This window comes from Rhinolophus ferrumequinum, chromosome 6 (genome assembly GCF_004115265.2).
Source record: "Rhinolophus ferrumequinum isolate MPI-CBG mRhiFer1 chromosome 6, mRhiFer1_v1.p, whole genome shotgun sequence".
In the NCBI taxonomy this organism is placed as follows: Eukaryota; Metazoa; Chordata; class Mammalia; order Chiroptera; family Rhinolophidae; genus Rhinolophus; species Rhinolophus ferrumequinum.
The window spans coordinates 4911229-5053517 of NC_046289.1; the positions used below are offsets into that span (position 1 = coordinate 4911229).

The following is a 142289-nucleotide window of genomic DNA, read 5'->3' on the forward strand; positions in this document are numbered from 1 at the left end:
GGCGAGTGTGTGTGTGTGTGTGTGTGTGTGCGCGCGCGCGCAAGCGCCGCGCGCGAGCGTGTGTGTGTGTGTGTGTGTGTGTGTGTGCTTTCTTGTTCTCTTACAGGGTACAATGTTAAAAAGCCACCGCTAGTCGCCCCCAGTGCTCCGACTCTCTGGGTCTTTTTGTCTCTGGTGCAGATTAAACGTCACGTCCGCACTTGAACTTGAATTTTATCCCATTGTACAGAGGCAGCCCCAGCCATAGAGAGACCGAGAGCTCCCAGAGAACCCGGACTCCGCCATCTTCACGTTGCAATCTATAGCTCCCAGTCCGCGCCCGCACCGACCCAGGCGCACTGGGCTAGCCGCCCCTCAGCCCACCTCCCCCCGGGCCCGCGGCGCCAGGGGAGCGCTGGGGAGCGCTCGCGGGGACCCGGCAGCCTCTCCGGCCGGCGCCAGCCTGCCAGGTGAACTGGGAAGGAGCCGCTCCTGGAGTCCCCCCAGAGCCTCGGAAGGGTCAGTCTCCGAGAAAAAAACAGGCAGCCCGCAGAAAACCCAGAAACAACCGAATCCGGGCAGTTTTACATTGCTTTGGGTTTTTTGAGGGGGCGGGGTGAGGGGGGTACGAGACAAGTCCCCAAGTTTTCTTTGCTTTTTTTTTTTTTCTTTTTCTTCTCTTATTTTTTATTTGTTTGCATTTTTCTTTCCCCCACCCCCCTCCTGGTAGAAGTGCGCTTTCCACCTACCAGACCCTGAAAGTGTCAGGAGCCGGTGCAAAATCCGGTTTAAGTTCAAGAAGACATTTGGAAGTCCAGGAGGCCACGCAGTTTGAAGAAGTGCAAAGGATTTTTTGCTTTCAAAAGAATATATATTTTTTAAAGAAACCAGCCAGTCCGCGGCAAGCAACAGCAGATTTTTTTTGCCTCTTTTTCCTATTTTAGATCGAGAGGTTTTTATTTTCTTTTTCTTTTTGCAAAACAAAACAAAAAACAGCATAGAAGAAAGAGCAAAATAAAGAAGAAGAGGAGGAAGAGAGGGCAAGAGAGGAAGGGGGAAAAAAAAGAAAAAAAACCAAAACACCAACCCGGGCAGAGGAGGCACGGCGGCGGCAGCAGCGGCAGCGGCGCGGCGGCGGCGGCGGCGGCGGCGGCGGCGGCGGCGGCGGCGGCTCCGACCCCCACCCCAGGCTCCCCCCATCAGAGCAGCTTTCCGGGCGATGCCAGAATAGATGCCGGGGCAATGTCCCGCCGCAAACAGGGCAACCCGCAGCACTTGTCCCAGAGGGAGCTCATCACCCGTAAGTGTCTGCGGCGTAAGCGCGAGGGGCCGGAGGATGGGGCTCCGGGCGCCCGGGGCTGGGGACACCGAGCCGGGCTCAGCTGGGCCGGGTGCCGGGGCGGCCCGCGGGCTCCAGAGGCAGTGCGTCGGCCCAGAGCCTTGTGGGGGGCGGGGGGCCATAGGAAAGTTTCTTTGCAGCCCCGGGAGTCCGGGCGCTGCGCAGTCAGACGCGCCTCCGGCTCGGGGGCCTGCGGAGCGGGTGCCGGGCGGGAGAGGGGGCGCGCAGGCTGGAGGAGGTGTGTGTGTGCGCGCGGAGCCCGGCTGGACGCTCGCCCCTCCGAGCGGCGTGTGTGGCGGCGGCGGCGCTGGTGGCGGGGTTTGGAGAGGAGGGGGAGGGGGCTGGGGGAGCGGAGGGGGAGGGGGCAGCCGGGAAGTGGGGAAAAGTTGGCGAGCGCGTGGGTCCGTGCTGAAGGCTCGGGCGGAGGAGAGCGGGGTGCGCTGTGGAATGCGGGAGATATGGGGAAACGGGCGGCCGCCGGCTCCGAGTCCCCGGTAGCTGCACCCGGCGGGGCAGAGCGCCGGCCACACCGGTCCTAGGCTTCTGCAGCCGCCTTTCTCTCCCTTCCTCTATTTGCAAAAGAATCCAGCTGCAAGGCCGTTTGCCGGGCTCATGCACCCCCCCGCATTTCCCCACCTCCGCTGTCTCCTGGGATGATCCTGTCTTCTTTCCCCCACTCCAAAAAAGGTGGGGGTTTGGGGGCTGGTGAAAAATACCCGCCACGGGGGAACAAGGGTTGTCAGCCAGGAGTGGGAAGAGAGGGATGTGCTTGTAAAACAGTAGTAAAAAAAAAAAAAAAAAAAAAAAAGAAAGAAAAGAAAAAAAGAAAAAAAAAAGAAAAGGAGAGAGACCTATCAATCTTTTACGCATCCTTCTGTCTCAGTATCTTTCATCTTCTCTATCTAAATAAACAAGGCAGGTCGAAGTGGAAATCCACCGGCTGGGCTGGAATCTTGTGGATTTCAAGCCAGTGGCGGGGCGTGCAGTCAGGCAGCAGGGCAGAGACGCAGCAGCTTCCAGCGCCCCAATTGGGTTTATTTAGAGAAGGGAGAAAGAGAGCGTAAGCAGGCCAGGTACGGGGTGTGCAGGGGAGCTCGCCCCGGGTGCCCGCATAGTTGCACCGGGAAGGTCGGCTCGCAGCTCTCCCTGCCGGGCCGGCGGCTGCTTCGCCGCGCTCGAGCATTTCCCCGCGGTCCTTTCTCTTGCGGTGTCTGGGTCGCCGCTGCTATTTTTTTTATTTTTATTTTATTTTATTTTATCTTATTTTATTTTACTTTATCTTATTTTATTTTATTTTATTGCAATAGAAATAAAGCATCCTCTGGGTGCCATCGAGACCGCGGTGCAGGTTGTGTTCCTGCAATCCTCCCATCACCTAGTCAGGCTGGGGCCGGGCTGCCCGCGCGGAGCTGGAGAGGGCTGCGCACCCGGTCGCCGCAGAGGACTGGCTGCGGGGCAGCCGAGAGCCGAATATTTATGTTATATTTTTAAAAATTTAAATAAATAAATAAATATATAAAAGGGTTCTCCCCTCCCCTGAAAACCCGCCTAGGAGCCATCTGCTCGGAGCAGTTGCTGCTGCCATCTCTCCTTTGTTACAGCAGATACATTAGTAAGAATTTGTGGATTTATTATTATTTTTTGGGAAGGGGAATAGATATTAAGTGGGGTTCACCTTGGGAGAGGGATGCCTTTTTGGAGGGAGGGAAGAGGACTTCTTTTTTATTTTTCACCATTCTAACATGAAAGAGGACTCGCTGGTTGCATTTAAAACAAAATGTTTTGCAACCAGATTTGAGCCTGGTTTGATCAAGGTTCTTCTTTTTGCCAGTTGACATTTGTCCTTTACCAATAATCGCTTATTCCAATCCCATCCCCACCTTTAGATAGTGCAGTGGTGGTTATACTGTCTGTACTTGCAGATGCCTAATTTCTCCAGGAGGCAATGTAGCCTCTGTATAATTGCAAGGGTTGTTTTTTGAGGAGGGGGAGGTTGAGGGTAGGGGTTCGGGGAAGGGGGAGTTATCAGGGGTGCACTGCTAAGCTGGCAGCAGCGAAAGAAGCCAGGGGGAAAGAAGCAGGTAGGTTTGCTTTCCTTTTGCTCTCTCCTCTTCTGGCATTCCTGGGACATCAAGAGAAAGCCCTGACAGGAAGGACTGGTGGCAGCTGGGTGCTGGGGGCACGGGGTGCCTGGTGTGACAGCCTTCCATCCTTCATTTGTTCCATGTCTCTCTCAGCCTTGTTCAGAGCAGTGCTGGGGAAAGAGGATGACACTGGAGCAGTGGCAGGGAGGGGAAAGAGAGAGGCAAAGCAGAAGAGGGGGGCAGGGGACAGGAGACAAGAGGGCAAAGGGTATCCTGCCTGCCTTTCAGGGCACATGGAGCCTAAAGCCTGTGCTGGGGTGTAAGCAGGGAGAGTGGTCCAACCAGTTTCCACACAAGGCTATTCATTATCAAAAAGCAGCTGGCTTCTCTGTCTGTCCCGTGTCACCGGGAGGTGGGAGTGCAGGCAAGGAAAGGCTGCATGGCCTGTGGAAGTGCCCCTCCACGATGATGAAGATGATGATGATGATGATGCAGGGTTGAAGGTGCTTGGAGCCCTGGCCAGCAAAACAGGTGCTGTCACAGCCCCCACCTGGGGTTCACATTTTCGATTTTAAATGTGAGCGAAACCACCTATAACGTGGTGTATCTTCAATTGGGTGGCAGCCCGCTGGCCTCGGGAGCTGTAGCCCCAGGTTCTTTAGGGATGATGCAACCTAGGATAACTGATGGTCTGGGAAACACCAAGAGCACATAAATAGCCTCGATAATCTTGGGTGGAGAAGGGCTCCATAATGAGCTAGTTAAATTTACAGACAGGGCCAGTGAGAAGAGGAGGGACGTATGTATAAAAGAGTGTGGGAGACAGCTGGGGATGAAAACCTGGGCTTCTGGTTTGTTTCAAAATGTTTGACCCAGATGGATGTGGCTTTTAAAACCAGAGGACAGACACAGCTATTAATAAAAACAAACACACAAAAAACACAGTGACAATGGCGAAGAGGGGAGGAAAAGGGACAGTGACTGACCAGGCAGAGGGAAGGGCGGTGAGCCGGCTGTGCAGATAGGGTGAGTGGAGTGGGGTATGAACACCAGTCCATGAAGGAGCTGAGGCTTTCTGAAGGAAGTAAGACGTCTATGGTCAATCACAGCACCCCGATGAAGGTGATCGTTCAACAACCCACCAACAGGTTTCCCTGGAAGATGAGTAATTTGCCTTACGAATTCATGATTTTGCAAAACAACGAGAGACCCAAGATTTGACTCGGAAGTTAGGCTGTGTTAATTCCATGGTTGCCCTTTAAATTAGGTTTTGCTTTAGCTGTATATTTTGAAGGCGGCTGTGCTCACAATTATCTAAATAAACTCCCCAGAGTATAGTATATCTCCAGTTGTTCACATATCTTTCAAAATTGGGCCTCTGATAAATTTCCTAAGGTATGCCCCCCCCCCCCACCTTTGGTAGTTGGTAGGGGGAGTGAGGTTGGTTTCTTCTGCACAGAAGGAAACCCCATATCATTAGAAGTGTGATATAAGTCAGCTGCTCTGATTCCACCGGAGAATAAAATGTGTTCATCAAAGGTGTTATGCCAGGCTGATTTTATTCATTTGTAATTCACACCTGAGAGAAAACAGCCGTGAGCATATTTTAACAATCCCTAATATTTTTAAAGGGTATTCTTTCCCTTCCTGAATATTATGTACAATAGATGCATGTTTCTTTTCTTTTCTTTTCAAGGGGGAAAGGTTGCTATCTGCCTGTGCTCTGGCCTTGGCGATTTTTGTCTGGCCTTCAAAATATTTCGTAACAGAAAACGAGTCATTTCTTAAGTGCTGGAGTGAATGTAGTTCCTTTGGTGAAACTGGCCGTAGGGACATGGAAGGAGCTGAGTGAGGTCAGAGGGTTGGGTGTGGTGCTTTGCTGACCACTGTGCAGGGCCAAGTGGGTCCTCCTGACTGAAGTGAAGGCCAACTTTGGGTGCATTTGACAATAATTAGCATTCTGTCTCAGTGAGATGGAAGCAGGCAAAACAGTTCGTTGATAATAGATATCAGTTTCCGACTGCAGAGCACACCAATTTCTAGCGTGTTATCAGAATCGAGCTCTTGGCACTGTCTTTTCGCTTAGAAGACGGCTTGCACCAGCCTTCTCTTTTTCCTTTTCATCTCCCTTCTCGATCGCTTCGCAATCTCTGTTGCTTGTTGTGATAAAAGACTTTCCAAAATAAACTTTCAGTTGCATTGGCTTCTGGTTGATGGCAAGCTTGCAGCGCCGCGCCGCGCCTGGCTCCACTTGGCAGCTAGGGGGCGCTCGGCGCCCGTGTCATGGCTCGGCGCCTTAGCTACAACGGGCTAGGAATGGCTTTCCGTCGGCAGCCGAGGCCCTTTACGTTGCTGCAAAATGTCTTAAGTGTGAAGTTGTAATATTGATTTTCCTGCAGAGATTCGAGCAGGACAAAATGAGAATATAAGTTTGAGAAATCTATTTCCAAGCTATCGGCATTGATTTACAAGCCCTTACTTGGCAGATGGAGGTATTTTTCTTTTCTTTCTCTCTCTTTTTGAAACCATTAAAACGGTTAGTTTTGAATAGGTGTGTTTCCCCCGATTAGTCTGTGGTCTTGACTTCCTGAAAATTCCTTTAGTCTGCTAAGGCATTTATGATCGGGCAGGGGGTCTGGGAAGAGTGTGCGTCATTTTGTCCCTTTCTGTATTGCACGTTACAGATGCCAGCAACAGCTGAGGTTCGCTGCTTTGGGGAGTCATGTACCTAAAACAGCTTGATGAATGGAAATCCTCTTAGCTCAGATTTTATAACACGTGGATTCTCAATTCCATTTATTAGGTAATGTTCCCACTGTATTAAGGGAAGTAATGTCATTCCCCCACGATATAAAATGCCAACTCAAATAAAGTGTGAAACTTTGGAAGGAGTAAATGCTTGCTAGATCCAGCATTGCTGATACCTTTCACCCAAACAGGGCTGGTAATGGGTGGTTTTCATGAAACAATTTCTCCCTTAAACATGCAATTTAGTGCTGGGGAATATGTGTGCTTTTGATCACGGGATTTCTGCATCTATAATGTCTTCCAAGTTTCAGGAAATCTGGAAACAGCACGGTTAACCCTGAGTCCTGTGTTTGAGTTCAATATATGGGCAGCAGAGGTTACCGTGCGACTCGAAAGAGTGCTTTATTCTAACCTGAAAGAGAAATAAATTAGGTCAGACAAAAGCCTAGTGCTGTCATCAGCTGGAGAAGGAGCCTTTACTCTCTAGTACCGAGGGCCAGCAATTTATCTGATGATTTCTCTACTTCATTTAATGTTTGAATTGAGCCAGTTGTAAGCATATCACGGCAGCGAGCTCATTTGACGACTCAGAGATGAAGTGGCACTGTCACCTCGCTGCCTTGGGCTGGGCAGTGGCCTCTGGCCTACAGAAAACCGTTAAAAACATTAACTTTAGAAATCCCCAGTCCTGTGCCTTGGAACTTGGGGGAGTTTCACAAGCTGTAACAAAACACAGACCACAGATATGACAATGCTTGGGGGAAAATATATATATATATATATATATATATATATATATATATATGGGAGAGGGTAAAGATGGGGTTCTTGACCTTTGGAGACTGTTTCCTGTATCTCCTGTAGCTTAAGGAAGGACTCTCTGGCTGTCTGGTTAGGTCCTACCTTTAGCTGAACCTCTCCAAGGACTTTAGCCTCTAGATTTAATGCTGTGTCACATCTGGGAGGACAAGGGAAAATAAATGCTCTTTGGGGACTGTGCCCTGCATGGCACGATCCAGTTATTGATGCTGGCTGAGCATCTGAAGGTGGCATTAGCTGTAGGGACCCTGACTTAGTTTTGAATGGGGAGCGGGTACAGAGTAACACCGGGAATCAATGTCCGTGTCATCCAGCTGCTCTGAGTATGGCTTTGTCACTTCACAGCATTCTTTATTTACTCATATGACCAGGCCTGGGGGCCTCTGTGTTCTGCGTGTGTCCCCCCACCCCAGGGTCTGCTTTCTGCTCCCACAAATCTTTTTTTTCCCGGGGAGCCGAACGTCATTGAGATCTACTCCGTCAGGTTCTCTTCCCCTCCCCAAGAAAAGCTGTGCGTTGACTGCCTCCTGAGCAGTTTTCCCAAGGTGTGTACAAGAAGTGCCGCGACCAGGCTACTTGGAGACACATGAGAGCAGAGGGACACACTTCTTGCACGAGCCATGGAGGAGGTGGGGGGAACAGCGTCGTTTTCACTGGCAAAAGTGACACCAGATCGAGAGGTTTGATTAATGGTACTACATTCACGGGGACTTCTTGTCCGGCATTTTGACATATGCAAATCTTTTGTGTAGTTGCTGAAATTCAAGAAATTCATTCTTTTTTTTTTTTTTTTTTCCTGAGGCAGCTGATAATCTGTTTGGGTGTTGAATTAGCCAGGCCAAGCTATTTTACTATAATGAAATCCCAGGCCACACAAAATGAAGTAACTTCAAAGTAAAAACAAACAAACAAACAAAACCCCCAAATCCTGTTTTACAGAACTTTTTTATGCCCCCCTTTCACTGAACTGCTGAAATACAAATACATTTGTTAATGTTCTAATGAGTTCTCTACTAAAAGCAACACGCAAACAGGACTCCAGCAAGTTGAATGCCAGTGTTACTGTGATTAACATGTGCTTCAGAAATGGATGTGCTGCTAAGAAAAAAAAACTAAAGAAAACAAAAACGGGGCCACGGTGAACCGCCTACCTTGGAAATGAGATGTTGAAAGCGGAGCGGCTCTGCCGGTACCATTTGCTCCCTGCCTCAGAGAAAGTCCTCCAGCTGAGGGCTTGCAGTCCCGTGTACCGTGTGGAGGGGCCTTCTTCTGAGTAGCACCTTTGAAAAAGCGTAGCATTAAATAAAACAAACCTCTTCATTTGGCTGCAGAGAAAGCTTTTATATCGCATCATTACGGGCCCTGTCATGGCTGGGAAGACTTCAGGCATTTGCAGTTTTGTGGAATCTTCTGGATGTGTTGAGATGGATTTCTGTATGGGGTGGCAAATCTTTTTTTATTTCTATTTTTGAATCGACTGTTTTATTTATCAAATCATAGATCACCCCATTCTTTGGTATCATGGACTCGGCTGTTTAAAAAAGTAACCTTTTAGTCATGGATAGGATCTGTGAATACACCTGAACACCGCCTTCCTTATTCATTTGGTCTTTTTTTCTGCTTTTCAATGTGTGCGACCGGGCCTTCTGAGTTTTTGGGGTTCTGGAGAGGTGTATGCTGCAGGGGGTGGGGAAAGGTTGTACTGAAGTCTATAGAGCAAGGCAGGGTATTTTTCAGGGAGCTGTTTCTGATGAGTGGAAGTGTCCTGAGGCCTGGCTGGGGAGGTGGAGGACCGTGTGTGTACCTGGGGCTTCTCCTCACAACCCCGGACTTCTCCACCTGGTCCTCCGTCTGGGCTGTGTGGCTGAGGTTCTCCCTGTTCCCAAACCTCTTCTTGGATCAGGAAGCCTGACTTCCTGGAATGCAGGCCAGGCCCAGGCCTTCCCCTGAGGGCCCCGTCAGCCAGACCCCTCCTTGGTCATGTTCACGGGCAGGGAAACCCACGAGCCAGACAAGGTTGTGCAGGGGCAGCCCTTCTCTCCTCCGCCGTCTGCCCAGATGTCAGAAAGCTTGACCATTGCACTTTGAGGTGTGCTGCGGTTGGGTGGAGCCGATGGCGCTTTGTGGGGTGGTGGTCTCTGTAGGCCCCGGACCGTGTAGTGATGTGAGGGTGGTAGGGAGGTGGCCTTTGGAGGGTCTCAGGGCGGCGCAGGGCCACCATCTCTGTGACACCTGGAACAGGTAGCCTCCTCAGACCTCTGTGCAAGAGTGCAGGTGGTCAGGGGAGAGAGTGCATCTGTATGGTGTGTCCTGCTTTGGACTCTCCTAGGGAGCAACAGCTCCCAGCCTTGTTGGCTACAGAAATTTGGAGGGCAGATGGCTGGGACCCGGATTGTGGCCCCCACCCACCGATGTGTCCTAGCCCTTTGTGGCCCTCGGAGCACAGTCCTCCAAATGCATCCCTGGCTGGGTGACGGTCCCCTCTTATCTCCGTCCCCTCTGCCAGGCACTTTATTATCCCCTCTGTTCGGAGAACTTCATAAAGCCTCTTGTGCCTTTAAACATCATCTAGTCATAGATTATTGTCTCCACCAAGAATTGATTCCTTCCCTCTCCTACCCACCCCTCTCCCCCCGTCCCCATGGTTGTTATTTTCTCTTGGATCCAATAAATTAAAAATTGATGGCAGCTCAGAAAGTGTTGTGCTCTGTCGAGTGTGCACGTTGGTGGTATTTCGATGTCGCCCGGAGTCCCAGCCCCTCCCTGAATGTTCTCGGGGAGGAGAAGGAAGAGAGCCCTTCGCAGATATTGGTAAGGATGGCAAGGGCTCCGTCTTCGTAGGAAGCAGGTGTAAAGTCTCCAGTTGGATGCAAAGCTCGGGCGGATGGATGCTGAACAGTTCTTGTAAACATGTGTACACATCATGATGGCATCTGTGACGTTGGTGGCACACAAATCTAAGAGCCTGGCAACCCTCCCCCCACATCTTTCCCTCCCCACCTATCATTGAACCAATAATTCTATGTATGTTTCTCCCAGACTGTGGCTCAGCAATGGAGGCTAGAGATTTAGATTTGGATCAGCGCAGGGTTGGGGCCCATGGCCTGTGTGCTATGTGTGGCAGTAACCCACGTGCACTGCACTCTGGGGACAGCGGCCGGCTGGCCTGTTGGCTGCAATTCCCGGAAGGGCAGGCGAAGAGACAGTTGGATCAGGGTGGGTGGGGCCTTGAGGGCCCTGCCTGTGGGGGAATCACTGGCCAGGTAAGGCCGGCTGAGCCTGTGCAGTGCTGGGGGCCTGTGGGCTGCTTGGCTGGGCCTGTGTCATCCGTGTCCTTCCATTTCTGTCTTCTGTCCCAAATTCCTTTCCAGCCGATCCGAGCGAGGCACGAGTGAGGCACGGGAGAGTTTGTCTTAGGATCAAGTGCCTCCCTGTGCAGTTAGCAACAATGTCCGTTATTATTTGTGAATCCTGATTTCATTGCTTCTAAATGCCTTCACCAGCTGGGAGGAGGCCCAGCCTTGTAAATAAAATGTGGTTTTGTTGTAAAAGAAAATTAACTGTGTGTGTGTCCGTGTGCTTTAGGATTTCCCATTTCAGAGCCCGCCCCAGTCTGATGTCTGACATTGGGACAAGTGGCCTGCTGCATCCATTCGTGTTTCCTCGTAATAAGTCCCAACATGTTAGCAATCCCGCCCTTTATTCGGCGCATAATAGCCAGAGCAGCAGTATTGTCCAGGACTGCCTGACACTTGGGGAGTATTTCACGAAAGCAGACGTCATCTCAGAGGCGAAAGCTCATCTTGCCTTCTTTTTGTAAGGCCTGAGTTTGCTGGACAAGGCAGCTCTGAAAGGCTGGTTTGCAGGGGCCAGGAATTTGAAAGGCTGTTTTTGTTTGCATGTATCTTTTTTCTGGTGCTTTCTCGTCTCTGGGTGGCACTTTGGACCACTCTGCCTGCCACAGCAGAGGCCTGGGTCTCCGAGCCTGTGTGGGGCCGTGTGGTTCCAGTGCCCGCGGGACAGAGAAAGGAGGGTTCTGGGAGGGCCAGACGTGCCCACACTTTGCCCCTCTCGGAGCTTGGCTACGTGGCTCTTTCTCCTTTTATTTCTTCCATTATCGATGCAGTTCTAAGAAGGGACACACACACACACACACACAGACACACACGCGCACCCCACACACCCAGCGTGGTATCCGCCTGCCAGCGGAAATGAAACCACAGCCTGACTTTGGGGGGTGTCTCCGAAGGCCGTGAGCGTGAGCTTTTAAGGCTCAGCAGGCTCTCTTGGTCTGCCCACTCTGACCCCAAAGTTTGACAGTTTGGGGGTTCGGGGTGCCTCTGCTACCTGAACGTTGAGGGTGACATTGTTCCCTTCCTGGGAAGTGTCTCCTGCAGCAGGGCCCCACACACCAGGGGAAGGGAGAGGAAACCCCGTTCTTGGAGCTGAGTGAATGCCCTCTGTCACCTTGAGTTTTACTTTCAACACTGGCAGTGGGAGGGGAAGGAGATATTTTGGTTGATGTTTCTTTGCCTCCTGGCATCCCTTGGAGACAGTGAGCTGGATCCTGGGTCTGGGAGGTGGAGATCCGAGTTCAGAGTTGCCTGCAGGACCCCAGCAGGGCCGGGCTGCCCAGGCTGGTTGGCTGCAGCTGCAAGGGGACTGGAGGCTGAAATCTGAACTACAGCACAGGGAACGGCTTGGGGTACTTTCAAACTTAATTATTGGGGCTCGCAGGGCTGGCAGCATGAGGAAAGTGAAAAGGCAGGGACTGCCGCATGAAGGAAGGATCACTAGATGTTACAAAAAAAAAAAAAAAAAAGAGAAAGGGATATAGTGTGGGTGACGCAGAATCCTCAGCAAAAGGTGGAAGGGACAGGGAGGCATGCTTGCACACAGGCCTACACGACCTGTGCTGATTTTACAATTAGTCTGCGTTCTTTTGAATAAGAAAATGATTTGGAAATTAGGTAGCTCAAAACCTCTTAGCAAAGAGGAGATATTCCTACAACTCCTGCCCAGGAAAGCGATGGACGTGGCTGAAAAAGTGAATGGAAAGCAAAGCAACACAAAACAAAACAAAAAAAGGAAACCAAAGATGAAATTAAACAACAGAAGACACCTCCCCAACTTCTGAAAGGACGATCAAGTTGGGAATGTGGATGGAAAAGCTGTTGTCGTCATTCGTTTTTATCAGATGCCGTGTTTGTCAGCCGTGTGCCAGCCCTGCTCACCACGGTACCAGGTACCGTCACCCTTCCTACCACAGCCCTTGCCTCTGTTTCCTTTGAATTCTCAATTTCATTTTGTCCTTTTTTGCTTTTTAGCTCATTTCCTTTGTACCCCTTTCTCTCTCTCTCTTTTTTTTTTAACAAAACAATATTTTGACATCCTCCTCCCATTTATTAGATTACCTTCTCTAGAAATGGCGCACAATACATCCTTATATTTCTAAAGAACTGTTTTCACAGCCCTCTCCTTTGGCTCTGAAATTATGTATATGTAATTGGTAATTAAAGGTGCGAGCTTTTCAATATAAACAGTATTGCTCAATGTTAGATCATTAAAGGGAAAAGAGGCAGCGAATAATTACCTTTTACATTCTGACAAACCGTTCACAGGAATCCAGTTCCCTCCTAGAACCACTGTTTGGCGTGAGGGTTGTGATTACATTTTAACCATAGCAAAGCATCTTTTCATAAAATAAATTGGTAAATTAATTATGTAGCATTGTCTTCCAACTCCTTTTTAAGTAAACTCCGACTTCTTTTTAAAGTGTAATTAATGGTTTCTGGGGCTGGCTTTGTGAAAACGTTTTCTCGTACCTTATAGGTGCTTGTTGTCAGAGGGATGCAGACCACAGATTGAGGATTTCCTCATCAGCAGGGTGTTTTTGTGTGGCCACATTTCTAACGCGTGTCTACATTTAATGCATCGAGAAGACTCTGCCTGCTTTTCTAGACCCACAGGCAGGATCTCAAATGGTAGTTTCCCATCCCAGCAATACCTACTCTTGGACCTATATATGCATAGTGCATACGTGTCCTATGTGGTATAGCTTGAGTCCGTTCTAGATTGAGTCCTACACATGGACTCTCACAGGCGCTGAAGAAGCCTGTTCAGAAACTACAGAACAGTGATTTATGTGTAGGATGAAAGATGCCATAGAGTTTTTTCCTTAAATTATCTGTTCTTTGGCTCTGGCCGGTCAATAACCTCACTGCCACGGAATGTGTTTTTCTCCCTTCCATCCCTTCCCTCTGTTTTCTGTGGTTTTCATGATCCTTTCCTAAATATCACAGAACTTAAAATTTGCCTGCCTCCTTGGGTTTCAGACCCCTGAAGACCCCAGCACTCACGCCATCTGCCCGAGTACTGACATTTGCTTTCAAAAAATTCCCACCCGAATTTGTTCAGACCCCCAGGGCAGATGCAACCTCATGTCCGCTTCCCTTATTTATGACACTTTTTTTCAGCTGACAGGCTTCCACTTTTCTCCTGAGGGCTTTGCTGCTTTTTGAGGCATTCATTAGCTTCAAAATATTTGGGTCCTACGCTCCTTTAAAAAAAAAAAGTAAGTATGTCGGCTGCTAAAGAAATATGAAAATGTACATCCCATTGAAAGGGTGGTTTGTCATCTGCCAAGAAATGCTTTTGCAGCCTGAAGAATTTTTTTTCCTTCTCTTTTTCTGGGCGTGAGAATAAAACCAACCAACAAAAAAGGACAGTGGGGACTTGATGAGTGCTGGGACATCTACAAAACAGTGGAAGTCTGACCAGGTGCTGGAGGTTTGACAGGAAAGCCAGCTCCCCCTTTCCGCCAGCAGACTCGGCGTTGCTTTTCCTTTCGGTATTTCTTTTGGAACCAACGCTCACGGGTTGCTTTCTGAGCGTGTGGGCTTCTTTCTTTCGTAAGGCCTGGCCCTGTGATGGCTGTCTGGGTTTCTGTTTTCTTGTCTGGTATGCAGCCAGGTCTCAGGTAGAGGAATGCAAGTCAGACTTGCATGAATGGGGAAAGCATGAATGAAAGGTGGAGGGGAGAGGGTGCAGCGGATCCAGCCCCAGCAGGGTGAGACGCCCCGCTCGTGGTTGTCAGCCTTGCCCGCCCATTAGGATCTCCTGGGAGTCTGAAAAAACAACAACCTCATGTTTGGGTCCCAGTGTCATTGGTCTGGGGTGCTGCCTGGGCATGGGAGATTTTCTGAGTCCCCCAGGTGATTCTCAGATGCTGCAAAGTTTGAGAGACACGTCTGTAGCTGATACGTCTGGGACGGCTGAGTCTCTCGTGAAACCAGGATGTGTGTCTGTGCTTGTGGGCACGTATGTGTTCCTATGCTATGTTGGGGAGGGGGATTGGCAGAGAATGAACTAGAAAGTAGTAAGGTCACCACTACCACTACTAAAGTCGCAACCTCAAGGAGCCATGACATTGCTCCATCTGTCACCCGTGGGCTGGTGAAGCCCCTGCCTCCAGGAGTCATGGGGAGGACTTGGTGAACTCTGGCGTCCCGCAGCGGAGGGGGCCTGGCTGCCTCTAGGTGGGGGTGGGTTGGAGTGAACGATGGGTGCCTGTGATTGCCTAAGCCCATCTCTATCTTTTCTGCCCCCCCTTTCTCCTTTCTCTCTCCAGCAGAGGCTGACCATGTGGAGGCTGCCATCCTTGAAGAAGACGAGGGTCTGGAGATAGAGGAGCCCAGCGGCCTGGGGCTGTTAGTGGGTGGCCCCGACCCTGACCTGCTCACCTGTGGACAGTGTCAGATGAACTTCCCCCTGGGGGATATCCTGGTTTTTATAGAGCACAAGAAGAAGCAGTGTGGTGGCAGCCTGGGTGCCTGTTATGACAAAGGCCTGGACAAGGGCAGCCCGCCGCCCTCCTCACGCTCTGAGCTCAGGAAAGTGTCCGAGCCGGTGGAGATTGGGATCCAGGTCACCCCCGACGAAGATGACCACCTGCTCTCGCCCACGAAAGGCATTTGCCCCAAGCAGGAGAACATTGCAGGTATGGAACGTGGCACTCGCCTGGCCGCTGACGAAGCCACCCCCCGGGTCTCATGCCCGCCTTCACCCCTCGCTGTGTCGGGGGGCTCGCCCTCAATCTGAGGGTGTTGGTGCTGGGATGGCCCAGGAGCTATCAGGACAGCCTCTGGGCCACCAGCGGGGCTCGTCCTTTCCGAGGGTCCACCGTCCAGGTGACCCTCAGTAGGAGACAGGCCCGGGGCTCAGGGCGGCCCCAATGGCCCGTGGTGGCTTTGCTTTTGGCAACGGGACGCTGTTGGGGGCTGAATGCACAGGTGGCCGGGAGCACTGATGGGAATTTGGAAGTCTGGTTGACCCTCACTCTGCTGGGGTTCATGGCTTAGTCTCTGGTTTTGGAGCCAGAGAATCTTGGGTTGGAATCTGTGAAATCCACAACTCGGACGGATCCGTTTCCCAGTCTGTGAAATGGTGTCAGTGAAGCCTCTTTCACTGGGGTTGTGAGCTAATGGGGCTGCATGTGGGCGGCTCCTGGACGGCCCTTATGAATGGGAGTGCTCATTTTCTCTCCCTCTTCTCTCTGGCCTCAGCTTCCTACCTGTGAAAAGAGGGGTTAGGCCCCCTGATCTCAGAGGCCCCTTCTGACACTGCCGATCCTCAGGGGTGGGCACTTGCTAGAGTACTGTGCCCCTTGGGGGATGTTGGACATGCCCTCTGGCGTGTCCACTTGGCCGGCCATGTGGATGGCTGGTTCTTATCACCTGAAGAACAGGTCTGGGGCTTGTGCCTTCCAGCCAGGTGTGCTCACCACAGGGCTGTGGCCTGCCAGAGTCTCCTCCAGGGAGCACAGGCTCTGTGTGAACCAGAGTATTTGAATCTGGATCAGTCTTCTGAGCCCAGGAAGCCGGAGGGAGAATGGGAGTGCCCTGGTTGGGCTAGAAGTGGCAGCCTGTCCTGCAGCAAGTTGCATCAGAGTGCATGCAGATGAGTGTTTGAATCCTGATGGTTGACTTTGGACAAGATGCTACGCAGGTCTGAGCCTCAGTTTCCTCATCTGTAAACAGGGAGTGCTAATACTGGCAGGCTTGGTGCTGGGATTAAATGAGCAGGGCTCCATAAATGCTTTAGAACTGTCCTCTGGGAGGTCAGTTCTGCAGTGTGCAAGTAGGTGGCCAGCTGGGAAAACGTGTGGATTCGTCTCTACTGTTTTTCAGTCAAGGAAGCTAGCAGGGATGCTGGAGGGGCTGAGGCTGGGTGTTCCTCGGAGGGTGAGCCTAGTGTATCCATGGGTAAGGTAATGCAGCAAGCCCGGCTACTCTGTGACCTCAGGCCTCACTTTGCCCATCTGTAAAATGGAATTGATGAGATCTTGCTCCCGTGGAGAGACTGGTGGCATGCACTGGGGACACTGGCCTGTGGGCCTTGCCTTTGGTGTGTGTCCCAGTACGAGAGTCTCTCACTCCTAAGGTGCCAAGGGCATGGAGAAAAATGTCTGACATGTCCAGGCCATGGTCACGTAAACCCTGGTCTCTGAATTCCGTGCAGATCTCAGTGACACTTCCTTCGTTAGGGCTGGAGCCATCAGGCGAGACAGGTGCTGGGTCTCTTTTGTCTGTGTTGTTGGGGTCCCCACCCTTCCTTTTTTTCATCAGACACTCGAGGGTTGTTTTCACCAGCGGTATAAACTCCTGGCACCAGTGCACACAGACCTTTCAGGGGTGGCTTCTGCCGATGAGATGCCGGCTTCTCCTTATGTTTCAGTGGAAAGACTTTCTGCCTTTGCCAAAAACCCATCTGAATTCTCTTTTCACATTGAAGGTATTTCCCCATGAGAGGCGGCAGATCGTTGAGGGTAGGTTTGTTTAAGAAAGCGCCTAAATATGATTTCGTAAAAGGCAGAGTTAATCTCCAAGGCGCTTTGTCCTCCTCCCCCACTCCCCCCTTTTTGGGGTTGTAATGCTGCAGCAGCCTACCGTATTTTTATTTTATGTGTGACGAAAGATATTCTTGGCCTTTTCTGTTCAGCAACAGGACGAATGGATTTTTTCATTCTTGAAGAAATATGTAAAATACTCCCTTAGAAGTCTAAAGAGATATGTTTGTTCAAAGCATTTAAAATGTTATTTAAATCAAAGGCACAAAACAGTCTCCATGCTGTGTCAGCTGAAGACGACCATTCCGTTCAACAGCACACCAGGCTCTTCCCTTTCCAGCCTTCCTTTTTCACTTTTCCCTCCCTACGTTGGCACCAACTTTTTTTTCTTTTTTATTTAATAAAAAGGAAAGATTAAAGAATAAAACTTCAGTGGCTCAAATGTATAAAGTAATTTAATATGGTGGGAGCATTAATTATTTTAGCTTAATTGAATTCTGAGGACTGCCGTGGTTGCATTTTTGTAGCCAAGCCCTGTTTATTATTTCTCTGTGTAGATCAACAGTAAAGGAAACACAGATAACTTTCAGTTATTTATTGTAAAATAAATGTGTCAATTCATGTGTAAAGCAAGCTGCTCAAAGATAATTGAGTCTTTATATTTTAAGAGGGGGGCTAGGAATCACAGGCGCGTTTCCGCCCGGGCTTCCGGAAATCCGCACAGCTGCTGCCCATGCCGCTGGCACCGCTGGCACCACTGGCCTGCCCGGGCCTCTCCTGTTGCTTCCCGGCCGTGGCTGGGAGGGGTTGCTCCGGCCCTTCCATGCCCTACTGTTGTCCCAGGGCCAGTGCCTGTTGATTCTTGGGACTTTGCCTCTGGCTTGGCTGTCCGTGGTGGCCACGAGCGTCCTGCCTTTCCTGTGTGCTGTCCTCCTCGCCGCCAGGTGCTTCTAGAAGCAGTGCTCCAGAAATGGACGGGCAGGGCTGGCCTGTAAATATGTGGGGGCCCTTCTACCCTTAAGGGCGTCCCCAGGGTGAGAACCGAGTTGAAATGCTATCAGTCATTGTAGCAGGATTGGACCCTGGATCAGCCGTTTTCTTGGGAAACAGTAATTCTAGAGATACGGGTATGAAAGGAGTAGGTATTATTCCTTTTTTTGTTTTGTTTTGTTAAATGATTAAGAAATAAAGAAGTAGGAGAGTGGGAAGAGGAAGTTTCTGAAGCTTAGTCTCCTGCAGGATTTCATTCATTCATTCATTCATTCATTCATTCATTCATTCATTCATTCATCAGCTGAGTACCTATTACTTTATCTTGCCCGGGCATCCCCGCCTGGTCCCCAATGGGATGACAGTCTCAGAGACAGCAACGTGGTGGGAGGAGGGCCATTAGGGCTTCAGCTCTGTCCCACGTGGGGAACTTGGCCAGAGTGTGGGTAGGCTGTGTCCCTGCCCTTGCTGTGTGTGTTCTGGGGCCCGAGCCCTGCTCCCTGAGCGTCCGCTATGGGCAGAGGAGGCCTGTCTGTGGACCTTGTGTCCCATCTGGGGACAGAGTGTGGAGCTGGTCAGAGGTAGGGGGTTGGCCTGAAGGTCTGTGTCAGCGACAGGCATCTGCCTCTGCCATATATCTGCCTGTAGAGGCGTTCTTTCTGTTTCTTAAGATCCCTTCCTATGGCCTGTCCCTGCCTCTCTGAGGGTTCTGATGGAACTCGGGGCCCATCCATCAAGGGAAGATGGCAGTGGTAGAGCCCGGGAGGGGCATGAGGGTGGTTCCAGAGTTTGCACAGAGCCGGAGTCTATGAGCTATTATCTGGGATGGGCCTCTTGAGGAGGGGGAGGGGAAAGGGGGCTTAGGGGGATTTGAGGATTGTGGCCTGCCTCAGGCAGGCTTGTGCTGCTGTGTGGGAAAGGACCCAGCCCAGGTCTGTGCCACCCTGCTGCCTGCCAGCCTCGGGCAGCGAGAGTTGACTTTCTGAGCTGCAGTTTCCTCATCTGGGAACACACGTAACAGTAATTGTGACGATTAAGTGGCACGTGCCTGGTGCACAGCAATGCAGACTGTAAATATGAGGGCCCTCCCCTTCCTCTGCTGTCCCCAGCTTTGTCATTTCCAGTGGGTCTCCTGGAATTGGGGAAAGAATGGAAGCTTTCTGGGTTCTGAGAATTCTGCTTCAGAAACGATGTCAGAATGATGGTTGTGCTGTTGTGTGTGTCATTCCGCTGCTAGCCCCCATCCTTGGTCACATTATTGCCCTGTGGTGAAGCTCTGGTGGTGTGTTGCCCTGCGTCTCAGGGGTTGAAGGAGCACGGGCTTGGGTGTCAGCTGGCTGGGGTGGCATTCCAGCGCCGACTCAGGCAAGTCCCGTCTCTTTTCCGGGCCTCAGTTTCCACGTCTGCACCTACTTTTCTGAGTTCAAGCACCCACCCAACACAGTCCCGCTGGAGGAAGATGATGGAAAAGTGGCAGCTTCTACAAAGCCACGCTCAGGATCCTGCTTGGCAGCACAGCTTTTGCTTTTCTCAGTGAAAATCTTGAAAACTTATCTTGGCTCTCTTAGCCATTTCCTCCAGATTCCTCCTTAGAATTCCCATTTTATAGCCACTGGAGGGGAGAGGCTCTTGATCACAGGTAATTTGCTCTTGCATGTCATCACCTCTTCCGTAATGGGAGAAATGAGCCATCAGCTGTCACTCATAAGTTTGCCTTCTGCCTTTCCTTTCTCTTCCCCTTAAACCCCAAATGTCAGATTTCTGGAGAGATGCAGGAGACCGGCAGCAGGTGACAGGAGGTGACAGAGCCCCCTGGGCTGAAGGTGGCAGGCCGTTCCCTGCTGCAATGGCCCCCCACTTTCCAAGTCTCCATCCTGGATCTAGAACCCTGAAGGACTGGGGTGGAGGGTGGTTCAAGTAGCAGGTAGGGCACAGACGGGCCGGAGTCTGGGTTCCCAGACAGTGACCCATCGCCCGACAATGCATTGGAGAAGAAAAGGCTTCTGATCAGCCTGAGGATTTACTTGCTGCTCTGAGAATGTTCGTTTCAGACTTTAAAAAATAATAACATAAATGTGGGGAAAAAAAGAATATTAGCTTGGCCAGGGGTAGAAACTAAATAGGTTGCCTGTGCTGGAAACTGGAGATAAACCCACTTGCAGGTTGTCTTTAAAAACTTGCATTTGATATATTTAGAGTTGTTATTTTCCCTCCAAATTAAGATTGGTTAAATCCATGTGTGTTGTGGCATGGATTATCTTTTTTTATTATTAAATCGTGACAGCTAATTATTAGTTTTGATTGCACCAAGGAAGAGTGGAGTGTTCAGTCTGAGGGACGTGGCCCTGGGATCAGGGTGAGATGCTGGGCCTTTCAGGGCTGATCCCAGAGCTTGGGCAGAGCTGGTGGGTGCTGCGGAAGAGGGGCCCACCTGGTAACCCATGTGTTAGGTGTTTTTCTTGGCTTATCTCACTTTGAAATAGATAGCACCTTTGAAACAGATACCTCTAACCCCACTTGAAATAGATATTTCTAACCCTACTTTAAACTGGGGTTCAGAGAGGTTAAGGGACTTGCCCAAGGTCACACAGCAAAGTGGAGTCAGACCTGGGTCTGCCTGGCTTCTTTGGATAACACAGGGTATGGAGGCTTAGGGAGAGGTTGGTGGAGCCACTGGAGGCAGGCAGTACCTCTAGACCCCATCCAAGGTGGTCCTTGAAGCCAGTCCCAGGTGTGTCCCTTTGCCGCTATGGCCAGGAGCTCTCAGGCCCCCAGAGACTTTGGACCACAGTCTGTGGCAGCCTCATAGTTGTTTGTACTTCCTGGTGGAGGTTTTGGAGAGGTCGGTGGCAGGAAGGAGAGCAATGAAGTGTGAATTCAGATGGACCTGGGCTGGAATTTTGGTTTCGCCAGTGACTTGTTGTATGACCTTCAGCTCTCCACGTCTTGGTTTCCTGTAAAATGGAGATAGTCTTTCTTGTCTTTGAGTCTCATTATCAGGTTTGATTTGGACAATGTATGCATAGACTAGTCCCTGTGGGTTGTCAGTTGTGGTTAATAATAGTCACTAGAAGGCTGCAAAGGGGGATTCTGGCCTCTTGGCCTGGGCTGGAAGGATCTCATTGCCCACCCTCGCATTCTTACCTGTTAAAGGATTTGTATGAGCTTGTGTCACTGGTTACTGGCAGGGTTGAGTCCAGGCCCCAATTATCTTGAGTCAGGACAGGTGACCTTTTGTTATACTAGGCTGCCTGGCCCTGTGGCTTGAGACAGACCATTTCCCCTTGCAGAGCCCTGGTTTCCTCACCGGTAAACGGGGGAGAAATTCCTGACCTGTTGAAGGTCCTGTGTGATCTGTGCAAACCTGTGCAGAGAGTCAGCAGCAGAGAGCTGCAAAATGGGACGGTAGCATTGCGTTATAGCGGAGAGTTTACTGAATGACAACGAAGACAAAAAATACAGGCCAGCTAACGGGTAATTTTTCCCTTTACTTTTTAGGTTTGGGGCCTTATGATATGTGATTTATGTAGGTGATTCCTCACTTCCAGTTCAGGATAGAGGAAGGAAAGTAAAGGAAGAGTGAGAGAGAAAGACCCCTGGACTCCAATGCCCAGAACTTAACCAAGCCAGCCTCGGTTGCTATTATTATTATTAGGGCTTTTATTTGATAGTAAATAGTTAGCAGTTGACTTAAGGTTTTTATTAGTCATTTGACAGCTTTTTGTGTGTGTGTGTGTGTGTGTGTGTGTGTGTGTGTGTGTGTGCACTAATTTTCATGCCTGAGTAATGCATAACCACCAGTTCTAGAATCTGTTAGGAGTGCGCTCCATGTCAGTTAGCCCTATCAAGAAGGCAGCCTGGCTGTCACCGCTGAACTCTTCGTTTCATCTTTTCATCAGGAAACAGAAAGACTGAGTTTTTCATATTTGGATTTTTAATGTAACACATACTTATCAGAGCTTTCTATGTGCCAGTCACTGTTTGAAGGGCTTTACAAATCTTAAGGGATTTAACCCTCCCGACAACTATGACATCGGTAGTAGGATCAGTGCCACTTTCCAGAAGAGGAAGCTGAAGCCCAGAGATGCTAAGTCACTTGCCCAAGGTCACACAGCCAGCGAATAGGGGCCCAAGGCGTAAACTCCGCAGTCAGGCTCCTCACTGTGCTGCGGTGGTTCTGCCAGTGGTCGTATTTCATCCTACGTTCCCATCAACTGCTTCTGCCCCACGAAGTCAGTAAATCAGTTATTACTTTCATTTTGTAGGTGAGGACACCAAGTCACAGAGAGGACCAGTTAAGCGCCTTGCACTGTCACCCTGGGAGTCAGCCGAACGGTTGTGCCTAGAAACCAGGCTTTTGACTTCTGGCCAGTGACCTTCACAGGGTGGCACCTGGGACATCTCCAGGGAGCCCAGCCCCCGGGGATGGTGTGGTTCTTTCACAGTGGCTGCCACAGGCCCCTTCTGCTCCCAGCCAGGCAATGAGTGATTTCCAGTCTGACGGTGAAGCTCCGTGATGGGACTTGGGGACTCGTGGGATGAATGAATCAGGACAGTGGGCCTCTGCCTGACCTACATGCGTCTTGTGGATTTCGTGTCGACTGCCACTGTGCAAAGCCATCTTGTTAGGTGCTGACTCCACTCAGTCGGCTGGTAACAGGCATACTGGGTGCACAGTGGGGAGGGGCAGGCATGGTGGACTCTGGCCCAAGACCCGGGGTGGCGTCCTTGCCCTGTGGTGACATGCTGTGTGACCTTGAGCAGACCTTCCCCCTCTCTGGGCCTGAGCTTCCTGAGCTGAAGTGTGAGAAGGTGCGGCCAGTGGTTTCCAACAGCTGCCAGTGGTTTCCAACAGCGGCAGGAGCCTGACAGGGGGTGGGGCCGTAGATTCCAGCTTCTGCCTCAGACCCCTTCCCACCCAGCAGCCTTGACGGACTTTCCTCAGTTGTCATACATCAGGCTTAGGAAGTAAGTTTTCTTAGAAGAAGTTGGTGGCTGAAAAGAAAAATTACTATGCTAAGGGATATATCGGGTCTCTTCCTGCTCCGAGCTGTGAAGATTCTTCTGGGAGGATTTGCTGCACTGACTGAGGTTGATGGAGTTTAGGCTCAGGACCCCCGTGTGCACAGGGCCTTTCCAGGCATGCCCCTGAGGTTGTAGATATGCTTTGATATTTGTTTTGTTGTTGTTAATAGGGCCCCCCAAATTGTATAAGCCTCAGGCCCCACAAAACTTGGACCCACCCTGACCCAGGCACTGCGAGGTGGCGGGCAGTGACTGAAGGGGACTGGGGTGTTGGCCCTCCCTTATTGAGCCCAGATGGCAGGTGTGTGATCAGGCCGTGGAGGCCCCCAGCTGAACCGAGGGGCAGGGCGACCTTTTTGGAGAAGGCAAGGCCTCTAGGAGGCTCCATTTTAGTTTTTTAAGTGGGTTTTCTTAGGGCCCTCCCGCTGGTCTGCTGGTTTTGATGTGGAAGGGGGGTGGTGGCACAGGAAGGAGGAGGGAGTCTGTGCTGAGGGTTCTGGGTGTGAGAGGGGGTGGCCTGGGACGGAGAGGTGGGACCCTTTGATGAGAGATAGGTCTTGGAAAAGGAGCTGCCTGCTGCTGCTTAGACACATGGAAACTGGGACCCCAGTCTCCTTTGGGTGGAAAAATAGCAACAAAATGGCCTTTCGTTGGAGATGAGAAGTCAGAACCCCCCACTCCTGGTGTGGAGAGAAGACAGCTCTTCAGCCATTCAGATGCTGCCAAGGGCAGGGTGACCCGCCCAGCCCAGGACAGCCAGCTGGTTCTATAAGCTCAGACAATGTTTGATCAGGGCTGTTAACCCCTGGGGCTGAGTCCCTGGGCAGTTGCCAGAGCCTTCAGGTTGCAGGTATGGACATAGCCTTAGAGACAGGCAGATAAATCCAGACTCAAAGGTGCAAACAGGTGCATGCATGGGTCAGCGCCCACCCAAGGTGAAACCACAATGCACAGTCTCTTGGTCTGGCAGCCCTCCGAGTCTGGACTCTGATGGAGCGCCAGTGAGGACAGCTGTCCAATCCGTCAGTGTCCAGAAGACACAGTGCCACTTTCCTGACTTCAGGGACCAAAGGGATCCTTGAAATCAGCAGAGAGAAAGCACTGGCTTTGTTTCAAAGGCTTTTTGGAGGTAGGACATGGCATCTGGAAAGGGTACCCCCAGTGGGGTCCTGGGGGTCCCCCCTTGGGGTTGGGGGCCAGGGACTGCCTGACCTGGGCTTTGTGATATCAACTCTCTAGGTTCTTCCTCTCGGTTAAGGAGAAACAGGACTAACCTTTGATGACCCCTTCCCCCTCCAGGACTGGCTAAGTCAGCTGAGGTTGGTAGACCCCACAAAGCTAAGTTCTCCAAGGGAGCTGAGCAGATTCTTTCCCTCTCCCACTGCGAGTTCAAAGCCAGCCAATTAAGAAATCTAAACAGTGTGGTCCTCTCTGCATCATCGACATCATTGGCTTGTAAAACTTTCCCTGCGAAGGAGGCGACTTTATTCACTGGGAAAAAGAAGTCTGTAATTTTCCTGACCTGACCTTTGCTTTGGAGAGAAGGGGAAAGACAGAGAGAATCATTTCCAGAAACAAACGGGCCCAAGACAGCAAACACGGTCCGTCCAGTGGCAGGGCCCTGCCATACGGAGCACGGCAGTCAGGACACAAAAACCGAAAACCGCGTGTGCGGTGGGGACGCAAGTCTGCCAAGCGCTTTGGGGCCAGGGTCCTTGGCGCGTTCTGAGACTGCAGGGGGTGGGGGTGGGGTGGGGAGATGGACATCAAAGTCGTTCCTTTCGAACTCTGAGACTGAACCTCTTCTCCCGCTCCCATGAAACCAGGCGCCACCTGCCTCACCGCTAATGCAATTTCCCGTGTGCCCCAACGGTTGCAACTTGCAAGACTCGTTTTGCTCCTCCGCGGGTCTCTAGCGATCCGTCCTCCCGCCAGGGCCCCTTTTCTCCCCCAGACCAGACACACTTATTGCAAATCATCCCCTCCTCTGCGGGAGGGGCAGGGACGGTGCTCCTCCTGCCAAGCCGGCGGGGGAACTTCAGGCTCCGCCCCCTAGGGGCTCCAAGGTTGGGGTCCATTAGTCTCCCTTCACTGCCAAGTCCGGGCACACAATGGCCTTTTCCGAGGCGAGCGGAGCAGAGCTCAGGCGGGGGCGCGAGGGCGATTTGCACCTCGCGGCCCCGCACGGGAAGCGCGGGGACACAGGCAACTTTGTGACTGCGCCGGGGGCCTCCCCTGCAGTCCGTGCCCCTCCCCTGCTGACTGGGTTCCACCGGGAGTTCGGAGCCGCTGCTCCGGGGCCTTTGGGCGAGCCTGGCCTCCGCCGGGCAGCCGGCCTCGTTGACTTTCCATTCTGTGCCCCGGCGCTCGGCTCTGCGACCATGAGCCACCTCCTTCCCGCTTGCCAGGCCCACCCGTGCACGTTGATTGTGTCTTCATGGGGCGGGAGGACGGAGGGGGCTCCAGGTCCATGCATAATTCGGGGACTTAATGGGCCAGCTGCCCGAGAGGGGAGGCGAGGGGCGGGCAGAGGCACAGCTGACCCTGCCCGTGTCTGGCCTCGCCGGGAAGGCGCGCTCCTTTCTTCCTCCTGTGACAGCCTCCCTCCCCTTCTCGGCCCAGGTCCGAGGAAGGCGGGGGGCCGGCAAGTCCTAGGGTTAACCAAAGGGAGGGGGCTTCCCTTCGTGCATCCAGACAACTTTTGAGTTGGGGGTATGTGTGCAGTGAATCGGAGCTGCCCCAGGACCCGGCTCCCGAAGGAGTGGGGGTAGATGGAATGCAGGTTTCCAGGGAGCACTCTGCAGCTCTTGAGTCTTTTTTTCGGAGCCTACCCCCCCGTTCCTCCCTTACTCCCTCCCCCCCCCCCCCCCCCCCCCCCCCGCCCCGTTGGGGCCTGTGGAGCGGGCCTGTGGAGCGCGCCCCTGGCCCGGGGCCAGCCCCTTTCCCCGGCAGCAGGCGGAGATAGATGGAGGCGGAGACCCAAGGTCAAGGGCGGGGAGCCCGCCGTCTTGGGGCCCCTTTGTGCGCTGGGCCGCCCCTCCTCCACCCTCGCCCCCTCCCCGAACCCCCGGGCGCGCTCCGGGCTAGTGACCTTCCCAGGCGTGGAGAATTGCATTTCAGGACTCTGAAAACTCCTGCCAGTGGCCTCCTCCCCGAAACCGTCACGCGTGAGGGGCAGGGATCCTTGTTGGTGTGGCAGTCCTGGGCCCTGGGGGCGCCCAGGGATCCCCTCTCCTCCCGGCGTCGTCGGAGCACTGAAGGGTAGCACCGCCCTCCCCAGCCCTCGCTGTCCCGACAGAGCCTGGCAGTTCCCTAGATCCAGGTGAGGCCGGGTTGAAAGGAGCCTCGGAGTTCTCTTTTGCATTTTGTGTCTATCCAGGGCAAACAGTCGTGTCCAGAAGAGGTTTTCTTTGGAGTTCTCTCTCCCTTCCCCTCTGGCAGGAGAGGGAACCTGCTTCTCTAGAGGGAATTCCTGAGGCTGGAATTTTAAAATACTCAAGAGCAAAAGTGTTTTCCCAGTTGTGTGGAAATGGGACCCTCCACCAGAATGGGACACAAAGCCTGGTGCAATTGCAGGAAGTAAACGCCAGTGCTTCCTTCAGCCCCCCCCCCCCCCCCCGCCCCCCCCCCCCCGTTGTTTTTCAATAGTCCCCCAAGAGAATTTGTATGCAAATGGTCACCTTGCTAAGAGTCTCTATATTTGCTTCTTAAAAATTGGCCTCCAATTGTTTAAAGTACTCCAGCAGGCCCTTAAAGCCCAGAAAAGCAGTGGTTGGACGCCCAACATATTTACCACAAAGCTCTGAAGGAAATGTTCAAACATTTTCCCCAAACTGTTACTCCCAGAAATAAAAATGTATGCTGTTTGGCTATAGAAGATTAAAAGTTTACCTTCACTGTGACAGCTTTTCTAGGCTAGAATTGGAACCATGTCTCTATTTTCAGAGATTTGCTGTAACAAGAATCAAGGTAATTAAAAAACATTGATATATCTATTTATGATTTGGGCTGACCCAAATCATAACAGAACACTGCATTCTCTGTGCTCTCAAAGGCTACAGGAACTTCATGGCATTTTGAGTTAAGAGTTGATCTTAAAAAAAAAAAAAAATCTCAGATTTAGTTAACCTGAATTTTGAGCAGCTAGCTTTCCTGTTGGAGGAATCTGAAGGTATTTGTCAGTTTATTTTTTTGAAAGGCCTGTGAAAAAGGTAACAAATTCAACACTTGGGAACTCAAAGCTGCTGGCAGTCCTGGATGGGAAGGTTTTCGTATCTGCCTGAACTTGCTGGCGATTCCTCAGACGTCCATTTATAACAGTTCTAACAAGATAGAATCTGCCTTTGAATATCTGTAAATACAGGTAAAGATCACAGTCCAGCACTCATAATGGTCCAAGACTGAAAAGGCAGATTCTCATGTTTGATCAATATTTATGTTACCGGATTCCTTCATAAAAAGAAAGATGAAACACTCGTTATGTGTGTGTGTGTGTTCAAGGGGCCCATCCTAGGTCGCTGCAGTTCCTTTAGAAGGACCTACATTTTAGGAATTTTGGAGACAAGGTGTGTGTTGTGGGGGAGATTGTTCATGTTTTGCCTGAAAGACAGGCAACCTGTGGTTGGGCTGATTTAATGGAGGAGGAGGTGAACTCATCTGTTTTCGTTATTTTGACGATTCACAGTTGTAGTGATTACTGGTGATTTCTCCCTGTAGTTCCAGGTTAAAGCTTGGGGCAGAGTGGTGGAAGGTTTTTGTCCAGAGTACTCCTTGAAGAGAGCGTGCAGCCTCTGGGTGCTCTGCTTCCTTCCGAGGCACACGCCTTTGTGTCCACGTGGCAGGAGGGCTGCCTCACACGCACACACACAGTGTGTTGTTCTGAGCCTGACAACTCTGCAGGGCTCAGGTGACTTGCCTTGCTTTGTTCAGGAGCTATGTGTGGCAGATTTGCTTGGGAAGGGGGCATTCTGTCAGCGGGATCATGTTGAAATAAATACCAGTAGAATTGGTCGACAGAGGATCCCAGGGAGGCCTTCTTCAGACGTGCAGTTAAGCATCTTCAGTTTTATTACTTTGGGAAATCTAGATGTTCTTACAGGGTTTTCTTGAAGCGTGTCCTCCCAGAGCAGCGCCTGAACGCTGGTTAGACTTCCGGGGTTCAGGTGCTGCTCAGACTTGTTGCTGGAGCACGAGGGGCCATCTCAGTGTTGGAGGCCTGGGTTTGAGGTGTGGGCAGGCACTGCACAGTCTCAAATATGTCTGTTCCTCAACGGCCCAGGGCAAACCAGTCCATCTCTTAGTTTCTTCATCTATCAAATGGGGATATCCAATTGTTTACACTCCTGCAACCATCCAAATAGGAAAACAAACCCTTCCATAGGAGTGAAATAATTGCTGATTTCAAAGACATCATAAAAGAGTAGACTGTCGTTGTTCAGTCCATGGGGACAGGGTGACTAGCTTGCATAAGGGCAAGGAATCGCAGGGCTATTCGTGTAGCATGTCAGGTTCAATGCTAAGGGGAAAGATGAGGGAACTTAGTGGGAAGTGTGAGGCGGAGGCCTTGCATTTTTAGTTTAGTAACCTGTTACCAATAGGAAGTGCTTCTCCCCATTCTCATTCATTTTAGGGGACTAACCCCCAAGCTCCTTGTTTGGGGGCTGTCATGTGATTCAGAACCCTAATACTGAGTGGGTTTGCTGTTGCCCTTGACCTGAATATACCAGAAAAGGTATCTTTCCTGATTTTTGGTGTCTGGCTCCAGAAGGAGAGGACTTGGGCAGAGAGAGTGCAGACTTGAGCTGGGGAGAAATGCATAGAGCAGGTGGTCTGTAAGTGCACAGTCTTGCTGGGTGCGGGTGAGGGAAGGAACTCGGTGCAGACTGGTCAGGAAATTCTTGTTTCACTTTTGCCACTGGCTCATGAAGCTGAAAAATTGGCATGTATGCCCACAGAGCGCATAGCTGGCAGCTCTGAAATGGCACCTTCACTGGAGAAATGGGAGGGCCCAAGTGTCTTGCTGGGGCTCTATCTTACTTTTTTGTTATTGTTTTTCTCTCCAAGAGGCTTGGATTCTTTTTTTCCATCAAATGCTCTGTGACCCAAATTAGATTTTTAATGGGCATCACCTCTGGCAGGCCCCAAACCCTGCAGTTTAGTCTTGCAGTGCTTAGAAAACACAAGTGCTTGTCTTACGAATTTGGTTGTTCACCCCGGCAGGGCTAAGACCTCGGGCTTGAGTTTTGGGGTGAGGGAGGGGGAGTGTGGCTCTCTGTGGGGGACTTGAGGGAACCCTTGTTTCCTGGCATTGGAGCTGGAGTGGGGTGGGGCGCCCGGCAGATCCCCCCCGTAGGCTGCGTTGGTACAGGCATGGAGCCAGAAGCTGTCTGGTGATCCTTAATTGAATACAGACCTCCGTCAGTTCCCTGTGGGCCAGCAAGGATGGGCAAGGAAGGCAGGGGGGTAGCCCCACGCCCCCATGTCCAGACCCCCAACCCGAGGGGCTTCCATGCTTGTCCCTGCCCACATGGTTTGCAAAAAAGGAAGGGAAGTGGGCAACAAGATCACGCAACGCCCATGTAAATATTGTTTGTATGAGCTGGGTCTTCTATCTTTTGTTAGTGGCAGCTTGTTAATTAAGCAGCAGATTAGTGCAGCTTTCTTTTGACACACATGCACGTGTTGGGGGCAGAAGATGCTCCTTCTCCTAAAACTCTGACCGGAAACCGGCAGGAAGTCCTGGCAGGGAGCTGCAGCCTCTTCTCTCCGTCCAGTTCCTGTCGTCTTCCCTGCTCCCCCTTTCCTGTCTCCTCCTCCCCACCTTTCCCCTCAACCCAAGTGGGCTCATAGTTGCATGGAGGACAGACGCGTTAAACAAAGCTAAATAAATCATGTTTACCCTTGGCGTTCTTGGTAGTGAAGAATCTGTTGGCTGTTTTTACTTCCTTATTTCTCAGCATTTGCTTCCTACCTGTTTTTGAGCACATGCCCAGAAATAGTAGTTTTGTCAAATGAGAGGATAATGCCAGCCAGCCTTTCTCGCTGCCAAGGAAGCTGCTGGATTTTGCAAAACAGAGTGACGTTTTTTAAATGACACTGATGTTCCCCCGCCTCTCCCCCCCCCAACCAAAGAAATTAGGATGTAGAATAAGGGTATGAAGATGCATTTAAAGAAGAAAAACAAACCCACCCAGTCACCTCCAAGGCGCAGGGACCTGGAGCGAGTAGGTTTAGAGACAGGTCTCACTTCTATTTCTTCTATTTGCACTTGGTAGCTCCAAGGGCAGGAGGCTGCCGCAGACCTGGAGGCTGCTTTGGGCCGGGAGAGCTGAGTCAGGTCCTCTTTCTTTCAGCCCCGAGTCTTAATTTTTCTCTGCCATTTTGAATGATGTGGTGCAAAGATTTTTTTTTTCTTTATTTCTGATTGGTTTTGTGCCTGTTTGGTTTCTGAGACCTCCTGAGCAGTGCTTGCTGCATTCTTCCTCTGAGGTTACAGTTAAATTCTAGTCCCAGCCGGGCTTCGGAGCTTGTTGGGATCCCAGCTACAGTCTCATTGTTTGTATAAAGAAAAGCCAGGGAGGCCCCCCTGCCTCTGTGTTTTTATCCACCACGTTGTTGTGGGGTATCTGGAAAATCATGGTTATGGGGGTGCTGTTTGCTGGGCAGAGAATTACAGCCCAATATATACTGCAGGTTTAAAAAAAGATATATATTTTTAATAGTTCCAAAAGCAAATAAATGGCAAATAAAGGTTGGGCGCTCCTGCTAGAGGCGAGGCACGACTATCAGGGCTTCTGTAGTGAATTCAGTCTGAGGTCCAACACATCAGCTACGTTTCAGAGACAGCCAAGGAAAAAAAAATTACAACAGAATCCAAGTCAGCATGCTATGGTTTTCCCCAATTTCTAATGGGAATACTCTGCAGTAGAAATGCTATTTCCATGGAGGACTACGCTACCGGTTTCTTTAATTACATTAAATAGCGGTATAACCCTCAGCTGAACGTAAACCTCTGCTAACAGAGGCATCGGGAGCCTGGCTGGGTTGAATCGTAAGGAGCAATGTTACTCGTGTTGATGTGCTAAGAATCTTTATTAAATTAATCCCGCAAAGTGTTAATTTTTACAAATTTTGTCGTGCACACACTGCACGTCACCGTTGGTGTGTTAGGAGACGAAAATGGATTTCATGTCAAAAAATAAGCAAGAAGGTGGCTGTCAGACTGTTCCCTTAGAAGAAAATTTGTGATTTTGGTCGTCAAATGCTACCTGTGCTGAAAGGAAGGCTCACAATATGTATATTAAATGCCATCTACATACAGAAAACTCAGTTAAAGGAACTAACTACTTTGTTGGAAGTAATTACAGGCCTGTTCAATGCTTTAGTCAGTGACATTTCAGACTGGGCTTAGAAACATAAAGAGGCCATAGAAAGATTTTGTTCTTCCGTGATGCAGAGCATTGAACCTCAATATGCTACATGTCCATTAGTAACAGGGAAAAAGAAATGAAAAGGAATAAAAGTCTCAACAAAATCTGGGGGAGAGTTAGATTTTTTTTATTATACTAGTAGAGACCAGTTGCATACAACTAATCAATGCAACTAAAAACAACAAAAAAATGTATTTAAGCTATAGCAAGGTCCCTTTTTCTACAATTTGAATTATTTTCTTTCTTTTTCTTTTTCTTTTTCTTTTTTTTTTTTTACCTACTAACCACATTAAAATTCTATCCCACCTAAGGAACCCTGCTGGCCCTTGGTTGGACATTCCCTAAACTGCCCAGGTAGAACTTTATGGTCTGAGCTTAAAAAAGGTGGTGATACTGACATTCCTCAAATCCCCAACACCGTTTGCACCTGGAATTCTGTTCTCTTGTCCTGGCAGCTCTCGGCTGGAGTCATCGCATTAACCTCCTTGCTGGGCACTGTTTTCTTGCTGTTGCTTTGATTGGCTGGGCTGTGTGATTTTCATTCTTAATTCTCCAGGATTCTCAGAATTCAGACTTCCTCCTTCTATTTATTCTGTCGTGCTCTCTGTGCAGGGCGGCTGAGCCAAAGCAGTGTTGGAAGCTGTGGGACCTGCAAACCACAACAACTTCCTGAACTCACCAGTTTTTAAGCGTGTTCTATAGAGGACCCGATTTTTAACAAGTGTCAGGATTCAGCGTTTCCAGGTCATTCCTCAGATATCAGGCACAGTGAATGCTGATGGGAAAGAAAAACACTTCGTTCGGTGAAGAGTCACCTCCTGCTTTATTTCCCTCATGTGACAGGTGACTTCTGCCTTGACTATGGTCCCTCCCCTCTAAGCTATGGGGAAAAGGGGTCTGATCTAAGGGGTGCCTGGCCCAGCTGGTCGTTGGAGTCTGGCCACTAAGTTCCGTGTGGGAAAGGAATGAAGGGGCCTGACCCCAAGTCCCGAATTCTTCATGCCTGGAACCCAAACTGTGTGTCCAGCTTTTCACTTCAGTTTGTAGACTGCATGTTTCCTCCAGGGACACGTCATGAAGATAAGTGTAGCATCCTATTTGTGGGTCCTGATGCAGCCTAAGAGAAAATGGAGGATTGTGGATAATTTGTTGTAGGGCAGAAACTGCTAAAGATTGAAGCCGATCAGAAAGCCTGGATGGGGAAAAAGGGGCAATTCCTCCGCTTGGTGCTGGCCAGCTGTTTTTGGTGGTGAGATTCAGAGAATCTGTCACCTCCTGTGTGTTCTCGGCCTCTCTGGATTCCTGAGGATGCATGTAACATGGCCACATTGCTGATATATGCATGTGTATGTGTGTGTATGCATATATATATATATATATATATATATATATATGCAGATATATGAAATCTCTGTATAATAAATGTGCTTGCACACAATTTTCTAGCTAGTGGAACACATGGTCTCACCTTTTGTCCCCAGGCCTGCCCATTCCAGGATCGTGGGCACCGATTTGGTGGCCCTGCCTGCTGAGGTCACCCGGGAGGATTCGTATCTGTTGTTCTGTGTGTGTCTGGGAGCCAGGGTGCATAGGCCTTAGCTGTCAGGCTGCAGGACAAGTGGTTCTGTTTATTTGCATGCCAGCAATTCAGAGAGCTCCAGGAGTTTCCCCAAGTGTTGAGCATAAGAAAAGAGTCAAAGCTTCCTGTTTTCCCCACAGATGCCTGCTTTGGGGTTGGAACGGTCAGCCCGAACCCTGATCAGCTCCCTCTGCCTTCCTCCGCTGACTAGTTCACAGAATATGGTTCCGACACAGCCTTCCTCCCCAATAGCTCCTGAAATGCCTTCTGCTACCTCACTGGGTCTTTTGGGAGGGCCACAGGAGGTTTGGCAATTTGTGATGTAACCTCATTGATCCTTAGCTCAGGGTGCAGAAAGGGGACCTGCTGCCCGGAGTCTCTCAGCGGCTTGTATCTTGAGGAAATCAGGGTTGGCAGCCATGGACGTAAGTGTTTCTGGACCCGGTATGCCTGCGTGCCTGCTTCTAATTGCAAGATGCAGCTTTTGGGGAAGATGTGCCCTGCCCTGGTGGAAGGAGGAAAACAGGCTTTGGCAGTGCCGTTGGGGGGCCTGATTGTTCCTGGGTCCCGCCTCCCTCCTTTCTAGGGTGCATTAACTGTGTAGCAAACTAGGGGAAAAGCAGTTGAATTGGTTAGTGATTCACCGTTGACAGATCGCAGAGTGTGGGGGAGGGAGACGCTCCGAGGAACTCGGCCTGGCTCAGAGTGCTGGAAGGGATATGCTTCTTGCAGCCTCTCATTGGCCAAGCCTTCTCGAGAAGGTGGGCACGGGTTGACGCCCTGGTGCCCACACAGGGCTGTGGGCAGCACGTGAGGGCCTCTGGAAGGCCCAGGTGGTGAGGAAAGCCCACTAGGCTCTTTCACCTGCTTTGGAACCCCTACCCTGCCAGCCACCTGAAAGTGCTGCTGTTTTCAGCAAGTAGCCCCAGGAAAGGCTGAACATGGATTTGAACTGTGTTTTTATGTCTCCCATGTAATGACTCTGAAGCATGTCTTGAAGCATAGCTGTGACCCTAGGAGACCCTATCTATCACCCCTCCCGTTGCTCCCTTTTCAAGGACACTTACACATGCACCCCCAAACCCAAACCCATGGCAGCCAGAGACCCGGAGACCCATAATGGGTGCTCAGACTTGCCTGACTTAGAACAAGAATTTGGAAATGGGACTTGGGGGACCCTAGATCCCGCAGAGAACTTCTTGGTCCCCCAAGCACTTTGGTTCAGTGACCTGAGCCATGTGGTACATCATGTACCCTCCGGGCTTGCCCTGGGGACCCGTCCAGGACTTGGCAGGTGACTTACTGCTTGTATTCCCTTTCTGCTTTGCTTTATTATTATTATTATTATTGTTATACTTATAATGACATGAAAAACAAGTTCCAGTCTTTGCTGGTTCCTAGACCTTGGTAATGAAAAACTAAGAAAAAAGGGCATGAAATAATACCTGTGGAGTGAAGGAATTTATTTTTTGAGTACCCACCACAAGACCCAGTAGCTCTGAAATTGAGTAACAAAGAGGGCGCTTTAGAATCCTTCTCTATTCCTGCTGTCTCAGCCACACCCCTGTCCCTAAACCCCTCCGCACCAAAGAGAGACAGAAAGAGACAAATGATGGGAGGAGAATTAGGTCCTGTCGGGTGAGTACCTAGGCCTGTCTCCTTTAAAGTGGCACTCCACTTCTTTTAGATAGGAAATTGCCAAAATGGATGCCATCGGCTGCTAATTACGTGTATTTAACTGCAGGATCATTTTACCGGCTAATACCGTTACGATGTGCTTCCATGCGAACCCGTGGTGGAGCTGTTAACATATGAGCCTGTGGCCCTAGCAGACAGCTCATGGAGCCCGCGGCCAGTGGAGGTGCTTTCCCTTCGTGGCAGCTGGTCCCCGAGGTGGTTGGCCCTGAGGTGGCCAGGCCAGGCCCCAGGCTGAAGTCTGAGTCCTTTCAACTTCTCAACATGCGCCCCTTTGCCCCTATGACCACCTTCTTTATGTGTTTAGGCCAGGGCTTGAGTCCAGAGGAGGCAGAGTTCTCCAGATGAGGGAACCTCAAGAATCATACCGTCTCCCCCTCTAGTGGTCACTGTCCCCGGTCTTTGGGCCTCTGAACCAGCCTAGAAGCGACAAATGACCACTGGGAAATGCCAACCCTAGGCCTGATGACTGCCACGCGGGGCCCCAACAGGCTGGCTTTGGGTTTTCAAGTCTGAGCTGGCTCCCCTCCATCTTCTCTCTTTAGCAAACCAGAAAAAGAGCCCCGATTTCCCGCCGGGGGGGGGCTGGAATCAGGATACTGCTGCTTAAATGTGGGCAGTGCCTTTGGCTTCCTGTGATTTCTCCTTCTCTCCTGCCCCCACCCCCTTAATACATGGCTTCTTTATCATTCTTAAGACAAAGTAGCTGGCAAAATATTTAAGCGATCGGAAAGAAATGTTTTTATTTGTCTGCGTGCGAATTGGGTTATCTGCCTATCTTGTTTATGAAATTTGGGGCTGCCTTTCCTGCAGTCAGTTCGCCTCTCAAATCTTTCCCGGCTCCTATTTCCATATTTCTGCGTGCATGTTCTTTGTTAATCACTTGGCAAGCGCTTATTTGAATATTAAAAATTTCTTTAATCATCAAAGGCAGGAGCACAGTCTCATGAATATTCATATTTTTCCCCCTCCTCATTACCCTGCAGTAAAAGCCAAACAGCCATCAATCGCCCTCATTACAGGCTCTGGCGTTTTGATTGGCTGCGGCTGCCCAGAGCTTTTTATTTTTTTATTTTTTCCCTTCTCCTATGAGCTGTCTTGTACCTGCCAACAACCAAAAAAAAAAAAACACAAAAAAACCAAAAAAACCCCCAACAATGCAAGAATAAATTTCTCTGGTTGAAAAACAACTTTGCAAACTTGTCAAACAGTCCTTGTGGCTTGCTGTTGCCAAAGCGGCCACCAGCACTACCTGCGCCCCTAAAAGGAGAAAAAAAAGACCCAGAAAAAAAAGGGGAGGAGAAAAAAAATTAAATAAATAAATAAAGAGGGGGAAACTTGAGCCTCAGCAATGAATATTTGTCAAGAGAGTTGACGTAAGTTTCATTTGCATAATGACTTTGTACTTCTGCATTAATAAAATTTGCATATGAAGCCATGTTAATTACTCCTGATCATGCTTTTTGCATTCATGCATAGTAATTTTCTCCGACTTGTGAGAATTAATGTCTTGGCATGGGGGGAGGGGGTGCGGGGATTGTCAGGTTTCCTTGCCAGTGGCCCTCACTCACAGGCGCTAGCTCCCTGTCTGTCTGTCGCCCTCCCGGATCTATGACTCATTTTTGCACTATCAGTAGGAGTTCTTGGCTTAAAAAAATGTATCAATTGAAAGGCACCGGTAGGGAGAAAAATATACATCTGCACAGTGTATTCCGGAGCTCCTCTTGCTGGCTGGGAATCTGTAACCCTCTCACGTGGGAGGGGACGCCCGAGGATTCAGCGTTGGGAAAGGCTCACATTCTCCTCAAAACCAGGCTGGGGCTTTTCCAGGCGCGTTTTTGTGTCTACATGCTGGTCGGTGTGGGCGTGTTCACTGGGGAAGTGTGCATGTGTGAGGAACGAAGCAGGAACATCTGCAGGGCCCCTCTGGAAGGGAGATATAGGTTATAGACCCCCCCCTTGCAATGGATGCATTAAAAATTACCTTACACCTTGCTTGATTTGGAGCTTAAATATTTTAGGGGTTTTATTTTTGGACTGTTTTGTACCTCTTTGTACAGGATGCATAGAGAGATGCTGACCGCTGTGAACCATGTGGACCTGGGCACCCAGCCTCAGTTTCCTCATTTGTGAGGGGATCATATTACCTACCACATAAGACTGCTGCTGGGCTTAAATGAGATGATATATGTATTCATTGTTTATTTCTTTTTCCCTAATGAAAGTGAAATTCCGTGATAAGGAATCCAGCCAGCCAGGGTTTTATTTTTAAGCCACCTGGATCCCACATAAAGCTGAGATGGCGTCTTTGCGTCCCTCTGCCACATACCTTGGCGCGCGTGCGTCTGTTCCAGTTCCAGAGGGGAACCCTCCTAGACCTCAAAAGGAAAGTGCTTTTTGCAGGAGTGACTTGCAGGGCTTGGGAGGGCTCAGAGCACCCCACAGACATCAGGGTCAGGCTGTGAGGTGAGCCATGGGGAGTAAGAGAAGTTCCAGAATGGAAGATAAATGAATGATGGCGACCACTTACTGAGTGTTTACTAGAAGCTCTGCTCTGGCCAGGCGTGTCGACCTTCCTTTAAAGGAGAGGCTCTGAGAAAGTGACTCACCTCTTGTCACAGGACCAGGAAATAGCAGAGGAGAAATTGGAATCCAGGCCTCTGGCTCCAACGCTGCTTCTGAGCTTCGGCCTTCTTCTGTGCGTGTCAGTCTCTTCACAGGTCTCAAGCGCTCCGTCAAGTGTGTTCTGGATTTCTTGGATGCACGTTGGAAGGCAGACACCCTTTCCTTGAGGAGGATTGAGGGCTGGGAGGTGACCTGGGACAGGCACTGAGACTTTTATGTTGGGCTTTAAAAAAAAAAAATCGAGATAAGACTCACATAACATAAAATTCACCATTTTAACTATTTTCAGGTGTATAATCAATGGTTTTGAGTATATTCCCAATATGGGCAGCTGTCATCACTATCGAACGCCAGGACATTTCATCACCCACTGTCCATGAGCTCTCACTTCCCCTCCCACTTATTGATGTTCTGTCTCTATGGATTTGCCTGTTCTGGACGCGTCCTACACATGGAATCATACAATAGGTGGCTTCTTTCAGCATCTCGGGCTTTGGCATTGGCTTCAGAAGAGGATTTCTGGAGTTCCACCCTTGGGCAGAGCTCTGGGCATAAGCAGTTCCTCAGGGGACCTCCCCCAGAGCGGAGGGTCCTCTGAGAACATCAAGGGTCCTTTGCGGGCTGTTTAGGATTGGAAGCCCCTCCCCCTTGCTGGCCCCTCCCTCGTCTCCATTGCTCCGGCCCCTGGAGCCTGTGGACTTCAGCTAGGGCAGAATTCCTAATGAGGCGCGAGGCGCCTAAGCCCCTCCAGGGGCAGCACGGCCACCTTCCCTCCCGAGCTGGGGATGACTTTGCCTTTTCTGACAGGGGCCGAAGTCTGACCTTTCCAGGAGAGGGGTGGGCTGGAGCTGCCCTGTGGTCACCTCCCGGCTGTGAAGACAGGTTCTGCTCCTTCAGGCTTGGACAGTGGTCACCAGGTCCCAGGGCACCCGCTGGTTTTCTCAGCCCTGGTAAATGGTGGTGGCTGTGTCGTGGCCTCACTCGGAATCTGGGAGCCTGCCCAGATTGGCTCTTTTGGAGTTTCTGACGGTCTGACAGTGCCCATGGACCCTCAGGCTCTTCCCCACCCGCCACTGCCCTCCCTCTCAGGATCTCTGGGTGCCCTGGCCCTTCCACCCCTGCTGCAGCCCCCAGGGGAAGCAGGGCACATCCAGACTTTGGAGACACAACTGGGTTTAAGTCCCAGACCTTCCTGAGCCTCAGTTTACCCCCTGTGGAAGGGGGATGGTCCTCCCTGCTGAGATGGGTGGCTGTGATGGGCATTGGGTACAAAGCCGCTGTCACAGTTACAGATGAGCCGGAGCCTTCTGTGACCTGGAGGCAGGGTCTATGTAGTGGACAAATCAGATGTGCAGTGTCCAGTGTCTAGGCAGGTTTCAGGTAAGGACTGGTCAGGGCAGGCTTCCGGGAGGAGGCCAGTGACACTAGGCTCAAGTGCCGACCTTCCTTGGGGACGCATAAACCTGGGGCATTGCCTTCTGCTCAGCATCTGTGGCTGCAACTGTTTATAGGTCCTTGGCCACGCCCTTTGGAGGCCTTGGCTTCAGGGCCCTGGGCCTAGCCTAGTAGGAGGTCTTCTTTGGCCCCGAGGGGCCCAAGTGGTGTTGGTGTTAGCTTTTGCTTCCTGGCAGGACTTTTGCAGGGTTTCTTAAATGCCCCAATGCCCCTACTCCTGGATAACACAGAAAGAACCCTGGTTGCCAGTCGGCCAGGGTTTTGGTGGGCTGGCTGCTGGTGTCTGCAGTTTTCTGTGGTCACATCATCAGTTTCCCAGTCTGTGCAATGGGTCTCCTAAGCCCAGCCCCGTGGCATGTTGGGAATCTCACTTAAGGTGAAAATTGGTGGCTTCTGGCTCACAGTGGGTTTGCAGGGCCCTGTGGCTCTTCCGGATGGGGAATCCCACCAAGGCCATGGAGTGGGCATATCCAGATTCCCCCCACGCCCCCACTGCAGACCTGTGTGGGGCAACGAGCAATGTCGGGTGGCCTCCCTGGCAGAGTGGGCCCGGGGCCCGCTGCCTGTCTTGTTGATGTTTTCTTTTTGTCTCTCTGATGCTTCCCCGCTCAATTATTTACCCAGGGAATTTGGGCTTCTTCACTTGTGGTTTTGGCAAGGGCTTCACACAAATGTTTTGCCCTGGTGGTCTCTTAGCCGTTTAAGATAAACGGCCAAATCAAACGCAGGCCATGCCGGGGAGCTGAGGCGAGGCAGGCCCCTGGCCTTGTGTCGTGGCTGTCAGACCCGGGAGGTGTTAGGAGGGGTGCTGGGCAGTGCCAGGATTTTCTAGGGGAGCGTTCAAAGCCTTGTGAAGGGCCTCAGGGCTTGGGTCACTTACGAGGACGGTGGACTGGTGAGAGGCACCAGTTAGCTGGCTGTCCACCAAGCCGAAGGTTAACCGGTGCCCAGGCGCTCGGAGGTGCCCCAGGTGGCTTGGATCTTCCCAGAGGGAGGTGGTTCAGATTTTGGGGAACAAATCCCCAAATGGAGCTTGCCCCAGAACACTCCAGAAGTCCTTACTTGTGGGGACCTTCCTGGGAGTGGGGGCCCTGACAGCTCCCTGCGTTAGGCCCCCAGGGAAGGGAGTCTGGCCCCAAGCCCCACCTGGCAGCTGGAAGTAGGACCCCTCAGGCCGGTTGTCTGCGCTGCGGGCCTGGCGCCCTGGGAGGGCAGCCTGCAGCCCTCTGCCCGGGGCCCCTATTCCGCACCCTGAGCCCCGTGTACCGTCCAGGGCCCCACTGACCAGTCTTTTCTATTGTTTTCTCTCCAGGGCCGTGCAGGCCTGCCCAGCTGCCAGCGACGGCCCCCATAGCTGCCTCCTCCTCCCACCCTCACACATCCGTCATCACTTCACCTCTGCGCGCCCTGGGCGCTCTGCCGCCCTGCTTCCCGCTGCCGTGCTGCAGCGGGCACCCTGTCTCGGGTGACGGGACTCAGGGTGAGGGTCGCACGGAGGCTCCCTTTGGATGTCAGTGTCAGTTGTCAGGTAACAGACGGCCGCGATGGGGGGCGGGCTCCCGGGGGGTGGGGTGTGCCCGGGCAGAGCTGGCAGCTGCCTCTCCCAGGTGGGCTGGGACAAGGTGGGGGGACGTGCAACCCTCACCCCAAAGGCATTTTTGGGGGGCACCCGGGGAAGTGGTGAAGGATGCCAACAGAACTGTACGCCAGTGCCCCATGGGTTAGGAGGTTCCCCCCGCACTTCTGCCCATTCTGAGAGTCTCTCCCAGAATGCATTTCCCCAGCCTCCAAATTTCATCTCTTTGGGCTGTTTAGCTACAGCTTAATTGGATAACGCTTAACATCTGAGGTTTCCTTCTGCCCTCGCCACTGCCACCCCCTTCCCCCGCCCCAGCCACTACCCCCCTCCCCAAGATACAGCTAGGAGAAGATTCCTTGCTTGTCTGTGTACATCGGTGGAGCCATCCAAACTGCGGGAGTTTCTTTTTGCGAAAACATGTTGTCCATTAACTTTGAGGAAAAAAATCACTGTAAAGGAGCCTTTCAGCTGGGGCCAGGGAGGGCGTGAAACCTTGTGAGGGGTGTTGGGGGCAGGGGCAGGGTGATGTGTTTACCCGAGGGGCTGAGCACCTACTGTGCGTCCGGCTCTGGGTTGGTGTGGCTGCCCATTTTACAGATGGGCACACAGAGGGCAGTGTAGTGACATGACCTGGCTATTGCATCCTCCTCCTGTCCCCAAACAAGACCCAAGTTTCTACTCTGGCCTGGAGCCCCGGAATTTCGGGCAGGCGTTCTCCTGCCCAGTATCTTGGCAGGGCCTGCTTGGTGTGACACTCATTGAGACCACAGGAGCCGGGATGCTGACAAAGACGCAAGTGGTAGTGGTGAGAGCCCATAGTCTGGTTTCTAGGCAGGAGCCAGGAGGGGAGAGGGTGGATGCAGAGCTGGGGCACAGTGCAGGCTTTCTCTGGACTTGGGTGCAGAAAGGACAACAATTTTTATTGGGCAAGGTTTGGTTTTAGTTGAAGCCGTCCCAAGGATGGTCCCTGTTGAAGCCATAGCCCCGAAGATGGCCACAGGTAGCCCCAGATCCAGGGTCCACAGCTCCCTGGGCCTTCCTGATGGTGGGGAGGCCTGCAGCCTTCGAGACCCCATTATGACAGATGGTGACGTCATAGGTAGTAGTCTGAGTGCACAAAGCAAAGATGAAATTGCCTGTGCAGGAGTCGGCATCACTTGCAAAGAAGCCAGGCCGGCCTGGTGCCCAGGGTGACTGGGACTCCTGTCCCAGCTCTGTAGGTCTGCTGTGATCCCTGCTTGCTGAGCAATGGGTGCCAGCCTGGGTGGCTGCCCTGCCCTCATGCCTTCCTGTAATTAGCTGCAGTCCCTGCAGCCAGTCAGGGGGGCCGAGCTATCAAAGATCAGCCTGGCTGTTTATGACTGGACTCGGTCAAGTTCTGTGGTGCAGAAACACGATCTCCCTGGCAGAGGGCTGCTTGGGACTTTGCTTAACCCTCTGTTGTCTCTGGCTCTGCTGTGTGGGACCTGCTATATCCCCATTTTGTAGGTGGTGAAGTTAAGGCTTGGGCAGGATGAGTAGGTGGGCCAAAGTCGGGGACCTGGGATTTGCCGTCAGGATGCCTCCTGAGAAGGCCACTCCTCTCCCCCCTGAGCCACACGCCTCTGCCTACATTCAGGGGACATGCCTGAAACACCCCCTGTCAGCCACAGTACTACCTGCTTCCTTATAGGGACCGTGTGTTGAGGGCCTACTGTGTGCTGCCTTGTGCTAGGCGTTTTGTGTACACGCTTGAATTTCATCCTCATAACAATCTTAGAAGGTAGGTTCACTGTCCCCACTTTATAGATGAGTGAGTGAGGCTCAGAGATGTTGAGGTCTCACAGCTCACATTCATTGAGTCATTGATTCATTCTTCCACTAAAGGCCATTTCTTGGGCACCTAGTTTGCAGACACTGTGCAAATAAGGCGGAGTCAGGCATGGTGGGTTCCTGTCTTCCTGCAGCTTGCAGTCTGGGGAGGAGTGGGACCTGTAGACCTGGGAGGAGGATGCTTCGAAGGGGATGAAAGAGTAAGAGCGGAGGTGGGGTTTGTTCCCGGGCTGCTCCTCTGGCTCCTGTCTCATCTCTGCCGTAGAGGCCTGCTTGGGTTTTAGAACTTGCTGCTGCGAGGGCTGAGAGGCTGAGAGCAGCCGCCACACTTGATGGCCATGTGGTGTCTGTGCTTGGGGTCCCTGGGACCTCTCCTTCTGACCCTCAGGGGCCTGCTGTCCGCCCCTGCCCCTCCGCCCAGCACTGTTCCCTTTCACTGTTGGGTCCTCACTAATTAGCCTCCGCCAGGTTGCACCACCACATTTTCTGAGCAGTTTGAACACCTGAAAATATCCGATTCCAGTGGTTTTTGTCCCTTTGTGGCTTCTGTCCCTGGCACGGGGCTGTTTGCTTAAGTGTTTTTAGTGCCTGTTTAATTAGTAGTTGGAATGGAGTCATTAAATTCCCAGTAACCCGTTAGGAAGAAGCAGTCCTCTGTAAAGGGCCGCCGTCCTCACTTTGTTTTGTCCCTTCTCGGATCAGGATGCACTGAACCTATCTCTTCAAATTAATACGGAAAACCCCGGTGTAACTGTGTTTCACACAGGTTAATTGCATGCCCGGGAACGCATTCGCAGTTATTTATAGAAGGATGTGATTTCATGGGGAAGGAAACCACACAGGTATGTGTGCTGTGCACCTTTCGGGCTGGCAGCACCCCAGGTAGCTCTGCCTCCCAGGACCCCAACCCCAGACCTCCTTCTGATAGTCACAGTGGGGAGAAGGGACTTCTTTTATTGGACCCCTGCTCATCCACTGCTTTCTGACTCTGCTGAAATAATGGGGAGCTTGGAATCCAGGAGTTCCTAGAAAAAGAAGTTCCTGAGAAATTCCATGTAGAAACTTCTCCAGGGTGCCGGTAGAGTCAAGAAGTTCAGGCTGTGGTTGTGGCCCCTACTCCACCTGACTGGTGACCTTGAATACATCATTCCCCTCTCTTAGCCTCAGTGTCCCCTTCAGTAACACACACACGCGCGCGCACATACATCTATATCTATGGTATATATGTAACATTTAAAAACGAGGCTCCTGTTGATCTCTTGATCTGTTTCGATTACTGAGCTGCTGTGGATGACTGAACGTGGGGCGTGGGTAGGGATCTGGGCAGGGGTGGGGTGTTCAGAGAAGACTTTGAAAACCATTGGGCTTTGGCCTGAACCCTTCCCCATTGTGAGGCTTCTCTGATTGAGAGGCCGACATCACAGTGTATCAGACTGCAGACTGAAGGCTGTTCTGTCTTGCCCTGTGTGGCTGTTTGACCCTGGACAAGTCATTTTCTTCCCTCTTGAGTTTCCCCACCTGTAACATGGGTAATGATAGTACACGCTTTGAAGGATTGTTTTGAGGCTTGAGTGAGGTCATACATGCCAGGTGCTGAGAACAATGCCCCGCGCTGAGCGAGCCCTACAGACATCATGATTCATGCATGAGCGGAGTGGGTTTCACAACGTGACGTTATGTGTCCGGCATTGTGTGGAATCTTACTTCACGCTGGATCCCTGGTTTCCTTTCTGAAAGGCATTTAGCCTCTCAGCTGACTCAGATCATGTCCTGGCATTAGGAGGTGGACCAGGAAATAACACACTTCACTGCATATTTACTGTGTTTCCCCGAAAATGAGACCTAGCCAGACAATCACCTTTAATGCGTCTTTTGGAGCAAAAATTAGTATAAGACCCGGTATTATATTTTATATTATATTATATTACATTATATTATATTATATTATATTATATTATATTATATTATATTAAATTATATTATATTATGACCCGGTCTTATATTATAGTAAAATAAGACCGGGTCTTATGTTAATTTTTGCTCCAAAAGATGCATTAGAGCTGATTGTCCGGCTAGGTCTTATTTTTGGGGAAACACGGTAAAAGCCAAAAATGGTCACCATCCACAGTGATTAATACATGAGCTTGGTGAAGTTCAAGGTCTCACACAAGAGCACACAGGACCCCAGATTGGGGAAGTGGAAGTGTTTGGATTTAATAGAAGGAGTCAGTGGCAGTCATTAGTGTATGCAGAAATCACAGGGCAATCCTGTAAAGTTAAATTCAATTTACTTTTCTACTGAAATCGTGCTTGCTGTGTTATTTAACCAGTCTGGGGTTTCTTGGCATGGGTTAAAGGGACAATAAAGATAAAAGAATACCTGTAAGTAAATAGTAGGGTTTCACAGTAGAATCTATCGTTTTCTCCTCCTTCAATTATATCCCAGTGTTCATTTTGTGTTGGTTTTTATAACTGGAGTTGTCCAATGGGAAGCTGTGGATTAGACCACCCTAGCTGTGGAAGCTTGGTGCAATTAATACGGTCTGTCTGGAAAGTAGCCTTATTTCTGGAAGTTTTATGTTAATGATATGGTCTGTGCTTTGCACATTTCATACCAGAACAAGAAGCAAGCTGTAGCTGCATTCTGGACTGGGTTTGATTAACACTGGAGGATCAGTGGGAAGCCCAGAGGTGCTGCAGACCAGGATGGCAGCGCCCGCCAGGTCCCACCGGCAGGCACACTGCCTCAATTCTGGTGCAGGGGTGCAGAGGCTCGCCAGTGGGGTGCGAGAGCCTCCATGGAGACTCTGGAGGGAGGGGTGAGTATGGGTGAAGAAGAAGAGCAGTGAGTGTGGGTGAGCGTGTGCAGACAGAAGCCCTCCGTCGGGGGAAGGTTCGAGACATGCTCTTGCGATTGCCTTTGCAAAGTCTCATTTGTTGTAGGGTCTTTCTGGGCCAACCAGGTCCCAGGGTCAATGGGGGTTGGCTCACTGTAGGAAAAGCGCTCTCAGGGGAGTGATTAAAAATTTAAAGAGTCATCTGTACGCCTTGTGATGTCTGCATCGCCGAAAGGGCCAGGGGTCCAGCATTTACCACTCAGCGGGGACTGCTGAATGCCTGTCCTTGGAATCTAACTGTGGTCTGTCTGCTTCTGGGATCACACCACCCTCGACTGTTTGCCATTAGAACCCAGACTCTTGGAGGAAGTGCCAGGAGAAGCCATGGAGATCTGCAAGGTCCCTAGGATGGAGGAAGCTGCCTGTCCAGGCTGGTGAGGTGGCCTAGGGCAGCAGGTCTTGGGTAGACCCCAGAAAAGTCCCCTGTCTGACTGAACCTGGAAGTCACATCTCCTCTAGCACCAACCAGCAGGGGCCAAAGTCACAGGGGAGCCGGGGCCAGAAGGACTGGATGCTGCCCAGTGGGGGGGCAGGGGCACCTACCAGTGTGACTGTCCTTATATAAAAGGGGTCCCAGCAACATCCCCGACGAGACCTGCAGCCCTGCCAGATTCCATCCCACTCTCCGAGCCGGCCCTGCAGACGTTCTGAAGGCACAGCAAAATCAAAGAATTCTGTTCAAATCCGTACAAGATGTTGCTGTTTTTTCTGCTCTGACAGGAGAGGCATTTGGAAGTGCAGTTTCTTTCTTTTTTTTCTTTTTTTCTTTTTTTTTTTTTTTTATAGCTGTCTTAAAAAGGAGTTTGGCTGTTTAGCACAGCTGGCGCTCATTACATTATGCACTGGCAATAAAATAGCATGTGTAATTAATTTTTAATGCAGCCTGGATGCAGCGCTTTAAAGCAGTTAGTGGATGTGAAGAACCAACACTGGCCACCGACATCAGAGATCTCAGAGCAAGGCTGCCACGTTCTGCAGCTTTAAAGGGAATCTGAAAGTGGCCGAGGGGGCTGGGCACCCTCCACGTGGAGCAGAGTGGCCCAGGAATGGGTGCGCCTCGGCAGCCTGAAGGTGGCCTGAATTAATCTTTAATGATCTAGGATCCGGGGTCCCTGGAGATCATCCCATCCAACCCCTTCATTATCAAGATGGATAATGAAACTGAGGTGCAGAGTGTGGAAGAGGCCACAAGACCAGACCTGTGTGGCAGAGCTGACTTGCTTCTCGGCTGCCAGGCTCTGCCCGCTAGGCTGTACTGCCCCACTTGAGTTCACATTGAAAGCTGCAGAAGGAAATTCGTCATCTAGCTGAGGCCATGTGAAATGTGCCATTAGATCGGGCAGCATCCCGGTCAGAGGGTTTGCTTTGAAGAGTCCCACACGTTTACCTCCTGGCCTCAAACTTGCCTGGAACACGCCACCATGCACCCTAGGTTTGAGACAGTCTGTGGTTGTGCTTTGATTGCTGCCTGCCCCACTTTAGGGCTCTGTGGCATGGATTCGTGTTTGAAATGAAATGTCACTGTGGACACAGATTGGCAGAAAAGCTGCAGGCATTTTAGGGAGCTCCAAAGGTGGGACCATGCGTCGTTCCTATTCTTAGGGTGCATGGGTGTTACTCTGTGACCCTGGCTAGCCACCTCCTTTCTTCCAGCCTCAGTGTCTTCCAGCCTGTGAGATGGGGACACTAGAAGTCCCCGCCCGTCATCCCTGCATTGGAGGGTGCACTGATTGGCCCGCCATCTTGGAGCAGCCACCGGGGGTCACCAGCACGTGCGGCATCAAAGGCAAAGGGAAGTGTGAGAGGCAGGTAGGAGGAAGCGGGGCTGTTCAGGAGCCCTGAGAACCGTGCTCAGAGGAGGACGTGGTTGCCATCTCTTTGAATGTCCTGCCAGGGAGACTTTCTTAGCATGAATGAAAGGGAGGAAGGCCCACTGCCATCACTGCTCCTGTGACTTGGCGCTGTATCCTAAAAGGCCTACTATGTGTCGGCAGTGTCCTAAGGCACTTTGCACACTTTGCTCTGGCACCCCATCTTTATAACATCCCTAGGAAGAGGTAGTCCCCCACCTTTTGCTCACCAGGATACTGGAACTCAGAGAGGCCAACAACATGCGTAGGGTCACACAGCACACAAGAAGTGAACTGAGGTTGGGACTTGGGTCTGGCCGCCCCAGAATCATGCTCAGAGCTCTCGCCTCTGGCTTCCCATTGGGCTGTGCGACAGCTCGGACTCAGGCAACAGAAATGCAACTTGCATGGACACACCCAGATCTTCCTTCATTTTCAGGCCATGCTGGTGTCCGATCCTGGTCTAGACACAGGGATCTGAAAATGAGCTTGGTGGGGTGCATGCATTAGAGGAGCTCACAGTGGTGGGGGGCTGCACAGCAAACATGAGATACATGCCCCATGATGTCGTTCTCTGCTTAAGACAGATTAAAGGACTGGGCTTATGGGGTCTGGGGAACCCCTGAGACCTACTGAGGTTTCCTGATGGGGAAAGTGAGGCTTCTTCCAGTGCATGGGTCAGTGACAGGTGTGGGTGTGGGCGTCTTCTGGGAGAGGTCTCACTGACTCACCCGTCTTCCTCCAGCCCTAGCTGGCCCTCGAGGAGTCTGAGCTGTTAGACTGATGGGGATACAGAGTAATTGACCTTCAGACCACCAGAGGGGAGTTTTGAATTGAAGAAGAGGCCTGGGGCATGGGAGAAGATTTTCTCATCACATCGCCCTCAAATTGGATGGTTGGGGTCTGGCCGGGAGTCGGGGACTTGGCAGCTGGCCCCACTCCAGCCTCACTAGGTCCACACATGTCGTGTCTTGGTCTTCCCAGCACCCGGGTGGGCCTGCCCCTGTAGGTAGAAAACACTGATGGACAGCAGAGACCAGAAAAGGTCCTGTTCACGTCTGTGAGAGAAAGCAGAAGCACACGGAGTGCCATTACTACCTCTTCATTTTTGTACACAGTCCCCTAGAAACAATTTCTCTTCACTCGAGAGAAACCAACTGTCGTCATCCTTAAAGCTTGAGGTGTTGTCTGTTGTTCTTTGGTGGGGAGACAAAATGTACTTGCCTTTTCAAACCCGAGGACTGGGCAGGGTGAAGGGGCTGTGTACTGTACATATTTCACAATCAAACCCAAATAGTCTAAACCATGAAATATAGTTTATCCAAACATAATCAAGGCTGGCCAATTTAATCCAAAGAGCACTGGAAAGAAACCCTTGGTGGGCAGGGGTCCCGCTGTGCGGGGTTTTGTGTGCAGCCCACCATTGCACCTGAGGGGAATATGACCTGCCCGTCACTTCAGTCCCCTCCTTGGGGGTTATTTAACAACAACCAAGACCTGGGGGGTGGTGTGTGACCGTGGTGTGTGGTCGCTGGGTGTGGAAGCATCAACCATGATTTCCTTTCCCATCAGGGTCCTTCTTACGCTTGGCAATGAAACCACCAGGTCATGGTCAGGTCACCATTTCTGCACCCCCACTGTGCATCTCGTTCTCTGCAGGGGGGTCTTTTCAGACTTCTGAGCTTCCCTGCAGCTTCTCTCTTAGGAAGGTAACCTCTTCTCTAGTTCACAGGTGAGGAGACTGACCAGAGAGGTGATGTGACTTGCTTGAAAGTGCACAGCTTGTAGATGGCAGAGGTGGGATTAGAGCTCGGGTCTCCTTGGGCCTGGGGGCCCCAGCCTGCTCCTTACCTGGCTTCCTGGCTCCCAGGCTGCCCTCTCGCTGGCCTTCCACCTGGCAGGTGTGAGTGGGAGCAGCCGATGGAGAGGAGCGAGCTGATGTATGACAGAGCTGCTGCTGGCTGGCCTGAGACCTGGGTAATAAGAACGCCTGTGTTTTATGATTTCAGTGGAAGGGGTGAGAGGGCTCACGACTTCTCCAAGGAGGTTAATGCAAAAACGGAGTCACTACCTGCAGAGACGGGGGCAGTTGGAACCTTTTCATAAATCTGGACATTTTAAATTACTGCCTTTGTTAATAAGAGGTGAGGAATGGCTGGTGGGATGAGGCCCACTGGTCCACGAGGGCCCTCAGAGCTGTATTTAACCAGTTCTTTCTGATGCAGACTCCCTTCTCTTGCATTTCCTGTGCTTTATTAACAAGCGCCTCATTTTATTCTTGATTTAATAGGAAAAGGAGCCATTGCTTGAGGGCCCACTGTGCGCCACGGCCTCTGTACGCACATCCCCACTGATTTGTTCTCACAATGGTACGAGGATATGTCCACTGGAATTTTTTTCTTGTGGTAAACTATACAAAACATAAAACTTACCATTTTAACCATTTTTAGGTGTATAGTTCAGTGACATTAAATACCTTCATGTTGTTCTGCTACCATCACCACCATCCATCTCCAGAGCTTTAGTGTCATCCCAAACTGAAGCTCTGTCCCCCTTAAACTACCCCCCCGTCCCCCAGCCACCATTCTGCTTTCTGTCTCTATGAGTTTGACTCCTCTGGGGACCTCATGTAAGCAGAATCACACAATATGTGTCCTTTTGTGACGGGCTTATTTCAGCATAATGCCCTCCAGATCCATCCATGTTGGAGCAGGAGTCAGAATGTCCCTCGTTTTCAAGGCTCATAGTCCACTGTTTGGACAGACCATGTCTTGTGTCTCCGTTCATTCCCCGATGAACACTTGGTTGTTTCCGCCTCTTGGCGATTATGAGTGACGGTGCTATGAGCATGTACGTGGTGGCTGGAGAGGTTGCTTTCAGCTCTTTTGGGTAGTTACCCAGAAGCAGCGTTGCTGGGTCGCACGGCGAGTCTGTGTGTAACTTAGAGGAACTGCCCCCCTGTTGTCCACAGTGGCCGCACCATGTTCCACCCCCACCCGCAGTGCACGAGGGCCTCCGTGTGTCCACATCCTCACCTGGCCGTTGGACCCAGTGTCTCAGGGGTGTGGACAGCAACTTAAGCGGTTAATAAACGCGAGGGTCCGTAAGGGAACGGGTCCCCACTGACTTGAGGCTCGGTGCCTGTGGCTGCTGTCCTTGGCCACTTCCTTTAGTACCTATCGTTCGAGGGTCTCTAACCCCGTGATGGCCCTGTCTCCCTGGACGGCTGGTTTTCAGCAGTCAGCTAAACATTTCGTTAGCTTGAGTGCCTGGGGAAGGAAATTCTGCAAGTGGACACTTCACTTTTCTGCTGTGTTCTTGGGGCATTGATTTGGGTTTTGTTCAGCAGGAAGAGCTGTGTATTTAGAGTGGAGACCCATGGGAGCGAGATAAGAGTGGCTGGTGTCGGGGGGCACAGCCTGCTCCACTCTGAGCCTCTCGGGGGTCTCCCTGTCTCCTGGGGGTCATCATGCCGACCTTCTTTCCCTGGCTGGACTGGGAGGGCTTGAGGAGGCATTCTGAGTCAGACTACAGGGCACGTTCTCTGACTGCCTCTCGGAAGGGGTGGTCTTAGGTCCTTTGTTGTAGGGGAAAGGAACCCTTGGGCTGCAGTGGAGATTATGTGGGGCTGTGATTTCTCTCTGTCTCCCTGTATTGATTATCCAGGGCTGCCCTAGCAAATGACCCCAGGCTGGGTGGCTTTAAACAACAGAAATTTACTATCTCACACTTCCAGAGGCCACAAGTTCAAACTCAAGGTACATATAGGGCTGTGCTCCCTCTGAAGGCTCTCGGGGAGAATCTGTTCCTGCCTCTTTCAGCTTCTGGTGGCCACAGGTATTGCGTGGCTTGTGGTCGCATTTCTTGTCTCTGTCTCTGATCATGTGGCTTGTTCCTCGGGGTCCGTCAATTAAAATGAAAAGGACAGTTGTGTTTAGATCCCATCCAAATAATGTAGGCTGATCTCTCTCCATGTCCTGAACTTAATTACATCTGCAGTGGCCCTTTTTCCAAAGAAGGTCACGGTCACAGGTTCCAGGCATATGGTTATGGACATTTCATTTCCGGGGCCACCCTTTAGCCCATGACACACCACTAGGGCAGGAACCCCAGTTTCGTGTCCTCTCTGAACTCCTGAGGTTCAGGCACATGAGGGGATCCCCAAATGTGTGCTGGCTTGAACCCGGAGATAGTCTCCACGTGTTCCTTCCCCCAGGAATTCTGAGATTCTCAGATGCCGTCACCTCCGGGAAGCGCTCAGACTGCCATGGTTTATGGAAGGTTGTGTGGCCCCCAGTCAGTCCTGCCCCCTGCCAAGTCAGAACACAATGATTAACAGAGGGGGGGCTTTAAAAAAAGTCTGCAGTGATGATTCTGAGAAAAAATTAGCAGAGTTGAATAGGAGCTAAAAATAGCTGGACACATACTTGCCTATAATCTATTTTTTTTAAAGAAAATATAATTATTTTTGTAAACTGTCTCTGAGAAGCCAGAAGTATTTTTAGTTTGCATCTTCCAAGACATTGTGCATCTTTTCAGGAAGAGCACGGGGGCTCACTGGGTGGAGTGTGATGTTTCCACGAGGGCTGCAGAGCGGGGTCCGAGGGTTGGGGGCCGGGTCCCGGGCCTCGTCTCCTGAGCAGGTATTGGACGGGAGGCTGGTCCACGAACAGCCTGACTGTGGCCCCGTGGGTGCTGGTGGCCTGGGATGTCCCAGTCACACCTGGTCAGGGGGCTCGTAGCGTTGGGATAATTGCCACTGGTTCAGCTCAGGGGGCCAGGAGGGTCGGGGGTTTCCTCCGGACGCGGCTGGCCTGACCCGCCGTTCCCGAGGTGTCCGGGTCTGAGTGGACCTGTAACAAATAACCAAGACTTGAGGGGAACATTCCACGGCTTTTTCACTTGGAGCCAAACATTGCCTCATGTAATTTTCTCCCTGGTTTTTCCCATTGCCTCTGCCAGGGTCCGTGGGCCTGGCACAGACCCCGTAATGAAAGGCCCTGTGTGTTTGTGCGTCTGTAGTTGTGTGTACATGCGTATGTGTGTATGCCTATGCATGTGTGCATGTGTGTGTATATGTGAGTGTGCATGCACACGTATGTGTGTGGTCACACGGGGGAACTAGCAGCACAGAACGGTTCCCTTGCCGCTGCCTGATGACGGAGGCATTTTAGACTGTTTTTCTCCCTGAAAGTGGAATTCTTCCTGGATTGTGGTGTGTGCCGTCGGTTTCAGCATCAGACCCCCTGGGGCCTTTGAGGCCACGTCTTTCGCTGGGGATGAATTCGCCTTCTCACTACTTTCTGGGGAAAACTTCGTCCCCCCACTCCCGCCCCACCTCAGGGAGAGCCCACAGTTTGTGGCTAGTCCTGTATGTCACCCACCCAGGTGTGTGTGCTGGGGAAACGACGGCTGGGTTCAAATCTGACGTTTACGAGTTGTTTGACCTTGGAGAGTGACCTCGTCATTAGAAGCCTCAGCTTCCTCATCGATAAATGAGGACGGTAGCGACTTAGTGGGGTGGGTAACAATGACAGTGGGGCGCTTTACTAAAATGTGGGCTTCACTCAATATCCCTCACCCCAATTCTGCATGGAAGGTACTATGATCCCCATTTCACAGGTGGGGAAACTGAGGCAGTCAGCGCACTTAGATGCTTTAGGATCCTCGAGTACCTTCCCTGTCCATTGTACTGCTGTCAGCAGCAGCTGGCGTGTGAAAGGCGATGCCGAGTGGCAGGTATCCCTATAGTGTGTATTTGTATTGTCGTTATAACTCTTCTGGTTATTATCACGATCGTCGTCATTGCCGTTTCCCTGGGTGGAGGTGTCCCAGCGTCCACGTGGTCAAGTCCTGCCCTTGCTATCCCTAGTTTCCGGGGCTGTTTTCACCCTTCGATGGGACGGGCATTCTTACCTTGTATCCCTGGGCTCCTCTGCCTCGTCTTCCCTCCTCCCCTTTGGGTTTGTATGTATTTGAGGTCTCAGATAGTCTTTCTCCTCTAATTGAGATAACGAACACAGTATTTCCAGAACCGCTGCACTAAAAGTCAAGTGCAAAGTGATGGCTTTCATTTGTTGTTCTCTCTCTCTCTGTCTCTCTCTCTCTCTCTTAATATGCATCTCTTTAAGGAGGGATTGGCTGAGAGCAAACAGCTAATAACCTATGGATTTATGGAGCCAGCGCGAGCCGGCTTAATAAGCTTTTATACCTGGAACCAGCGTTCTGTCCCTTTAAGTTGAAACTCCAACTTGCATGGTATTTTACAGTGCCTGGTTTCATTTATGCTGGAGCCAGACTTACTATGTGAGAGCCGTCCGCATGCTGGAATTAGTCTTAAGCTTGCTTCTGTGGCGTTGCCAAATTCCATGTTTGTGTTTTATTTAGAATTCTTTTCACGGCCAGCCGATTCTGTTCCGGCACACACAGGCGCTGCTGCGCCCCATGGAGAAAATAAGCAAGCTTGCGTTTTCTTTGGCAGAGGCTGCGGCCACAATAGACTGCGGTCTCCGAAACATTTTTTAAAAGCTATTTTAACCCATAACAGATGCATAAAGTCGGCACAGGCATGCCAGTTTTCTTAGTTTTAATTAAAAAATAATTACAGTCTAATGGGATGTTAGTGACACATTTGGATGAATGGTGGGTGACATTATCTGCAACTTATAAATGAGTGCCTCTCCCTGGGCCGGAGCAGGGACGGGGGACAGTTGCGGAGGGGATTTGGTTATCGTTCTTCTAGCAGGGTGGGCGCCATGGGTCCTGTGGAAACCTTGGTAGCAGCACTCAGAAGGGACATCCTGCTGCGGCCGGCCAGTTAACAGAGCTGCCGGGATGCGGTGATGGCATCTTGGAGCATCCTCCACCCTGGCTTGCTCGATGGGAAATTCTCACCTCCGGGGCTCCTCAGCGGGTACCCGGGTGTCGGGGCCTCAAGCCAGCACCTGCTCCTCGGCCCCCATGAGTCCTCTTTCCCTTCAGGAACCACCCATCAGCTAGAAGCACACGGGCCCTGGGGACCTGCTGGGGTCTGTGTAAATAGGAAGAGATAGCTGGGAAGGTGAAGAGGCAGAAAAACTGCTGCGTGCTGGAAGTCTGCTCCCCAGATGCTCACCCTGGGATCTGTTTTTATGTAAAACTCGACACTCATTGGAATCCAGGGTGGAGTGGGGTGGGCCTGGAAGCCCTGTGGGGACTTAGGACAGGGATGTGGACCTGGGCACGTTGGCTGTGCCAGGAGGGAGGGGTCTGGGTAAGGATGGGCGTTTCTGGAGCTCCTGTGATGCCTCGTCACGGAGGTAGGAAACTTTGGCTCCACTAATTAGGCAGTTGGGGTTGGTGACAGCTTGTTGTGACCTCTGAGCCCTGGTTCTGTCAGCCCCTGCAGGTGTGAAGACCAGGTCTTGGGCAGAGGGAGGACTAAGTGTTCTGCAGCTCAGTCTCCTGTGTGCTGGGTGGCGGACACCGTAGGATGGGGATCCTGAGGCCGTCCCTCTCCCACAGGTGTTGGGAGCTGCGTCATCCAGAGCCTTTGGGGGGTAGGCGGGAGGGGTCCAGCCCAGCTTTGGGCCCTTCATGCTGGTGGACAGCCTCATGTCCCGCCCACACAGCACATCCTGCCCAGCCAGGCCCCTGTGCAGCGTTGCCAGAGTGCTGCCAGGTGGGCATGGCCCCTGAGCAGTGCCCCAGAGACAGGGAGGGACTGGCCCTGGGCCACCAGCTGAGTTAGGACCTGCCTGGTTGGCCTCATACCCCACACTTTCTCCTGAGACCCCACGCTCTGTCCGGGCCCACGGAGACCCCATCTTGTGGCTCACAGGAGGTTCTGGAGACAAGGGACAGGCTGGGGGACCTTTATTTTTACTTTTGGGGTGGTGGTTGGTGCTTACCGTCGTCGGTGGAGTCAAATGACTGTTTCTTAGACAATGTTTCCCTGAGCCCAGATTCCTCAGAAGTAAAAATTAAGTTCCTCTATTAAAAACATGAGTCATACCAGCCCAGATGAGAGTCGCTTGCCGTTCCTCGAATTTTTGGAAAGGAAACATGGCATGCATGCTAACCCAATTATACCTATTGCTGAATAATCCACCAGGCGCTTCGTATCGCTCGCAGGTCTCCACAAGCTGATTGCAGTGCAGACTCTGCATGCAGTACCTGAGAGGGAGCAAACAAACTCGGGCCTGTGCTTCCTTTCTGTGAGCACGCCTCGGTCTGCAGATCGTGGGGCTCCCTGCCTTCCTGGGGCCAATCGGAGTCCCTCTGTGAGGTCTCGGGTATCTATATAATCGCTGCAAATGAGTCATGTCCAGTTGAAAAGGTTCCATGTCCGTCTGCTCATGAGAAGTGGAAGCAGATGGGAGTGGGGTAGAGTGGGTTTCCCACTCCATGCCTGGCCCTGGCACAGAATCCTGGGTCCCCTCTCTTCGGGGGGTTTCCCACTCGGCTCCTGTGAGGGTGCAGACAGGTTAGGTTTTGTTCCCTCAAAGAAACTGGTCTGTAGATTTGGTGTTACTCTATTCTTCTCAGAGCCGCCAATGACCATGGCAAGGACCAAGGCAGGGAGGTGTCACTGGGGGAGGGGCAGACCCAGAGACTTCTGTCTGAAGGCTGTGCATCCCGCTGCTCCGAGGGAAAGCAGCCAGGCAGGCTGGCGTGGGGAGGGGGCGGGCGGGGAAGGGGGGTAGGACAGTGTAGTGAGGCGGGGTCAGCCCCTTGGCTGTCATGTCTATGCCTCCCACTGTGGGCCCCGCAGGGTCTGGGCCACAGGCGAGCTGACCTTTGGTCCCAGATACAGTGCAGGGGACAGGGAGGGAGGGATGTCCTCTGGGAAGTCTCTGCTTGGATCAGGGGAAACTGCAGGTCTGCACATTTAAGGAACAGGAGACTGGAGACTCGGCCAGACCCAGCTGTCAGACAAACCTGGATTCCATCTCTCTGGCTTTGGGCATATCACTAGATTTTTGGAAATTTAGTCTTTTTGGGGGAGTCCGTTTTTCTTTTGTTTCTCCTCATCCAGCAAGATGCTCCAGCTTGCCCACTGTGCAGGTGACTCCTCAGGTGGAGGGGCAGTATCTTGGGATTGGATCTGAGAAGATGGAGCTGTGTGGGGAGGATCGGAACCGGTGGAAGTCAGCTACCAGGCTGGGGGCTACCAGGCTGGCTCTTGGGTTTGGAATCAGAAAGAAAGGGTGATTTCTGAGTTTGGAACCATCGTGCTGTTTTGGGGGATGTATGTGGGGGAGTGGAGATGAGCGGGGTGGGTTCAAGCTCATTTACTTCTATTAGGTTCAAGTTTTCTCTTTTTATGAGGAAGAACATGTGTAGACGATGAGAAACACAGGCTGGAAAAGCAGAGTTTTGTGTACTCATTAAATTTCCCAGAAAATAAACAAGGCTTTGGAAGGGAGGGACCAGCAGTGGGGGACTCTGGAGGGTGGGGGAGAGTTTGATGGGAACCTCTGGTTGGGAGCTGGGGAAGTCAGAGCCATTGCACCCCACGTCAGCGGGTTCATTTGTTCAAGGAAGTCAGGTGTCACCCTGGGCAGTAAAGGTGACGGACTCCACTGTCCGGAAGGAAGTGTGTATGTGTGTGCGTGTGCACATGCGTGTGCATGCATGCAGGTATCCCGTGTGTGCATGTATCTACCTGTGTGTGCACACGATTGCATGCACGTGCCTGTGTATGTGCACATGCATGTGTGTGCGTGAATAGCGCTTCCCCGCTCCGTCCTGAGGACCCGGCTCCCTGGCCTGCTGCTTTGTGACGCCTTGTGCAGGGCCAGGGAACAACGAAAGGGGCGCGGGACCAGGAGGGGATGATGCGCTCGACAGCACCGAGCGCGTGGCCCCGGGCTCCACTGAGGAGCTGGCCAGCCCCTACTCCCTTACTCCCCTGGGAGCCCGTGGCCACCCTGGTGGTGCTTTCAGAGGCAGAGCTGGGTGGGCAGAGAGCCCTGCTGGGAGCCGCCAGACCTGGGCTTGCGCTGGCTCTGCCCTTCTGAGCTGAGTGACCACGGCCCTTCACCTCCATGTTGGAGCCTGAGAGGAGATGATGGTATCACCCTAGGTGCCAGGGTGTGCCTGGTGCTTAGTACAGGGCCTGGCACAGGGAAGGCCCCAGCAAGGGGAGCGATTACTGGTCTTCTTATGACAATAGTCATCGTGGGCAGAGGGGAAGGAGTCTTCTCCATGCTGGCCCTGGGGATCTGCAGTATCACTTGCAGCTGAGCTGAGGGGGTTGGTGAGGGCTGGGCTCCCACCTCAAGGTCCTCCCATGTGCCAGGTGTGGAGCCCCTGGGCTGGGAGTGTCTCAGTCACCCTGTTTGACAGTGTGAGCTGCTCCATGGGCGTGCAGTGCTCACCTGGATACATCTTCAGGGACATCTTTGTCCTTAGTGGGAAGCCCTGCCCCTCAGTCTCTCTGCTTGGGCCACCTCGGGCCCCTGCCCAGTGCTGTCTTCCTGATTTTTCTGGGCCATGTCTCTGTTTCCTCGAGTGTCCTGGGACCCAAATCTCAGGACGTTGGTTTCTTGGTCCTTGGACATGAACTGCTTGGGTTCCTTTGGGAGCTTGTTTCAGACCCAGAACGAAGGGACTGGAGCCCAGGAGGTGGCTAGCTGAGGAGAGATCTCTTCTCCCTGGAGAAAACCTTCTTAGTAAACACCTCTGCAGTCAGGATGGACTGGAAAACCTGTGGCCTTGCATTTACTATTACTAGTAAAACCCAGAGATTTATGGAAATTCTAGGCCACTCTTCCTCCCTTCCCTGGTTTTGACCATTATGGTAGACCAGCTGTCCCAGCTTTCTTAGTTTCTACCATTCATGTTTCATCTGTTTTTGTTTGTTTCTTCCAGAAGGAATGGGATGCTGTTGTCTAGAGTTGGGTTTGGGTTGGGCACACATGCAGCACGTGCACCTCCGTCGCTCCGTCCTGTACCCACGGCAGACCTTACCAGTCGATCACAGCACCGCTTTCCTCCGAGTGCAGGCCTGGGCATCTCAGGTCGACAGGTGCGGCAGCCAGTACTGATCGATCATGCTGGCCCAGAAGTTGAGATGTCATTTCCATCCTGGCATGACTCTCCTCTGAGGAACTGGTGGGCGAGGAAACAGCACATCACACCCTTCCCTCAGCTCTTGAGGAGAGCATCTGGGGGCTTTTGGGTTCTTCTGGGTCCTTGGGCCCCTGGGGGAAATTATTTGGGAGGCCTTGGCTTTAGCGTCGTAGTTGTAAAGGTGATGGCTGCTCCGCTGAGAGCTAGTTGTACCAGGGCCAACCTGACCCTCTGGGGCAGACGGCTTTTGCGTGGTTTTGCGGTTGAAGTGCAGAGAACGTAAGGCTGTGATCTCAGGTCACAGACTTAGAAAGAGGCAGAGAGGATGGTTGGCCCGGCCCCTTCAATCCCAGGTCTCTCATCACCTGCAGGCATCACTCTTTGGGGTCCTCCCCAGCCTCGCCTTCCAGTTCTTCCTCTGGCCTGACTGCCTGGAGCGTGGCCCCTGGCCTCGCCCGAGGCTGACATCCCCCGACCCAGGCCAGGCTCCCAGGGACCTGTGTCGTCTGGCACCTAGTTGGGGTCACTGAGCTAGCTGTGAAGGGGGCACAGGACTGCTTCCCCTCCCTGCTCGTCCCAGGTGCCATGGGCAGTGCTAGGGTTGCTTGCGGCTCTGGGCCGAGAGCCCTTGTACTGACCTTGTCCTGGCCCAGATCACATGGGCGAGGCGGTCTCCGTGGGTTTGCACCCCAGGGCCGCAGCCTGCTCTCAGGTCACCTGAGAATCCCCGCTGATGTCAGTGGAGGCTTTGTGTTTTGATCAACAAGAAGTGGGGGTTTGGGGTCCAGTGGGAATGTGATGGGGGAGAGGTTAGGGTGGGAGCTCACCCCCCCCACGGGCCCAGTGTTTACCTCTCCACCCTCCTCACAGCTCCCTGCGGCATCATGGCTACTCCCATCTCCCAGGTGACACTGAGGCTCAGAAAGCTCAGGGTTCTCCTGGCGAACCGCACAGCTGTGAAGTGGCAGAGGGACGATTGCACCCAGGTCTCCAAGGCCCCTGCTTTTCCTCGCCCTAGACACGGTTTGAAGTACAGCGCCTCCCTCCTGTGCAGCTGTCAGAGCCCCGTCTGCTGTCATTGTGCTCTGCCCCCTGGGAGGTGTCCTGGTTGTCTGCGTCTGCTCCCTCCGTCCTCTTGGGTGCTAGCCGTTCCCACGTGTGTGCTGGCCTTGGCCCAGCTACAGTGTATGTGTCTGTGTGTCATTGTGTACTCCCCTGCTCACCTGGACCTTGGCTGAGGCAGGGACCCTGTCTCCTGGTCACCCAGCTCGTGACCTCTGGATCCCTGATAAGAGCACCGAAGGGGCCTGATGATGTCTGAGGGATGGATGGGTGGGTACCAAAGCGATTCTTCCAGCGAACACACCTCCATGTTGACCCTCCTATACCTTGGGACACGAAAGCCTCTCATAAGAGGCCTAGCCGAATTCTGGAAAGGGTCTGTGCCCTAGCCTCCCTAGCCAGCAGGGAGGCAGCTAGGCGTCTCACCTTGTAGGCAAGCGTTATTAGCCAGAATCAGGAAGTCACGAGTCAAAGGGCACCTAGGTCTCTGCACTAAGCCACGATCCTGTTTACTCCCAAAGACCCAGCTCTGTGCTTCATCTCTGGGAAAATCTCCCCCAGGCAGCACTTAGGGCACACCTCTGGGCCGAGCTGATCACGTGGTGTCCTTGTGTGGAGCTGGAGGGCCCCCAGGGCACAGACTGTGTGTGTCTCTGCGTCTCAGCAGGTCTTGGGAGCCCTCTTGCCTACCAGAAGCAGGTAGGGCATTGGAGATGACCAGAGTGAGTGCCCAAAGCTCGCCCAGCTTCATGCTGGAATTCCCAGTCCGGAGGACTCAGCCAGAGAGAGTTTCAATTGGACAGGAAGGAATGGGGGGCGGGGTGTCCTTGCCTTGGTGAATTCTGAGAGTGGGGTCTGCAAATGGGGATTATCACGGTGCAGAGGGATCCCTGATCTGGACGACCATTATGTCCTCAAGCTGTTTTTATTATTTGTACCATAGCTGATTCCATAATAAAGGAGTATGAAGTCTCTTACTTTAAGTGAGGTAACAGAATTCAAATGATGGTGAAAGAATGGGAGTCAGACAATCAAGGTTGTTCCACTAACCTACACTGCAGCGGAGCACAGAAGTTAGCTCTGAGCTTCCTGGCAGCCTCGGCAAAATGGGAAATATGGTGAATTCTGATTTGCTTATAAAAGAAAGAGTAATGGTTCAGGATAGAGAGCTTTCTGCGTCAACTTCAAGCCTTGGACACTTCCTCCCATGGTGTTTTAGATAAGGTAGGTCCTTCATCTAAGATGAAGGCCCAGAGAGTAAATATGTTAGGCTCTGTGGGCTAAATGATCTCTGTTGCATCTGCTCAGCTCTGCCCTTGCTGGGCAAGAGCCTCCACGGACAACATGTACCAAATGGGTGTGGCTGTTGTTCCAATAAAACTAATTACAGAAATAGACGGCTAGTCCGTGGCCCATAGTTTGTGGATCTCTGAGACAAGACTATCGCACTGATGGATCATAATGATATTAGCTGATAAAAATGCAGACAGCTTCTCCTGTTGACTCTGGTAGAAGTGGATGTGGAGCGTCGGGTCCTCTTATTCTGCATCCTCAGACCTCATTCTGCACCTTTGTCCCTGGAGTGAGAGAGAGAGAGACTGGCCAAGGGGGCCTTGACCCTGACGTTGGCCGGATAAACCTCTCTGGCTCGGATGTTCCCTTCCCAAAGCAGGTGGAAAGGCAACACTGGCCTTGTGGGCTCCCGTCCTGCGAGACCTCCTGATACAGGGCCGTCCCTTTGGGGTTGACCTTCCTTCAACAACTTGTTTTGCAAAGGAAAGATACTAGAAGCAAGGCCTCGGTGCTGGTTTCATGGCTCCACCGTGGTTCAGAGCTGAACGGCTCTGGGGGACAGATATATGTGCTGATATTTTCTTTTAATTGTTGGAAGCAAAATATGGGGATGGGAAATTTCTGTGAATTCTGCTCGTTCCCTCTTACTTCCAGTTTGTTTCTTTACTTATTCCCGACCTCATTTCACAGAGGCTGGGGAGGGGTGAGCCCTGCCGATGGACGGTAGAGCTTCTTTCTCTTCCTCTGGAAAGTGGAGGTCTGGGGGCCATGCAGGGCAGGGCCTGGCACACAGGAGGGGCAAGGACTCAGTGTTCCCCTTTCCTCGGCTGCCAGTGTAGCCAACGCCTTGTAGTTTGGTGGCATTGCACGAAGAGTTTCAGAAGTGGAGGGTGCAGCCTTTGGGAGAATCCTTGAATTTTCCTGAACTCTATAAAACACGGGGGAGGGTTCCAGAGTTGGTGGGAGTTCTCCACAGGCCCGCCGGCCCCAGCAGGTTGTCCCTCCACGCTCATTCTTTGGGTCTGGAGACCCTCTGGGCACTCCACCTTGAAGAAATGGCGACAGAAGCACCTCGCTACCAATCCCGGACTTGTCTCTCAACTGCCCGGGATGGTCCTACCATTCCTTCAGGAACCTATTTTATTTTCCTGCCCCCTTCCCACTGCTATGAAAGCTCGTGTTCCCATTAGAAAATGATCATTTCATCTTCCCTTTAGAAGTAATTTAGCTGGAGATGCGTCTTTTGAACCCCTGCCCACCGTTTATCTGCGACCTGGCCCACCTGTCCTGTCCCAGGTACCCCTTTCCCCCACCACGAGGCAGTGGCAGGTGTGGTGCTTTTACACCATGTGGGCTTCAATTAAGACCCAAGCCAAGCAACTGTATTTTACTTCGTCCATGTGGCTTATTGTGGGGAAGTTCATGAATTTCTTCAGGTTTTAAACACTTGTAACATTTTTGAACAAGGAATGCCCTTCTTGATGATTTTCAGTGACGCAAGGTTGGAATTAAGATGCTGGTGCTCGGTGTTGTCCGGAACATTCCTTCCACCGCTTGGGTTCAAGCTCTAGCTCTGCCTGCGTGCAGGGAAAGAGGGGCGTCACTGGTGAAGGAGAAAGTTCTAGATGCCTGTTGGGCAGTTGTGAGCTCCCGGCTGCGCAGCAGTGGCCACTGAGGCTGTGCTCAGTGACTACAGGGTGAACAGCTCAGGGGTCACTGTTGTGCATGGACAGGATGTCTGTGGAGCAGTACCTGGGGGCAGAGGCTGCTCAGTCTCCCCCCTGCCTACCTGTGCGCTGTTGGGGTGCAATGCTGGGGTGGGGGATCAAGTTTGATCCCCTAGCTGTCTCCCAACCCCAGGCCAACTCTCTTTCCTCCCCTCCCCTTTGCACCGTTGGGTGAAATGCCTTTGGTCAGTGCAGGCAGGAAGAGCTCAGGGCTCAGGGACAGGCCAGCGGGGCTTCACAGGTACTGCAGCCTCTGCTGATGTCAGGGACAGACACACCTTCACTCCAGACCCCGGGGCGGGGGTGGGGGGGTGGTCCCCAGGTTCACCAGGGATCCCCACCACAGTCCAAGCAACGGACACTGTCTGCAGCAGCTCCCAGGACAGTGACTGTCCCCGTTCAGCGGGCCTTTTACATCCTAGGCCAAGCTCTGGTTGAGGGTCCCAGAGGGTCCAGGGCAGGGCCAGCGGCCGCTCCACCATGAACAGGAAGCCTTCCCACGGCACTGGGCCCTCTCTGTGGTGCCTGTTCGCTTCAAGGCGGGGGTGAGACGGCTGGGGTAGGGGTGCTGCAAAGCCCTTTATTAGGCCCCGCGAGGCAGAGGGCTGTGCTAGGCTGTGATGATGGCTTCTGGGGTGTGTGTGGGGTTCCCTTCATACCTGCATCCCCCGCCCAACACAGAGCCTGGCACACGCGTGCAGACACCCGTTTGTGAAATCAAAGAGCAAAGAAGGACTGAATGAAGGAAGAACAGGTGAATGAATGAGTTGCTGAAGGCACCACACCATGCCGTGATCCTCACAGTTCCTGGCACATAGTAGGTGCTTCAGAAATTCTGTTCAACAAATGAACGCATGGGGAATCCACCTTTAAGAAATGAAAGCCGCAGCGCTCTGTGTTCTGTCCACCCCAGACTTGCAGGTCAGCCTCCCTGCTGCCTGAAGGGTCTCCGTGGTTAGAGCTTCTCACCTTCCGCTTGTCTCCCTGAGGGTGTATTGCTGTTTGCACCTTTGAAGGCGGGATTTGTAGGCGGGGTCGTGAGCAGGTGGGGACCCTACGGCTGTTACTTCCTCGTATGTTCTGTTCTGCTCGTTGAGGCCACAGGGAGGAGAAAGGGACTGGTGGGCGGTGCAGGCCACTACTTCCTGTTCCATGGCTGGGGAAGCTCCTTCCTGAGCCTGAGCCTCAGTTTCCTCTCCGGGAAGTGGGAATTAATTGAGAGAACAGGTGGAAAGCCCAGCTTGGTGCCTGGGCACGCGGGGGGCTCAGAAGAGGCAGGCGCCATGTGTTCTGTCCACGTGGGCTGTGGGTGTTGAGCGGCTGGTGATGGGGACGAGGGAGTCCCTCTCTAGTCTCCATGGATGTGGCTTTTGAGGGGCCACATCCCCGCCCCGCCCCAGAGCACCTGGGCTGTGAGGCCCTGGGTTCTTGGTGGAGGGCAGGGAGCTGCCTGGCCTCCCTGACCAGAGACCCAGGCCCAGAGACGGGAAGGGTCTTGTTCAGGTCACACAGCAGGGGAGGAGCTACGTTAGACCCCAGGCTTGTTCCACCCAGCCACCTGGCCGTCCCATCGTGAGCCAGCCTGAGTGAGGCTAGGCCCGGATCAAATTGTCCTGCAATCACGAGGGCTGTTGGACATGGGCTCCAGTGGCCAAGAGGTCACCTCTCTTGTCTCTCCAGGGTATGGGCCCTGCCCTGGCCAGGGGGCAGAATGTGAGAATGGGGGCTGTTGCTTTCCCCTAAACCCTGTGAGTCCTCAGCTCCACTCCTTGAGTTGTCACATGTTGCTATGGTCTAAATATTTGTGCCCCCCCAAATTCATACGTTCAGTCCTAACCCCCAGGCGATGGCATTAGGAGATGAGCCTTTGGGAGGTGATTAGGTCACGAGGCTTGGTGTCCTTGTGTAATACAAGAGGCCCTGGAGAACTCTGTGTCCCCTCCACCACAGAAGGACACAGCAAGAAGTCAGCTTTCTGTGACCCCGGACGCAGGTTCTCACCACACACCGAGTCTGCAGATGCCTAGATTGAGGACTTCCAGGTTCCAGAACTGTGAGGAATAAATGTCTGTGGTTTGTAAGCCACATACATGGTCTGTGGTCTGCTGCTGCAGCAGTAAGACTGGACTAAGACATGGCTTCCGGAGGGAGCTGCTGGGCCTTCCTCTTCTACTCCAAGGCCCGTTTTCAGCTGATCACCAAAGTGCTCCTCAGCCCATTCTCTGATCAAAACACAGTTGACTCGGGGGGCTGAGAAGGGGGAGTATTGGTTCCTTCTCTTGGAGTTGGTTAAAAAAGAACCTTCTAGGCTCCCACCATTTACAAAGGTTTCACAAGGCAAAACAACAAGTGCCTGGGTGCTTACGAAGAGGCCAGTGTGTCTGACTGCTGCGGCGGGTGCGCTCCTGTGGGCAGTGCCTGAGGACCCCTGGGAGCCCTGCCCTGTTCTAGGCACCGGGGGATAGAGATATGGCTCAGTCCCTGCAAGACTCCAGGTAAAGAGCCAGAAACAGTGTGACACGTCCATGGTTGATCAGGGGAGGCTGTGAGCTCTGGAAGGGGGTCTGAGCATGCTGGTGAAGGAGGCAAAGCCATTCCCCACAGGACACGAGGATGGGGGCCGGCAATGGCTTGACGTTGGGGTGCCAGGGAGGGGGTGCAGAGAGGCCAGAGCAGGTTGCTCGCAGCAGACCAAGGTGAGCACAGGTGCCAGGCTTGGGGGCAGGGGGTCTGCTGTTTCCCCAGGGGCAACCCTGTGATGGGAGAGTGAGGGCTCCCAGCTGTGTGACTTGGGATAAGTCACTTCACCTCTCTGAACCTGAGGTGTCACTATAAACTGGAGGAAGCACCCAGCGGGATAATGATGATGGTGATGCCTCATCAGGTTGTGGCAAAGCTTAACTACGTGTCTAGATTCAAGTGTGCCTAGTATAGGAGAGGGTAGCCCTGTTACCATTTGTGTCCCCTCTGTCAAAAACAAAAACCCTGGTATTTGATGTGTTAATTGGATGTGACAGCTTTTCAGCTACTGATCTGTTTTAGGCAGTTGATGGTCAGTTTGTTTTCCAGGCATTCTTTACAGTGAGTCTTGGTTTGGCTTCCAGGAATAGAAACCCCTGGCTGGAGTTGCTTTTTTCCTCTGTGGAAATATTTGCACGGGCCACTGGCCACTTCTCTTGGGAAACTAGTGCTCTGCGGTGTTGATCCTGCCCTTAGGAAAATGCTGGGGGCCTGGAAAGGTGGGGTGATGATGTGTGTCCACTCTCTGACCTGCCCCAGTGAACCCACCACACTGGGCCTGGCTGTGCCCACTTCCCCATGACCGCAAAGCCTGGTCTGCGAGGATAAGGGCCTCAGGGTGGCCTGAGGCTGCTGGCAGTGGCTGGAGGCCAGGCTCCCTCTGGGCCTGTAGACTCCGGGAGCCTGCTTCACGTTTAGTTTGGGTCAGCAAATACTGATGGAGACCACTCTGTGCCAGGCCTGGGGGAGGGCTCTGGGCCCCAGGTGTGAACTGCACACAGGGCCTCCTCTCGAGTGACTCCCAGTCCTGCACTCCCTGCTTCTGATTCCATTCTGGGTTTGCCCAGAAGTAGCTGTGCCAGCCTCCTGCCCTATGCCCGGGGTATGTGGCCCTGGCAAGCTGGGGCCCAAGCCCTGGAGCAGGCATTTGCAGGAGAGTCCAGAGCCCTGGCTGGACATGTGGGCCATACGGTGTGAACACAGATGCCCGCCACCCCAGTGTCACGGGCAAGGTGGCTGCCCTGGGCCTGAGCGGGGAATCCCCCATCTTTTGGGGGAGCAGACAAAGCGCCAAGGCCCCGGGGGATGTCCTGGTTGGAGGGCTTCCCGAGGTGGGCTCCCCGCAGAGTGCTCGGAGGTGCCCAGAGGGCCGGTGAGTCGGATATTTGTCACTGCCTGCGTCCCCCGCTCCTGCTCTGGGTGCTGACCTGTCAGGGTTTGGCACCGGCTCAGCTGTGGGCTTTCTGACCAGGGATGACGAAGCTCCAAATGGGATTTCGGCCAGATCCCCTCCCCTGCCTATCAGGTGGAATCAGCCCTTCTTCACGTCTGACCAGGCCGGGGCTTCCGGGCCAGGGAAGCGGGGAGTGGACCCCTGCAGCACCCAGATTTCTAAATACTCAAGAGTGGGCCTAATAAGATGGTTAGAGAATAAAAAGATAAGCGTCCCCATCGTGGTGGGATTTGGTGCCTTCGGAAGCAGAGGCATGGAGAAGTCAGGGGGAGCTCTTTCACAAGAAATAGACTCGCATCTTGGGATTTGGGGAGACAGAACAGGCCAGGGTTTTTTCCCTTCCCAGGCACTCCGTATTATTAAGACACTCTGTCTTATAAGGGATGTGGGATAATTAATCCTATGACGAGGCAATAGCAACAAGCCTTTGAATATATTTAAATAATGAGGAAACGAGTTGATGTGGACCTGGAAAATCACTGTGGGCCGGGGGCATGGAGGAGAGGCTCTGGATTTATTGAAATGTACTTCTTCCCCTTCAGAAGATGGAGCTTTTCTTTTGTGCGCGCGCACACACACACACACGCGCGCGCGCGCGCACACACGTGTACACGTACACGCACACACAGCATTTAGCCAGAACCCTGCTATGTCTTCTCCCTTTTCAGTCGAAAAGAATCAATTATGCCTTGTGGTCGCTTTCCAAAAACCACTTTTGATGGTGTGATTTTGTTTCAGTCGAGGGCGCTCCAATCAGCCCCTCAGAAACAAGCAGGGGTGGGGAACCCCTCTCACTAAATATCTGGGCGCCGTGCAGATTCTCGGCCATGGAGAATATTGACAGCAATCAGATTTTCGCGGCTGTTGAAACTTCGCCTCTAATTGAACTGGGAAAGGTAAACCCAGATTCAGGGCTCTGCACGCTGTAATTGCAATAATTTAATTTAGCTATTTAACCTGTAATTCAGTGGTATTTATTAAGGAGCACAGGAGAAAATGAGGCCATTAGCAGCCAGAGACGAATACATTGAAATGAAAATGAACACTTCTAACTGCCAGTTGACCTTCGGTTTGTAGCAGTTTTTATTAGGCTGGTCACGGTAATTACCAGGACGTGAATCAGGGAGGAAAGTGAATAATTCCGTAATGAACATTTTTATTCATTATCTCGCATTTTCAGGAAGCGGACAAGTATCGTGCAAAAGTATTGGCGACCAGCTCTTTCTGTTTGTTTTTTAAAAAATGATTGTTTGTGGACAATGACCCCATGCAAAGCGTCATTCCATAGGGAGGGAGTTGGTGTCCAGGGAGCTGGACAGAGGTGTACGGGAGTGTCACGGGCACCAGGCAGATGGGTGTCCAGACGCAGTGGAGCTGCAGGCCGGCCAGCCCAGCTAGGGAAGGTTTTCCCCAAATTGTGAGTCGAATGGAAAGCTTCCTTGACATGTGTTGACCAACGGGTGGGGTCACAACCAGGTATTCTTGTGCCCTATTAGGGTGAGTTGTAAAGTGGTGCAGGGTTTGGAGGGCGAGGGGCACAGCTGGGAACGAGCCGTGAGGTCCTTCCTACTCTGGGACCCAGGAATTCTCTTTCTGGGGCTCCATCCTGAAGACTAACTAGGGACATGCAGAATACTGTGCACACATCTGCAGTGTCCTTACAATGGTGATTCTAACAGGAGGAGAATGTTTAAATGAACAGTGTCCCAGCCATTTGATGGGATGTCACATAGCAATTAAAAGCAAGATTTCATGGCGTTTCTAGGGATGTGAGAATAATGCTGTCAGTGTGTTCTCAAGAGAGGAAAAACCGAAACGAAAACCGTATACAGTAAGAGCTCAATCGGTAGGCATCTGTGTGTGCACGTCTAAGTCCAGAGGCGAGGGACCGAAAGGAGACACAAAGGTTTTAACGGAAGCTACTTGGGTGGTTTCTATTTTCTTCGTACCCTGGTCTGTGTCTGTGAAGTTTTCTGCAAGGAGAAAGTGTTCCCTTTAAAAATCAGAAGATGCAGTAACATTGATTTCAAAAGTTGTGACTTGCGCTGATTGGAAAGAGAAGTTTCTAGCTGGGCACCCTCCAGCGGGCTCTGCCAAGCTTGTGGTTTCATTAGCTCCTCCTTATGCTTCCCAGAAAACCATTCAGTCCTGAGATGTAACAGGGGAGGGGGTACAAGCTGAAAACACTCATGTTGGCTCAGCTGTGATGGATGGCTTCCCAACACGGAAAGCCGGTATCCCTGTGCATTTCAGAGGCGTCTTCTTTTTATTGGCATTACTTCCATTCTCCGCTTCTTGGTCCAAATGGAGAGTGAGAGCCTGCGTGGGACCCAGGTCCTCCTCCTCGGGGGCTGAGGGTGCACGGTCCAGAAGTGGGGACATTTGGGGAGGACATTTGTTGAGCTGATGGCCCCAGTCTCTTCGTCTCCACTCCAGCCATCTGCCCCGTCTCTAGCTGTGGTCATTTCCATTCAGATAGAGACGTTAGAAAGAATTTTCTATTCATGCAGCTAGAAAGAACAAGTAGTGTGTGTGTGTGTGTGTGTGTGCGTGGGGGGGAGGGTCTGGGAGGTGTTGTCAGAAGAACCTTATTAGCTACTTGGATGATATCCCCCCCCCAAAAGGGTCTTCATTTCCTCCCTGGGGTGCCCCTCCCTCCCCCTCTGATACCCACAGGAACGTCCTGGGGGCTTGCCTCCTGGAAGAAAATTATCCTCTTTCCAATTTTCAATTTTCTAACTTCACTCGTTTTCTTTATTAAGTGCACTGTGGTTATTGGCGAGAAAGAAATAAAATGACAGCTCTGCCCTGAATTCAGAGTGTCTGGACCCTGCTTTGCATACTGACTTTGGCTGGCTGGCAAGACGGGGCGAGGGGATACTTTCGGTCCCGGGGCGCTGCCCGCACACGCCAGGTCTCCTGCAGATGTGCTCGTTGGTCCATGGTCCTCTTCTCACTCATCTGCTCTCAGTATCCAACCTGCTGCCACCACCTGCAATCCTGTACAGTGCCCTCGGGTGAGATGACCACTAGCAAAGACTTTGCTGTTTAGCCTAAGAAGAGCATAGGCTAGGGAGGCGGAAAGACGTCCATTTGGCATCGGATGCAGGATCTGGGGCCTAGGCGTACATCCAGGTGTGAGAATAAAGTTCCCGAGGTCATGTGTGTGAAACCCTTGGCCAAGTTACTCGCACGTAGTAGGCTCTTGGTAAATGATGCTTCTGGCCCCTCCAGCCCTGGGCCTCCGTCTGACCGCAGTCAGCATAATAATCGTAACACCTGCCTAACCGCTGAGGACCCAGTGCCACCTTGGATGTCACAACGCCTGGTTGTGCCAAATGCCCCGTGAGACAGCTCAGCTTTCAAGTGTCTAATACAGCCTCGAAGCGTTGTGATGTTTCAGAGCAGATGGGTGCACATGCTCGCGGCACACGGATTCAGTTTCATGGATCAGGAACCCCGAGATCACTCCCCATTTCCCTTCCCATAGACCCAAGGCATGTATTTCCCTAGAGTGCAGCTGACCCCACTGGACCTCTGAGGACTCCGTCCCCTGGCATCTTGGGAGCATTTGTCCAAACAGCTGCAGATGGTCAGTGGTCAAGGGGGATGGACTGCTGTGAAGCGAGGGCCTTTCTGGAAAGGCTGTGGCCTGGGACCTTCCCTGCAGGCCCGTGGGCAGCGTGGTTGTGGGCAGGACACAGCGCTGTCCCCTTGCAGAGCTGTCTGGCCAGCGTGGCTTGAGCAGGGAAGAGAGGACTCCAGGCATTTAAGTCTTCATGTTGGGGGACTCGCTAGTGCACCCCACCCCCATTTTCTAAGGTCCAGAAGAGGGTATCATGCCACTGGGACCCAGTAACCTCCACGAGCAGAATGCAGCCATCCATCCGTCTCCTGTGGAGGAACTCAGGAACCTTTCCTCTGCCTGGTTGCCTGGTTACAAGATCATCTGTCATGAGCTCCCAAGAAGGGGGCTCGGCTGGGGAGACTCGGGAGGGGGCGTGGGGAGGTAGTGTCTGCTGTTGGGAACGCAGTGAGTACATTTGATCATATCTAAGTCCCATTTATATTACGCCGGACAGCCCCACTGCCCAGCTGCCCTCCCGAAGCCTCGGACCGCTGGGGTTTTTTGATGCATGAATGAAGACTGGGAAGTGGGCCAGGACTTGGCTCATGGGCTTCTTCATCATTTATTAGCTTCTAGTTTTAATTGTTTCCCGACTTCTTTCCAGATATTTATCTAGGAAGAATTGTCAGTTCTTGCTGTTCCATGCAGACGGGAGGGGCAGGCGCCGACTGCAGAATTTTAACAGCTCTTTTGGGTGGCAGGCAGGAGGGGTGCGTCAGTTCAGTCCAGCACGTGTTGGTAGAGCACCTACTATGTGTCAGATGGTGCCGCATGGAGAAGGCATATGGGATGAACAGGACAAGGCTCCTGCTCTGGAGAGGCCTTTCGTCCCCGGGGGGCAGGGTGCTATCACATGGAAACTTAAGTTTTGAGCACCACTTGTGCTACAAGCTCTGGGATGGGTCCGAGCTGAGTGTCCTCAGGCAGGTTGCTTTACCTCTCTGAGCCGTGGATTCTCCCTCTGGAATCCAAGGTGATGAGCCTAGCAAGGGTTAGTAAAGACACACTGAGACTCTCAGCAAGTGCTTGATGAGGGCAGGCCATTGTTTTTTGGGTGCTGTGTCCCAAGGAAGTATCCTGGGTTTCGGGGTGGGGAGAGTTGTGGGTGGGGGTAGCAAGGACAGGATGGGGATGCCAGGCTGGGAAGTGCAGGCCGTGGGCATGCCATTGTCCTTCTGTGTTCTGGTCTCATCTGTGAAATGGGGGTAGTGGGAGAAGCTCCACAGAGGACGCATGGGGAATGTCAGGGGAGCCACTGGCAGCTTCTTCTCCTTTCCTTCTAGAAGGAGCCCTGGGGCAGAGTGGACTGGCTGCATTGGCCCCTGTGATGGGTTCGGCAAGGGAGACTCAGAAGACCGGGTCAGGAACCAGGGCTTGGCTCACTCAACATGTGTGTGACCTTGGGAAGTCCTTTCTCCATGCTGGACAGCCTCAGTTTCCCCATCTGGTACTGTGGGAGGGCTGCGCGACCTTGCTTGTTGGCCCTTCATTTCATGATTTGGGGGGCCTTCGGCAACCGTGAAATCCTCAGCCTCGCCTGGGGTCCTATCTGTGAACTGCAGGGAAGTACACACCTTGTGGGATAGCTGTAGTGTAAAACGAGCCCCTGCTGACCCGCTGCCTGTGGGGTGAGTCTGTCGCCTCCCGGGGGTTGCTGCAATCCAGGGTAGTTGGCTTTCGCTTGGCTCCACGGTTAAGACAATGGGCTCTTGAGCCTTATCGTGCAGGCCTGGGTCTCGGCTCCGTCACCTCATACAAGCCACACAAACCCGTTTAATCTCACGTTTCTCCCCATTAGACAGAAATTAGCTCTCTCTCAGGGTCATTGTACAGACCAGGGCAGATTCAGAGAAGTTGAGCGCCTTGCCTGGGTCATCTAGGTCCTAGCTTCCCAATCGACGCTAGTTTGGAACAGAAACCCAGTGTCTGGTCCATTGCTCAGGTGCATGGAGCAGCATTGGATGGTGCCCCGAGTGACCCAGAAGGCTGGAGCGCCGACCCTGCTCACTGGCCTCTGGCCTCTGCACCCCACTGCAGCACGATTGTTCAGACGCCTCAGCTCCTTGGTAAGCCCTTCCAGGCAGACCTGGGCTCAGAGTGGGCGACTTCTCTGAGCCCGTGCAGCACGCCAGGTGGGGTTTCAGCCATTCACTGTCACTTCTGCTGCAGGGGACAGTGTGAGGCCTGGAGATTTGCTTTGTGCCCAGGCTTGAAGGATGGAGGACAGGTGCCCACTGGGGCAGCTCTCCCATCAGCCCTGAGCTTCCTGCTTTTGCTTCTTGTCCATCATGTTGGGGAGAATTACGGTGAAGCCCCGATGCTTCGTGCATGGGGACATACATGTTTCTCACAGACCTCCCATTTTCTTGGGAACTCATTGAATTTACATGTTGCTGTGGGGCTGTAGTGATTGGCAGAAACCATTGAAAACCGTGGTGCCGTCATGCACATTGACAAGCATTAGGGCCAATCGAGTGGCCGGATCTCATTGGCAGAAAGAGTGGACTTGGGGTGGCTGCAGGAAAGGGGGAAATAACCACATCCTTTGATTTGTCAGCTCGCTCCTTGAACATAAGGCTAAAAACCCATTTTAGATTTGGGGTTTTTAAAAACAGATCCCTTCTGAAATTTGGCCAGAATGACTTGAAACAAAATGATCCCAGAGTTGATTAAAAAGTGGTATGATATTAAGCTCTCTTCCTGGTCTGCACTAGAACTTCTGTTAACCGGGGGGTTTGTAAATGTGTGTTTGACTGTTGTTTCTTCATTCAGTTGCACTTATTATGTTAGATTTGGGCTTTATCACTTATTTTATTTTTTAAAAGGGAAACCTTTTTACAGAAGAGAGTGGTGAGGGGGTGGGGGATGTGGCCCCGCTACAGCCGCAATCTGAGTTCTCCAGTATGTTGTGCCAAGTCAATGGTTATTATTCCCCCAGAAAATAATGTCCTTTTTTTTTTTTTTTTTTTTTTTACTTGCTTTTAACATTCTGCCCTTGGCATCTGTTCCAGGCATTGTGGACGAATGGAGACTGTGTTCTGACAATGGGTTAAAGCAAGCCCTTATTGAAAAGCATTCTCTACTTAATTACATTTCCTTCTTCTGGAAGCTATTTTAATTTTTTTTTATAATCACATGTTAATTGTGTATTAGCGGGGCCTTTCTGATTAGTTGAAAACATAATGAAACCTTTGTAAACAACACAGAGAGAAAGAAAGGGGGACGTGTGAAGCAGAGACAGTGGTGACGAGCCCGTTCTCTAAAAAGACCACATAACTACATTTCTTCAAGCCCAGGAGGGGTGGAAATTGTACCTGGAAGTCCCTTTTTTGGGTGACAACTCCCCTAATGGGGAAGGCAGGACCATAGCTAGTAATCAATGAAGAAGAAGGGTGGGTTCAGGAGTGGCCTCTGTCTTCCTCTTCACTCCTAGCCCCACCCTGCTGGCATTCATTCATTCATTCAGTCACTCATTTATTCATTCACCCACCCAGTCATTCATTCCCTCACTCATGCATTCATTCATATGCTTACCAATAAATAGCTTTCTCTATTGAGCGCTGAGTGGATGCAGGGTTATTTACCTGCACTCTCTAGACCCTCAATACAGGTATTAACCTCATTTGTGGAGAAGGAAACGGGAGCTCAGAGTTGAGCTCACCCACTTCAGTTCAGCCAAGGCTGGGAAGCAGGAGAGTCGGCTCTATCCGTCCAAGGAGCCAGTCCCAGTGTGGTTCTGCAGTCGCCCTGGCCCTTCCCGTGCAAACTTGAGCAGGTTCTGGCAGCAGGCGGTAGGAGGAGCCGTTGGGGCTGAGCCTGTATGTGTGTCTGTTGGGGGGGGTTCCGCAGGCGCTGCTGTCCCCAGAACGTGCCGGCTTTGTTTTATTTTCCGCCTTTTAACAGCTTTACTGAAAGCAGCAGCCCCAGTTTACAATCCCTATTGTGGAAAAGAGGCTTCCCCCCCCAAGCCCTGCTCTGTTCCCCATTTACAGGGCTGGCCTTACAGGGGTTTGCAGTTCCCAGGCTGTTATTAGGGAAGCGTGGCCGGGGCGCTTAAAATGAAAGTGCTACTGTGTGCAGAGCGCCAGGTTTGCCGTGCGCGCTCCAAGGAGACGCTGCCAAGACAGTGTTGGGAACAGCCGCCAAGCAAAACACACGCGCCCCGGCCAGTGGAGCCAGCTCACTTCTGCAAATAGAGGAAAAATTGACTTTCTGATTTGGAGTGTTTCTACAACTAAGAAGAATCACTCCAGTGATTGTTCTAAAAATATTCTGGAGGAGGCCCATTCTCGAAGGCCTTGGGATTCTGAGCAGTTCTTAATTGTGCTTTTTATGTAATCTCTCCGGATCGTGTTCAAAAAAAAAAAAAAAAGTACTGAAGCTTGCCTGGTCATCCTCCCCACTGCCCTCCCCGCCCCCCACACAAGTGTTGCTGCAGCATGAGAGTGGCGGACACAGCAGAAATATTTTTTTTATCTCTTTGACTTCAGGAAGTATATTTGGGTTTTCATCTCCTGCAGCCGCTGTTGCAAGGCTCACATCTGAGCAGCCGAATCTAGAATCTAGGGCAGCCCCTGAAGTCCCTGCATTGGTGGCTCAGCCCAGTTCTGGAGGGAGGGAGGCTTTTTTGCGGGGTAGGGGTGAGGGGGGGGTGCTGACACATTTAATGCCTCGAGTCCCTCTGCCTGCTCAGGCTGGCATCCCTTTATAAGGCACAACTCCCTAGGAGCCGGGGTTCTACAGCTCCAGGCAACTCTGGAATTCAAATGATTTCTATAATGATGAAATTGACCGGGATTCCACCAGTTGGGTTTATTGCCAGAAGTGAATGATGTCAGCCCCTCTTCCTTTCTCTGTCTCTTGCCGTTTCTCTCCACCCTCTTTCTCCACAATTTCTCCTCCCCTGCTCACTCTCTGCCTTACCCCCAATTTCCCACTTTTCTGCGTTTTGATAGGTTCAAGCTGCAGGGCCTACATTAAAGCCAGGTCTTTAGTTGAAGGGTCTCTCCCGGGATTGGGCAACCCCAGTGCTGTGGACATTGGTGCTGGGTGGTTCTTAGATGTACAGTGTTTACCAGCATCCCTGCCTCTACCCACTAGATCCCAGCAGCACCCCCACACCCCAATCGCAGCAATGAAAGATGTCTTAAGACATTGCCAGAAGTCCCCGACTGGGGCCAAATAGTCTTCAGTTGAGAACCACTAGTGTAGCCTTTTTTTTTCCTCCCCAAACTTACAACCAGAATAAGGCCCGGAGAATATCAGTATCTATTTTTAGGTTCACGAATAACTAATATATAATAACAGGGTGGAATCAAAAGACTTGGAAATTGAGAATGAATTCCCAGTGTTGAATTTTGCCCCTAAAACGTATTTTAAAAAGAAATCACAGGACTGTCCTGGCTTGAGGGTCGTCCAGGTGTGGTCGGTGAGGGTGGCAACCTGACCATCACAGTGGGGCCTGCAGGAATTGGAATGGCCAGGCAGTGTTGTCGTCAGAGTCTGTACCTTCCAATACCAAGCATTTTCTCCAAAAATATTTCTCAAGCTGAGCTTATAGAACAAATCTGCTAGAATTAGGTAACTGATAATCTTGTTGGTGAACAGAGAATTTTGGGGAATTTGCTGGTGTTTTAGGCAATATACACGAGGACTTTCTCAGTTTTATTGCCCTTCCTTTCTTCCTTCTTTCCTTCCTCCCTCCCTTTTTTCGTTCCTTCCCTCCCTCCCTACTTCTTCCCTTCCTCCCTTTCTTCCTCCCTTCGTCTCTCCTTTCCTCCCTCTCTTTCTCTTCTCTTCCCTTCTTCCCTTAGAGATTTTTTTACCCTGTGTTAGGAATTGGTTGGACCTAGCCTGCTCACAAGCAAATACCTCATTTTAATGACATACGCAGTAACCATTTACTAGAATCATGTTCTGTGTCTTTGAATGTTGACTCATTGTTGGGGCATCCAATAGGGTCAGGTGCCAGGTGTCATTTCATCCATCAGCAAACCCCTCTTCGAGAAATCTAGAATTGGGTGGTCAGTGGGTTTTGTGCTGGGCTTCCTTAGAACGCTGTACAGTCAAGTATTTGCGTGACAGTCATTTCCTGGGCTCAGCCGAAACCCATCTTCCGCTGGTTCTCTCCGTCAGCTGGCCAGCTGAGCCAGCCTTGAGGTCCTGGAGCCATTTGGAACTCACAGGACCCCACCTCCCCTGGGGCCTGGGCTTCTCGGCTTCAGGTTCTCCGATGCAAACCTGATAGCAGCAGCACCATATTGAGGCCTCCCCACTCCAGATCTACAGTTGTTTTGGGCAGCAGCTCTCCTGACCCTGCCCCGCACTCCTCCTGATGCTGTCCGCACCTCCTTTGTCACCAGAACAGCCTCCTGTCCCTGCAAGTCCTGCTGCTTTCATCTGCCCGTGGGTGGGTGGGCAGTATGGGGAGAACCAGCTGGCACAGTCTCTGTGGGCCACAGGCAGGAGCCGCTGGGCCACCCAACCACCATACTGGGCTACTGGTGTTTGGAGGGGGACTATCCTGTGAGCATGGGTGCAATTATCTCCTCCACCTGGGGAGTGTGTGTATGTGTGTGTGTGCACGCTCCTATGCACACACACACACACCCCTGCGTTTTCGTGTGAACCTGCTGGGGGAGTGCTAGGTTTCTGTTTCCTGTAACCTCCGGTGGCGTTTTGTACATCTCTGAATCCTCTGATTTTCTGATCACTGGGCAGCTTGGCTGCACGTGGGGGCCCCGGAAACTCTGACACTGAAGCCTGGCCTGGCCTGGGCAGGATGACCATCTCTGGCTGCCTGCAGGCCGGAGGAAGCTGGCACAGTGGCAGAGGCAGAGTGCTGTGGACAGGCTGCAGGTTTTTCATATGGAAATGTGAAATAATGGGGTGATTAAATAGAGCTGTATATTAAAGTACATCTGACATTAGAATTACCATAATGTGCTGTAGCCTTAGGCTGAGTACTTTATTTGCCATCTGCGTCGGCCCCAAATCCCCCGGGGAAGCGCTAAAATATTCTGAATAAACTCAGCTCGAGTTCTTATTGAGAGTAAAATACCATTTGTGGCACGTCGTATTGATTCGTCTTAATTGTGGTGCAGAAAAGAACATTCAGTTGCTGATGACTTTTGTACTTGGTGACAAGCTGGCTGCAGCTACTCTAACACTGCAGTTGGTTAACCTGGACGGGCCAGGCAGGAGCAGTTAGTGCCACCGTGGGCACAGCACAGCTGGGGCTCCCTGCCAGCCCCCCTGCTCTCCTCCAGGGGCTGCTGGGGAAAAGGGCGCCCATTGGGGGGGCAGAGGAAATTCACTCGCGGCCCGCCGGACCTCCTCTTCCCACTGCCCAGAAGCCCTGACCCTCTGGGGTTGCCCTTCCGGGGCCATAGCCTCAGTCTCGGCCCTTGCTTGGAGAGGTTACTCTGCATACTTAAGAAAACAAAACAAAACAAAACAAAAAAAGAAAGGGAAAAGAACCCACCCACCCTGACCAATCCAAGCTTGGTTGGTTCCTGGTTAGTGGCAGTGGGACCCAGTAATGGTCCCTGCAGCCCTTTGGGGGGAAAGTGCTTTCGAAATGCATTAGAGATAAATGAGTCATCGGTGGGAAAACACGTGGTGATCCAGACAGCGCTCCCCATTCATAAGGTCCAGTTTTCACCCTGTAATTGCCTATCATTATACACAATTTAAATATTCAAACATTCTCCACAAAGCTTGGGCTAGCATGTTTTTATTACAAATTCAGAACAAGGGAATAACCTTTAACTTCAGAGACAAATGAGACAAATTTACAAGTGCATGTCTGCTGTTTTCTTGTGTTTTATCAATCCCCGCGGACCAGAACACTTTGGCTCTCACGCCACTCAGAACAATATACATATATTACTCCTTGTTTGTCGTGCGTCGGTACCGAGTCCCTGTGCATTCGCTAACCTAGATCACTGGGGCTGAGGCTCTCCATAACGTCAGTTATCTCCTCAGAGCTCAACGCACAGTCCGTTAAAACGAGATTTCCTGCCCCTGCAATGCTTCTTGGGTGGAATGTGGAGATTTTTGTGGACTTAAGGAAAGGAAGGCCGGGGGCCTGCCGCGAAGGAAGTCGTGCATTACGGGGAAGGCGGACTTCCTGTGTCGGCCGGCACGTGTGCGTGAGATGCGCGTGAGGTGTGCACACACGAGCACCTGGGGGCACTTGCACACACCGCAGCCCACACCTTTTCTTGCCTGTTTATTTCTTAATTCACTGTTTTTCCCATTAAATGATAAGGATGGTTTGCTCTGTGCTTCCCCGTCATGTTCTCTGCTGAATTCCTATCCCTAGAGTTCTAGAATCCTTTCAGAGAAACCCCATATTTTTTTGGGGGGGGATGAGGGAAAGAAACCCTCCCAAACAGCTCCTCAGTCAGCCTGCCAAACCTACTGGAAGAGGGTGGATAGGCCCTTTTCAGGGAAGTCAACAGAAAGCGGGTTCAAGGGACTGTGACGCTGCATTCATCTGTTTCAAGGACATATTATTTCTAGCGGATTAGAGTGTCTTATGCAAAGGGGGAAACTCTCTAAAGATGATCTGGAGAAATGCATCTAGTTTTTCGAGAATGTCGTACGTGGGTTGACATGTAAAGTCACTCCGTGTGTCCTGCCTATGGCTCTTCCATCTTAGTAGCAAACACTGCTGTTCTCACCCTGCCCCGAAATGCCCCCGCGGTCAGCGATGTCTTTTGGTTCAGGGCTGGGTGGCTGTTTCCTGAGCCCGAACAGCACACCTGGCTCAACCACAGAATTGAACAGTTGAAATCGAGACTGTTTGGGGAAATCTGAGGTGCATGGTGCCTGCAGCGGTAGTTTAGTTTCAATACTTCCCTGTTCCACAAAGAACCTGGACCGCCCTGTTCCTGAAGGTGGCTCATAGGCCAACGGTGTTCTGATGAGAAGCTTGATGGAATAACGCAGCTCCTGGTGGAGAGGGTGGCTTAGAAGCCACCTGGTAGGGAAGTAATTGGATTTTAAGTTCCCTTTTTGTGTTTTCCACCCTCCCCCACCCCCGCCAGCTGACCCTCTGGGCACCATTTCTTTATACCTATGGGTTCACAGTTTGGGAAGGGTGAGTCTGGTCTGAAACAAAGCTCTCCAAGGGATTCACCTACATCATGTTGTACTGAACAGCTGATGACTCAAGGACGTCTTGAGTGTGGGCTTGAAAAGTCCTCATTTTAAAAGAAAACATCAAAATTTTCACTGTGATAAAATTGACAGCGATGGAATTTGATCTGTATCCAGCTAAGTCTCTCTGCATGTTTCCAGATCCTCCTCAGACTAATCCCGAGCCCCCTTTCCAGTTCCACCTCCAGTTCTTCCCCTCGGTGGCTCTAGGATCCCACCTCCATGCATGCCTTTGTGCAGGCAGGTTCCCCTGCCAGGTACGCCCGTTCTCTGCACGACAGACTCATTCTTCCTGAACTCAGCTCAGGGTTTCCTCCAGGGAGAAATCTCCCTGATCCTCCCAGGCTGTTGGTCTCTCCTCCGTCTGGGTCCCAGACCATGTGGCGCTTTACCAGTGACCTTACTCGATGTTTGGGGACTCACCAGCCCCTTGCACCAGATCACAGGCTCATTTCTGTGTCCCTGTGCTCAGCACAGGGCCTGGCACAGAGCAGGCACTTCGTGCATTTGTGGCGTGAAGGAAGGAAGGAGCATATGCATAAACGGGGTCCAGATGGTCCTTTCACCTTTTGCTCTAACGGTACAACGGTTTCTGGGGTGCCAGATGTAGTGTGACCTTGGCTGTTGTGATGGGCTTCCTGGCGTTCTTAGGAGAAGAATAAGAGCCCCTGAGAGGGGGCCACAAGCTCTTCACATTGACATTTAGCCCTGGGTTTGGATGGTGAGTGTGGGTGAGTGAGGACAGCCCTGTGTTGGAAACCCCGCCGAACGAGCAGGGGCTGCACTGGGTGGAAATAGCCCTTGAGGAATTCTCTGTAGCCATGTCCAACTTGAACTCACCCCCACACAGTGTTTCCTGCCTGCCTCCTCCCTAGGACTCACTCAGCAGGTTCTGCTCTGCCTTAGAAGCCTTTGTGCACCCCTTAACCCGCCCCTGCTCCCCTACCCCCACCTGTGGCCTCCTGGAGGGGAGGGGTCATGGCTGATTCCTCTGCTGTGCCTAGCACCTAGTACGTAGTGACTGGGTGAATGAATGAATGACTGAATGAATGGATGGATGAGAAAGGCGTGTACCCAGAGTATGTGGGGCGAGATTAGCTCTCTTTGGGTTCACTCACTCCCAGGAATGCTTCTTTGGCTCGAAGCAAGATTCATGGTGTTTCTGTGCACACCTGGCCCTCTGGGGGACAGTGGGGCTTGTGTTTGAGGCATCTGTGATGGCTGGAGCCCCAGTCTCCCAGCGCGAGGTGACCCCAGGCATTTAAGTACAAAGTTTAGCTCTGCCGCACGGGCACTATTGGGGTAAATGGACGGTCCGCAAACACTTTGAGGCTAAGTGAGGTTTCCTCACTGTGTAAGGCCCCTTTATTCTTGGCCAAGGGACGAATGGCATTTCCTGCAAAGCCTGCAGCTGCCGTCGTTGGCCAGCTCTCTGGTGTTATGGGTGCAGCTGGAATGATTTGCCATGGCTGGTTGAAGCCCCTCCGCAGGGCCCGTTACAGCAGAGTTTGCAGTCCCAGTGGAGGGGCAGCGGGTGTGCCTCCAGGCACAGATCAGGTTATCAGTCTGGGCTTTGTGACCCACAGGCCTTGTGACCTTGGGTCCCTTACTGAGTGTGATGAGCCTCAGTTTCCCTTTTCTACAAAATCTGGACTAAAACCCACTTCTGAAAATCACTGGGAGCGTCTACCTCAGATGCCAACACTGGCACGTGCAGGTTGGATACGAGTTGAATGTACCACAGTCAAGGGCGAAAATGACCATGGTGATCAGGTATCCAGCAGCGTTCCCATAATGCTGTGGGAGGAGAGCTGGGTCATACCTGGGCTGGGTCTAAAAAGATAATTTGCAGATATAGAGGGAAAGGCAGGTATTCTAGACAGAGGGAAAGTGCACAGCCTCAAAGAGAGGACCAGGAGGGGGCATGGCCAGCACATAGGTGGGCTGTGAGTCCGGCCAGATTCTGAAGCTGAGTACCCCGTGCTTCCTCCAGGGCCGCAGGGCCCGTCAGCTCTGAGAGTTGGGAAGATCACTAGCCCGCTTGCCCACTCGCTTAAAGGTAGGGTGGCTTAAAGGTAGGCAGAGGCAGTGGCATGGTGTCCCGGCCTTTGTGAAGTCACTTGGGGTCCTGACATGCTCTGCTGGTTGGCACGCAGCTGGCTGAGAGGGTGGGCGTGCTGGTGGGGACTCTGCCACTAGTGCCCGGGTAGTGGGGCCGTTGTCGGGACTGCTGAGTGGAGGTGGCCTCGCCTAGAGGGCAGACAGTGGAGCTGGGCGGGCTCCCCCAGCGGTGATGACTTCAGTGACAGACGATGGGGAAACAGAACATACCATTGGCACAGGTCACCAACAGTCCTGAAGGACATGTGCGTAGTGCCACGCCGGTGGCCCGAGTCCCAGTAGTGGACAAGACCAGGTCGATGGATCGCTGTCCTTGCGGAGCTTGGAATTCAGCCCAGACAGTGCATTTTAAATAAATAACCCAAGGCCAATAATGAGGCCTTGGGCAACTTACTTAAGTTCTCTGAGTGTCCTTTATTGCTCCTGTAAAATGTCAGTGTGTAGAGTTGTCCAGGACTAAATGGAGTGAGGCGGGGGAGAGGCAGGCAGAAGGCAGGTCTAAACGCCCAAATTCTGCCAAGCCCTTGCATTCCTGTCTCCCTGAACGTGTCCCTAGCAGCACTCCTACTTTTTTCATTAAATAAGTGAGAGGGTTATTAGGTGTTCCCGTGTCCCCTGGAGTGTGAGCTGTAGGGATAGTATCTGTATCCCTAGCTACCAGCAGAGGACCCAGTGGCTAAGATGTCCAGCCCCTGTTTGTTCAGTGAATGAATGAGAGGCAGGTGTGGTGATTGTCTGAGCAGGACACACACTCTGCCTGGAGTGTCCAGCGCTGTCTGTCCTGGTCCCCCATTTGCTGGGCTTAGTGCCCCAGGCTCCAGGGCTGGCCCGAGGCGGAGGCACGCCCTATATAGATAGCAGTGGTTGTCTGGAGCTCGGGGCTGAAGAGAAGTCTGAAGCCTGGAGGAGAGGGCGGGGGTGGACTGACACGTCTGCCACAGGCACTGCTGGAGGGGCAGGGTGACCGCTGAGGCCGGCTGAGCTCTTCATCTCCAGGGACAACATTTAGGAGTCGTGCTACCCCCAGCTGCACCCCCAGCACCAACTCCCCACTAAGTGCCCCTCTGGCTTTTTCATGACATAATCAGCATGTCTCCGAGATGTTGCGAGTCTAGCCAAAAGCAGCGCATCTCGCATTTTAATCAGCACATGGGCTGGAACCAAAAGTGAGTACAGAGGCACGCCCCTGGGCTGGGGCGCCCGGGTCTTTTGACCAGGCTTTTGTGAGTATAACATAGCGCTCAAGAACACAGCCGGCTGCGTAGCCTCCGGCAAATCATCTTCTTTCTTCCAGTCCTCAGTTTGCTCATCTGTGAAACGGTACTGATGACAGTTCTGACCTCGGGAGTTGTTAGGAACCTCTGGTGAGGTCAGTTATACTCAGCCGTGGGCTGGCTTGTGGTAAGGGTTGGAAAATGGTTTATTGTTGCTGCTGTTTTTATTATTCCCATGGCTCCACCTTCTCTCTCAGAGAGGCTGAACTTTGATAGAAGTGTTCAGAGCGAGCAGGGGTGCTTATCGATTTTGTGGAGGACTGTGTTCAGTAGTGATATAAACATGAAACTTACAAAGACCCCCGAGGTGGCCAATTGACATTTTCTTTCTGGGATCATGAAAGGGGAGATCGTTTTTAAACTAATAAGGGGTCTACACATCTAAGAGCTCATAGTGCTAATAATTATCGTCGCTTTGGAACCGTGGAGACCTCGACGTTAGCAGCCCGAGATTCTGAGGAGGACGGGGTGGTTGGCCAGCAAATCCGGCCCTGTCACTGGGCACTCGGCACCCTGCAGTCCAGCGAGTGGGACGGGCCTGCCATGGGGTCCCTAGGATCCCGCTTCCTGCCCCTGGACCTGGCTGCCTGGCATCTCATGTCCCCTCCACCAGGTGTTGGATGGCATGTTGTCCCCTGTGGGCTCACTCGCTCTGAAAGTTCTCCCCTTTAGGGTCCAGGCCAGTGGGGGACCTGACTGGGTCCCATCAAGGGGTAATCCATGCCCTTTACTGGGAGGACACACAGTGTGGCAGGAGATCCTCTCTTTTGGCCGTTTTCATTGGGAAACGGGCCCTGACAAGTGTAAAGGAAGGACTGGTCCCTCGGGGGTGCTGTGTGCCAGGCAGTAGCTTGGGGTCGGGAAGCCTGACGAGGGGCGAGGCCCTCCCCCTGCTGGCTGTGGGACTCTGCCTCTCTGAGCTTCAGCTTCATCATGTGCCAGCAGCAATGCAATCCTGGCCTGGCCTCCCTCAGCGGCCGTGTGAGTAACCATGAAATGGCTAGTGCATGTGGGGATGCCAAACCAACTGTAAAGTGCTTTGCAAACTGTAGAGGGCCAAGACCCAGTTCTTATGTCCGAGTAGCAGGATTCTCAGTTTTGCCTCTAGCTTTTGGAGGACAGCGGCAGGATATCTATCACCCAGGCCATGCTTCAGCTGGGAGGTGGTAGCTCCTTGCTCCCTTTTGAGCAGCAATGAACCACTAAGTCTCCCACAAGCAGGATATACTTCTGTTCGGTTATCACTTGGCCTTAGGAGGAGACTGGTTAAACTCTCGCTCTCAATTATGGCCTTTTCACTGAATAATAACTCAGTTAAAAGTGTGTTTTTTTATTGAACATCCCTGATACCTTTACTAGTATTATTAGAATCACCTGCATAATAAGGAGGAAATTATTTAAATGCTCATTTAAAAAAAAAGCAACACCTAATAGCAGAGGGAAAGTAGCATTTCATTGCAGGCGTCCAGTTTCATGTGGGTTCCCAAGAGTCACAATAAAAAATGATGTTTCCTCAATGTTTGCAAGTTTCTGCTTCCCTGGAACCTCTAATGCATTAGGCAGGCTGCATTAAAATTCCTCCAGGGTTTTATTACTGCCCGAGTTACACAGGAAGGCATCGCTGAAACATCCACTGCCAGGTATGAGATAGGTAATAAAAAACGCATCATACGAAGCCCAAACCTTAACATCTGCCTAGCGATGTGCAGCTTTATAGGGTGTGTCCACATACAGGATTGCACTTGGTCCGCCCGCCCTTTTCAGAGGCCGGCGGATTATTCCCATTCTACTGATGAGGAAATCGAAGCTCAGAGAGAGAGGAAGGACTTGATTGACTTCACTCTGCCGGGGATGTCAAGCAGAGGTATCTCATAACCGAGAGATGCCAGTGGGGATTTTGAACTTGAGAAAACCATAAGGGGCTCCCTTTAGAACCAGTCGAGCAGAGATCCAGTGTGGACTTCTGCCCACTGATATTAAAAACGTCTGAGGAAGGAAGAGGGAGGAAACAAGGGAAGACACGGGTCCTGGGCGCTGAGTTGCCAAGCCTGGTTTGGCGCCCCAAATGCAGCTGACATTTGTAGGTCTGTCGGCCGGGTTTCTGGGCAGGTCGCTTCAAAGTAATGTAGGCGTTGACCCATCCATTTGGACCCTCGGCAGCTGCAGTAGCAGCCCGGTGGGAAGTCGATCTCGTCTGGGCCGTTGGCAAAGTCCTCACCTCATGGAGATGCCAGCTCAGCTCTGGGCAGATGGCCCTGCGCTCCAGGAGGGGGTGATGGTGAGGAAACCTCTGGCTCCGGGCACGGGAGAGGGCCAGCCCTCTCTCCAAGGGTCTTCCACTGAATATAAAACTGAGCCGTCCAGGACTGCGTGTGCCTCAAGTTTAAAACATTTAGTGAGTTTTTGAACAGAAAAATATTCCGAGTGGCTCTTCAAAGACTTTGTGACATTGTCCAGTTCTTAAAAGGGAGCTGCCCCCGTGCTCAAGGCTACTTCTAGGCAAGAGATAACCATGAAGTGGTAATATGGAAATGGACATTTTATTAAAAAAAGGGAAGCAGGCAGAGTGGAAAGAGAGTTGCCTAGAGGGACCTTTGGTGATTGTTAAAAAATCGGAAGCTGTCAGATCTGGGGAAGGCCGTCCCCTGCAGTGAGTCTTGTCCATCACATGGAGGGAAGTCTGGGAATGAAAGCGTTTCAGGGGTGCAGGAAAAGAAAGAGGTTACCATGACATGATCTATCAAGTGGCCTTGACTTGCTAGATACACATAGCTCATACCCACCTGGTGGTGAATTATGGACAGGTAACTTCCTCGCTAGTCTGCTCCCAGTTAGAAATTTAGAGGTGCAACCCCCCCGCCCCCCCAACACACAAACTTTGTTTTTAAACAAGAAGTGGAAACATCTGAGCTGCTTTTTAGAACATGTAGCTACATGCTTCCCAGCAGCTGCCATTTTGAGTTTATTTTTAAAAAGTGTTTTAATCGGCCATTTCATTCCCGACCTGCCTATGTAGGAGTTCTGAATTTTCTTTTGATAGCCACATTCCTCACCAGCAGTGGAACTTTCTAGAAAATGTGTGGTGGTCAGTACAAGAAACAGTAAGTGCTCTGGAGATACCCAAGGAAATGAAAATGTTGGAAAAAAGAGACTGGGGGAAGGGAGGCGGTCGAACTTAAAAACAGCGGAGAAGCAGCGGAGCAGCTGTGTGCCACAAATGGATTAATCAGAGTGGCTGAAGCTGAGAGAAGGGCACAGAAGCGTCCTTTAATTTGAAGATCTATGACCTTGTGGGATGTGGCACTTCATTTGCGTTATTAGCTCCTGTGTCAGAAAGGGACTTTTATTCATCTTCTTATTTATTACTTACTTATTCTGCCTTGCTCGAGAAGTGGGTTTGAGGACAACGCGGAATATGGCTTCTGGCTAGCTCTCCTGTATGACGGAGGTAAAGAGTTCCGTTCCCCACGTCCATTAACTAATAAGCCGAGGACAGGAGCTGGTGCCTGCAAGGAAGCTGGCGCTTTCTATGCTAGTTGAGTGGCATGAGGACAGGGAAGGCGGGGGCACTGGTGAACCCCTCCATCTCCTACAGTGACAAACACGGCCACCCAGGGTGTTGGGAAGCCTCCCGCCGTTTCCCAGGTGGGGAAAGTTCTCTTCAGGGGTTCCAGTGTGAGGAACTGAGTTACCCAGACACACTGGGAAAAGGAAATTACTCAGACACCCTGGAGAAAGAAAATCACCTCACAAGTTGTCCTTGAGCTGTTTTCAAAAGCGAGGTGAAGCTGAATTTCCGAGTTCTCTCTTTTCCTTTCTGTCCTTCTCCCTACCCAGGGGTCTCCTGCCCGCCGAACACACAGACACCACAGGGGAGACGAGAGTGAAAGGATTCCTATACAACACCAAACTTGTAAAGCATGCCTCGGTGTCCGGTGGTGGGTGTTCTGGCCCAGCTGGCCCTGTGGTCTGGGACACCCTGCCTCCTGGATGGCTTGGTGCTTTTCTGTGACATGGCACACATTGCATGGCATGGTGGCCCTGGCCCCTCGGGAGCTGTCAAGCCTAGTCTACCTGTGTGGAATTCAGGGCATTTGGTCCCTGAGTCACTTGGCATTTACTACTAAGGGTGCAGTCCAACCAGAAATATAATTTGTGGGTGGAAAACAAAAAAATAAATCTCTGCACGGGCTTTCAGAAGTCCTAAATGGATTGGGGAGAGGCTGAGATGGGGTGGGGGCTGTCTTCTCCACCCAGCACCCCGCTGTACCCCACGTCACCTGATTGATATTGGCTATGGTCACCAGGGCATTTGTGGCTTCTGTACTTTATCAGCATTAACGTCTTCCAGGTACAGGGAAGTTTGAAAAACCAAAAGGGGTTCTTCAAGATCGCGGCTGTGATGTCGTGTTCCCTTTTCCTTCCTGGCCAGTGAGCCAATCTGATGGTAGAAGGCAGGGCCTGCCCGCACCTGTCCCATTTATGTAAAGCATTAGGAGAGGTTCAGACTGGAAAAGCAGCCAGCTTCATCCGCAGGTTGAGGAGGGTGGCCACAAGCCAGGTTCTGGATGAAGTGTTCAGCCTCCATTTTGTGACTGCCCCAGTGATGGACAAAAGACTGGGACATTTTGGCTCAGTGCCGTCAGTGTCCATGATGATTTGCTCCCGATGTCACCAGAGCCAGTTTGTAACAAACCCATGCTTGCCTCCATTCATCCTGACTGCCATGCCAGTTTTGACATTCTTTCATTCAGTTAGCATTTGGCAAAGGACTTCCTGTAGGCCAGTGGCCTCCAGCCCTCCCTCTCCTGGGAGGGTCTTTGGAGGCTGCATTCCACACAGTGATTAGGGTGTGTGAGGCCGTGGGGGGCAGCTGCCACACAGTAGTGAACTTGACAACATTCTGAATTCCTTCTTTTCCCACATAATCACGTTTAAGTTTGACAGTGCTTTCTGTACGGACACTAGTGTAGGAAATCCTAGAATTTCCTGTAGCAAAAATCCTGAGTGATGCGAGTTATCAGCCATTTCTCTTCAAGTGTTTGCAAGGTGATTCAGTTTGACTTGCGCTTTTCGGACTTTCTTGGATCAAATATTGCCTAATCGGTGGTTCTCAAGGGGGGAGGGTTCGGTTTTGCCTCTCTGGGGACAGCTGGTAATGCCTGGAGAGATTTCTGATCCTCATGACTGGGGAGGGAGTGCTACTGGCTTCTAGTGGGCAGAGGCCAGGGATGCAGCTGAATGTCCTACAGTGCACAGGACGGCCCCCACGACGAGGAATTATCTGGGTCTAAATCAATAGCACCTTGGTTGACAAACACTTTAGAAGGTTGCCACGGTGAAGAGGGCCCTGTACGGCTGAAATTGGCCCCGGCTTCTTTTATACAGTCCAACCTTGATATCATCCCTATTATTGGAATCAGGCATTCTCACAAACATGACCTCATCTGGCTTCTGAGATAATGGGAATAAGGACACCTTCAGGGACAAAAACCGAGGCCTGTGGAATTGGAGTAACTTGCTGAGGTCCTCTGTCCAGTCTGGGCTTTGCCAGGGCCGCATGCCCACAGGGCCAGCTTCTTCAGCCCCCCCAGCCAGGTGGAGGCACACAAGGCCTGGCCAGAGAGTCCTCATGTCGCAGGCTTGCTGGGAAGTGGCCCACAGCCGCCTTTCAGAGACAGTCTCTGGTCAGTGGCCCCGCGGTGCGCACGCCCCGTGCCGCTTCTCATGCTCTCTTCTCTGCCTTTCTGTCCGTGTGTCTCCCCAGGTAAAGATGAGCCTTCCAGCTACATTTGCACAACATGCAAGCAGCCCTTCAACAGCGCGTGGTTCCTGCTGCAGCACGCGCAGAACACGCATGGCTTCCGCATCTACCTGGAGCCAGGGCCGGCCAGCAGCTCACTCACGCCACGGCTCACCATCCCGCCGCCGCTCGGGCCGGAGGCCGTGGCCCAGTCCCCACTCATGAATTTCCTGGGCGACAGCAACCCATTCAATCTGCTGCGCATGACGGGCCCCATCCTGCGGGACCACCCAGGCTTCGGCGAGGGCCGCCTGCCCGGCACGCCGCCGCTCTTCAGCCCGCCGCCGCGCCACCACCTGGACCCGCACCGCCTCAGTGCCGAGGAGATGGGGCTTGTCGCCCAGCACCCCAGTGCCTTTGACCGAGTCATGCGCCTGAACCCCATGGCCATTGACTCACCCGCCATGGACTTCTCGCGGCGGCTCCGCGAGCTGGCGGGCAACAGCTCCACGCCGCCGCCTGTGTCACCGGGCCGCGGCAACCCTATGCACCGGCTCCTCAACCCCTTCCAGCCCAGCCCCAAGTCCCCGTTCCTGAGCACGCCGCCGCTGCCACCCATGCCCCCCGGTGGCACGCCACCGCCGCAGCCGCCTGCCAAGAGCAAGTCCTGTGAGTTCTGTGGCAAGACCTTCAAGTTCCAGAGCAATCTCATCGTGCACCGGCGCAGCCACACAGGCGAGAAGCCCTATAAGTGCCAGCTGTGCGACCACGCGTGCTCGCAGGCGAGCAAGCTCAAGCGCCACATGAAGACGCACATGCACAAGGCTGGCTCGCTGGCCGGCCGCTCCGACGACGGCCTCTCGGCTGCCAGCTCCCCGGAGCCCGGCACCAGCGAGCTGGCCGGCGAGGGCCTCAAGGCGGCCGATGGCGACTTCCGCCACCACGAGAGCGACCCGTCGCTGGGCCACGAGCCCGAGGAGGAGGAAGAGGAGGAAGACGAGGAGGAGGAAGAGCTGCTGCTGGAGAACGAGAGCCGGCCCGAGTCGAGCTTCAGCATGGACTCGGAGCTGAGCCGCAACCGGGAGAACGGCGGCGGCGGGGTGCCCGGGGTGCCCGGCGCGGGCGGCGTGGGCGGCGCGGCCAAGGCGCTGGCCGAGGAGAAGGCGCTGGTGCTGGGCAAGGTCATGGAGAACGTGGGCCTGGGCGCGCTGCCGCAGTACGGCGAGCTGCTGGCCGACAAGCAGAAGCGCGGGGCCTTCCTGAAGCGCGCGGCGGGCGGTGGGGACACGGGTGACGACGATGACGCGGGTGGCTGCGGTGATGCGGGCCCGGGCGGTGCGGTCAACGGGCGCGGCGGTGGCTTCGCGCCAGGCACCGAGCCCTTCCCGGGCCTCTTCCCGCGCAAGCCGGCGCCGCTGCCCAGCCCCGGGCTCAACAGCGCGGCCAAGCGCATCAAGGTGGAGAAGGACCTAGAGCTGCCGCCCGCCGCGCTCATCCCGTCTGAGAACGTGTACTCGCAGTGGCTGGTGGGCTACGCGGCGTCGCGGCACTTCATGAAGGACCCCTTCCTGGGCTTCACGGACGCGCGCCAGTCCCCCTTCGCCACGTCGTCGGAGCACTCGTCCGAGAATGGCAGCCTGCGCTTCTCCACGCCGCCCGGGGACCTGCTGGACGGCGGCCTGTCGGGCCGCAGCGGTACCGCCAGCGGCGGCAGCACGCCACACCTGGGTGGCCCCGGCCCTGGGCGGCCGAGCTCCAAGGAGGGCCGCCGCAGCGACACGTGCGAGTACTGCGGCAAGGTGTTCAAGAACTGCAGCAACCTGACGGTGCACCGGCGGAGCCACACCGGCGAGCGGCCTTACAAGTGCGAGCTGTGCAACTACGCGTGTGCGCAGAGCAGCAAGCTCACACGCCACATGAAGACGCACGGGCAGATCGGCAAGGAGGTGTACCGCTGCGACATCTGCCAGATGCCCTTCAGCGTCTACAGCACCCTGGAGAAACACATGAAAAAGTGGCACGGCGAGCACTTGCTGACTAACGACGTCAAAATCGAGCAGGCCGAGAGGAGCTAAGCACGTGGGCCCGGGCACCCCGCACCTGTACAGTGGAACCGTTGCCAAGCGACAGAATGCTGACTTGACACTTGCCTCTGTGTCACCGCCACTGAGCACCCCGCCTGTCCCCTTGGCCCAGGGGGAGGCGGCCCTCCAACCTAACCTGTGTCTGCGAAGTCCTATGGAAACCCGAGGGTTGATTAAGGCAGTCAAAATTGTGGAGCCTTTTAACTGTGCAATAATTTCTGTATTTATTGGGTTTTGTAATTTTTTTGGCATGTGCAGGTATTATTATTCTTTCTGTTTAAATTCCTTTAAAAGATTTTGTTGGGTATCCATCCCTTCTTCATTTTTAAAAAACCCAGTAGTAGCCTGAGAAATGACTCGCAAGCAATGTAGAACAGAAGCATATCTTTTAAATTATAATTTTGGGGGGAGGGCGCTGCTTTTTTGAAATTTAAGCTAAGCATGTGTAATTTCTTGTGAAGAAGCCAACACTTAAATGACTTTTAAAGTTGTTTACCTTTTTATTCCTTTTTTTTGGTCCTGAAATAAAAAGTGGCATGCGTTTTTTTATTTTTTATTTTATTTTTAGTTTTAGTTTTTTTGTTTTGTTTTTTTTTGGGGGGGGGATGTACAGCGGATAACAATCTTTAAAGTTGTAGCACTTTGTTTCCGAATTGGAGTGGAGATGTAGCACTGATGATGTCCTGAGTAACAGAGGCCTTTTCTGTGTTGATTTCAATCTTTACATTATATAAGGGAAACTTGGAGTGGTGGGGGAGAGGCCCCCCGAAAACTCAGCACTGCCAGAGAAACAGGAGTTTTTGAGGGCTGACCCCGGAAATGGCCCGAGAGCATTCTAAAATTGTGCATTATCAGCAGGTACTGTCCCCTTCTTGGAATGTGGGTGTGCCCTGGGTTGCCATCGTTGCTATTTGATGTAGAATAGGCTAAGTAAAATGGGCTGAGGGTACTATTTGGGTAGATGGTGGTGGCCTGCAGTGACACAGAAAGGAAGAAACCAGCGGTGTTCTTTCAGGCTTCTTCTGGCTTGATAGCTTCTCTCTCTCTCTTTTATCACCCCCACCACAAAAATCCCAAGTCCTGCGTTGCTACAAGTAATGAATGATAATTTCTCAAGCAGACAAGTGCCGTCATGGCAAATTGAGGGAAGTTAGTGTTCTCATATGACGTACACCGATGACATTGTACGGATTGGGGTAACATCTTGTGAACTTCTGTTCCCTTTTACTGGAAAAGCAGGGGAAGAGTTCCATCCCAAGGTGCCGAGAGCTACTTCCCAATTTTTTTTTCTATCCCATTAGGTTGGAAGGTACTAAACATTGGACTGTTGAGATTAGACATTTGAATTCTGTTGACCCGCACTTTAAAGCTTTTGTTTGCATTTAAATTAAATGGCTTCTAAACAAGAAATTGCAGCATAGTCTTCTCTTTGGCCCAGAGGTGGGTTAAACTGTAAGGGACGGCTGAGATTCAGTGTCAGTGTTGCTAAGCGTGGCATTCACAATACTGGCACTATAAAGAACAAAATAAAATAATAATTTATTGGACAGTTTTTCTACTGCCATTCAATTTGATGTGAGTGCCTTGAAAACTGATCTTCCTATTTGAGTCTCTTGAGACAAATGCAAAACTTTTTTTTTTTTTTGAAATGAAAAGACTTTTTAAAAAAGTAAAACAAGGAAAGTACATTCTTTAGACACAAACAAAGCCACATTTACTTTAAATAAATTTTTAAAAATCCTGGTTGAAGATAGAGGACATGAAAATGCCATAAGACCCAATCAAATGAAGAAATAAACCCAGCACAACCTTGGACACGACATCCATTGTTAGCTGATCCTCAGCCCCTTTTGTTTGTGGGACAACGCTGCTTAGATGTGGAGTGGAGGTGATTTACTGCTGAATTAAAACTCAAGTGACACAAGTTACAAGTTGATATCGTTGAATGAAAAACAAAACAGAAAACAATTCAGGAACAATGGCTAATTTTTTTCTAAAGTTAAATTTAGTGCACTCTGTCTTAAAAATACGTTTACAGTATTGGATACATACAAGGGTAAAAATAAATTGTGTGTATGTGTGTTGGAGCGATCATTTTTTTTTCAAAGTTTGCTTAATAGGTTATTAAAAAAATGCCACAGTGGCTGCGTGTATATTGTTTTCTTTTGGTGACGGGGTTTTAGTATATATTATATATATTAAAATTTCTTGATTACTGTAAAAGTGGACCAGTATTTGTAATAATCGAGAATGCCTGGGCATTTTACAAAACAAGAAAAAAAAACTTTTTTCTTTTCCTTGAAAATGTTGCAGTAAAATTTAAATGGTGGGTCTAGAAATTTGTTTTTGTCACAGTAACTGTAAAGTCGGAGTTTTAGTAAATTTTTTTCTGCCTTGGGTGTTGAATTTTTATTTCAAAAAAAATGTATAGAAACTTGTATTTGGGGATTAAAAGGGGATTGCTACACCATGTAGAAAAAGTATGTAGAAAAAAAGTGCTTAATATTGTTATTGCTTTGCAGAAAAAAAAAAAAAATCACATTTCTGACCTGTACTTATTTTTCTCTTCCCACCTCCCTCTGGAATGGATATATTGGTTGGTTCATATGATGTAGGCACTTGCTGTATTTTTACTGGAGCTTGTAATTTTTTAACTGTAAGCTTGTCCTTTTAAAGGGATTTAATGTACCTTTTTGTTAGTGAATTTGGAAATAAAAAGAAAAAAAAACAAAAACAAACAGGCTGCCATAATATATTTTTTTAATTTGGCAGGATAAAATATTGCAAAAAAAAAATGTGTATGTTAAGTCCTATTGTACAGGAGAAAAAGGGTTGTTTGACAACCTTTGAGGAAAAGAAACAAAAGGAAGTAGTTACATGCTTTGGTTCACAAATCATTTTAGTTGTATATATTTTTGACGGAATTGGCCTATACAAGGACCGTTGGCGTAGGGCTTCACTCTAATTGCCCCGAACCTTGCATCAAGGCTCCCTGGTGTAGCCACAGCAGACTGGATGGGGAATCCTTTATTCGTGTCGAGTGGAAAAAAAATCAGTTTTTGTAAAGGTGTCGGTAACATTTCACAGAGCCCTCCCTTTCTCTAAGAGGCCGTCTGTACAACGGCAGCTGTAGAGAAGAGTGCGAGTGACCATCTTCCTTCTCTACTGTCACCACTGTGGCAGTTACCACCACCACCACCATCACCTCTCCTGCCCTTAAGAGCAGAAAGAAATGCAAACCGAGCTGTCTTTAGTCCTTGAGAAAATATTAAACAAAAAAATGGAATAACAGGAGCTGGCATATCAGCTAGGCACAGGTGATGTGATCTGCTGTTGAGACCAGTGCAAACTGGGTATCAGGAAGGAGTCCCAGGGCCAGGACCTTTCATTCCATGGAGAGTGTTGGCCTATTGTCTTTCTTATCTGCTTTGCTGCTTTTCTCTCCGAAACCTACATTCCGTGTTTCCGAATGCCTAGGGCCTGGGATGAATTCGGTGCCTTTCCATCTCTCTCTCTCTCTCCTCTGCGTATCCTCTCCATTCCCCAGCCTCTGTTGGTCCTTTATTTGTTCTTTTCTTTTTAATTTAATTTATTTCCTTTTTCCCTTTCTGCCCCTTCCCTCTTTTTTTTTTTTTTTTTGTAAAGCCAAGTAGCTTTAAGATAACAAAGTGGGTTTTTTGTTTTTGTTTTTTTTGGATGAGGGAATAATACATTTGAAAAAAAAACAAACAAAAAATACCTATATCAGAAAGCCATTTTTTATTTCAGGAACTGTAAGAAACCATTATTTCAGGTTATGAAAGTATAACCAAGCATCCTTTTGGGCAATTCTTTACCAAATGCAGAAATCTTTCTTCCGGGAGCTTTTCTGTTTAATATGCTCTTTCTTCCTTGCCACTTAAGGCTTTGCAAAGTGAAAAGAAAGGGGCAAGGAGTGGGAGATAAAGCTGAGATGTCATTTTCCTACCCGCTTCACCCCCAGACCCACGGGCTGCCCTATTAAGGTACTTGAGCGCCTCCAGGGTGATCCTTCTGTCGTTACAAATGCTAGCCAGCTCTTAGCCAGCTTCACAAAGTCACCAGAATGCCAGGACTAAGCCATCCTAAAGCACAACGATTGTGTCTCTGTCTGCTGATGGCAGAGAAAAGAGAATTTTGCTTCTCTTTCATGTTTAAAAAGCCAACACTGCAGCAGACAAGCCAGTGGGAGAGGCCGCAGCCTGGGCGACCCAGCCCACCTCAGGCCGGTTCCCACACTGCCACCACTTTGTTCAAAGTTGTCCCAAATTGGAACCTGCCACTTGCCATTAGAGGGTCTTTCATGGGGAGAGGAGGAAGCTGAACTACCTAAGGAAAATGTGAAAAGTAAAGGAAATCAGCCTTTCACCCCAGTCCTGAGTGACAGTCAAAGGTTGTGTTGAACACAGGCAACCCCGTGATTTTGGTGCTCTTTGTACCCCAGCCCTGCAAAGCAAAGTTACATTGATTTCAGTTGTTTGCATTTGTATCGGCAAGGCGAAATATTTTTATTACCTTTTCTATTATTGTATGAGCTTTTGTTGTTTACTTGGAGGTTCTGTCTTTTACTACAAGTTTGGAACTATTTATTATTGCTTGGTATTTGTGCTCTGTTTAAGAAACGGGCACTTTTTTTTTATTATGGATAAAATGTTGAGATGACAGGAGGTCATTTCAATATGGCTTAGTAAAATATTTATTGTTCCTTTTATTCTCTGTACAAGATTTTGGGCCTCTTTTTTCCCTTAATGTCACAATGTTGAGTTCAGCATGTGTCTGCCATTTCATTTGTACGCTTGTTCAAAACCAAGTTTGTTCTGGTTTCAAGTTATAAAAATAAATTGGACATTTAACTTGATCTCCAAACTTTGTCCTTTTCTGTGTCTTTTAAGGGTGGGGGATAGACAGCTGATTTCCAAGGATGAATTGAAGGTCCTTCTCCGTTTTCCTCCTGACCCAAACCCTTCCTCCCAGACCTGGGAAGACAGGAAATAATGGCGTGAGACACCAACAGTTCTCTTTATTTGTCGCTGTGAGCCTGTGTGATTTAGAACAGTGGTTCTCAGTCCTGGATGCACGTTGGGATCACCTGGGAGCTTTTAAAATCTCAGCCCAGGCCCCGCCCCAGACCAATTTCTACCAGAGCCTCTGGAAGTGGGACCCAGGCACCAGGATTTTTGAAAGTGATCCCAGGGATTCTCAGATACAGCCCAGTTTACGAATAGTGGTTTAGAAGAAAAAGTCCTTGTCTGAGAATGACAAGATTCATCTAGTTTAATTCAACAGACGTTTCCAGAATACCCAGTGAGAGTCTTTGGGAGTGGGATCAAGGGGGCAGAAATGAGGGAGACAGAGGCCCTTAAATGACTCTGTGCCTTGGTCATGTCCCCTTTAGGTGTCTCCCTTTCACGTGGATGTTGGGTTGCACAGCGTCACTGACCATCAGGAGCTTTAACAAATCACACGGTGGGACTGTCTTCTTTCCCCATGTCCTAGATGTTAACAGACTTGAGGAAACTTTCTTTAGGGATAAGCTCACCAATCCAGGAGAGGAAGAAGCAAGGTCGTTCAGAAGGAAATGGCCTTTACCTGGCTTTGTCCTAGTTCTGGGCCCATAGCAGCTGATAGGATGCAGATGGAAGAAGGCAGAGTTGCAGCCAGTTAGGCACAAAGGGACCCTCAGTTTCCTCCTTGTGACCGGGAGTCAGAGCCCATTGCCAAGTGCAAAGGGATGGAACACCCACTCGGTTCTTGGCTACCTCGTGTTTCCTGTTCTTAAAGACACAAAGAACATTCCACTCAAGTCACTTTTCCGCAAACTCACTGGGCACCAACGGTGAACCAGATACCAAAGTAGGCAGCCCAAGAACCTTCTCAAGGAGACTTTGCCAAAACATGACAACACCAAGCCAGGCTGGCTAAGACGTTCTGTGGGTCCTGCCCATAGCGATGATAGAAGCAAGGGCAGTGTGGCCCTCTGTGTCCTGTCTTCACCCCAGTAAGTCACCGTTCTCCCAAGGCCATATCTAACCACTGGAGGAAAAGAAGTGGGACTTGAACCCCAGCATCAGAAATGGAGTTGGGAGCGGTCAGGAGAAGACCCTCCCCACTTTCTACAAGGGGCTACGGAATAAGAATTCCCAGAGTGGAATTCTCTCCTTTTCCGTAGGCCCTGGGCTCCCAGGCTTTCCCCAGCTGCAGGTGTCTGAGCCTTTGTGTTTTTTCCCCACCTAGAAAACTATGCAAATAACAGAAATTGAAATGCTCAGTTGCATTCTGACTGGAATACACAAGGATGTGTAAATTTGGGGAAGACCCTCCTTCTTAGGGTTGGGGAACAAACACCTAGATTGAGTACCCAAAATTGCTTTGGGATGCTAGTGAAGGCCTGTGTTTTACACTGACAGCCTGTCCCCTCAGCCCTTCTAAGAAGGCCAACATTGGGGTTAAACCAGCGTGGCTCAATTCAGTTCTCATCCTAAGTCATTTGGTGGCTCTGTGACTTTGGATCAGTCTTTTCCCTTTTCAGGGCCTCAGTTTCCCCATCTGTATAATGGAGAGTTAAGGTGATCTGAAAGGACTCAAGCTGCCTTCAAATAGTTGGACCCCGGTGAGAGTGTCACATGTGCACAAAGTCACAAAATTTGATGAGAATGTGAATGTCTGACACAGTCCCTATTCAGATTACAAATTTGGGGTGAGAATGGGGTCTAGAACAGAAAATCCCCTGTTTTTGCTGATTGAAACTTGGAGTGTTCAGTCACCTTGCAAGTCGCAGGTCCTTCACGTTTTCCAGGCAGTCCAATCACGGTTGGGGCATCAGAGCTGTCTGCTGAACCTCTCGCTCCTGAGCTGTAAGTCCAGCAAGTAAAGCTGGAAAACATCCGTTTATACTTTGGAGATAAAACTAGATGAATAGAACTTTTAAAAAAAATGTTAATGTGATAAAATATGTAGTGAAACTCGTGTAACTTTCAAACCAGGGAGGATGAAATTTCTGACTTTCTTGTATGTGGGTGAAGTCTCTCAGTCCCTAATTACCTGCACTGTATAACCTTCAAAGCAATTTTATAGGATTCTGGTTACAGACCATCTAGGATGCGCTAAAAGTGTCAAACAGGTGGAGCTCAGAAGTCTACTTAATTCTGAGAGTGAAGGCTGAGCTGGATGTCAGGCCCGAGCACAGGGAACCCTCAGGCCGACGTTTGCTCTTGAGGAGCTCCTCCTCATTCATCGTGTAGCACATGCTGCAGGGTGGGGTAATGTGGGCAGTGCGAAGAGCCTAGGAGAGGGAGCAGCCAATCAGCTGGCAAGGGGGCAGGTGCGGGAAATTCGGCTGCTCCTTGAGAGATGAGGAAAGATTCACTAGGAAGATGGCGACGAGGGAGGGGGAAATGGCGTGTCTTGCAGAGGGTATGACATGGGAAAATGCATGAATGTTGGAAAAGCACAGTGAAATCCACAGAGAAGCAGAACCCTAAAGTTTGCTGGGACCCTTCAAAGTCCTCTAGTATAACCCCACCTAACATAGGAATCCTCTCCCAAACCCTAACATAGAGCACATCCATCCATCCATCCTTCCTTCCATCCATCCATCCATCCATCCATCCATCCATCCATCCATCCACCCACCCACGAGTTGTTCATTTAATAAACACATTTATCAAAGGCCTAAGCTGTGTCACAGGCTCTGCTAGGAACCTACAGATCAATAAGACTCATTCCTGCTTTCCAGGGGTTTGTCTTTCGGTGGACAGAATGGGATATTCACCCATCTATTCAGTTATTTGTTCCCTTAACTATCCTGGAGGTCCTACTGAGTGTCCCACGCTCCTGGGCCGTGGGGATGCAGTCCCTGCACTGGAAGGATTCCCGATTAGCTGGGGAAGCACAATAGGATTCTGTCTTTTCGATGGGAGCACAGGATTCAGCAGGAGGTGGGAGAAGACATTCGTGTCTTATTACAGATGAGGAGACCCGATCCTGTCCCTCCTGTGTCCTGTCACAGTCCGAACTGTCTCCCCCACTATGGTTTATTTCTCATTGGCTGTCATGAACACATACTTGTGTTTCTGTGACTTTTTATAATCAAAAAAATTTAAAGTGATTCTTGTCTAATTTATGACACATCCCAAGATGTGAACCCAGGGTCCTGATTAGAGGAATTGAGTGGTCACTCTCCTTGTCCAAATTCCAAGATGTGATGATGCTGCTGGCATGTCACTCATGGAAACTTTTGTTTATTTTGGCTCAAAATGCACTGCAGGGTGATGTTTCCAAAGGGGGAGCTGGTCTTCCAGCAAAGCAAGGAGCTGCTGAGGGTCAGATGGTGCCTTCTCCCCCTTCTTTCCTCCCAGCCCTTCTTCCCCACTTCCATTGACAACATTAGAATAACAACTACTCCATGTCCTAGGGTACAGTATGGAAGCAGTTGTACAGAACCAAGGAGTTGGTAGAGAAATAAAAAAATTAAGAGGTACACCGCAGGTGACACCCCAGAGCCCCAACGACCCAGCCCTTTCACCTGTGTTTGGAGGTATAATTGAGGGTTCACTTTCATTACCTATGTCATATTTCAATCGCATCCCCCTATTTCCTTTTGAAAGCTCTGGGGTAGTGTGTGTCAAAGGCCTAATGAGATTCTGACTATTTGATCTGGTCATATCATTCTCAGAAACTATGGTAAATATACTCATTAGGACTTCCTAGGGAGGAAGAGCTATATGCCTAGAGATGGCCACTTCAGCATTTCATTAAATTCTTTATTAATAACTTTCATTCTTCCTCATTCCATAATGCTCTGTGGAGGCCAAAAGGAAACACAATGAAAAACAACGAGTCAGTACAACATCTGGACTAGAGAGACGAAAAGACAGAGTAAGGTATACACACCTACGTAGAAGCAGGCCACACGTTGCTACACTGAAATCATGAATTTGAGTCTAAGCTTCTTGGTCGCTAAAGGGACAAAAGAAACATAGACACGCTGCTTATTATTCATGAGGAGAAAACACGCTGGTGAATGAAGCACATGATAACAAAATTTTGGAAGCAGCCTCTGTGTTCAACACTAAAAGAGTGAATGAATGAGAAAGAATTTGTTCATTATGGAATATTTCATATGGAATATTCAATATTTATCTCCATCTGAAGTGAGGGGGTTGAAAACTTGGGTAATAGTAGAAACAGTGTATATGAGATAAAATTAACTTTTAAAAGAGTAGAGAACGTTCATATGCTATGATTCCAGATTAGCTAAACGTGTATGTGGATATGGATATATATCAGATATGGATGCTTGAGGGGAAGCCCCATCCTACCTTTTCCAACGCATCAGGAAGTTAGTCTTCTTGCCTTTGCAACTGAAAATGTTCAAGTGAGTAAGGTATGTTAGGCTCTCGCAAATGTCTCGACAGCATTTGCTGTCCCTTGGAGCCATTTGCCGTCACTAATGATTTTCCAAGACACGTAAAGGCTGTGTACAGAATCATCAGTGGACACTATGGATACCCCTACACATCCCACAACCTAGCAGTAATCACAACAGAAGCAAGCTGGTCTGTTTTGCTTAATCTCTGAAATAATGTGTCTTCTAGAAAATCATCCGAAGGAAGCTGTAGTGCAGCTATATGTTCACTGTAGCTATATTTATCAATAACAGAAACTGGAAATAAAGAAAATGCCCCATAACATGGGATTAGATCTGTAAGTGATAAGACATCATGCAATGGAATATTATGCTGAGGTGAAAAATAATGAAGCTATTGGAGCAATTCAAGTGGCATTGGAGAGACGTTCAGGATGCAATGTTAGGTTTTAAAATAAGCACATTGCAGGGTCTGTCACCTTTTGACTTTGGGGAAGAGCCAGAAGTCACACGGTGCCAAATCTGGTGAATAAGGTGGATGAGGACACACCGTAATGTTTTTATTTGACAGAAATTGCCACACACCAGAAGCGATGTGTGACACGGAGCGTTGTCATGATGGAGGGTGATGTACGGCACACTTTAACACACACTTTCTCTCAACTGTAGCTCACACCCGACTGACTGCACTGAACAAGTTGTAATTTGTCACACACTGTTACTAAGGTTTGATGCCCCACTTCGCATATTAAAGATCCCTGCCTTTCTGTTGGATGGCACTCGGCAGCAACATGCACCGTTATTTTGTGATCACAACAGAAAGGCTCTGTGTCACACATTGCTTGTGGTACATGGCAATTTCTGTCAAATAAAACCATTATGGTGTGTCCTCATCCACCTTATTCACCAGATCTGGCAGTGTGACTTCTGGCTCTTCCCCAAAATCAAAATGACCATGAAAAGTACATATTTTGAATCGATTCAGGGCATCGAGGCAGCCACGACAGCGCAACTAAAGACACTCACAAAGGAGGATTTCCAGAACTGCTTCAGAAAGTGGCAGGAACGATGGCATAAGTGTGTTCGAAGTGAGGGGGAGTATTTTGAGGGGGATTAATGGCAATGTGTCTTTTACGGTAATTTTTTTTTAAACATTCACTGTGTATTTTGATCACACCTCGTATATAAAACTAGTCATATATATGCAACGATAGTTACATAGTTCTATAGTTCTATATACAACTATATTATTATATATACACCTATGCTTTACATATATATGTGTATGTGTATATATGTAATAATATAAAAAGATAACAAGTGTTTGACATTTTATTTGTGTGGAAGTCTTATCCGTGATTTCTAGGACTTGGCATTGGGAACTAAATGTGTCTCTTGATAAGTAAGTATGTTTCATCTTGTATTTGAATCAATCATGTAACTTCTTGCATTTCCCTTTTTGCCACAACTGCCAGGAATCTCAGTGTTAAATTTAGTGTTCAGTCCCAGCATCCCTATTAGTTTGAGATTTTTAAAAACATTTCTCCTTCTATAGCATTTTTGGTTTTCTATTTTGACAGCCTTATTGTATAAGTGACCTTAGTGTAACCTCCCCAAAACTTTTTAGAAGATGGTAAGGTAGAGAATTAAATAAAGAGATAACTGCCTCCCCACCATGAAGCCCACCTTACTGTGCTCCCCTCCAGGCTCCTGCTGTGTCTGCACCTCCTGGCCTATGATCAGTCACGACCGCCTTGTGATGGCTCTGATATTGCTACACTGCACTGTTTTAAGAAGCTTGTGTATCATTTGTGCTTATGAACTTGGAAACATTAGTGCAGTGAAAAGAATATAGAATTTGGAATTGGATGCACTGGAGGTTGAGTAGGAATTTCAGCTCTGTCTCTTACCAGCTAAATGCCTGGGGTGGGTAATTTCTCAGCCTCAGTTTCCTTATCTGTAATATGGGGACAAGATCTCTACATCATAGAGCTGATTTGAGGATCAAATAGGAGGACAAGGAACCAGATACATGGCAGGTGCCCAACAAAATTCCATTTGCTTTCTCTTTCTTTTTCTACATGTCCTAAGGTCCTATCTTGTCCCCCACCCAGCCAGTCCCATCCCAGCCTCTTTGCTCGCTGCCTCCCACCCCCGCCTGTCCCCATACTCTGCAGAGGATCCAGCAGCCTCTCACTTGCCTCGTGCAATGTTGGGGTTGGACTCAATGGAGGCTCACTCGATCCCGCCCCCCCACCATGTGTGCGCCTGGAGGGAGCCTCGCCTGGCACAGTCACGGAGACACCCACTTGGCACAGCCCTGTATGCCTGGCAGCTGGCAGGGGGTGGCTGGCATGTGCGGAGGGGGCCAGCTACGGAGGTGGGTGCCGATCCGGCCTGGTCTACCCCTCACTCGAGGGAGGGGTTGGAAGGGCTGGCAGATGGGAGCATCTCATGTCATGTTGCTTCCTTCCATTTTCTAATCTCTCTCCTGTTCCCTCTCTTCTCTCTCACTCCACTTTCTTCTGTCTGTCTGTCTCTGAGTCTCCCTGGCTTCTTTCTGTCTAGCTTGTTCCTTCTGGTCACTTTCTCCATCTCTCCATATGTTCCTGCATGTCTGCTCCTTTCCTGCCTCGGTTGCTCCCCACTTCCTGGCTCTGTACACTTAGTGCACTTGTGAGCACCTTTTTGGGCAAAGATGCTACTTCTTCCTGCCCAGCACCCACCCTGGGTCATTCTGAGGGCTCTAGGGAAGAGTGACCCTGTCCACAGGCCTGCTGCCTCTTGGAGAAAGGCCCACAGGCTCCCTGAAAATCTTAATCGGCTGGTAGTTCTCACATTTTCACTAGTAGCAGACTCATCTGCCAGCTTATTAAATACAGGTTCCTAGTCACACTGCTCGCTCAGAGGCTGAAGCAGTAGGTCTGGGGTGGGGACTGAAATATGCATTTTAAACACAAATCCTAGTCTGATGCAGGGGTTTTCTGGGCCACATGTGAGATGCCCCCTGTAGGTTACATGCCTGTCTCCTGAGCTCGTCTGCTGTGTCCATGTCAGCTCATGCCGCTGGCCCCTTGTCCATTCTCTTTCTGGACAGTTCTGTTGCTTCTTGGTCTGTTCCCTTCTCTGCAAGCTGGGGTGGACGAGCCCTCCCCACACGTGGTTGGGGGATTAATGAGATGATGCCCGAGGAAAGGCTCCGAAGAGCTTACATTCCTGGACGTATATCAGAAAATGATGGATGTATTACACAAACATCCAAATAAATGATGGCGAGCCCCAGTCCCCCTCATCTGCAGCAAAGCATCACTCAGATGAAGCCTCCTGCCTCTGGGGCACTGGGAGCTCTTCCTCAGACGTCTTGCCTTTCCCTGTGCTGTCCCCTCCTGCGGGGATACCAGTCCTTTTCCATCCAAACTCTTCGGGACCTATTGTTCAAGGTCCCATCTCCTGGACTTCCCAAACCCCAGACTCTATGGGGCTTTCTCACCCATGCGCACGTTTGCCCCGGCTCAGTCCCTGTGGCTTTTAGCAAGTTGGGGCCTGGAGGGCTTACTCGTAGGAGAAGGAGGAAGTGTCCTGCTATGCTCGGTGGAGGGACAGAACCCTGGAGATTCAGCTGTTCTCCCCTTACAAGTGGTACCGGGGCAGCGTGGCAGGAAGGCCTTTGACACCAGGCACAAGGATACCAGGTGCCTGGTACCTCTTCTGCCACAAAGCCTACCTTCTCTGAGGCCCTTAGATGGTGAACTCTTTGGGGTTCATCTCCCATCAAGCCACCACCTTCATTCTGGGTTCCTACAAGTGCATCCCTCATGGGTCCCTCGGGGTTAGCCTCAGAGGTGCTCTGGAGCCAGACCCACCAGGGTCAGAATTTCATTCAGCCTCTTTCTATACGTCACCACTTTGTGCCTCAGTTTCCTCATCTGTGAAATGTGGATAATAATAGAACCCACCTCCTTCAGGTGTTGAGATGATTAAAATAGACATGGGAGGCCAAGGGGGCTTCGTGTGTGTGGGGTAGAGAATAAACGCTTAATAAGCATCAGTGCGTCAGTCAGGGTAACTCATACTCGCGGCTGTAAAGCAAGCTCAAAATCCTAGCGACTCGATGGAATAAGGGTTTATTTCTTGCTAATGTCACAGTCCCATAAAGGGAATGGACAACGGTCTGTGTGGTGGTGATTTAGGTGTTCTGGGCCCTTCTGTCTTGTTTTGCTGCCATCTTCTAGAGCTGTGGTGTCCAATATGGCAGCCCCCAGCAATTACTTAAGTTTAAATTCAGTTTAAAAATTGAATTAAAAAAATAGAAAATTCAGTTCCTCAGTTTCACTTACCATATCTCACGTGCTCAGTAGCCACATATGGCTAATGGCCACTGTATTGGGCGGCACAGACCTGGGCCATTTCCACCCCGGCAGAGAGTCCCATCGGCCTGAGCTGGACAGGGGCATGTGCAGGGGTCCTTCTGAGCCAGACCTGGGCACGGTGAATGTCACTTCTGCCCCCATGCCCTTGACCAGAAAGCCATGACATGGCCCCAACCTAACTTCAGAGGCTTCAGCATAACATTCAAATCCTTCAGAACTGGATTCAATTTATCTGTCTAGTTTAACTTTTTTAATTCCATTTCCTACCTGTACCCCAACCGTATACCTGCACTCCGCATGGTTCCAATGGACAGAGGGCATTGGTTTCCAGGAGCTCTCTTAGCAGCAGGAGGAACTCACTTTCCTGGAACTCCCTAGCCAACTTTCATCAGCCATGTGGCTATTCGTGAACCATTTCCTTGGCGAGAAGAAAACCATGTGACAATCGGCTTCATCCTAGTTTTCTAAACCAACCAGGGTGGCAAGGGGCCCAGGACTGGAATGAAGTCGATTCCATGCTTCCCCGACGTGTGGCTGCTGTCCCAATGCGGGAAGGATGGAAAGGGTGTTAGAAACCACGAAGCCCCCCAGAACGTCCGGCCCATGCCCGGGGACTCTGCTGGGCATTGGAGTGCAGATCGGACCTGGGCGTGGCGTCTGCTGCCCGGGATTTCAGAGCTGTGTGGGAATGGTGCCTGCACACGAAACCTGGCACAGAGGCTCAGAGGTGGGGCCTCGGGCTGGGCAGCTGAATTGCATGGAATCTCCAAGCATGTCCCCTTGGGCCTCAGGAATCTTGCCGGCTCCCGTTGAGAAGCTCCACTTGTTAGGTGTCCAGTCACCTCAGATTTTCCAAAGGAGCAATAATGAGTCTGCCTCGCCAATGCTTCTTTGTCTTCCATTTTTGATTCTGAGCTCCCCCCGCCCTTCCCCATCCGATGCACCCTGCAAGCAGCCCTCACCCTCCCTATCTTCCCTCAGCTGAGGTTTTAGCATTCCAGGTACTTTTTCATATATATTTCTCCCCTCATGAATGCAGAGTGCTTTAGTTATTTATTTATTTATTTAGTCAGAGGCACCCAAGCATTTAGCAGTTACCAGTGATCAACACTACATTTTGCAAACAAGTAATAAATTTTAACAGCAATTTGTCTACGAATTGTGACCTTTCGATGATGTATTTGATTTTCCCCCAGAAGTTGAACTTCTTTGTCATCCAAGTTTGATTCATATTTTAATTTTTTAAAAAGCAAATGGTCTGTGTAACACGTTGCAACATCGAGCTGATTGCAAATGCTATTTTGGTTGCAGTCAATATTTTTAATTCATGCCATTGGAGATACACAGGGAACTCTCAGCCCACTTTGACAATGGCTGCAAATCCACACATCTCTGTTCCTGACATTTTACACTCCTTCATTTTCTTAATGTTCGATGGTTGTTTGTTTTTTGTTTTTTTTTTTAGGAAGAATCACGTATGCCAGTGATTTTTAATGCTCCACCTCTAACCAAAGATAAAGTGCGTCCTTTGGCGGCCGATCTCAGCCTTTTGGCCTGGGTGTTGCAGATTATCTTCCCATGGAAAAGGTTCTCGGCTCTGCTCTGAATCTCCACCGACTGGTGCATTACTTGTGTTAATTACCTCAGGACGGGAGAGTGGCTCAGAAGCAATCATCTGTGTTTGTTAACACACCCTAGCTGTGCTACCACTCTCCATAAATAAAACATAACCGAGATTACAATGTCATGTTCGCTGGGACCCCAGCCCTTCGTAACTGCTCTAGCAGAATGCACAAGACGTCCCCCGTCCCCTGGCAGCGGGTTCTTCCCCTACGCTGTGCGGTACGGTTAGGTTCGCTTCTAATTCTCAATCACCTCACGCCCACCGGGCCGTGGCTGCATCTGCAAACCCCTGGTGTCCTTAGGCTGGGAAGGCCGGCAGGAAGCTTTGTTTCTCCTCTAACTTAAAAGAGTTAGGCTTGTAAGTACGCAATGCTATTTTTAGCTGCTTGGAAAGGGCCCGAGTGGACTCACGGAGTGCATGGATTGTGGGAATATCTGAAGCGACCCCTAGACAGTCAGCATGTATTTATTCATGGCAGTGCTTGGTTCCACACACACAGAAAAACAATGAAGAGATGACTGATAAGAAATATGTTTAATCAGTTAGAACAATATAAATAATAAGATTAGACAAATGCCGATCTGATTTGAAGAAGTAAGAATGAAAACAGTCAAGGCACAATGTTCTAATGTTTGATTTGCAACTGTGGCTCTGAGCTTCCGGGCTGTCAAAGAGAAAAGGGATAGGATGAGGATGGGCATCGGTGTGGAAAGAACCTACGTGCTCCAGGGGAAGCAGTGTTTCCTGGCACTTTAATCCGAAAGCAATTTCTCTAACGGATCCTCGTAGGGAGTTGTGTTTCTCAATGTGCAATCCCTGCCCACTTGGTGGGAGACAAACTGATTCAAAATGTACATTCTGAATCCAGTTCTCCGTAGTGAATTATTTTTGTTGTTATGTATGACTGATATCTACTTGAGTTACTGAAAGTTACCAGATATCGTTCTCAAATCTTAAATTTAGTGCATTGCTGAAGTTTCCTAAGGACTTTATTTTCGCGTTCCATCAGGAAGTCTGATATCTGCCTGCCAATATTGCAGAATTCCTGTAGATCAGATGTGTAGCAAAGAGTTGAGATTTCCTAAATTTGGGGGAAGGACATTGTGTTACTCGTGAATTATCAGTGTGGTCTTGACTTTATGCGGTTCTCAATGGTTTCTAGTCTCACGTTGGTAAATGTATTGGTGGACTACGTTTTGGGTTTTGGCTTTGTTAATCGTTTTTTTTTCTCTTAGTAATTGTTTTGGAAAATGGGAATGGGTAAGGTAATGAACTGCAAGGTGGTTGCTCCACCTAAGTGAGCCTCAGACTAAAAAGTTGAAGATCACTTATCAAGGGACCATGAAAAACCTCAGCAGCATACCCACAGCAATGTAATTCACAAAATGGATGTAATAATCCTAAATGCTCATGTACCTCATAACAGAACCTGAAGCTATGCAGCAAACACTGATAAAATTGAAAAAAGAAATAGACAAATCTACAATTACAGTTGGAGATTTCAATATGCCCCTCTTACTACTTGATAGAACAGACAGAAAATGAAAAAGGATGTAGAAGCTACCACTATCTACCAACAATATCAACTCACATTTATAGAACATGTCAACAACAAAAGCAAAATCATATACTTTTTAAGAGCATAAGGAACATTCACCAAGACAGGGCATCTTGTGGGCTATAAAAACAAATCGCAATAAGTTTAAGTAGTTAGAAATCATACAAATATGTTCTCTGACCACAATAGAATTAAGCTAGATGTCAATAACAACAAAAAAAGATATCTGGAAAATTCCCCAAATATCTGGAAAGTAAACATCATACTTTTAAATGATTCAGGCATCAAAGAAGAAATCACAGGGAAAATTTAAAATATTTTGAACTGAATGAGAATGTGAACAAAACACAACAAAAGTGTGGGACATAGCGAAAGCAGCACTTAAAGAGAAATTTATAGTAGCATTAAATGCTTACATTAGAAAAGAGCGTATCAAAATCAGTGATATGTAATCTTCTACTTTAGAAATGAGAAAAAATAGAGCAAAGTAAACCCAAAATAACAATAAAAGCAATAATAAAGATACAAGAAGAAAGCATTGAAATAGAAAACAGAAAAACAATAGAGAAAATAAATAAAGCCAAATCCTAGTGTTTTGAAAGGTCAATAAAATTGTAAGACTCTAGCTGAACTGATGAAGAAAAAAGAGAGAAGACACAAAATACTGATTTCAAGAACGAAAGAGAGGATATCACTACATGACTGAACAATATTAAAATAAGAAGATAGTACTATTAACATCTTTAAATATACAAATTGAAATATACAAATTAGCAAAGCTCACTTAAGAAAAAAATAGACAGCCCGAATAGCTCTATACTCATATCTATTAAAGAAATTAAATTTTATAGTTAAAAACTTACCCACAAAAATCAAACAAATGAAAAACTCTCCAGGCTCAGCTTGCTTCACTGGTGATTTCAGTCAACCATTATGAAAGAAATACGTTATTTGTAAACCAACTCTTCCTGCAAATAGAAGAAAGAATAATTCAACTTATTTTATGAGGTTTGCATGATCCTGAAATCTGAGCCATACAAAATTTACCAAATATAGTATAGTCTTTGTGTGTGTGTGTGTGTGTGTGTGTGGTAGGAGGTAAGGGTTGAGGTTCTTTTTTTTTTTTTTTTTCCTGCAATTGGTACAAGAAAAGAAGACTACAGATTAATATCTCTCTTGGACATAAATCCTTAACAAAATTTTAGCCAATTAATCCAGTAACATATAAAATGATAATACATCATGACCAAATGAGTTTTGTTCCAGAAATTTAAAAAATCAATTAATGTAATTCACCTTGTTAACAAACTAAAAAGAGAACTCATATGATCATCTCAATAGATGCAGAAAATATATTTGACAAAATTCAACACCTGGTAATGATTAAAACTCTCAGCAAACTAGTTATAGAAAGGAACTTACTAAGTTTACAAAAGCTTACAGCTAACATCATACTTAATGGTGAAAAATTGAATGCTTTCCCCTTGAATCAGGAACAAGACAATGATATCTGCATTTATCACATCTATTCATGATCTAATGTGAGGTCCTAGACAATGTCATAAGATAGGAAAAAGAAATAAAAGGCATACAAATTAGAAAGGAAGACGTAAAACTGTCTTTCCAGATGACATTATTATCTACATAGAAAATGCCAAAGAATTGACAAAAGAACTACCAAACTGATAAGTGAGTTTAGTAAGGTTTCAGGATACAAGGTCAATATACAAAAATTAAGTCAACTGTACTTCTATCTAATATCAATCAATAACTCACTTAAATTAAAAAAAAACACAATACCATTTACAATCATACCAAAAAAAAGAAATGTAAGGGACAAATTGAACAAAGTTAAGATGTATGTGTGTACACTGAACACTATGAAACATTGCTGAGAGACATTAAAGAAGATTCAAATAAATGAAGAGATACGCTTCATTCCATGTTCATAGATTGTAGACTCAAAAGTCTCCCTACATTTATCTATATGTTCAAAGAAATCTTAATTGAAATCCCAACAGGATTTCTAAAAATAGAAATCTACAATCTGATTCTAAAATTTATATAGAAATACCAAGGACCTAGAATAGCCTAAATAATGTTTGAAATTGGGAGTATTCACAAGGCCTGATTTCAAGACTTCCTGTAAAGTTACAATAATCAAGAATGTGGGTATTGGCATAAAGGCAGATTTATAGATGAATGGAATAGAATTATAGGATCCAGAAACACAACCATACACAGATATTCAGTTGACTTTTGACTATGGTCTCCAGGCAGTTCAATGAACAGTTGGATATCCAAATGCAAAAGAAATGAACCTCAATCCTTTACCACCTACCACAAAAAATTAACTCAGAATGGATCACAAGCTTACATGTAAGAGCTGAAGTTATAAAAGTTCTAAAGAAAACATAAGAGGAAATCTTCATGACCTTGTATTGATTAGGCAAAGATTTCTAAAACAAAACACAACATACACAAACTAAAAAAGAAAAAACAAAACAGTCAGTGGACTGTCCATGTAAAACATTTGCTCTCGAAAGAGTCCTATTAAGGAAATGGAAAGGCAAGCCACACATTGGGCAATGATATTTGTAAAATACATATCGAATAAAGCACTGGCATCCAGCATATAAAAAGTACACTTACAACTCAGTAATAAAAAGACAAACAACATGATGAAAATCAGGCACAAGATTTGAACAAACACTATGCGAAAGAAGGTACGTATATGAATGTCAAACAAATAGATGAAAAGATGCTCGGTATCATCAGTCATTCAGGAAATGCAAATTAAAAACAAAACGAGACACCACTGCACACTCACTGTAATTGCTAAAATTAAAAAAGACTGACAATAACAAGTGCTGACAAGGATGAAAAGCAACCGCAACTCTCATACATTGCAGGTGGGAATGTAAATACTACCTAGCTTTGGAAAAGAGTTTGGCAGTTTGTTGTAAAGTTAAACACACCCACCCTTACCATATGATGCCAAAATTGTGTTCCTCCGTATTTACCTAAAAGAAATATAAACGTAAGTTCGCACAATGGTTGTCTCCTAACTTGATTCATAATAGCCCAAATCCTGGAAACAACTCCAGTGTTATCAGTGGTTGGATAGAAGAACAATGGAATAGCAGCCGGCAACAAAAAGCTGTGGACTTCCCATACATGCGAGAAATGGATGAATCACAAGTGAATTGTTAGATGAGAGAAGCTAAAGGAGAGAAAGAAGCTAAAGATTTTACGTGCATTATTTTCATTTCTGTGAAATTCTAGAACAGGCTGTGAAAGCAGACAATCAGGGGGTGGGGGCCAGTGGGTGGGAGGAAGAGATTGACTTCTAAGGGATCAGGGGAACTTTTTGGGGTGATGGGATGTTCTACATCCTTCATATAGTGGAGGTTACATGACTGTGGACCTTTGTCAAAACTTACCACATTGTACCCTTAAAATCGGTGAATTTTATTATATAGAAATGATACTTCAGTAAAGCAGATTAAAAAAAAAAAGAATGCCTAAACTGGATTTCAGATGTTCCCAGGGGACTGGGAAAGGTGGAGAATTGGGGAGGAGTATGCCCCTTGGCCACATTCCAAGCCTTTTTTATTATCTCGAGGAATTAGTATGACAGAGATTTTGTTAAGGTGCTTGAATCTGAGGACTTAGGCCAGATGAGGGATCCCCAGCCTTCCCACGGTCCCAGCGCCTCTCACAGCCATGGCAGACCTGACTAATCACTCACTGCTCCTTTCCCAGGATCCCAACTGTACCTGCAAACCCGTCTTAGCGTATGGCGGGCAGCCACCGCCCTGTTACTGGACATAGCCCAGGAGATGAGATTATCTCTGCGTGCTCACTCTACGAGCTCATACACAGAATTCTGATACTTCCGGGCAGATGGGGTCTTGGACATCACCTCCTCCAGTGGGTCTCAAATATATTCCAGGGGGACGACTTACATCTGGATGTCACGGGGCTCTTTGTGGCTCACTAGGAGGTGCAGATTCTCTTAATTCCTGAAACACTTTCACCAGCAAGACATATGACTCTGACATGTGATATAAGCAAATTTCTAAATCACCAAATTATTAATTCATAAATATTTTATGAAGTTGCATTGGAGAATGATGAAGATAAACGCTTGCAGCCCACCTACCCTCTTTAATGGGAGGGGTGGCCTCGGTGGGCGGAGCCAGTGTCTGCTATCAAGGGGATGCTGGGCCTTGCCCCCTCCTCTCCAGCCCTGCAGTCCTGGCAAAGAAAGGCACAGTCTGCTCCCGGCTCACTCAATGTTTCCCTCACACTGGAAAAAGCCCTTCGTTTTTAAACATTTAGAAAAAGCATTGTTTTTATAAATGATGGTTGTCCATTATTTTAAAAAATGTAAGCAATATGTTAAAATACAAAGATAAAAAGAAAAAGTCTCAAACAGCACAAATTCTGTCACCAACGCCCAGCCCCAAATAAACATCGCTAACATTAAGTTCCCAACATCGAGGAACCTCCTTATCCCCGTATCAGGTATTACAGAAGAATGAGTCACCCTCAGTCATGTGGCTTCACAGTGAGAGATGGGCAGTTAGAAAGATCCTTCTGGAAGGAAAAAGGCGTATGATTTCAGACCAGCCCCTTCACCTGTGTATGCCCTGGTCTCCTCCTCTGTACAGGGACCCCGGACACTTGTATTACAGAGCTGTGTTGGGGATCAAATGAGATGACACAAGTGCCCGCTGTGGGTGCTCTGCCAGCTCTTTCGCATGGTTGTGTAGATGAACCAAGTTTGTGAGCCATGTAGGTCTGGGTCCTGGTGGGGAGCGCAAGACACACTCAGAAGGGACGGCTGGAGAGAGTTTCAGTAAAGGATGTTTACAAAGTTGTGGGCGGAGCTGAACGAAACCAACGAGAGCTAATGAGCGCCCAGGGTAGCTGTCCCCACCAGGCCTGACAGGACCAAATGGGAGGTGGTTACTGGGACTGGAGAGAGGGGCAGAGAGACAGGAGCTGTGGCCTTTGGCGGAGAAACCGACGTGCCCAAACGAGCTCTTCGCACATGCTGTTCCCTGCTCTGAATGCCTTTCCCATCCCGCCAGGCTATCCTGACGCAACTAAGCGTGGCCCCCACAACTCAGTCTGGTAGAGCCCCGCCCACCTCATGGGAGCCAGTGTCAAATTCATAGCATAATTGGTTTTAAAGCACAAAACAACTTTATTGTTATTTTTTAAAATAAAATCTGACATGGACCCCAAACCGCTGAAATAGGTACAAGTGCGATTTAGTGATAGACATTGGTTGTATACGGCTGTATTCGCGGTATTCACCAATCATAACGCCATGCGTGAGTGGGAATGAGCGGGCTTTTTGCCACCGCGCCAGGCTGCCCGCTTCTAAGGGCCTGAGGTCGGAGCTGAACGTGCCTGCCTTCCGCTGGGTCTCAGCTTGCTGGAGCTGCTCTCGTGCGGAGGGAGACAGAAGCAGGACCTGGCTCGTTTTTGCCGAGGACGGTTGGAGTGTTGGAGGGGTTAATGATGGAGTAGATTCTTCAAGGATGAGCGGGAGTTTGCCAAGAAGATGGAAGGAGGGACAGAGTGGGTAAAGGCACAGAGACCTCAACCACGTGGCACCTTCGCGGAACTGCCGGGTGCTTGTGTGAGGCTGCAGTGTAGGCTGCACGTGGAAGACGATGGAAAATGAGGGAGCAATCAGGTTTGGAGGACCCTGAGCCCTTCTCCTAGGAGATGGGGTTCATGCTTCACTCGGGGAGCCATCGACTGGCTCTCAGGGGCCTACACAACTGGGGTGTGGGGTCCCAGCATTGCCGTGAGAACAGGATTTCTCTGGGAATCTCAGTGTGTGTTCCTTTGATGGCACCTGCGAGAACATCTTTGCCATGCGGTGACCCACCGGGTGGAGGTTAATTGAGGCGCATCAGCCTGCCTGGTGGTGTGATGTTTGGCAAGGTGGGAAGCATTTTATAGACAAGGTCCTGAGGCTCTGGGTTTGTAACCTCCTGAGCTGTTCTTGAAAGGAGCACTGTAAAACGCAAAACTTGGAGGTGCCAAGGGAAGAACAGGACCTCCGAGCTGAGTTAATTACCGCCTTGTAATGTGGCAGGAAATAGGGCCCCGAGGTCCAATTCCACCCTCGGTAACATTTGGACATTTTATGGAAGATGCCATGGTTTACGACAATGCACAAAACAGGTAATTGTTTAGCAAAATGTGCCTGTCAGAACTCAGTGACCTCTGTGAATCATATTCCGGTCTTGGTGTCTTCTTATGGTAATGAAATGCACTTCTGTTTTTTTTGTTGAACTCTTCTCATTCTCCCAGAATAACTCGCAAAATGGATGGCTGGGGAGGTTTGTGCTTTTTGTATGCTGTATGCTGGGAAAATGTTTAATCAAGTTTTCAGAGAAATTTCCAAAGTTTGGGAAAAATAAAATGAGGACGGTGGATCTTTGAAAGATCCTTAGGGTTTGGTCCAGATAACCCTCATGATCACAAACTTCTTGTGGACAAGGAATGTTCGAGATACTGTGGAGTGCTGGAGTGGGGATCAGGAGGGGTGGCTCTGATCCCAGTTCTCCTGTACTTGTTATGCCATTATTCAGTGATTTATATTATATCTTGTACCTAGAGGGATACAATACACAGTAGAAGAGAGGATTAGTAAGAGAGGAGATTGGGTTAGAAAGATAAGGAGAAAGAAAATGAAAGTAGGGGTGAGGTTATTCCATGAGATGCTGCCGTGTGCCCTTTGTGCTTGTTAGAAATTTGGCTCTGAGCTCCCTAGCTGCCAAAGCAAAGAGGGAAATATAAGCCACCCCCAGTTTACAGAATCCTCAAAATTAAAATCAAAAGTAAGAAGAGTTGCTCAGAGGTCCAATGCTAAAATGCCATTTCAGCCAGTACCATTCCATGGGGACAGTCTGGGGTAACTGCAAAAGCCTGAGCTTTCTGGACTCAGGCCTGACTTTGAATCCCTTCTATTACACTTTCTCGATAGGTGGCGGAGGCAAGTCCCCTCACTTCTCTGAACCTCTGTGCCCTCATCTCCATGACGAAGGTCCCAGTTTTACTTTTCTTGCTGTAAAAGCTACAGCTCCCTGTCTTACCAGTTTGTACAGTCCATTCTCTCCACATTACCAGATACTAAGTCCCTGCCACAGGTCAGGCACTGTGTTAGGCAACGGAGGGAGAGAAGAGCCACCCCTGCCTTCTAGGGCCTCACACTTCGTTGTGAGTTCCCAGTGGCATGAGGGCCAGGAAGCATGGGGGGAAGAATGCTCCACTCTGGGTCAAGAAGCTTCTCTGAGGAGGTGAAATCTGATGGTAAAGGTAAAGAGGGAGAGGGGTAGAAATCGGTAGCCTGTATTGTAGAGGAATTGAAAACGTTTTGGCCTGGCTCAATAAGTTGGTGGGAGTGGAGGCACAGAGATGAGGCCCGGGAGTGGGTAGGGGAGACTTGGAGAGCCTGTCAGTCCTCGCTCACCACGTTGGGTGGGAAATGGTAAAGCTGTTCCCTGGGGAAGATTAATGATGTTACACAGGAAGTGACACAGGAAGCTGCTGTGTTATGGAAGATCAGTGACCTGTTTGGACTCCAACCACAGAGTGATTTTCTCGGCCTCAAGTGCCTGGATATGTCCCTCCTATCAGCACAGTGGGAGGGGCACCAGGGGCACAGATGACGTCAGGACATGGGACGTTAGGAACATTCAAGTGCAGTCAGGCTGGACTGCACGGTCACGTGGCCAAGGCCACTGCCAGAAGCTTGTTAGAAATGCAAATTCCTGGGCTCCACCCTGACCTGCAGCATCTGAGTCTGGGCTGACGCCCAGGAATCTGTGTTTTGTGATCTCCCAGGTGATTTGACGCATGCTAAATTGAGACGTGCTGGTGTAAGACATTTGGGAGGCACAGACCCAGGGCCCCAGGCTGGCAGCACGGGCCTCTTGGAAGAGGCATAAGAGTGGAGTGATGCTATAGCGCCCAGTGCAGGGACCTGGAGCGGGAGATTGGCAACCTTTCCTCAGAGCAGTTGGGGAACAGGGTCTGGCTGACTGGGAGATGGGCAGCAAGCTCCCGAGACTTCCCTCCCAAGTCCACACGCCACCAAGCATTTGTCAGGACTGATCACTAACACGCCCACCTGTGGATGCCCGATTGCTTTTCTCGGATGGATGCAGATATTGCTGATATAGAAAAAAAACCCCACAAATTCATTTAAAGAGTTTTCTGAATTCTTTGTGTGTTTTCTCGGCCATACTGGGCATGCTAAAGAGGCAGACGTTATTTTGTGGAGCTTTGTGAGAGCTTTTGGGCATTAGAAAGGGGTCATCCTCCTCCACAGGGTTGGGGACCACTGACCCTGGAGTTGACTGTGTAGGATGTCGGGCCTTTCCTAGTCCGGTGTTTGGGCTCTGTGACGCTCACACAACGTTGTGACATGTTTCACCAAGATCAGGTTAAGAACCCCTTTCATATGTAGGAGTCCTTTGATGACAGCAACAAAAGCCAACTCAATCAGGTTTGAACAAACAGGGGATTTACTGTCCCAGGTAACTGAGATGTCCCTTTGAACCTTCAGGTGCGGATGGATCCAGGGACTCAAGCAATGCTGTCAAGTGTCCTCGCCTCCTCTTGCAGTTCATGGTTCTGTTGGCCACTTCTTGACTTCCTCCAGCAGGTAAGATGGTGCTGGAACCCCTCGGCGACATCGTCCAAGCTTGGCAACCCTGGCAGAAGCATGTGATTGGCCTCCTACCTCCATCCAGCCCTGACCAAACTGCTCTGGCCAGGGCTGGGGTACCCTGGCAGCCTGCTCCTGTGATGGATGGGAGGATAGGACCCGTCACTAACTGTCCTGCTGGTAGAAGATGGAGGTGGGGAGTCCTCCCAAGGAATGCCGAGGTGTGGGTGGGAAGCTGCTAGGTAGACACGGCGCTAACTACCACTGTTTATACTCCATGGGCTCAGACGGGCCCCCTGACTATCAGAGACAAGATTCAGAGGTCCTGAGGGGGCCCCAGGTGATCAGGACACTCCTCAGAATCCTGGCCGGGTGACCTATATACCCACAAGGTGGCATGATGTGGTTATACACTCAGCACCCGGTCCCAGGGGTCCCTGTGGAGGTGGGGACAGTGGGAGCCCAGGACAGGCTGGGCAGGGCTGGGGGCTCAGGTCTGTAGGGGATGGGTCACATCGCCAGAGCTAGAGACAAAAGCTTGCTTGGACACAAAGGTCTCTGGTAAGAGAGTCGGTGATTGGGGGCTAGTCCACTCACACCTCGTGGAAGGATGGCTGAGGAGCTGTCCCCGGGCATGTGGATGATCGGGCTGTGGGGGGAGGGAGTGACAACAGGACCACAACAGGGCAGTGGCCTGAGGTCCAGAGGCTGGGTCTAACTGCTGGTACTGTGCCGGGGTTCCCAGCTCCCCACTTCTGGCCACTCGCAGATTCCCACAGGTGGCCCTCCAGTGTTCCTTCAGCCAGCCTTCACACGGGGGCTGTGGAGAGAGGAACACCCAGCCTGGTCCTTCATGGAGCCCAGGTGGGGACAGCTCCCATCTCCTGGTGGCCATCACCGCCAGGCCTCACCAAGGAGCCCTCCCGTCTCAGGAGCGCCCCCAGGGGCATGCTGCCCTCTGGGGACCACACAGGGAAACCCCCAAACCTCCGGGCCTACCTGGGAGCCCTCAGCCTTCCCCACTGGGCTCATCTTCCACAACTGTGGAGCAGAGAAGGGGGGGCCTGGGCAGCACCCCGAGTCCCTGGGTGGGAAATGATGCCATGCTCCGTCTGCTTAATCAAAAACACAGTTCTTTGGGAGGGAGGAGAATGCAATTCCATGATTGGTTTCAATTAAAGATTTGCTACTATTTGATTAAGATTTATTATTGATTTGGGATTGTTCCAAGCCAGCCCAGGATGGCTTCCTGAGGGGTCGGGTTTGGGGACTGATCGGCACCAGGAGAGACCCGGGGGCAGCTGCACCCCAGCTTGTTCTCTTTCATTAAGTCCTTTGTGACCAAGTTGCTGTTCTCGCCAAAGCCCCGTCTCTGGCCTGAGAAGGGTGGCGCTGGCCAGCTTCACTGGGGCCCCTCCTGGTCCGGGGCTGAGGCCGCCTCCACTGCCTCGAGGCCTGGTCTCCCGCTCTGTCCAGCCTCCCTGGGCCCCAGTGCCTCCTTGCTCCCTCTCTCCATAATTAGGCACCCTGTCTTTTCTGCGTTCCCTTCATTCTGATCCTTCCATCTAGAGCAACTTTCTGTCTATCTCTCCCCAGGTTATTCCTGCTTATCCTTCAAGCTTTTAGGTGAAGTTTAATCCCTGCCCTTCCTTGAGGTCCCCCTGATTCTTCCCAGGTCACCTGTGTGTGCGCCTTCTTCTCCGTGGCCCCAGGATGCAGCCTCAGTCTGCGGGATTTCAGGGAGCAGGCAGGCACACAATTCCAGTCCACTTTTCTGGAATCGATGGCAGCTGGTCGCGGAGGATGGTCCCTCCCAGTCCAGAGGCCCTGCGGCAGAGGCCAGGAGGGCTGCAGTGGGATGAGAGGACCCGGGCTTGTGCTCTGTGCTGCGCCCTGGGGTGGTGGCACAGCGTGAAGGTGCCCTGCCTGTTAGGCCTTGTGTCCTCACTGCCTAGCACACTGGAGCCACCCAGCCAGTGTTTGCAGCACTGAACTGAACCCCCCTGCCTGTTGTGCTTCAGTTTTCTAATTTGCAAAGGGGACACAGTGGCTGTACCCTCCTCTAGGTTTGCTGGGAGGTTCCAGCAAAGTCAGGTGTGTAAGTGTCCTGCCCACAGCCTGGCCATGTCAGGGGCCTGACAAAGCATAGAGGACGGTGCTCTGGAATCCAGCTTCCTCCAGTCTAAGAACTGCTTGGAGGGGCCACGACTGCTGCCTGAAGGTTCATCTCACTCCCCACTGTCGATATTTCTATCCCAGCACCTGCAGAGGAAATGCAGGTGCAAAGGTGTGGAGAGGAGAAGGCCCGGCTCTTTCAGTTACCTTGAAGGTTTTCTCCCTGCTAGGAGCAAACTGTGGGTGAGGCTGAGGCCACACCTACCCAGAGGACACCTTATGCATGCTCCAAGGACACTAGGCTGGCCTCACTCCTCAAGGGAGAGGGGTGGCGAGATGGCTGAATTCCACCACGAAACTCATGCTTTCTCTCTTACTGTGTGTTGTTATGGCTCAGGTGAGGCTGTTTATGGAAGAACTACATTTCCCAGAACACACTGCTTCTCATTATAGCCAGGTGACTAGCTGTCAATCAATCAATGGGATCTGGAGATAAAGCTGGGCCTCTAAAGGAGAATAGAAGCTTCATTACTCTTCCACAGAGAGCTCTTCCACTGTCTGCAAGCTGACAAACCTGAGGCCCCGGGGCCGGCAGAGACACAGAAAGGAAGGAACATGGGTCTTTAAATCCCCACCTGCAGGACAATCCCCTGCTGCAACCAGGAGCATTTACATTGGACCCTTACTTAAGTGAGAAAAAAAGTGCTATTATGTTAAACCTCTGAAATTGTGGCTTTTGTTTATATCAGCCGATGGCCTTGCCTTGGGGGAGAGGCGGGTCAGTTAGGGACAGGAGAATCGCTGGAGGAGTTGTGGGGGTGGGTGACACGGTGAGAGCAGGGCTTCTGGCTGAGTAGAGAGGGCAGGCCAGTGGTGCAGGAGAAGCTCAGGGGGTGAGACCCCGCAGGTGCTGGAAGACTCACTTGGATGTGGACCTCGCTGGCTGGAACGTGGGACTGGTTACCGCACTAGGAGAAGAGGGCAGTTTGGGGTGGGTGGGACTGAGGGGACAAGTTTGGTCCCGGCCATACAGAGCTTGAGGACCCTGTGCCGGCCCAGTGGAGATGCTGAAGAAGCAGTAAATCATCTGAAGCTCAGCGGAGAGGCCGGAGAGCTGGGCCGTAGCCAGACTTGAGAGCAGGTGGGAGGTTGCTGAAATGACACGTCAGCCTTGGGTGAAATGCCCTGGACTTGATCTTGAAGGGATTAAGGGGGCGTTGGTGGGCTTTGGGCTGCGAGTGCTGAGGTTGGATTTTCGTGTTGCCGAGTCCACTTGGTAGCCAGGAGGAGGCTGAAGTGGGAGACCCGGATGGAGGACCTTGCTGCGCCAGTCCGTGGAGGTGGAGGTGGGTGAGATGAGGAAGCAAAGCCGTGCTGAAGACCTGACTTGTTGGCTGGGGAAGGGGTGGCCAGGGTGAGGAAGGGGCCCAGGTGGAGTGGAAGCTTTCCGGGGCACAGACCACTGGGTTTTAACCCCTTGGAGGGAGCCTTGCCTCCAAGTGCATTCTGATACCATAAAGATGTTTATTTAAAATGGGCTCTTCAGGCCATTTTGGCAGCTGTTTGTCCATGTCATACTTAGAGCAATTTATTCTTCTCTCCAAATCGTAAAAGTTGCTCGTTTCACATTGACATCGTGTGGCTCTAATGGGTAATTATTCTCCAGCCCCTGATGGAGGCCTTACATTCAGAAGGTGAGAAGTGGTGCTTCCAAGCTCTGTCCATTGGAAACAGCTATGTGTGCTTGGCTGTGGGTTTGAACTCTCTGCCCCTAGACTATTAATTTGTCTGGCTCCACACTGATTTTCAGTCCTGAGGTTTGGGGGCCAGGTTTGGAACCTGCCGCTTTGGCTCCTCTGTCACCCTCCCGCCCTCAGGTGAGGAGGGGGTCTGTGGTGTCACTGATGGTCCCTCCCCACTCCCCATAATGGATTTCTTCAGATGACTCTCCTGTCTGTTATGTGCCTGGCACTCTGCTAGGTAAGCCCCACCTCCGGCTTGCTCACGGAGCCAACATTCAACTGGAGCAGTTTTTGAGGGTGGGTGTTGAGTTTCCTGTTTAGGTGCCTAGGGTTTCCCACAGGCCCCCACTGTGGGGTGCCTGGAAGATGGAGGCCCCTGTGAGGTGGCAATAGGATGCCATGTCAGCTTCTCCAGTTGCCATGCCTCAGTGTTCTCATCCGTCAAATGGAGCCACATAGCCCTGCCCCCACAGGGTTACTTGCCATGGCCTCCCAGCTGGCTCTCAGCCTGCTCTCTCCTTATACCAAGCCACCCAAAGGTCAGGCTCTGAGATGGCCACTCCAGGCTCCTTCCCCTTTGGCAGCGGCCTGTCGTTTCTCTCTTTAAGCCCCTGAAGCTCTACCTCCATCACAGTAGGCTGCTTGCTACTTCATGGACTCATCTGTGCACCTCTTCTTGGCGGCGCTGCCATTTTACATTTATTTGTATGCTTTTGATTAATAATCACCCCTATATGCCCAGTGTCCAGCACGGGGCCTGGCGCACAGTAGGCCCTCCACACGTAGTACTGAATGATTAGCTGACTCACGAGCGAACAAGCGCTCCCAGCTTTCTCCCCCTCCTTTTTCCTGCTTTGGTTTAGAGCCTTTTCTGTGCCACAGAACACTCTGAGAACTTGACTATGGACCTCTAGGAAAGTGCGCACGGGTACCATCACACACAAGGAACCTCGTCCCTTCTGAAGCTGTCCCCAGTCCCAAGCTGTGGTCTGCAAGCTCCACGCTCCATTTGACTTGTTGACACCCTCCTGGACCTTTGAGGCCTAGACCATTTCAGAGTGGAAGGGAGCCTGCAGAATGACCGCTAAAGGAGGAACCGTCGGCAGAGCGAGGGGCCCTAGGGAGGGGAGAGAAGACCATGAGAAGGTACCAAACTCCAGTGTGTGAGGCTGACCGTGGAAGACGACAGAGGCTTCGTGGAAGAGTCGGGCCTTGCCTTTGTTTGGACATAAAAAACGGAATCCGCATTGCCCTGAACTTGCCTTATCCCTGGGCTTTACTCCAAGCCCCAATTTTAAAACTGTCCCCTCTGGGAGCTGGATTCAGAGGGCAGTCTCAGAGTCTTTACAGGAGAAAGGAGCCCCAGCCGTCATGTGGCCAGGCTGCTCTGGATCAGGTGGGAACAGGATGCTCCCCCAAGGGGACGGGGCCTGCCGAGGGCAGACAGGGGGGCCGAGGAAGGACGCAGCTCACTTCCCTCCAGCAGGAGCACCTTCTGTGAGCAGCAGGTGGAAGTGGTCAGGTGGATGGTGACTGCCGAGGTGCGCAGGGAGGTCATTCACCTGGAATTCTGAGGGGCCTGCCCGTCTGGCTTAGCCCAGTGGGCTGTGGATCGTGGCGAGAGAGTCAGGCAGGATCCACTGGGTCCAGCTGTATATGGACCACAATCCTGGATGGACTCTCCACCTGCGGGTTTAGCAAGAATGGCCCACGGGTGGGTGGAACGTGACCAGACCCTTCAGAACCAGGACTCCCTACAAGCATCCTGGGCTCTAAAGGGGCTGAGGGGACTTGGTCGAGGGCTCCTGTCTGTGCTCACTGAGGAGCCAGTGAGGCCCCCTTGCCCGAGGGACGAGGAAACCATCTGCCCTGGGCCCATCCCGAGCAGCGCTGAGGCTCTGGCCCCGACTGAGGGCCTGGGGCTGCCCCCGGACCCGGGCTGTAGGTGCCAGGCTCCCCGGGCCACAGCAGTATGTCCGCCGAGCGCCGCTGCACTTCTCGTCCTCTCGGACCCAGGGTACTGGGCCTAGGCCTCAAGGCGTCCTTCCCGCTGTGCTGGTGGCCGCGGCACCTAAACTCTGCCCTTGACTGGAAGAGGCATTTATTTCATTTCCTGCTGGCAGTTCCATCTGGAAATACATCCCCCACTGAGTACAAATGGGGCCTCCATGCCACTTCCTGTGTCACACCCTGAACTGTCCCCCCAGGAGCAGGAACCCAGGAGCAGCTCAGTGCCTGTGCTATTTCATCACTTCATGTCTAATGCTCTGAGAGCTATAAAATACTCTGTAAACTAAACCCATGTGTCAGTGGTTTGAACAATTATGACTGGCCTTGGAAAGCAGTGAGGGCTAGAGCGCATTTCAGGTGTGCCCCGCAGGGGCAAGGAAGGGCTAGTAGTGGGAAGAGGCATGGCACCTGGGGGACACAGGATGTTGTGCAGACATCTGGATGCGTCTGGCTCTGGCTGGGAGGTGGAGTGGCTAACAGCCTGGTGTCCTTCCCTGATTGAAATCATGTGGAGTCTTGCTTAGCTCCTCTTGGGAAATGCTGTCCTAGTTTGACTGTGGGTCTCCCTCCCCACCCCTGCCGGCTTCCTTCCAAGAAGCCTGTTTTGTAACAGTTGGCCCTGGCTCTCCTGTTCTCACCCGGAGAGGAGAGGAGACTGTCATCCTTGAAACAGGGCCTCATAAACCTGTAGCAGAGACAGGACATGATTTTAACTGGAGTGCTGACTGTGGAGGGCGGGCTGGGAGGCTGTGCTGGTGACAGCGAGATCCACTTTCCCTAGAGAGAAGTCAGTTCATAGGGAGACAGGGGAAAATGTGCCTAGAGGAAGAAATTCTTCAACTCAGCTGCCACTTCTGGTGACGGCAAAGGCCACTGTTGGCATTTCCCTTGTTCTTGGTGTGAACACACTCTTGTGGGAGAAATGTGACAAGTTCTTTTTCCCTCCCAAGAACTTCTCATGCAAATGGAGCCATGATCATAGTCAAATTTTCTCCAAATAAGGAACTGCTTTGGGAGGAGACAGAGGGAGTGAAGAAAACACGCGTATAGAGGGTGGTCTCACAGCGCTCACATCTTTGATACCCTCCCCACCCACGAAAAAAACATGTTGCTCTCCACCCCCCACCCACTGTGACTCCCTGCCTTGGCTCTGTCTTACAAAATGAGTAAGGACTTTTATTTTTGACTGCGGGCAAGTGGGGGGAGGATTCCGGTGCTGCAGGAGCCCTGTCTTCCTCTGTCACTCTCGGAAACGCCCAAAGTGGAGTGAGGCTGTGACAGGACTTCTGGGGATGGAGTTACAGCTGATATTGCTTAGAGACACCGAGACCCTGCCCTGTGGCTGGGGACGAGAGGGGTGTCTGAGTCAAGGCCTTATTATTACGGTTTTATTTTATCTTTCTGGGGAAAATAAGAAGGGGGTGGGGAATGTGGGAGCCAAGAGAAGGAGGTTCCCTACCACCTGGAGTGATGCCAGCTCCTTGGGCCTTTGCTTCCCTATCGTTAATGGGAACGAGCCCAGTGCCCCCTTGCCTCTCAGCACTACTGTCGGGATCAAAGCAAAAGAGATAATGACACGAGGCATCGCCTTGTGTAGTGGATCTCAGACGGTGTGAGTCAGATCACCGGTGCTGCTTTTTAAGCTGTTGATCCCCGAACCCTGGAGACTCTTCTATCATCAGACTCATTCTGACAGGGGTTCTGTGGAAAGCACCGAGGTCTAAGTGCTTCATTTCTGAGGGGAAGCAAAGCCCAGAGAGGGGAAGGGACTTGATGGAAGAGACTCCGTGAAGCAGACAGCGGCGGGCCTGTGATTAGAACCACATCTCCTGATTCTCATCGGCTTTCAGAGCCACCATATTCATGCATGTCATACAGCTTCAAGAAAAGGGAACGGGACCTTACATCTGCTGGGCACATGCAGTATGTCGGGCTCTGAGCCGGCCACTTTATAAACAGCATTTCATTGGATGTTTTCAACAGTCCTAGGAGATAGGTAGTATCACCCCATTTTATAGAGGAGAAAAGTGAGGCTCAGACAGAGTAAGCGACTTATTCAGACCAGTAAGAGCAAGGCTGGGATTCAGAAGCATGTCTTTCTGACTGACTCCCTGGGCGTCAGACCTGAGGGTTCCTAGCGTCTTTTCCCAGGAGCCTGGTACCGAGCAGAGCTGGCCGTGTGCTGGTGCCAATTTCATTTCCACAGCCCCATTCCCCCCGCTGTTCTGCCCATTCTGTGGGGATGTACTCACTCCCTACTGCTGGCTGTGGAGCAGGGGGTTTGGTGTGGGGATGCCGGAGAAGGTGAGGGAGAGGGCTCCCATCTGGCGTCACTGTCAGCTCTGTTCTCCCTGCAGGGTGGGCGCTGCAGCAAGGCTGCCCACTGGCATTGGCACTGTCCTGCCAGTATCCTGAAACGCCAGACTTACAACTACAAGGTAAGGCCGGCTTCCTTGACATTTCCTCTGCTTCTCCTGTCTGCCGTGGGCTCAGGCCCATCCGTCCTTCAAGGGGGCACTCAAGCCAGGCTCCCTTCCCTAGTGCCCCCGCAGGCCAGCCCCCAAGGCTGAGAACCAGGGCTCATTGATACATAGTTCTCTGCTCCTCCCTGTACCAGACAAGGCTTCCCTTTCATGCAGCTCCAGTGGGCAGCCCCTTGGTCTCTGTCGCACACGTCCCAGACTCACTGGGTTCTAAGGTAGTCAGTGACGTTTCCAGCCGCTTTGTGTTGTTATAATGTTTTCCTTTGCAAATTTGTGCGTGCTTTAAATATTTTATATATAAATATTTATAAATTATATATGCTTGTGTGTGCTCACGAATAAATTTATATGCTATATATGTTATATGCAAATCATAGGTCATATATAAAGGATCGATTATTAGATATTCTATGTTACATATGTGCTATGTATGTGCTTCTATATGTTTTATATTATACAACATATTAATATTATATACACTTAGATATATGCTTTATATGTTTTACATGCTATTTTAGTTTTATGTGTTTGAATACCAGTTCTGCTCCTCACTAGCTGTGTGTCTCTGGGAAAATTCTTTAACCTTTCTGTGTTTTAGGGCACAGAAAGTATAACGTAAGATTTTTTTAAAAATAACAATTGAAAAAATTTTTCATAATATTCATTTTAGTAACAATTGAAAAACATCTTATTGTGATACTCACTTATTAAAATATTGTTATAATGGTCAATTGTTGCGATTACCCCATTTACTTGTTAATGTGTCAGCACCAGATTCAAGGTGGGAGCTACTCTTTTGTCCCACCAGCAACACAGCAGCTGGCACACCCCCGCTCCCCTTCCTAGGCTGGATGTTAACCATGCCTTTAATTTTGCCAATTCTTTAGGCAAAAGGGAGCAACTCCTTCTGTGTGGCAGAGGAGTTATTTTAGAAGTCTCTATTGGCTTAGCTGTAGGCATTGCTGTGTTTTGGGGAGAGGGACAGCAAGCAAAGGGGAGACAACCTCGCCTTTACTGAGTCCCTGCTGTGATGAAGAGACAGACAGGGAGAAAGAAGGAAGAGGAGACCAGAGGCAGAGCCAAAGAAGAGAGGGGAAGATAGGAGGCGGGGGTGGCCTTTCTCCTGTCAGCCCCTAGGCCCATCCTGTGCAGCGGGCTTCCCTCACTCCCCATAACTGCATCCTGCTTCTTTGGCATTTCACTTCTGTTACCTCATGAACCTTCCGAAGAATCCTGTGACATTGATGTTATTATCCCCATTTACAGATTAGGACACTGAGGCCCTGAGAGGTAAAATGATTCACCTTCAGTCAAATAGCTAGGAAGGGGTGGAACCTGGATGTGAACTTGAGCCTGTTGGACTCTGAAGTCCCACAGTGGTAGGAAAGGAGCAAATGAGAGACCATCCCTGGGAAGAGAGACTTAGCCTCTCTGGTGGTCCCTTGTCTTCTCATAAGAAGGAGCCCAGCTCCATGTGCAGTGGCCTCCTGGAGAGGGTTTCTTCTGGAATTGGAGCTGGGAAGAGTGGAGAGGGAAGCTAGAGTCCCGGGCAGCTGGGCCCTGTTCTGCACGTGGGAAGCTGCCTGCCCACCCAGGCTTCGCGGCCTGGGCACTGAGGCCACTCAGCGTACCCTGACCAGGAGATTCAGCCAAAGGGCCATTTGGAAGGAGACAGGATAAGGAATATACTTTCTAGGCAGGCTTCAGTGCCCATATCAAATCTCAACAGGCAACAATAAAAGCCACCAAAGCAACCCCCTCCCCGACCCAGCCCCGAATCAGAGCATGCCATGGGGCCACAAATGGAAGGAAAGCCACACCTTGAGCTCTAGAAGCTGAGTTAGAACAGCACTGGACTGGGAGCCAGCAGGCCCGGGTTCCTGGCTCTCCCTTCACCTGCTCGGGCCTCCGAGGACACGAGGAATGGTGGACAGACAGGCCTAGATTCAGAGAGACCTGGCTGCATATCTGCCCCCTCCCAGCTCTGTCTGTGATCTGACTAGGCAAGGAACTGTCGTAGTCCGGGTTTCCTCATCCACACAGTAGATGCTTGTCTCACAGGACTGTCTAGGATTCAGGAAGACAGCAGGTGTCAAAGCTGCAGGCAGGCCGTGGGTGCCAGCCTGGGTTGGCTGTTTCTTTCCTTGTCCCCCTCAGTGTTCTCATCTGTACAATGGGTCAGCCTGACCTCCTGGGTTCTTCAGCTCCTTCCAGCTGTGATGTCGAGTGATTTGATGAACCCAAAGTGTTTGCTGGACCAGTTCAGCCGGTGGGTCTGGGGCAACCGTGTCCACCCTCATGCAGAGAACTCATCGCTGTTTCTCTCTGCCTTTGGAACTTCCCCACCTTTCGCACAAAATAGCTGGGAAGGGCTCAGGATTTTCTGCCCCCAGGGGTTAGGGAGTGAATGGTGAGTAGTGAGAGGAGGAGGGAATTTCCTGGGGAGTCACGCAGAGAAGCATTTCTCCAAGGTTAGTCTCCATTCCCGACTCTTGGCAGTGATGTTCTTGGGACGGTGCACCCACACCCCCACCCACTCTGACGTGTACACTCGCACACCCTACACACACACTGATAAAGCACACTTACACTCCCACAAACACACACACTGGCACAGTAACATACACACACACACGATGTGCAAGAGAAAGATCTGGTTTTCCTAGGCCTCGGGAGACCAGCAGGCGGGGCTTTTCTGTTTTCCTTAGAACCTCTGGAGCTAGCGGATTGTCCCCTCCTGGAGCAGCCCGGGCTTTCCTAGGCCCCGTGCTGGCAAGAAAGGGGTGAAGGACTGGTTTCTTGTCCTGTAATGACGGTGGAGGGAGGGGAGCTGGAGGGCAAGTTGCAACAGCAAGCATGTGTGTGAGCTTGTGCGTTCCTCGCGAGCTGGGTGGCTGAGCTTGGCAAGGACCAGTGGTGGGAGCAACAAATCACTGGAGGTCTTTGTTGATCGTTTCCACTTTGGGAAACAGTATTCTTAAGGTTGATTATGTAAGCTCAAGTTTCTTTTCCTTTTACTTGTCGATCGTGCTTCCAAAGGCAGCGAGCCAGAGACTTTCTCATCTGCTCGAGGAGAGTGCCTGAGTGCCGCCATCAGAATCAGTCTCAGACTATCAAAGCACGACTGGCAGCTGCCATGCCAGTAGGTACCAAACTTCTTGGTAGTAATGGCAGTGGCCCGTGTACGGCTCTCTCGCTTCTGGGCCTACAGCCCAGTGGCCATGAGACTGATCCTTCACTCACCACCTGTGAAATCCGGGGCAGTTGTCTTTATTCTTTGTCTCAGCTTCCTCATCTGAAGAGCAGGGATGGAGGCATGAGAGCCGTTCACGTAAGAAGGTTGCAAGGACTATCAATGGATGATGCAAAGGATATGCAGGTGGTCTCCCCTTCCTGCAGGGTCTCTGTTGGGGACGCTCACTACTTTCACACTGCAGGCCAAGGGGAGACAGTGGCCAGTGTGCTTTGAGGCTAGCTCTACTCCCCGTGAACAGAAGGTAGGTGCTGGGAGGCACTCTTCCAGCTAGTAGTGGTGGTAGGGAGTTCCCTGTGGCAGGAGGTAATCAATGAATAGATAGAGTCACTGATTTGAAATGGATGGCCTTTCAGTGCCACTCACACTGCACAGTGTAGCGATGTGCGGTAAGGATGCAGGAGAGAGGGCCAGCAGACTGAATTTGCAGAGTGGTGTGAAGGCGACGTGCTTGTGTAAAACCAGCGGGCCAAAAAATACAGGCTAAGAAAAGCCGAAGGCTGCACAATGAGTAATAAGGAACAACCATGCTGTTTTCTCTCATTTTTCCCCTTGACGTTGCCACGAAGGGTTTCCTCTCAGCCATCAGAAGGAAGGGCTCTAGGACAGTCAGACCCACCCAGGGCCGGGCGCAGCCTCTGACCTGCTGGTTTTGAATTCAGGCTGGTCTCGCATCATAACCTGGAAGTTATCACTTCCTCCTCTGCCTAGAGTGCTGAGATATTGGAAGAATCAAATGAGATAATATGGATGTGAGAGTACTCAACATATATTTACTGTAGGCTTATTATGTACATGACACTGTGCTAAATGATGGTGAGTCAAAGAAAACCAGCCAACCTGCCAGCTAACCAATCAACCTACCAACCTACTAGTCAAGCAACCTAGCAGCCATACTGCCAACCAACTTACAAACCAACCTACCAACGAACAAATTGACCAACCAAGCAACCACCCAACCTACCAACCAACAACCAGCAACAGACCAACCAACCAACCAACCAATGGAGGCTCGGGTCTTGTTGGGGAGATGCCGTCACTGAGAAGTCCCATAAGTGAATGTGAAATGCCCCTGTGGTGAGGGCTGGGACACAGAAGAACATGTCACTGTGGTAGGCCAGCCCTGGGACAGGGGGCAGGCCCTGGCTGGGTCCTGCAGGCGCCTCTGGAATGAAGCCTGCGCTGGGATTTGGTGGGGGAGCAGGAGTGAGAAGCGATGGGACGGGTGCTGATGCCAGGGCTTCCCAGGCATTACAGCAGTGGGCGCCCCTCTTCCCCACTCCTCCCAGCCACAACCCAGGCTCTGGCTCCAGATCCCTCCTCAGGGCCTCTGCCTGGCTCCTGGCAATAGCCCCTCATTGCTTTTCCCTGTCGCAGTTTCTCCCCAGACATGCTGTGGCCAAAATGTCTTTTTTCTGAAGTGCAGATGTGACCCGGCCATTCTTCTGCTTGAAACCTCTCACCGGCTGCTCTTATGTTCTTAGCCCAGAGAAGCAGATCCTGACCAGGCCCGGCAGACCCCCCACAACAACTAGGGCATTTAAAGCGTTTTTATAGTAAAAGAAGCACAGCTGTGGAATGGAGTTGAAGGCACTTTTCTGGAGTGGTGGCCCTCTTTGGGCTATACTCCCTAGATGCTGAGGGCTCTGATGGACAAGTTTGGAAGTACTGGCCCCCTGCGGGAAGGTCCAGCTGGTAAACCTCAGCTCTGTTTCTGTCATGCAGCAGCTCAGGCCTCTTGGCTGTGTAAGCCGCCCAGACAATCCACGGGCCTGAAAGTGGAGTGACCAGTGCAATACTTCCCACCCACTGACATTATTAGTTCACTGCCACTAGAATGTGGTTCCTTGAGGTCGGGACCACAATTTGTCCTTCTCAGTATCCCTGCAGACTGGCCCAGAGGCTGGTCCAGGAGGAGCCCTGGGGGCTGGCTGAATGAATGGGGGTGCTTGCGATGGCATCTGGGGCAGAAAACTCAGCCGGGCCATGCTTGCCCTCTGTAGCTCCTCTTTCTAATTGCAGGGCGCCCAACATGGTGTCATCCATGGCCTGGTGGCCTAGATGCAAGGAAATAACACTCATTTCAGGGTGGTCTTGGCCGGGGCCCCCTCCCCAGAGACAGAGGCAGAGGAGGCTAAACAGCATGGACTCAAGGACACCCCCAAGCTCTGGGTTCAAATCCCAGCTCCTCCACTAAATAGCTATGTGACGTCAAGAAAGCTATTCCTGCTCTAGTTTCCTCCTCTATAAATCGAGAGTAATTACAGACAGCCGTATATAAGTGTGATCGAGTACAGGCCGATCACTGCCCAGGCCCCGGTGCCCAGAAACAGCAGCGTTTTTGTGACAGCTCTCCAGTGGAGAGGGAGAGCAGGGGGCTGACCTGCTGCCACCTGGCTTCCCACTCATGGGAAGATGTGCTTCTAAGGTGGGCTTTTTGCGTGCTCCCGGTCAGGCCCCATCTCCATAGCATCATACTTTATTTAACTGCAGAAAAACTGCAAAGATCATCCGCCCTGTTTGGGTCATAAACATTCTCATCAGCTACTTTTGTTTCCCCCAAAGAAACACACCGACCAACAGAAAACTGTGACAGGTTGTTAAATCGGAAGTTTCAACAGAAGCATCAAGGTCTGACAGATGTCGCCCTGCCAAGTGACGTCCCAGAACAAGAGGAAGATTTTCAAAGGGAAACTGATCTGGGTTTTAAAAACTCTCACCTGTACTGAGTGTAAGAGGGGTTTGGGGGACTAAAGGGAGAGATTTGGGGGCCGGATTCCTTGGCAAGAGCTGTACCGAGCCCTTCCCCTACCATCCGGAGGGGTGTGAGGAGACCCCTCGCCCGGAGTCTAGTGAGAGGCACTTCATGTCTGTCCCTTGCAGAGTGGACACGTGGCACCCATCGTCCAGCTCCTGTCCAGGACTAGTACAAGCTGTGTGTGACAACTCTCGGAGGAGCCAAAGCTGAGCTGGCTGCGTTGATATTGGCCTGTGTGCCCGGAGACCAGAGCCAGGGATGGGGTGCACACACGTGTCTCTGGGACTCAGTGGGGGCCACACACCGTTAGGGGCCCCCTTGATTGGCTGGGTGCTGCCCCAGAGAGCGGCCTGGGCAGTAAGACCGCTGTTAGCAGGGAGAAGCTGGTGCCTCCAGGATTCCTGGCTCTGTGGACAGGGACGTGACCAGCAGGCAGCGGGCTACACAGACGCAGCCAAGGGGACTGCGGGGATTGATCTCTGCAAAAAAGAGTGGTAGTGGTTACATGTATTCCCACTGGGAGAGTGAAAAGCCAGCTTCCGACAGTGCCAGGCAGGTAAGAACTTCTCCGCTCCATTTCTTTTCCTCCTACGACCCTCTCCTGGGCCAGGATCCAGACCCTGGAGGGAGGGGTCAGAAGCAGGGACCCACACAGAAGTTGGTGAGAGGTGACAGGGAAGGCAGAAGCAGCAGCTGAACAAGGTCTCTGCAGTCTGTGACCAGGGGTGCAGGCCCTGTGGGGGTGACGGGGGAAGGAGACAGGACTGAACTTTAAATCTCCTCTGAAGTTTTGCTTACACCTAGGCACAAGACACTTCTAATTGCTAAAGTGACACAGTGTGTTGGACTTCAAGGGACGATAGCACTTTTATCGCCTGTGCGACCTGCAAAGTCACGAGGCCTTCTGAGGATCCTCCAGGGGAAGAGCTTCCCGGTGAAGTAAATTTTAGAGAGGCAGTAGGAGTGAAAACAAAGTTGCCTTGTGGTTGTACCTCATGAATACTGCTTGCCGGTATGTTAGCTCATAAACACACTGAAGACAAGAGGCAAACTCTGCCACTCACTCACCGTGTGGCCTTGGACTCCCCCACTCGGAAGCCACATTCCCCATCTGTGACACGAGGCATAGGCCCCTTCTCTGGAGGGCTTTGCGCTCCACCTTGGTGTAGGTTTTGGCGCCAAGGATCTCTTTTTCCTGTCCTCCCAAGACCCTCGCTCCTCCAAGAAACTCAGGTCAACAGGACCCTGCCCTCATGGAGAGAAAGGAACTAGACACAAAACAAGTGGCACTCGATAATAGCTCCACCGTTGACAAGTGCCTGTAGCAGGTGGGGCCTGCAGGCAGTAAAAAGGCGAACCCTGGAAGTACCATGGGGGATGGGTTTCGGCAAAGGAAGTGAGACAGGCCTGGAGGGTGACTGGTGTGCTGGGAACGGAGCAGGGGGCTGGGGGGGGGGGCTGGTGGGGGCCGAGGTCAGGAGGTAAAGGGGGGGTGGGTGCCGAGGTCAGGGCCAGTTTTGGTTCAGAGTGAGGTGACGGACGTGTGGGTTCTAGGCAGAGGAGTGGGCAAATCTGGCTTTGGGGTGAGAGAATAGGGGAGGTGAGTGGGGGAGCAGCAGCCTTGTCTCCCCCTGGGTCCTGACCAGAACCAAGCAAACAGGGCCTGATTACCTGGCAGGTGTCCCCACCTAGTAGTGTGAAGGAGAGAACCTTGATCAGGTGCCGGATTCATTTTAGACCAAGGGACACAAGAGCAGTGGCCACTTTGAGGAAGGACAATGATACAAAGACTGAAACAGCCTCTGTTCCTTGAGCACTTCCCATGGGCCACGCAGGTGTGACAGCTTTATAGGCATCCTCCTCACAACAGCGTTGGCAGGTAGGGTCCATCTTTATCATCACTGTATAGTCGGGGAAACAGGCATGTTGAGTTTTTTTTTTTTTTTTTTTTTTTTTAGTGCCTGACCCACGGTCCCACAGTCAGTAAGAGGTGGAGGGGGATTTGAGCCCAGGTGCAGCTGGTGGTAAGACCTGTGCTCCCAACCACTTCCTGCCCAGTGGAATGAACTGAGTGACGGAAATGAAGGAGGGGGAGGCATTTGATCTGTCTGGGCAGATGGGGGCTCCATTCATCTTGGGACCTCAGAGCTGGGTGCGGAGCGCAGGTGGGCACCCAGCTCTCTTGGGGCCAGTTATTGCCAAGAGACTTACTGAGCCCCTGTTAGGAGCCAGACCCTTTGCTGGGCACTGTAGGGAGGGATGTGCAATTCAGACTTCGTCCCTGTCTTTAAGAGTTTCTGTTTTTTGATGGGCAAGGCGTTTGTCCACTGTCTTTTAAGAGACCATTTATTGGGGTCTTATAACATGATTACTGCTAACCAAAGCTCAGAGGTGCGTTTTATTTATGGCCATTTTACAGATGGGACAGCCAAGGGTAGGGAGGCAAAGGCTGAGCGGGCCCCCGCCCAGCCACCCGCATTTCCCCCGTTCCCCAGGACCAGCGATGCGTACGCAGAGTTTGCGTTTTCGCCTCCTTTTAATGGTACACTACCTCCTAAAGGGACTTGTTGTTCATGAATATTGGCTGGGTGCCCGAGCGCTATACGAGATTTGTTCAAACCCAGGCTCTGGCAAATTTGATTTTTACTGAAAATTACCCATTTTTTAACATTTAAAATGTTATCGAGCCATGTGGCCATTGCCGTCTTGGGCAGAAAACATCTTGGATGAATTTGCATCTTTAATTCTTGGCATTTTTATTTTGCTTCAGTTCCCAAAGAGCATTTTTTTTTCTTCTTTAAAAAAAAAATTAAAGAAGGAAGGCAGCCTGCAAGAGGGTCAGGGTGCCAAGAGAACACAATAATAGTAGTAATGTGTGTTCCCTCACTGCTAATTGCACCAAATTTTACCATGTGCTCCAGAAGCAGAGCCTGCCTGCCACTCTTCAAACCCAGTCTCTCCTGCAGCCACTTACTAACAGTGGTGAGATAATCGCGCCTTAAGGGCCGGTTCCTCTTGCGGGGGGCTGCCTGCCATGAAGGCCCGGGCTTGCCTGGTAAGTGCTGGGGGCGGCACCTCGGGACCACATTGTTGAACAGCACACTGTGCTTTCTAGTCACCTGTGCCTAGTGCCGGGCTCCAAGGCCGACCCGGGACTCCCGCAGGGCTGGAGGAGCAGGACCAAAGGTGTCAGAGCTGAACAGGCCTTAAGAGCCCAGGGGCCCATGTTACAGATGGGGAAACTGAGGCTGAGAGCAGAGGCAATGAAGGCTCTTTATTTATTATTCACTGGTAGTTTCTTAAGCACCTATAATGTGCCGAGTAGCAGAGGAGGGGATGGACATGGCTCTGTCCTAATCCTGGAGCGGGACAGCCAGGTACGCAGAACACTTGAATGCAGGGTGACAAGTGCCAGGAGAGTGGACATGTGGGTGCCATTTGAGCTCAAAGGCACGGCCCCACCCTGGCACTGCTCCCCCTTGACCATGAACCCTCACACAGCCCCAAAAGCAAGTGTTTGATCACCATTGTACAGACGAGGGAGCCCAGGCGTGGAAGTGGGTATAACGCTCGGTTTATAGATAAGAAATCTGAAGCCCGGAGGGGTGGGGTGGCCTATGTTTGACCTCCATCGCTGGGAATACAGCCTGGCCTGCAAGGAACTGATGGTCTGGTGAGGGGAGCAGAGACAACATAGAATTCATAAGGAAGATGATTTCAGATTTGATCAGTGAGCAGAGGAAAATTCAGCAAGACCACGTGACAGTGACCCAATGAGGTGTGGAAACTGCTGGAAAGGCCTGTGAATGAACCTTGTGAATGTTAGGGATATAAAGGCCCTGGCGTGCAGCCAGGGTGGATGTGGACTAAACCTGGTTGGGATGTACCTTCTGCTAGCTGTGTGGCTGTGGGCCAGTTACTCAACCTCTCTGGGCTCCCGTTTCCATGTCTACATAATGGAATAGCAATATAATCCAGCACTCAAGACCGTCGTGCAGATTAAAGGAATTATATATGCCTACAGAACATATTATACATACATACATACATATCACACTTAGCCAAGGGCCCCAGTGCGCATCCGGTGGAGTCATTTTTACCTCTGCTGGGGCCAGCGCACCGATCCCAGGCTCTGCGTCAAACCTCGTCTCCCTCCAGCGACTCTGACGTGTGGAGCCATTCAGCCTGCTTCGCGAAGTGAGGAAGCCACATTTGAATTTGTTAAAAAAAACAAAAAACAAAAAACAACAAAAGCCCCAAACCAAACAAACACGGCGAGACACGGCCGCTGTTTCCTTCAGCCAGCTCCTTCCACAATATGGTGTGGTGGGCTGGGAAAGCTTGGCCACAGATGGCGTGCTTGGTACCAGCCCTGTTTTCTAAATACCCCGTTCCTCAGTGTAAATGGTAATGCTCAGACACATGGTGCCGCTGGCTCCCGGGAGGCTCCGGCAACACGCTTTTCTTGGCCTGGCGCCCCGGGTCCGGCTTCCTCCCTCCAGATGGCAGCCATCAGAATCCTTCAAGATCTGGGATGCGGATGCTGGCACTCAGGTTAGAGACAGGGGGTCCTGCGGACCCTCGCGGGGCCACCACTTACGGCTTGCTCTCCCACCTGTGGCCTCCTGGCACAACCCATAAGATGGGGCGCACGCGGGAGCACCTGCGGGGAAACCTCGAAATGACGTCACCAAGGGCGTGGAACTCGAACCCAGCTCTTACGCTGCTCCATTCTTGAAGCTTGTCTCCCTTCCAAGAAAAGTGTGCGTTCTTGGAGGAGTCCACGGAGCACCCCTTTAAAAGGCAACGAAGGGAGGGTGGGGGAGAGGCAGGGGTGCTCATCTCCCACGCAAAGGAAGAAATCCCTGCTTTTGTACTTTCAGTCCTGCAGGCAGCCCCCGCAGAGTGGAAGGAAAGTGAGCTTGGCATCCCCACGCCCTGGACTTTGAAATTCCGCCTTCACTCTGTGCTATGACTTCACATCACTGGGCTTCGCCAAAGCCCACTTTTTTTTTTTTTTTTTTTAAATCTGCAAAATGAGAATAATGTACCGAGGGCAGGGTTTGGGGGAGCAGGCAAGAAAAGAACATGTCATCTGCAGGGAATTTAAACAAGTATGAAGTCAACTCAAACTCAGGAACAAGTTGCCTCTTTATTATCACTTTGCACCGATAATTCCAAACAGAATCCTCCCTGAAATACTCTTCCGTTGGTCTAGGTTTTTAAACAGTTGGTGCATTTAATGGTGAGTCTGAATATCTCCTTCAGCATCGAGTGCACACGTTTTTATTACTTATCCTTCAATATCTATTGTATTCCGTGTGGAAGTTATACTGTTCACCCCTAGCGTGCGATGCGTGGACTCAACTTTCATCATTTGGAGAGTGAATCCCAACAGTCTGGAACCACTCGAGCTTACACAGGGCACCCCGTGGTACTATATATTCCCATATTTAAACAGTAGATTTGGAATCTAACACCAACATCACAGTGATTGGAAAGACAGACGTGGAGCTTGAGTTATTGGGATTAAATGAGGTAACGCATGGGGAGTGCTCTGCCCAGGGCAGCACTTGCCACTTGGCTGTTGCCCAGTCAATCGGAGTTACTTTCATCTGGAATATGGGCCCTTCAGCTGTGAAAATGAGCTTAAGAACGTCTTCTAGGGTTTTTAGTCCAAGCCTGAGCTTTCTTACCTGTTGGCATATCACAAAACTCCATAAGATCTCGTTTCCTTTTCTGAAAAATGGGGATCATAATGTCTACTCCAATGGGAAGCAATTAGCTCATTCCACAAAGGGCCTGCTTAGGCTATGGTTTACCTCTCCTTGGCGTCTGATCTGGTCCCATGCAGAAGCTGACGTTGGCCTCTGGTCCTCTTTCCTGTCCTTTGTCTTTCACCTAATCTTGGCTCCCAAGATCAGCTTTTCTGGGGACCTAGAGTTTCCTGTAGTAATTTGGAATCTTGCTTTCAAGAAATAGAGACCTGCTTGGCTAATCTAAGCAAATGGAGTTTGGTGGAAGAATATCACCATTTTTTGTGTGTTGGGAGATGGAGGAGCTCCTGAAATGGATGGGAAGCCTTGGGACCAGACTGGAAATGGGCGGAAAACAAGAGCACTCTAAGAAATGAAGTAGAGGAAGCAGGAAGGACAGAAAGTCTCCCACTGAGGCAGCCTGGCCGGCCTCCTCCCCCCCCCCCCCCCCGCCCCCACATCACTCTGATGTGATGATTCAAGATTCAGAGCCTGGAAGGCAGGCCCTGACTGGGTGAGTTTAAGCCACATTGCCATCCCCTGCTTTACCAGGCAGGGCGGGGACAGTCAGAATCTGCTCCTGAAGCTTCCAAAGTGGGGCGCTTGTTCTGGAATCACTATCACAGGACACACACCAAGGAAGAGGTAGTTTCCCCCAAAGAAATCTGACAGGCACTCAGCGAGGGAGACTGGATACAGGCGACCGATCATAATGTGAGTCCCCCACCCTCACCCTTGGTTCTCTGTCCTTTCTGTTCTTTGGCCGGAGCCTTGGCCAGGTCTACCCAAGAGGTAAGCACAATACTTGATGGATTTGAAAAACTGGACTTCCAGACCTGGATCTGGGATGGATATTGCTTCTATCTGAATCACTGAGAGACTGGCATGTAGTTGCTTCTGGTGAAGAAGGGAGTGGAGGTGAAGAAAGAAAACTTGTATTTAATAAACTCCTAGTATATGCAACAAATTGTACTGTACAGTCACATTTTTAAAATATTTTTCTAATGATAACTAGAATCCTGGAGACAGATGTCATTACCCCCAATTTGCAGATGGAAAACAGGTTCAGAGGACTCAGGTGGGATTACTTGTTGTTTCCTTTAGGGTTCTTGAATGTAACCGTCAGAAACTGACCAGAGTTAAATGAAGCCGAATGGAAGGAAATGGGGGTAGGGACTGATAGAATTGAAGGTAGGCAAATGAAATCAGATTGGGACAAAACGGGAATCAGGAATTCTTTGGTGGTACAAGTAGCAGAAAACTGTAGGGAAAATTGGTTCTAGATTTTCCCCAAATCTATGTCATTGTAGTCAAGATTTACATTTTGGGAGGGAGAGTCTGGTTTACATTGGGTGATTTTCCTGAACGTGTAGTCTGGGCAGTCTCATACATCCCTGCATTTAGAAGAGTCCTGCAGTTGGTTTAACTCCCTGCTGTTGCCATATTGACATTCACAATAATTTTTGAACAAGATGCTTTACAAATTACATAGCCAATCCTACTTTGGTCAGGAGAGTGCAAGATGCTTTGATTGACAGTCCTAATAAGATAGCATACAGTGGTGATTAGGTAAGTTCCTAAAGCATTATTGGGGGATGTTGTCGTATGAAGGGGGAGATAAATGCCAGGCATGCAAGCAAAAACAATAGATGTTCACTACACTCCATCTCTCGTCAGCCCCAAATCCCCACACACCCTTTCCCCCATACATAAAATTTGACCTTGCACCAACTCCACCCAAATTTCTTTGACCAGAAGTTGTCACAGGACTCCAAGTTAACTGCAACAGAGGCTGAAAAATGAAGTGCCCAGGATGCAAAAATGATATTAAAGAGTGTCTGTGGCTTGGCCACAGTCTATTTGCCTATAATCATAAGCCATCCCAAATTATATACTATGTATATTGTATATTGCAGAATGATTATCAGTGGGTGAGAAAGGAATGGAAGTTGAGATCAGGAATGAAAGGAAATAAAATAACATAAAGTAAAATAAAATAATAAAATAAGAGCCTCGTTAAACACATGATAGCAATCTGCTTTCAAATGAGGATTTCTGTTGACATAGCTCTCTGCATCGGAGATAAAAAATAAATTAAAAACAGTTATTTAAATTAAAAACAAAATCTCTCAGTAGATGAATAAGTGATCAACCAGACACAGCTGGAAAAAAAGAACAAATGAATTAGAAGACTGGACTGATGAAGTCTTCCAGAATCAAGCTCATAGAATTAGATAAAAACTATTAAAGGCATAGAAAATATAAAAGAGAGCTTAAGAAAATTCGAAGACAGAATGAAGTATTTCAGCATATGACTAATGGAATGGAAAATATAGCACGTACGAAAGAAATAGCAATTATGATAAAAATAAAGAGACATGGAATATGGAATGAGAAGCTTCAACATATATTAATAGGATGAAAATTATTGAAATAGAAACTATGAAAGAGAACTTAAGAGTCATAGAAGATAGAAAATGAAGCTCCATCAATATGTCAAGAGACAGAGACTGGAGTGAAAGACAGCAAGGTGGTATTTAAAACAATAATAGCTGAACATTTTTCAGAGGTGCAGAAAACCCCATTAAGCTTCACACTTAGAGACTTTATAGTGAAACTGCAGAATATCAAGGAGAGAAAATCCTAAAGTCCACCAGAGAATAAAACATAGATTACCTTCAGTAGAACTCCAATCAGATTATTAGCCAAATTCTCATGAACCACACCACATGCCAGAAAGAAATAGAATAATATCTTTGAAGTTGAGAGAAAATAATTGTGAACATATAATTTTATACCCAACCAAGCTATAATCTAAGAGTGAGGATGACAAAGATACTTTTAGGTAAACCAGAATATAAGATAGTAACTCCCTAATATAATTATCAAATGAATTACTTAAACAAGGAAAAACATTCCAGAAGGAAGGGTGGGATACAAAATAAACAATATTAAAATTTAAGGATAAACACTAGAATGATAGAATGTATAACTTCTAAACCAGTAGTGGAAAGTAAAGGAAATATAAAAAGGTCGGTCAATCCAACAAAAGAAATGGAAGAAGAAAAACAAGAAGCAAAAAGAAAGGAAGAAGGTAGAAATAAGTCCATATATATCACTAACCACAATAAATATAAATAAGGTAAGGTCACAATGAAAAGACAAAGACTCCAGATTAGATTAAAATATACAAGTATATGATGATTATAATAGACCTACTTAAAAAAATTCAGAGCATGTTTGAAAATTAAGGTATATAGAGAAGATATGCTAGATATTTACTAACCAAAAGGAAGTAAATATTTTGTCTGTTCTTAATAACAGACAAAATAGAATTTAATATGAATAGCATTACAAGTGATATTTAAAGAGGGCTATTCATTTTGATAAAAAGAATAATCCACCGAGATGACATAGCCATAATTAATTTGTGTGTACCTAACTTATAAAGCCTCAGAATATAAAGAGCAGCAACTGACAAAACAACAGGGAGTAATTGCTAAGATTTGTGACAATGACGGAGGCTTAATACCCATCTCCCAGAAAAGGAATCATCAGGCAAATAAAGAATAAATAAATATATAGAGAAACAAGCCGATCTCTATCAAGCAGAAAGTATATAGAAATTTACTCTTCAGAGAACATGTGTTATTTTCAAGCACACATTGAATATTTAGCAAAAATGGTAATTTATTAATCATTACGGAAGTCACAACACATTTCAAATAATAGGTATGATATAAAACACATCCTCTGACCAAAATGAGATAAAATAAAACATCAACAATAAAAAGAGAATTATTTCCCATACACTTGAAAGCATTAAATATAAAAATATAGCTGAATAATCCATGAGTTCAGGAGAAAAATCATAAGAGAATGATAAAATATGTAGAACTGAATTATAATGAAATCATACATAACCGCTTGAGAGATGCAGATCAATTTGTATTTAGAGGAAAATTAATAGTCTCACGTGCATTTATTAGGAAATAAAAGAGACTGAAAATATATGAGTTAAGTGTGCAATTCAGGGAGCTACAAAAAGAATGTCTCCCCTTACCCCTCCGACAGTCTCCTGTGAAGCCACGCGATGAAGAAACAGTCAATGCAACTGGATTCGTCATCTGATTAGGTTTATCTAAATCCATTGTGCTCTCCAAATTCTTCAGAGTTTTGCATTGATTGAAACTGTAGAATTGAATATGGGTGTGATTAGGATTATCACCTCTATGTCTATCAAATATTTGATGATTGCAATTCTCCCAGGGGTATGGTATTTATTTTTATCTTTTTATTTTGACATAATTCACACTTACGGAAAAATTGCAAGATAGTATAGAGAACTACTACTCCCTGAACCATTGATAATAGGTTGCTAACATTATGTCCCGCCACTGCTGAAGATTTAGTGTGCATTTCCTAAAGAAAAAAGGACATTCTTGTAGATAACCACAACATAACTATTAACACCAGAAACTATTTTTGACACATTACTACCATCCATCCATAGACCTCATTCAATATTGCCAATCGTCCCAATAATGTCCTATATAGCAAAAGGATCCATAGTTGTATGTTGTATTTAATTGTCATATCTCTTTAATTTTCCTAAGACTGGAATTGGAACAGTTTCTCAGTGTTTCCTTGATTTTCATGACCTTGGCGTTTCAGGAGATTATAGACCCATTATCTTGTATAATGTCTACCATTTTGGATCTCTCTGATGTTTCCTAATGATTAGATTCAGGATACGCTTTTATTGTCAGGAATGTCACAGAAGTGACGTTCTGTTTATCTGTTTTCATACTGTATGAATGTATTTGGGCTGCCATACCAAAATGCCATAGACTGGGTGACTTAAACAAAAGACATTCCTTTCTCACAGTTCTGGAACCTGGAAGTCCAAGATCAAGGTTCTGGCCAGTTTGGTTTCTTGGCTTGCAGATAGCTGCCTCCTATCGTGTCCTCACAAGGTAAAGAGAGAGCTCTGGTGTCTCTTCCTTTTCTTATAGAGACTCCAGCCCTATCAAATTAGAGTCTTACCCTCGTGACCTCATTTAACATTTATCACCTTCTTACAGGCCCTAGTTCCAAATACAAGGGTTAGGGTTTCAACATACGAGTTTTGGGGGGACACAAACATTTAATCCACATCATCCAGCTTCAACATTTCTTCCCTAACCTATGGCAACAGCCTCTCACCTGGCTTTCCTGCCTCCATCTTCCACCCAGCAGTCCATAACACATGCTATCAGGTGATATATGATTGTGATGAATCCCATAACTGACTGTAAACTTTTATCACGAGTGGTATCTGTCAAGTTTCTCTACTGTAAAGTTCCTTTTTCTTCTTTTGTAATTAATAAGTATTTTAGGGTGAAGTACTTGGAAACTATGTAAATATCCTACTCATTAAATATTTATTATACGTTTTATCATCTACTGATGTTTCTTGGCTGAATTAATTATTACTATGATGGCTGCCAAATGGTAATTTTCTAATTCTATCATTCCTTGTACATTTATTAGTTGGCATGCTACTTTAAAGGAGAAAGCTTTCCTTTACACCCATTTATTTATTTTTATTCACAACAGAATAGACACATGGATTCTATTTTATTCAATGGATGTAATCTGCTAGTGTTATTATTAACATTGTATTGGTTCTCAAATTGTCTTTTATTTGCCCTTTCCATGAAGGGGTAATTGGTACTGGACTAGTGCTTCCACCACAAGTAACTAGGACACTAGACCAAACATATAAAACAACCTTTTCAGATACTTGACAACAGGCAGAGCAGGACTGTGACCATTGGAAGAAGTAAAACAAGCAATATGAGCCCTATAGTTACCCTGGCTTTTTTTCTGGAGGAATTTTATGACCCTAATGCAGAAAGGGGAACTCAAGCTGAGCACAGCAGAGCTGGTGAGGTAAGGCAACAAAAACCAGACTGAGATGGTTTGAATTTGTGGAACAGAGTACCAGAAGAAAGGTAGCCACATAGTGAATGATGTGCAGAAATCTTTGGGAGTCTCACGAGCCTTTGATTGAATGCTGATCTATATATGTATCTCCATGAAGCTGGGCAAGAAAACCATGGGAGAAAAAAACAATTACTGTAGAGTGGAAACCAAAAAATTACCAGAAATCACACAGAGTTGTAAGTCATTCAAGCCCTAACTAACCAGAGTGGAGGGACCTTGTTCAATACTGGGGAATTCAGTAGAGAACACCGGAAAGGCTACGCCTTAAGAGGAGGGCTACATGAACCATAGCATAAAATCAACTATATACTCACTTCAACAAGGCTTTCTAACAAGCTCCAAAAGGGTAATGCTGATCTGCAAATAAATTAACTGCTTACCAAAACAAACTCAACACTCTTTGATGAAAGAAAACAAATCTAGCCATTCTAACCACAATGTCCAGTATCCAGTAAAAATTACTAGACGTGATAAGGCAGGAACAATGTGGTCCATAACCTGGAGAAAAAAATCAATAGAGAGATTCAAAATGACAGAGGTAATGGAATTACCAGGGAAGAACTATATAAGAGCTCTTATAAATATGTCAAGAGTTTAAAAGTAAACATGAATATAATGAGAAGAGAAATAGAAACTACAAAAGAAGCAAATGGATCTTCTAGAGCTAAA

The 142289-nt window shown here is 50.2% G+C and overlaps 1 protein-coding gene across 4 annotated transcripts; it reads left to right on the plus strand.

Annotated features, from left to right (window-relative positions):
• Positions 1-208: 208 nt before the first annotated feature.
• Positions 209-94751, plus strand: BCL11B (BCL11 transcription factor B). Of its 4 annotated transcripts, none has more exons than XM_033109387.1 (4): positions 209-1279; positions 14600-14968; positions 39927-40142; positions 87818-94751. In XM_033109387.1, the coding sequence occupies exons 1-4, from the start codon at positions 1222-1224 to the stop codon at positions 89866-89868; spliced, it is 2694 nt and encodes an 897-aa protein (XP_032965278.1). In that variant the 5' UTR covers positions 209-1221; the 3' UTR covers positions 89869-94751. The 4 variants fall into 4 exon arrangements, with proteins under 4 accessions (XP_032965278.1, XP_032965279.1, XP_032965280.1 ...); XM_033109388.1 differs by having other exon boundaries at positions 14603-14968; XM_033109389.1 differs by lacking the exon at positions 39927-40142.
• The last annotated feature ends 47538 nt before the right edge of the window (positions 94752-142289 follow it).

What these genes read in the sequence shown, in the direction of transcription:
- BCL11B (XM_033109387.1), top strand. Translation starts at nt 1,222, where the DNA reads ATGTCCCGCCGCAAACAGGGCAACCCGCAGCACTTGTCCCAGAGGGAG. An exon ending in CAAGCAGGAGAACATTGCAG is followed by an intron (nt 14,969 to 39,926) that starts GTATGGAACGTG and finishes TTTTCTCTCCAG; the next exon opens with GGCCGTGCAGGCCTGCCCAG. An exon ending in ATGTCAGTGTCAGTTGTCAG is followed by an intron (nt 40,143 to 87,817) that starts GTAACAGACGGC and finishes GTGTCTCCCCAG; the next exon opens with GTAAAGATGAGCCTTCCAGC.